The sequence below is a fragment of the Tubulanus polymorphus genome, chromosome 2, assembly GCF_964204645.1.
Source record: "Tubulanus polymorphus chromosome 2, tnTubPoly1.2, whole genome shotgun sequence".
Taxonomy (NCBI): domain Eukaryota; kingdom Metazoa; phylum Nemertea; class Palaeonemertea; order Tubulaniformes; family Tubulanidae; genus Tubulanus; species Tubulanus polymorphus.
In genome coordinates this window covers 6,672,160-6,816,338 of record NC_134026.1, presented here as the reverse complement: position 1 = coordinate 6,816,338, position 144,179 = coordinate 6,672,160, and the positions used below count along the sequence as shown (strand labels likewise).

At 38.5% G+C, this 144,179-nt stretch overlaps 8 protein-coding genes across 13 annotated transcripts; 7 read left to right on the top strand and 1 right to left on the bottom strand.

The window, feature by feature from the left end:
• The first annotated feature begins 252 nt into the window (after positions 1-252).
• LOC141898347 (CX3C chemokine receptor 1-like) lies at positions 253-1,290 on the top strand. The gene has a single exon (XM_074784200.1). It carries the CDS (start codon positions 253-255, stop codon positions 1,288-1,290), a length of 1,038 nt encoding a protein of 345 aa, XP_074640301.1.
• Positions 1,291-5,592: 4,302 nt separating this feature from the next.
• On the top strand, positions 5,593-10,691 carry LOC141898342 (visual pigment-like receptor peropsin). Its single transcript, XM_074784192.1, has 7 exons — positions 5,593-5,719; positions 6,174-6,334; positions 6,890-7,022; positions 7,656-7,780; positions 8,767-8,994; positions 9,385-9,560; positions 10,331-10,691. Exons 1-7 carry the CDS (start codon positions 5,593-5,595, stop codon positions 10,689-10,691), a joined length of 1,311 nt encoding a protein of 436 aa, XP_074640293.1.
• A 1,318-nt stretch (positions 10,692-12,009) lies between these two features.
• On the top strand, positions 12,010-16,218 carry LOC141898588 (transcription elongation factor A protein 1-like). The gene is made up of 9 exons (XM_074784569.1): positions 12,010-12,186; positions 12,331-12,396; positions 12,487-12,592; positions 13,056-13,271; positions 13,826-13,879; positions 14,674-14,828; positions 14,902-15,048; positions 15,319-15,390; positions 15,503-16,218. Exons 1-9 carry the CDS (start codon positions 12,115-12,117, stop codon positions 15,509-15,511), a joined length of 897 nt encoding a protein of 298 aa, XP_074640670.1. The 5' UTR covers positions 12,010-12,114; the 3' UTR covers positions 15,512-16,218.
• Positions 16,219-16,623: 405 nt separating this feature from the next.
• LOC141898308 (transportin-1-like) lies at positions 16,624-42,336 on the top strand. Its single transcript, XM_074784151.1, has 23 exons — positions 16,624-16,746; positions 17,971-18,046; positions 18,517-18,773; positions 21,073-21,206; positions 23,298-23,379; positions 24,319-24,441; positions 25,840-26,019; positions 27,341-27,445; positions 27,781-27,841; positions 27,929-28,081; positions 28,540-28,712; positions 29,458-29,607; positions 30,303-30,377; positions 30,607-30,693; positions 31,069-31,176; positions 31,490-31,648; positions 31,920-32,007; positions 32,085-32,183; positions 32,986-33,129; positions 36,565-36,640; positions 37,943-38,117; positions 38,464-38,585; positions 38,897-42,336. The coding sequence occupies exons 1-22, from the start codon at positions 16,624-16,626 to the stop codon at positions 38,569-38,571; spliced, it is 2,736 nt and encodes a 911-aa protein (XP_074640252.1). The 3' UTR covers positions 38,572-38,585; positions 38,897-42,336.
• Positions 42,337-50,737: 8,401 nt separating this feature from the next.
• LOC141899717 (transcription initiation factor TFIID subunit 2-like) lies at positions 50,738-63,329 on the bottom strand. Of its 2 annotated transcripts, none has more exons than XM_074786184.1 (28): positions 63,177-63,329; positions 63,004-63,056; positions 62,851-62,923; positions 62,636-62,726; positions 61,988-62,106; positions 61,603-61,744; positions 61,116-61,310; positions 60,878-60,980; positions 60,660-60,778; positions 60,123-60,336; positions 59,533-59,733; positions 59,076-59,168; positions 58,810-58,871; positions 58,598-58,712; positions 58,234-58,409; positions 57,930-58,062; positions 57,214-57,333; positions 56,048-56,188; positions 55,855-55,965; positions 55,689-55,774; positions 55,125-55,378; positions 54,771-54,840; positions 54,391-54,498; positions 53,729-53,933; positions 53,084-53,293; positions 52,496-52,639; positions 51,871-51,991; positions 50,738-51,361 (listed from the first exon to the last, which is right to left on the bottom strand). In XM_074786184.1, the coding sequence occupies exons 1-28, from the start codon at positions 63,223-63,225 to the stop codon at positions 51,063-51,065; spliced, it is 3,807 nt and encodes a 1,268-aa protein (XP_074642285.1). In that variant the 5' UTR covers positions 63,226-63,329; the 3' UTR covers positions 50,738-51,062. The 2 variants fall into 2 exon arrangements, with proteins under 2 accessions (XP_074642285.1, XP_074642286.1); XM_074786185.1 differs by having other exon boundaries at positions 53,735-53,933.
• A 260-nt stretch (positions 63,330-63,589) lies between these two features.
• On the top strand, positions 63,590-69,108 carry LOC141898715 (small integral membrane protein 14-like). 2 transcript variants are annotated; one of them, XM_074784774.1, is made up of 5 exons: positions 63,590-63,707; positions 64,922-65,009; positions 66,662-66,710; positions 67,014-67,150; positions 67,538-69,108. In XM_074784774.1, exons 2-5 carry the CDS (start codon positions 64,941-64,943, stop codon positions 67,580-67,582), a joined length of 300 nt encoding a protein of 99 aa, XP_074640875.1. In that variant the 5' UTR covers positions 63,590-63,707; positions 64,922-64,940; the 3' UTR covers positions 67,583-69,108. The 2 variants fall into 2 exon arrangements, with proteins under 2 accessions (XP_074640875.1, XP_074640874.1); XM_074784773.1 differs by having other exon boundaries at positions 63,590-63,712.
• Positions 69,109-69,350: 242 nt separating this feature from the next.
• On the top strand, positions 69,351-90,714 carry LOC141898608 (LIM domain kinase 1-like). Of its 2 annotated transcripts, none has more exons than XM_074784603.1 (14): positions 69,351-69,540; positions 73,697-73,832; positions 75,958-76,067; positions 77,970-78,182; positions 81,715-81,808; positions 84,378-84,514; positions 86,156-86,354; positions 87,287-87,373; positions 87,623-87,710; positions 87,823-87,926; positions 88,344-88,409; positions 88,488-88,751; positions 89,077-89,231; positions 89,839-90,713. In XM_074784603.1, the coding sequence occupies exons 1-14, from the start codon at positions 69,437-69,439 to the stop codon at positions 90,071-90,073; spliced, it is 1,992 nt and encodes a 663-aa protein (XP_074640704.1). In that variant the 5' UTR covers positions 69,351-69,436; the 3' UTR covers positions 90,074-90,713. The 2 variants fall into 2 exon arrangements, with proteins under 2 accessions (XP_074640704.1, XP_074640705.1); XM_074784604.1 differs by lacking the exon at positions 69,351-69,540 and adding an exon at positions 72,031-72,152 and having other exon boundaries at positions 89,839-90,714.
• A 2,357-nt stretch (positions 90,715-93,071) lies between these two features.
• LOC141898452 (helicase domino-like) lies at positions 93,072-135,860 on the top strand. 3 transcript variants are annotated; one of them, XM_074784338.1, is made up of 44 exons: positions 93,072-93,254; positions 93,832-94,100; positions 94,443-95,167; positions 95,487-95,586; positions 97,333-97,489; positions 99,846-100,215; positions 101,141-101,281; positions 101,728-101,926; positions 102,348-102,595; positions 102,852-102,987; positions 103,217-103,384; positions 103,751-103,836; positions 105,149-105,247; positions 105,438-105,863; positions 106,136-106,387; positions 106,920-107,056; positions 107,548-107,734; positions 108,324-108,678; positions 115,115-115,240; positions 116,285-116,413; positions 116,762-116,920; positions 117,618-117,806; positions 118,226-118,993; positions 119,817-119,986; positions 120,440-120,636; positions 121,083-121,197; positions 121,649-122,032; positions 122,139-122,216; positions 122,834-122,965; positions 125,818-125,853; positions 126,406-126,601; positions 127,031-127,296; positions 127,881-128,108; positions 128,550-128,849; positions 129,390-129,497; positions 129,698-129,874; positions 129,954-130,043; positions 130,207-130,408; positions 131,046-131,188; positions 131,414-131,581; positions 131,927-132,037; positions 132,135-132,297; positions 132,653-132,727; positions 133,267-135,860. In XM_074784338.1, the coding sequence occupies exons 2-44, from the start codon at positions 93,854-93,856 to the stop codon at positions 134,145-134,147; spliced, it is 9,624 nt and encodes a 3,207-aa protein (XP_074640439.1). In that variant the 5' UTR covers positions 93,072-93,254; positions 93,832-93,853; the 3' UTR covers positions 134,148-135,860. The 3 variants fall into 3 exon arrangements, with proteins under 3 accessions (XP_074640439.1, XP_074640440.1, XP_074640438.1); XM_074784339.1 differs by having other exon boundaries at positions 99,843-100,215; positions 131,052-131,188; XM_074784337.1 differs by having other exon boundaries at positions 99,843-100,215.
• Positions 135,861-144,179: the final 8,319 nt, after the last annotated feature.

The window sequence follows — 144,179 nt, the reverse complement described above, 5'->3', positions numbered from 1 at the left end:
TATAAAGGAACTAAAACTGATGTTCTAAAGAGCTTATAATGTTCTTCTTTGGGAAATTAGAGGAAACTCTCAGGAGGCCGGTGTTCCTCTGAAGAAAACTGTCTAAAGGAAACTCTAGCGTTCTGCATAAGGTAAATTTCTTTTCTCCTGCTAAAGGAAACTCTTAGTTTTCTTTAAGAAGAAAAGTTTCTAGTGTTCTTCTGAAGGGAACTTAATATCGAAACATTTCCCAACTGTGAATGCAGCGCTAAGATGTCGAACTTATCCGATCAATATTTGCCGACATTTTGGTGTAATTTTCTACAGAACGGTTATAACCAGTTACCGCCGGCTGGTCGCTGGTACATACTCGTCTATTTCCCGATAGCGATCCTGGTCGGTCTGATCGGTAACACCCTATCCGTGCTGGTCATGACCACGTCAAAAAAGCTACGAAGTTGCGGATACTCGGGGATACTGGTCGTCCTGGTCTGTTCGGATTCGGTGGCGTTACTCGAAAGGATTCCGGTCTGGATAAACTTCATAGCGGAACATACCGGACACGGACGCGTTATCGATCTGAACACGAATGCCAAATGTTTAAGCGTGGAGCTGTTCACGGTAAGCACATTCTCAGGAGCGTGGTTAGTTTCTTTCATATCGATCGAGAGATTTTTGGTGGTTTGTATCGAGAATTGTTCTAAACGGTTCTGTACGACACGGAATATGTTCGTCTGTTCTTTAGTGCTGGTTTTGATGGCGATCATTGTCGATTTGTCGCTGATGTATTCTGTCAAATTCGTCGAGTCTGTCGGCTTCTGCGCGATAACCTTGCGCAGTCACTACATCTATATCCGTATAGCTTCGATGTTGGCTTCGCCTTTGCCTCTATTCATTATCTTACTGTTCAACGGAATCACGTTGTGTTACATGAAAGCTAAAACTATAAAACTGAAAACTCACCGCGAAGTCGGTGCCGCGGTGAATAACAGAACTAATAGAGCTACTTTGATGTTGCTAGCAGTTTCTTTTACATTCGCTTTAACCACGTTACCGTATTTCTGCGTTTTAATCGCAATTGCCGCGAATAAGGGTAAGAAAGATAGTTATGAAACTCATATGCTGGTCACTCGGGCGCTCTACGATTTGAATTATACGTTGAATTTTGCTTTGTACTGCGCGGCCGGAAGTGACTTCAGGCACGCGTGTCTCCGCTTTCTGCAGAACTGCCGTGCCATATGCAGCGGCAATCAAGCGTCCGCTAATCAGGAAAATAGCGCGACCGCTTCTACTTCTGATTCTAAACTTTGATAAACTGTTTTTGATCTATCAACCTGCTAAGCGCTACTTGAGGCATTATTAGCTGGCTCGATGTTTGTTTTTCTTTAAACTCATCGTAAACGCCACTGGAGGCATCATTACCAATATTCTAGGTTTCTTCGATTCAACCCGCTGAGACGCATTATAGTTCAATGCTTCATGGAGTCTTGAAGAAGACATTATTAGTGGGCTCGACTTTTCTATTCTTTCTTATTCATTTAGTTGCGGGGAGTTCAGAGAAGAACCTTTGGCTAAGCAACTGCCCGATAACCGGGATTTGAACCCACTAGAACTCGATGAAAATAATCGGATTTGTAACACTAAACAACAACTTAATGAATCCAATGCGTATTTGCATATTGATCTGTAAACTGTTTGTACAACGTTAGAAGTTGACTGTAGAAATCTTACAATTGCATCTTTAATGAATTGATTGATTATATAATATCAACGTAAACATCATACTAGTAATCTGCAATGTATCATAATGTTCACCTTGACTTCATATCCCTATCACCTTGATAAGAATTGATACTTATTTCTTGTAATGCAAGGGCTCGTTCAATAAGTATATACGTACGCATGATATGGAGGAAGGGGATCTGGGAAAATAGAAGCAAATGCGCATGGGTGAGGGAGGAAAGAACGCACCATTTGAGGTACAGCATGGAATAACATTGTTTTATGTGCTATAACTCAATAAAACGCCTAGGTTTCATAGATACAACGGTAGTTAGCATTAATTAATGCTAATAAGTATGTTCTCGAAAATCATTGTGCGTACGTGCAGGGGGTATGGGCGGTTTAAAGAGTACTGTTGCGTACAAAAGATGGAGGGTTTTTTAAAAATCGGCTTTTTTGCTTACGAACTAATTGAACGATCCTCAAAGGCCTATATATAATCCTATTATGAAAGTTTTCGTTTTTATAATGTGTTTGTATCTAATCCATAAATGCATGAACGTGTCATTTTGTGCTCTGCGCAAATGAGATTTTTCTGGAAATAAATTAACTAATTGTAATCGTTATTACATATAACACAATCAAACTTTTTATATGAATTTATCATATCATCCTGTTTTTTCATGCATGTTACCTTCCTGTTTTCTTTGTCAAAATTCCTGTATGGGAATGAAAATAACTGTTCAATTATTATTTCAAATAAATTTGTACTATGTTACACTCTATATGATTAACATGTTATTGGTGTTATTGATCTTACAACTTAGGACCAGACTGAGCTCATTTTAGTTCCATTCAGTCTAACAATTCAGTCTAAGCTCATTTTCGTTCGGTTATACAACCAACAACTCAAGACCAGTCTTAGCTCACTTCGGTTCTATAGTCAATCTAAACAACAGTACTCTATAGCTCCTGAACCCACTCAGTTTTTAGTGAGAATTTGACACTAATTTAAATGATCAATTTTGAACTGAATAATTCTTGGTCGAATGATACGTAAAACTGGCCCCTGGTGTCTGAATAGTGAACAAAACGACACGGGGAACGGGGCCCACGGACAAATGATACCAGATGATGGCGGGTTTATAACACTAGAACACTGTGTTGACTGGTTTCATGGTTGTCAACAATTACACACGAGCTGCGATCGCTCGAGAAAATTTGGCCAGTGCCAAATTTGACCGCGCTCTAATTAACCACGGGTCAAATTTGGGTCGAGCCTGATCCGTGCCAATTTGGCCCGGGCCAAATCGTCTCCGTGTGATCGCAACTACAATAGACGACAGTGATCATACCTGACAGAAGACATTTTAAATTACTCGACACCTTCTGTCCGTTAACTATCATTAGTTCAACAGCAAAACATTATTTCTACACATTTAATCACTGTGATTTTCAGTTCATTCGATATCGTCAACTATCTGCAAATTGTCTTCGAAATGTCACGAACTTTCTACACAATTGTTATATTTCATGGAATATCGAGATGAATGGTCGGGCCTGTCAGCTGTAATTGGTTTTACAGCTGGAGGGTTCGTGCATACGCTATTTTCAAACAATTCATTTTACTTGTCGAAATAGCCTGGTGCAAAGGTGTCCGATAAACAAAGATTGTAATCAGATAATGATAACAGATACTTTTAGTTAAGTCACCACTCTTGACTGGTCACCGCAGCTACCAGACTGACTTATATCAGTCACCAGAACTTGATGGTCCAGTGGTTAGACAAAAGGCTGGTATGCTAAAGGCCCGGGTTCAAACCGTAGTCGCGGTATCTCTAGAACGTGCGGCAGTTGTGCTCTTCCCGTTCACATCTCGTTTGTTATGTACTCCGAGATTTGTTGGATTTACCGTATTGATAATTACTGCAGTGAATGCACTGTTTCTATAACTCACACCTCTCATGTCGGTTCATTCTTCGGACCCTTTGTTTGGATGTTACTAATGACCAAATGAAAAAACCTTAATCACACCATAATCGTCATCTACGCGTGCTTTGTACCGTAATCTTTGTTTATTACATCAAATTCGGTTATGATAGTTCAGTTATTTAGAGGTTCGAAAATAGTTTCGTCTGATCAGAAAACTACAAAATCAAAACGTGTTACAATAATGCTTGTAACAGTTTCACTCGCATTTGCGATGTTCACACTTCCAGCCACTATTGCTGTATTATTACCTATCTCTGAAGACACCAAATCTGTTCTATATGACGCATTTGGTACAATTTAAAATGTGTAACTATGTGGACAATTTCTACATATATCTTCACTGGGACGAGAAATTCGCGAATATTTCTGTATGAAAATCGCTGTAAAATAGAAATTTAGTCAAATAACCATTGATTCCAAACTTGATTCACTTCATACAACTTCTTGAGTCTAAATTCTAAAGTTCTTTTTTCCCCAGAATATGACAAAAAAATGCCCCCCCCCCCCATTTGTCATTGAAGCGCTACTGGAAACTCTTGGCGATACGATTAGAACTTTGTTTTAATCAGAGGATGATAGCTGGTATTGTCGTTGAATAGTCACCACACTGACTACACAAACTGACAAACAAATTATCAGAACTTGATGGACTAGTGGTTAAACATAAGGTTGGCAGGTGAGAAAGCCAGGTTCAAATCCCAGTTGTTGAACTGTTGTCGGACTGGACAAATTTACGCGAAGAAACGTCATCAATCACTTCAACTCGATGCTCTTATGAGTAGAGCGTAGGGGCGTCATACGGGAGGTACCGATAGGAACAGTGTTTTTCACATCCTTACATCCTACCGTGTATCGGTGATAAGTTTCCCTTTTAAAAAGTAAAAAATCTTTTTGCGCGAGCGCTTTTAGACAAACAACGCCCAAATCGGATATCACGACGCTTTATATGATGTCCAGAACAAAGAAACTTATCAAGGAATAAGATGTGTTACAAATTAAATACATTTGAAATAGAGCTCTCACTACAGGGGTATTAGTGAATATTTGTTTTTTCTTGCAGTAATTCTATATTTTCATTACGACACGGACACGGAATTTTACATCAATGGTCCCCTAAGTATAACGCACACCTGCAGATGTATCTCATTATCTTGTCATGACACAAGTTTTCATGAAGATGACTATCAGGTTATAGTCAAAACGTCAAATAAACTCAAGGAAACATTCCAGACTGTTTCTATTCTAAGCATGCATGGATTTCATATTATCTTTATACAACACGGACTCAGAGTGTTTGATACAACGGTTTCAAGGTTTCAAAAGTAAAACATAAAGTGTGGAATATTTCGACGATAACCTGATAGTCATCTTCAGAAATGCCAAATATTATAGCATCAGTATTCCTGAAGATGACTATCAGCATAAAGTCGAAATAGCAAATAAGATATCAACTAAAAGAAAGTTGATGGATATTATGGTTTTCATATTGTCGCCACAACGCGGACTCAAAGTGTTTCGTCAATGGTTAAGAAGCACGCGTGTGTCTGAGTCGCGACATTGTTCTCAGTTTCTCGACTTGTCGCCATTTAGGTGCACGTTTACATGCAGTGTGTTAAATATGTATGCCACCAGTGATTTACAACAGAGTATCCGCGAATAATCCCACAATTGATAATATTTCATATTTTATCAATCTGAAAGTTACGGGATTTATCTAAATCCGATCATCAGAGAAACAGTTAACGTTATCGTTTCGCTGTAGGATTCAGATTTATCTGGAAACTGTCAGATAAATCAACTTCAAAATATCCCCAATTCTGGAATTATTCGTGATCTTCATCAATAAGGAGCTGAGATAACAAAACTTTATCCGTAGTAATAATAGCTACATCTTCGATGATGACTCGTCCGTTAGTGTTCAGTTCTGGTGAAGAATTAGTAGGTAATTCGTCCTATGATTGGAACGCATATACAGATTTACCAGAATGGAGCACTCAAATATTGGGAATATTTCTTATCATTGTCGGTAAGTTCTTGAAAATCAGTAGAAATCAATCGAATGATTGTATTTTCGGGGATTCAAATTATCACCGAGATAAGTGTAGGACTGGATCCAGGATTTCAGTTAAAAACAAACACTGGTCATTTTCGATGTTTTATTCAACCGGAGTCAAATTTTTACCCTTAGAACTGCGGAACTTGGTTCAGTTTTAATTATTGTAATATCGATTTAAGTTTTATTAGATTTTTCATAGAACCAAAATGAGTTTAGACCGATCTTGAATTGTTAGAATGGCTGCAGAACTAGAACGAGCTTAGATTGGTCTAAGATTATGTTTAAGCCTGTTGATCCCGCGAGAGCCCTTTAATGGCCAATCACAATATCTTAAAATGTTAAGAAGGCTTATTTCTAACTTCCATCGGATAAAGAATAAAAACTGTCAAGACTGGATCCAAATCGTTTATTGTTTGTTTTCCAGCGATATGGGGTGTGTTGGGAAACTTGTTGATTATCTGTGTTTATATGAGGTATAAGAAGTTGCGCACTGTAAGGAGTCGGATCTACATCAGTTTAGCAGTCGCTGATATGATGATAGCCTTAACTATGTCCCCGTTCGCGGCTGTATCCAGTTTTACCAGAGTAAGTACAGTATCAGAGCTATCATCATTGTGACGTATCCTCCGGTATGTGGTGGAAGTCTTTCCATCTTATAATGGCGCTTAATGGTTAGAGAGGAAAAAGGATATCCTCGCGGCCTCCCTTCCATCCCCGTCCCTCTCACCCGATTATGGCTAATTTGTTATCCTTTCAAAAAATCTTTCAACTATGAACTTTTTCATCTTAATGTTCAAGATAATTCGTACCGAGAAACCTTTTAAACTGTTCGTGGGAGGATAATTACGTAGCTTTTTGTATTTCTAAAATGCGGGATTTGAAAGGAAATGATTTTAGAACTAATGGTATCCCTACCGAGTGCTTAATGACATAGCGGATTTCAATCTGATCTCCACGTCTGAGTGTACGGGTGTCGTTAACGACCCTCATATATTTTTTGATAAATTCTCACCTTTGTTGAAATATCTTTTTTGCCAAATTATCAATATATTCAACGAAGTTTCCATGTGCTTGTTTTTCTTTCTACTTTTTGGAAGCGTTAGAATAGTGTTTTGAAGCATTGTATTCTCTATTTTGAAGCACTGGTATTGGGGATATAGTGGTTGTCAATGGTATGGTTTTGCTGGCTATCTGTTCGGTGTTGCTTCGATGAACTCACTTGCCGCTATAAGTGTTGAGCGATGGTTGTCTATTTGTAAACCTGACTATATCAGTAAGTCGGGTTCACATAAGTATACATATTTTAACAGCTAATGAATAACTTCCGAGTCCGTGTTGTAAAGATGATATAGAATCTCTACACACGAAGAATAAACAGAGCCCGAAATGTTTCCTCGAGCTTATGATTCATTCGACGTTTCAACTTTATTCTGCAAGTCATCTTAAAGAATCATCAGTATAATAGCAGAGTTTCGAAATGTTTTCTGAATGTTTTTTATTAGCTGATAATTCATTCGATGTTTCGACTTAATCCTTGCAGTCATCATAGGCAATACTAGTGTTATAAAAAAATCACATACAATCACCGACAAAGAGACTAAATAAGACATAAGTCGGATGTAAGGCTATAATCCGTTTAATAGATAAATAAAACAGTCGTTTCATTTTAACAAATTTCCTCGCATAAAATTCAATCGCTAGATTCCCTTATTCAAATGATAAGATATAATCTAATATTTAGTTATAACACAAGTATTCCTGACTCCATTCGGTTGTGGTTCGGTTGAAGCCTGTCTCGTTACTGCCAGGTGATGACGGTTCTGTGGGCTGAATTCCGTACTCGAGAATTTTTCAGTGAAATGGCAATTTGAAAGTGTTTTCAATACCAATTGTTTTTTTTTTGTAGAAATCAATTTGAATCGCAATACAACTCATGCTAATATCACTGTAGCAGTAATCTGGCTGTACTCGTTGTTCTGGGCAGTGATGCCGTTTTGTGGCTGGAGTACATACGTCTTAGAACCTTACAATGTAAGTTTAAAAATCTTTTCAAAAATTGTCCAAACAAAAGCAAAACTGTATTTAAGGAGCCGATTTGACAGTACTGAGATAAAATCTAGACTTAAAACATTGGAAAAGTGTGGATTCTGGATCCACTTCCACAGATCCGCTGTTCTACTGTTCCATAGTTCTACAGTCAATATGAACTCGTCGAATTGATTCCAGAAACAACATAAGCGAATTACCTGATTTTATAACGAGAATAACATTTGGCTAATTATATCTTCATCAAATTGCTCAAAAGTTGGTGATAGTTGGTAAGATTACGGGCCCAGTTCCACAGTCGTGGCTTACGTCCAAAAGTAGACTTAAATCTTAAGACTGGTCTTAGTTGGTAGATAGGCCATAGAACTAAATTGGTCTATAGACTTATATAAGGCTTAAAATGGGACAGAGAAATGCTTAACTTCCCATCAAGTTACAAGTAATACGTAACATTAGGTTAGTTTCACCCCGTTACACCCTTGTTACAGGGTGTTACATAGCGTTACACATATTTCGCTTTGAGTTACAGGGGTTTCACATGGTATTACAGGGCGTTACAGCCTGTTACACCCTTGTTACAGTGTGTTAAATAGCGTTACAGATTTTTCACTTTTAGTTACTAGTGTTTCATATAGCGTTACAGGTGTTACAGGGTGTTACAAATATTCACTTACGTTTCACTATGAAGAACAGGGATTTCACTCATATTTCACTTTTTCCAGATTGAGATGAAAGGTTATATGCAATATCAGGGGCTGACTGCCCATCATATATAATGTTACAAGTTACATGTAATTCGACTAAAAGCTAAGCATTTTGTGGTCCCATTCTAAGCCACTCATGCTTAGACTGGTCTTAAGTCTAAGCCGTGACTACGCAACTGGCCCCTGTAGCCCTTAGTATCGGCGGCCATTCTCTTTATTTATTGTATCTGAGATTGATATTGAAATATCGTTGTTTTACTATTTCAGATATCTTGCACGATAAACTGGTTCAGTTCAGCGATAGCTGACGTTCTCTTCGTTGTATTGAGTTTTGTATTCGTGGTAGCTTTAGATGTAGCTATCATGATTATAGCTTATAGCTGTATCTGTCATAAACTCTACTTTCAATCGAACACGACTGTGTTGACACCTAACGGTCATCAATCGAAACTCGGCTGTCTGCCGCCGGTCAATTGGGAGATCAGAGTCACCTTTGTAAGTCACCTCCGTCCTTCCTCGCATGGATTCGCACCCGGGACGCTATCGTAGTAAATACGCCATATTTCTGGTCCGCACGCTTGGCAGCCAAATCGGCCGTCAACTTCGTTCCAGTAAAACCGCTTGAGGGCCAGTATATGACGTCACAAAGTCCCCGATACTATGCTTTATAGATGCATATCGGTTTACTATTTGCGTCATACGTTATTAACCAATCAGAAATCACGTACAATTTGGTCAATGATTATCCGATGTAAAGTCAAAATATTGCGATCTGATTGGGCGATGAGATATCAACAGGTTCGAGCCCCAGAGAGGTAGGGACCACTCTACTAAGACTTCATAGTTTAAAAATGATATTGATATTGTAAATATTATTTGTTTTAGATATCGTTATTGATGGTATGCTCTTACATGGCGTGTTGGATGCCGTATTGTGCAGTCAGTATTTGGGCCTCGTTTAACGAATTGAGCGGTATGTCGATGCATGTAGCATCGATAGGGCCCCCATTAGCCAAAGCCGCCTGTCTCTTCAATCCGATCATATACGCCGCGTACAACAAGTAAGTGTAAGATTAGAATTATAGCATCATCTTTGCACAGCGTTGATTGCGAATGTTATGACTTGTTGCAGCGAGGAATGGAAAATAAGCGTAACTAATTAGTACCACAGGGAGATGTTTTTCTGAGACCGAGCGTTCACGGGTTTGAGTCTCCAGCAATTAGTAAGACTGTCGTTCACATAGGCTTTGATGCTCAATTGACTTGGTCGATTAATGACACTTACTCTACTAAACAACTTAAATCTTTGTTACATATGATTGTACATACATAGTGGTTTTTATATGGAGATACGATTTCGGGAACCTATCTAGTTCCACAGTTTCAACTGTTAAGACGACGATCTAACTGATTGAAAATGAACCTATCTCAACTAAGAGTAAATTCTTACTCACAACCAACTCTAAAACGGGATTCAAGCCCTTATCAGCAGCCAGTTCCACAGTTCTATGCTACGTTAAACGTTTGACTGAATTGTGAAAACATCGAGAATGAACTGAGTCAAATCTAACCGCAAATTGCAGAACTTGCTCCTTGTTTTTAAAACAGGGCCCAGTTCCAAAGTATGCGTTAAGATTTGACTCGAGTTTTAATACTTCGAAAATGAATATACCTTATCTCTGATTTAACTCTAAGTCTCAACTGTGAAACCAAAACCAAATCCTCAATTTCCCATCCAGTTTACATTTCTAGGTCATCGTTAATAAAACATACTCGAAGCAAGATTAGATTCGATGAAAATGGATAAATTCTAAAGCCGTTTCTATTGTAGAAACTTTCGTAAAGGCGCCGTGCGATTTCTACTGTGTAAAAAACACATAGACGATCACGCGCAGATGATGTCGTACCGGGAGAACAATCGCGACGACGATCAAACTGAAAACGACACGACTCGTCAAAATATCTGTCAAATTAACGTCGTCGAGAGTATTTCATTAAATCGGAGATCAGATCGTCATCACGGGGCCCGGATACTTAACTGGACGGCTGATAGTCACTCAAGCAATACGTACCTGACCGCAATAGATCACACGTCATCGGCGGCGGCGGCGGCCGGTGATTGGATAAATCATCTCACCGGAAAACGTGATCGAGTTATTCCCATCGATCAACAAGAAATAGCGTCCGTCTAGATATGTTCAACCCAAAAATAAAGATACGTGATTTTTTTAATCAATTCTAAGTCGTCGTCGTCTTGCTTAGTCAGAAATTGGATAACACTATAGGCGAATTTATCGAAACAGTTGTGAGTACCCCAACTGCGCATTTATAAAACGAAATGTACTCGTTTTGAAGTAAGGTACTCTCTCGGCACATTTATCCAAGGGCATACTTAACTTTGGGTACTGTACTTACCATCAAGAGCATGGTAAGGCTGAGAATAGCCGAGAAAAGTAAATGTGGACACTCATTTGCAGTTCGGCCATATTTGTTGCAACGAAAATCAACAAAACTATCAACAAGGATACTCAGAATTGAGTACCCTATACTCGTCTAACGTACCTGGAATACCTAGGTACGTTCCGATAAATTCGCCTTGAATCGAGAAGGTTGGCCGGGTTGGGTGGGTGTCCGGGGACTGTTGACTGACAGTCGAGGGTTTGAACGGATTGTCCTGAGCTGTGTAGACTAGCAGTCGAGGATTTATAATCTACCATTACTACAAAACTTCCGAAAGGATGGTGTACTTGATTCGAACCTAGCATATCGATGGCCATACTGTCTAATTAATTAGTCAACATCAATACCAATCTTTTTATTACAAAATTTCTGAGTTTTGCGCTTTCGCTTATAACGATTTCGCCATCTGTTGGATATTGGGTGAAACAAAAAAATATCTAGAATTAACAAAGGCAACGATTTTCAGCGAGCCATATTTCGCACACGCCATCTATAAATATAGAATGACCCGTGTTCGGACCTACTAATCATTGATACTGATTCATATTGGTCCTGATTCTGAATGTAGAGGATGCCGTGAACAGGGGTGTCCCCGGTGCGAACCCCAGTAATTTGGCCTGAGAGTGGACACTGGACCGTTTGAGTCCAAGAGCTGCACTCGAGTGCGTCGCCGAGTTTCGTTCGACTCCAGAACACAGTTACTGACTGATTTATAGTAGTCCTGATGCTGAATCGAGAGATGCGTGAACAGGCGCGCGGCGGAGCCGAGTGCCGGGACCTGCACAGTGTTAGTGACTGATTGAACCAGAGGCCCTGCAACCGAATCGGAATTGACAGGTGATTCTGGTTTCGAACCCGGGGGCCAGAATCAGTCGTCATTCGTTACTGTCGTTTCCTACGGGTCACCCATAATGTTCTCAGCATCGTACCATTCATCCCTTCACGGAGAATTTAGTCTAGGGAATGACTCCGTATTGTACACATCGGAGTCCCATTCCGTATTTTATTACGTACCATTTGCCCAGCTTTCACATTATGCCGCCAGGTAGCGATCTGATCGCTCGGGAGATTCCGTCAGACTAGAAATTTCCAAAAGCTCACAGTCTTTTTCCTCCGCCTAAATCTCACTTTAAGGGGTTAATTCCCAAATAATCCATGATGAGTTGTGAAGCTGACGTAATGAAGATCGGGAAGAAATTGGAGAAACTGGTTTCTAACGGAACGACGGTAGGTTTCACACCGAAAATGTGGAAATACTTTTTTTAATCTAGTCTGGGCAAACTCCTCTCTGCTTCCTATTGTTGAAATACGACGTGCAATATTTAAAAAAAGAAAACTGTATCTTTTATTTTATGTCACTTATGTTTTAAGGACCAAGAAGCCAAAAATATGCTCCAGGCACTCAAAGATTTACCAATGACATTGAAAGTTCTCCAAGTAAGATAATTTAATTTCTAAAAGAGTAGAGGGTTAGGGTAACCAACCCTGGCAAGTGAGGTATGGTGAATTAACTGTATTTATTTACAGAAAACTAGAATTGGAATGACTGTGAACAACGTCCGAAAATCCTGCACCGACGAAGAAGTGAATTCATTAGCAAAATCACTGATTAAAAGCTGGAAAAAATTATTAGGTATAAAATTCATTCGACAATTTGCGAGAAAAGTTTCGGGCAGATCCACAATTCACCATCTAAAACCAGTTCCGCTGTAGAGTTGAATTAGTTTCATTGCTGTATCCAACCTTTGAATTTGGGGGGGGGGGGGAAAGGAACCCGAAAAAGGGCAGTTCTACAGGATATAACACAATAATATTGGTAAAAAGACACTTTTCCGCGATTTCTAGGTACTTGAACTGCTACTTGATTTTCAATTATTTGAGGTGAAATGTAAACTGGAACTGCCAATTTATGTGAAATTGATTCTTGAAATTGATTATTTCATAATACGTATCAAATCGGTAGGAAAATCAGGGAAATCATTAAATGTTGCTGTTCTAAAATGAGGAAAATGAATCTTAGAATTTACATAAAACTCATAGTACATGTTTCTTCTATTCTGTGCGATATCTGACATGTTTTCATAATTCTATCCAAGATCAACCGAGTGCTAGTGGTAAAAGCGGAAACAACGAAACGTCCGCGAAAAAGGATTCGTCCTCTTCGAGTCCTCGAGAAAGTACGAACGGAAAATCGACTCCACCAGGAAAAACCTCGCCGAAAACGATTTCGTTTCCGAAAGCTTCAGACACGAATGACTCGGTCAGGTTGAAATGTAGAGAACTACTGGCAAACGCTTTAAAGGCTATTGATAGTAAGAGTCATTTGATTGTTCCCTAGTTTCAGTTGACAGCTCTGCTATAACTCTTGCTCTGTGTGTAGCCTAATTCTAACCCTCCTTTAGCAAATTTTCCATGTTATTCACCAATTCTAAAGTCTGACTCTTTTCAGCGTAAGAATCAGTTCATTTCTTGATGTTTGTAACTTAAGAGAAAACTACAGGTCTTATGTCGTCGTTTTAATCTCCTCTAACTTCGATCCAAAATTGTTTTAAGAAAGAAGATTGATCCCTGATTGCAGTGTTTGCTATTCATGAAGTACATAACAGAAGTTTGCTCATTTTGACCCCTTTTTCCCCTTTGAAAGTAATTTTAAGTATTATCAAAAATTCATAAAGACTAGTCTTTATATGAATTTTTGATATTATTTATATAAGGAGATGACCCCTGTTTGAAAAAACTGTATGTAATGTACCGGAATAAAAGCTTAATTTTGTTTTTTTAGTAACTCCTATAGTTTCACAGTAGATCTGCTAATACAGCCCTGCCACTCTGTTAACTGCAATGTCTCCTGTATATTTAATTGTAGCAATTCCAGATGGTTCTGGAGATCCGAATGAAATAGCCAAATCAATTGAAGATAATATCCTTTTATTGTAAACACACGCTTTCTGTGGCTTCGAGCTTGAATTAACCAATCATTACTGGTCTGGTGGATCTCCGATACTGTATCTCTGTGAATGGTTAAAGTTCTTGTACAAGGTTTGTGTAAAAATCTGTTTGTTTGCTGAAGATAGGAGAAATGATGTTGGCTGTTTAATATCTTGTATTTCACCTATTCTGATATTGCAGGACGAGATTGTGGCTGTGATAAGTAATTTCCAAGACAAAACAAGAATCGCTCTTATTTCTTCCAGAGTGGATGAATAAGACCACTGCATTTAATCACGGAGATCCAATCGAATTGTATTTTTATGTGTACAGAAATAAATATTTACATTTTTGCAATAAAACTCTGCGTTTGTTGATAACCTCTCTTTGCGTTATATATACACCTTAAAAAAATATTGAATGAAAGATAGAAGAATTTCTAAATCGAAATCAGTTAAAAACTGATGGATTATAAAGTTGAAACATAGTGGCTGATGAAAATAATATAAACATTATGATTGGTTTCTTAAAGCTCTATGTTTCAACTGTGAATGTTTAGAATCGAGCTTAACTCACTGCATCCATCTCCAAATGTAGGTGTCAGCACCAGTTAAATGGTTCATTTTCCAATTATATATTAAAGGTGTCTATCTGTAAAGAGATGTTCTTCAAGCTGGTGTTTTATTTATTTCTGTGATTATAGATAGCTATATATTATATAGTGCAGAAACCCAGAGTAATCTTTTATTCTAAAATATTAATGTTTGATTCCTTAATTATTTTTACGCATCTATACAGAATTCATGAATTTAGATACTAAGTATAAAAATCGTGTTCGAAGCAGGATCTCAAATTTGAAAGACACGAAGAATCCCGAATTGAGAGTTTCCGTTTTAAGAGGAGAAATTTCACCCGAAAGATTTGCAGTGATGACCGCGGATGTGAGTAATAAACCAGACGTAGTGATCAGTCTCGAGAGAAGCGTTTGTGGTAATCTTTGTTCGTTAATTCCAGGATATGGCGTCGTCGGAATTGAAGAAGATTCGAGAAAAGTTTACGAAAGAATCCATCGACGATCACCAGATGGCTGAAACCGGAGGAACGAATTCTACTTTACTGAAGTGCGGAAAATGTAAAAAGAATAATTGCACCTATAACCAGGTGAGTAAACCAGCAGCCAGATCTACACTTCTCACTTACTTATTTCAACTCTCACTTAAATTATATAATAAATGATAAATTCCATAGTTAAAATCCAGTTTTGATAGATTTCACTATGTCAAATTTCCACCGGTTGTCAGTACTTTCCACCAGTTTAAATAGCTTATGAGCAACTGGACCCTGGTAACCCTATAGGGTTTTGTCGCTGATATAAGACGTTTTTATGAGTTACATGTATTTAATTGAGGTTTCTTTTTTGCATGATTCCAGGTTCAAACAAGAAGCGCCGATGAACCGATGACAACTTTTGTGTTTTGTAATGAATGTGGAAATAGATGGAAGGTAATGAGTGACAACTTATATAGATCTTACAACATTGACTTAAAATCTTGAAAAATAACGTGTGATTTGATTTCATCGAATTGATCTTGATGTGGTTTTTCATTCTTTTCAGTTTTGTTGAGGCATTCACTACATAAACTGGAATAGTTCTGAAAACATGCTGTAAATAGTAAAATGATTATATCTTGGTGTTTGAGATGCACTGAAATCGATAAACCCTCAGAACAATCATCTTCTAATTTAATACGAGAGGATAGAACTGACATTTTCATTTGTAAATAATTCGTTCATCTGCTATTTTTGCGTTAAACATCGACACAGGAAGACTTGGATTTGAAATCTAGATTATGAACGTTTTGTGCTAGAATTTATTTAATTTAATACCAATAATAGTATTGTTATAGTATTGTCTTGTACATGTGTTAATGTTGAGAAAATGCAATGTTTTAGTAGAAATCTAACACAAACTATAACTAATGTTCAGCCCCTAGAAGCTAAATACACCTCTCTATTCTATTCCCGAGAAAGAGATTCATTCACTTTCCAATGACAATTTACTGGGTATCCCTCAACTGGTGGTGTTCGTGTACATATATTGATTCGTTTGTTTAGAAATGCATTTAAAAATAGTTGTAAAATAAACATGCTTGAATTTATAATAATAATGATAACTATTCACCCTTATTTTTTCACCTACTATTTGAAAATAAACTTCTACTAAAGTCTATATACGTATTCAAAAGGACAATTTGTTTCAATGGTCATTAAATTTTAAAGTATTGAAGTAGTATTTGAAGTATAGTTTTTGAAGTGCACTTTCATTATTCTGAATTTATTGAAACTATTGCCGGTTATATTCTTATATATGTATATTTCATAGAAAATAAATTGTGGCGCTTGTGTTAGAATGACATCTGTGTTAAGTTTTCACCATGTTGAGTCCCGGCGCTCGGAACCCGCCCGCAAGGCTGAGCATAATTTACAAGCAGGTGCTGCCATCTATACTTATGCGCTTTACCACATGTGGATTATGTAAACCTGTGAATTTGAAATAAGAGAATTAATCATATATACGATAGCTATCATTCTAATTGACTGGCAGACATTCCGCAAAATCGGAACAAGCCCGGCGAAACCCGCATCCCCTAGCCGAACATGCCCGAGCGAATCCGAACAAACCCGAGATAATCCGAACAATCCCGAAAGATTCCGAACTACTCCGAGCATGAGCGAATGGAAGTAGTGTCCGCGATGAAAATGGCGTGGCAGCCCGATGAAAGCGGTTTAGGTCAGATATTACAGCTATTAAAGGAGTCTCAGTCTCCTGATACTGCTACTCAAAGAGCCGTACAACAAGTATCTTTTTATTCAAACCAAATAACCAGATTCATTTCAGATAAACATGCAATTAATAAGAACATTTTTTTTCTCTGCCTCCATTTTCTTTCTTTTTCCCGTGTTGTCTCCGACCCCGGGCCGTGTGTGTGTATCTCCGGTCATTCACTTCACATCATTGATTTCTCCAAAATGTGCTCTTAAATCTCTGTTAGGCCTTATCAGTTTGTAAACTGCTATTAATGACGGATTGAATTGTTCAGATTTTATTGAGCATTTACCTGGGGAGGCCGGGAGGGGGAAATGTGTCTGAGAAACATGCTGCTGCCGTTGTGGTGGATGAATGAAGGTGTGATTGTAATTTGTGGAGGATGTGAATAAGTTTAAGAATATGATGCTAATCAGTAGTTTGTCACCATCAATTGATAGCTTAATACGATGAAGTCAGGAGTGGTTACTCATTGATAAATCAGAAAAAGGAAATGTCTTGTGACTGATATGTTTTGCAGAGCTGCCAACCGTTACTGATTTTCAGTAATTGTTACTATTTCATGACGAGAAATACTGATTAGATTTGTTCGATGCGTACAGAGATATGAAAGATGTTACTGATGGTATAAATGTTGATTACTGATTAATTGAACATTTTCTTTCCTAATTCAATGAGATGTTACTGAAAAAAATTTCAATTTGTTACTGATAGCACTTTTCATAGGTTTGCAGCCCTGGTTTTGGCTCCACATGTCACAGACACCAGAAAATACAGGGGCGGATCTACGATTTTCCATGGGGGGAGGTGTCCTATGAGAAAAAAGGGCACTTTTTACAAAACACCACATACTCCGGATACTTCTACAATATTTTTGGGGTTGCTTTCGGTCATTTCACGCGTTAGAAAATATTGTAGGTAGAAAACCGTGATCAAAAAAATTTTGGGGTGACAGTTTTGAGGGCACTTCAAAGTTAAGGGGGTCCGGACACCCCGACATCCCCCTCAGGATCCGCCCCTGAAATAGGCCTACTAACTAAGTTTGTTTTATATGACATTCAATTGTGATATATAACATTGATAATATCCTACTACTACATCGAGTGTGACACTATAAAATTTATTGAAACGTCTTTTAGTAGACGAACTGTGAGCATAGGAAAAACTTAACAGGCGTTCAGACGCCAACGCTAAATCTTGCATGTATAACTGAATTATTGAATTTGTTATTAATGCCCTTGACTGGATGTCACTAGAAATTGGAACAATTGAATACTTATCCAGATTTTAACAATTATCTGATTTTTGTGCTCACCAAGTTAACATCAGAAGGTAAGAAAACTTAACGTCAACAGTGTTTGTGCAGAGTTTGTTATTCTGATTACCAACCATCGAATGGGAACCAGGTCCCAGTTTCATGAAAAAGTTTAACTAAAATCTTGGGTGTCACTGCTATTGTTAACTTCCTGTTTTCAATGAGGAGAACAATTCAAACTTAACCGCTTAAACTTTTTCGTGAGACTGGACCCGGGACACAGTTCAGGACTCGGTTCCACAGTTCAGGATCCAGTTCCACAGTTCAGGAATCAGATCCACAGTCCTAGACCCAGTTCTGCAGTCCACTGATCCAGTTACACTATTCAGGATCCAGTTCCACAGTTCTGGACCCAGTTCCACAGTTCAGGATCCTACTGGACCAAGTTCCACGGTTTATGTTTTATGGTAGCCTACCTTGACGATTCCATGCTCTTATATTTTGTATAAGGTGGTGAACGATAACGAATGACAATGATTATTTTTAGATGAACCGACTAGGTCATTGAGTGGACTGATATTAAAAAACAACGTGCGCGCCCATTACGAGAAATTCCCGGCCGAGGTTACAGACTTTATCAAAATCGAATGTTTAAACAGTATAGGCGATCCGTCTCCTCTGATCCGTGCTACAATCGGTATTTTACTTACGACGATCGCCGCGAAAGGTGAATTACACAATTGGCCGGAATTATTGCCACAGTTATGCCAGTATTTAGATTCCGAGGATTATAATGTCTGCGAGGTAAGATTAACTTCCATATTTCACTGTACAGCCCAGTCGCCTTATTACTGAAGTCCTCAATTTTTGAGTTCCAATTTGTATTTATCAATTTAACTCAATTTACTAAAGTATAAGTCGTCATTTAGTTAAGTCCTCAACACAAAATCATCATCGCAGTTTCACAGCAATTTGACTTATGACCTGTGATGATCTTTTCACCAGAAGGGGCCGGTTGCTCAAAAGTTGGATAAAGAAAACCAGCGGATAAATACCATAGTAACATTAACAATGAACTTTAAATTATCACTATGTCAACTATCCACTGGTTAACTCTTAACCAACTCTTTTGAGCAACTGGCCCTAGGTTTTTACCAGGCCAACATCCGTCCGTGATATTGATGATGATGATCCTGCGTCATCGTTATCTTGTCTGTCAGTGTTTTGGATGACAGTGATCTCCATGTCCTGGAATTCTAAAGGGGCCTGCATTCATTTATGACATTGTCGCTGCTAAAGTGACAAGGCTTTCGATCCCCTCAAAATACAGAAAATTTAAGTTCAATTTTGGTTTAATCTCTAGAGTTTTTGCACACATCAATATATTTTAAAGGAATATCAGCAGTGATAGAATATTGACATCCACTCTGGTAGGGGCAGAAGATATTTTATAAAGGGTGGATTTAGAAATAAAAGTGGTGGCAGCCCCTCTTTAACCTGTTGTGGAGAACACTGGATGATGTTTATAGGGTTTAAACAATCCAAAGCCGACTGAGTCGACCACCAGTTCTGGTTTCTGGGATCAGGAGTTCTGGTATTAGGTTGCAACTACTGAATTTTTGTGACAATATTTGAAACCCGTTAAATCGGTTGTTGCCTTTAACTGACAGTTGATATATAGTTCAGTGTTTGAATTCCTGAGAGGATTAACTCAGTTCGCTAATCCTCTGTGTATGTTAATCCGCTGTATCAGTGTCTGGCTGCTATTGCTGCTGTCACTGCTGCCGTGTGATTCTAATTATTCATTCCACTCATTACTAAAATCAGCTCTAGTTCAGTTTGTCGTTAATGAATGATTGTTTTGGTAATTGCCGCGTTTGATATGGCGTTGTCTCGTTCAGCTACTAATTGCTAATTAGCGTTAATTTTGATTGTTTCGCAGTCGGCGTCTCAGCGATAACGAGCTGATCGGTCGCTATCGGTAACCGGTGTTGTATTGTTGATACCTTAAAAACGTGGATATTTCGGCAATAATATGCGATTAACGCGTTCAGCCGGACAACTCGATATCGTTTCAGCTCTTCGTGTCCGACGACGTTGCCATGGTTTCCAGTCTTGACGAGTTTGCCTCTCTGGTATAGCTCGTTTAAACAACCCTCTCACCTCTCAGCTCAATCTCCCGCGCCACCAGGCACGGCGGCAATGGTTCATTTATTCATAGCATATTCATTCACTGCGTCCAATCAAACTGTCAAATCTTCCCTATACAGCATAATCTGCCCTGAGTACCAGGAAATCAGTGAAATTTTGTCCTAGAGTCCAGAAAAATTTAGATGCCCTCTCGAATGCGGGGATGTACCTATCACTTAAATTTTAAGGTGCATAGAAACCCAAAAAGGGCAGTTCTAAAGGTATAACCACGATATTTGCAAGAAGGGCACTTTTCCAAAATTTCTAGGGGGGCAACAGCCCACCTGCTAAATACGGCCTTGAAATGTTAAGATTTTTATCTCATCACTGAACCGTGAAGTTTACAATGGAACTAAAAAACTGAATTGAAAAGAAAGATTATTATTTTGATTATTTCATTCCTTCCTGGGTCTGGTCAATAGCTGAGACTTAAATCCTAGTGGTCTTAAAATCTTAAGGCTTGCCTCTAGTTGTAAGATTTAGCTAAAACTGAAATGGTTACTAGTGTTTAGTTAAAGCATAAACCATGACTAATAAAGAACCGATAGAAAAGTCATAGGCCCCTATACCTGGAAATCAGGGAACACCATCCTGACAAAACACTATATCCGTGTTGTGGATAATAATAATAGAGAGAATCCCACAATGATATTCCTGAAGATGCCTATTAGAATATAGTCAAAACATAGATTGAACCACTAGCTCTAGAAAATATTTTCGAACTTAGTCTTTCATATCATTGAGGGATTCTCTCTTATATTAAAAAAGCAGGGAAGTTGGTCGAGATTGCTGGATTGCGTGTAAAAATCAAACAGTTTCCGTCTGTATCTTTTGATAAAAGTGGCCACCCTTACCGACCATAAATCAATAATCCTTATTTCTCGTATCGATGTTATTCGTATTTGTTTTTCAGGGCGCTTTCGGAGCGTTGCAAAAAATCTGCGAAGATTCGTACGAAGCCCTCGATTCCGACGCGATGAATCGACCTTTGAACGTTTTAATCCCGAAATTCTTACAGTTCTTCAAACACAGCAGTCCAAAAATCAGGTCAGTGGCAATTACACAATTAGAACTATGATTTACCCATCTCTCTTACTTAAGGATAATGCTCAGACCAGACTCACTGTCTCCAAAACTTTCTCATCTTGGCATTTGAGCCTATGTTCGGATTAGAATCATATGATCAGGGTTCTTACATGTTTTGGAAAATGGTAAATAAAATTGTCCTAATTTGAGTTTTAGGCTACAGACCTAATTAAATGACTTGCTACACATTCAATATCAAACTTTATGAAAACACTTTGTCCATAGTATTGATAATTGGCACTTATTTACTTTGAATGGGCCTACATTGCCTGTTCTAGGTTGGTAATATAAAGGGTATATGGGTAGAGGTATGGACAATTTCGAGATTCATATTTTTATAAAGAGACCGGAGAAGTCTACATACCACACTCCTAGAGACACATCATTTGATATGTTATTCCACAAAAAAACGGTCATAGATGTTTCCTTGAGTTGATGATTTGAAATTCAATGTTAAGACTATATCATAGCAGCATGGTTCCCACAGTTCTGGGATTTCGGTGAAAATATTGGAATTTTGTACAATTCCCGGTACAATTCCCGGTACGGTGCCGAAACATCGGGAATTTCAACTCATTTCTACTCATCTGGGAAATATTTGGAAATTCATTCTGTACTTCATGCAGTATTATTTGCCCGAGGGTGACTATCTAACAGCAATTTTTCTTGAAAATCACCCCTTCATCCACCAGTCACAAATCGAAAAGTCAAATCAACTGCTATCTCGTGATCGACATTTGATAAGTGTCTATCTTATTTTACTGGAAAGTACTTCTTTCTCAGTTTAGAAATGCTTCCTGTTGGGTCTAAGATTGACGAACAAGTCCTTCTTACTACTTCTTTTTATCCTAACATTACCACTGGAAACCCTGAATTTTTATTCTTACTGTTAGAGTAAATGTTATCTTTACACGACACGCACTCGAGAGTACGTTTTCGATCGTCGTGCGTCGACTGTGAATATCACATGATTGAAATGAACGAGTCGTTAATTAGTATTTTCAATATAAAACGTTGCGCACTTCTCTCGAGAACGTCCCCGAATGTTTGTCCGCGCTATTTGATATTCATAGAATCGATATCGATATTGATATTGAGTGGTTCGATAAACGTTGATTTTATTATAACGCGGCGCGGTCTACACACGCACGGGCAGACGCTTGCACGCAGCGGCGTGTTCAATCAATACTTTCTCCTCAACGAGCATTCGTTCTATCTAGCAGCAGCAGCAGCAGCAGTGACAGCGCCGCAATCACTTCCTCTGTGTGATTCTCCTATCTCTCTCTTATTTGATGCTCGATTATTTTCCGCTGCAACAAACAGTTCATTATTCATCACGCGTCGCAGAAGTCTGATAAAACATTTATAGGTTCTTCGTTACCCTCTCCGGGTGGAATTCGTTCCTACCGAGCTGTTCTACTCGGACGCCAGAATTTAAATCGTTCTTGCGAAACATTACTGAAACAGTTTTCGTACTGACTGGTGTTAATTCGAGATGAACGATTCATTCTAATTGATCGAAAATATTTGACGGGAAATGCTCGAATCTCTCGAGGGCAGTCAGTTCCTCATTCGTTCCCAGTGCTATGAGTTCATACATATTTAACTCCATACACATTATCCAAACCTGAACAATTACTAAAAAAAAAGATACGAATTCAGTTCCGCAGTTCATCGATTCTCTGGTTTAAATTGATAGTTTATTTAAGTTCAGAGTAAAATCTTTTATTAGAGAACCGTAGAACTTGGTCGTATAATTCTCTACATGCAGAGCTGGCGACTTCCTGATTTTCAGTATTTGTTACTATTTTATAACATAAATTACTGATTTGATTTGTTTGATTCATACAGAAATATGATGTTACCGAGGGTCTTACTGTTGATTATTGATTACCCCCTTATAATTTGAAAATTTTTTTCACATCTCAAGGAAATGTTACTGGAGAGAAATGTAATTTGTTTTTGACAGCACTTATCAGAGGTTGGCAGCCGTGTATACGTGTTAAATGTTTCATTAATTTTAACATGTCTTTCTGTATTTTTTTCTTACAGGTCACACGCTATAGCTTGCGTGAATCAGTTTATAATCAGTAGAACTCAAGCATTGATGTTACATATAGATTCATTTATTGATGTAAGTAATCGCTATTTCACTCGGTCAGTTATTCAGCTGTCTGTCCTCATTCCCCTTCTCTCTCTCTCTCCTCTAAACCTGATTACTTCTACGCGACACCTTGTCATACAGCGCGATGATGGCTGTGAATTGACGGGTTTTTTCCCCACACGGATTTTCTGATCTATAACCTTTCTCACTCTCTCCTCTTTCTCCTCTCACCCTGTCTCCTCTACTTCACCCTCTCTCTCTTTCTCTCTCTCTTGCTCATCATGAAAGCGGTTCGGTCTTATATCATTCCAATACTTCAAATATTGATTTCTATTTTGCCCTGCAGAGAATCAGCAGCAGCAGCAGCAGCAGCGAGTTGAGAATTATTTATTGTGTTGTATTGAAAGCTAAAGATAACACTGTGCGTGTATATCCTCAGGTGTATCAAACACATTGAGAATTGTTGTATCGTGATACTGCTTGTTGCGGATAGCAGATAGCGGATAATAAGCCTTCCTAGTAATAATCAACTGTTTCAACCTGTAATCACTGATCACTGATATCTAGTTGATCGATCAATTATCTAATCGCAACTGCTGCATTTAAACCTGTCTGTAGGCCTTTGAGAGTCGACCATTAGGTTTCCCCATCTAGCCTATGATATCCAATATTGAATATTAAGATCGTAGAGCTGTCAACCATCCCTTGCCTTCACTGAACTGTCAACCATCCCTTCACCGAGCTGTCGACCATGAATATTCCATTGTCTTAAGCCTTTTATTCGTCTCTATTAAGAATGGCGTATTGCGTGGTATTTCCCTCGTTGGGTTTCTGAAAATCTAGTCAGATTATGCCCGATTCAGATTTTCGTCGGTTTTTGCAGATCGCTTTACCAGATAAACTCAAGCGACGAATGTTTGCATAATCGAAGTATGAATTATTCATAATATGTTTTTCGTTTGATATTAGAATCTGTTTTTCCTGGCGTCCGATGAAGATCCCGACGTAAGGAAGAATGTATGTAGAGCTCTAGTCATGTTAGTCGAAGTGCGAATGGATAGATTGATACCGCATATAAATAACATTATTGAGGTACGTGCATCAGAAATGTCAAGATTCAAAATGAATATTTTTATGGTACGGTAGACCGCTTTTTAAGCCCAGGTCCATTGCCTCAGATCATCGCGAGCCCTAGACTCTGTTTAGCCCTTTAATAGTCAATTGCTTACACATAATCACAAGCCTAGCCACACAATATTGGGCAATTCCAGATAAGAAACTTTTATTTCAATGAATCACTAAATTTCATGTTACGCTTCTGAATTGTTATTTTCAACTAGAAAACATTGTACGCTTTCAGAATTTTGGCACATTGTACCGGTTTACAAAGCATTTCAATATTTGTTTCAACATGGCAAGATGGGTTATTTCATGGGAAATTTCATACGAATAATAGCTGACTACTTCGAGCTCGGTCAATTCTTGTTCCGTCTGCCCCGCAATTGATTGGACCCACGGCAAGATCCGACATGAGCAGAGTCGACTGTATTTTGCAGATACAGTTGAACCTCGTTGATACGATTCAGTTAAAGACGAAACCCGGTTTATTGCGATGATTTCCAGCATGTCCCGGCTAAGATATTCGTATCAACGAAGCTTTGGATAATACGTAACTTGTTTCCATACGACAGTTCAACTTTCGCCCTCAAAATTCGTATAAACAAGGTTCCGCTGTAGAGTGAAAACTAACTACTGGTCAAATCGGTGAACTCATGAAACTGGTATATGGTCTCCGCATATCTAGCAGTACGATCCCAACTGACTGGGATTGCTAATATGTTGTCAGTAACTTGTCAGCTGGGTTCAATACAATGCCACTTAACTGTTGAATAAATATTGCACGGACTTACTCTATTTCCTCTTAACTGTACAAACTAGTTACTGATAATGTAATTTCGATCACATCAGTTCTAACTTCAACTGATTGAAGCTTATTGAATTTCTCCATAGTGTAGGAATATATGCGGGGTGGCAACTAACCTGGAAAGCTAAGGAATTCGACAAATTTTGCACAAAAATAAACCCCGGCAAACTCAGGGAATTAGGATAATGTGATTGACCGTGCATTTCTTTATCAATACATGATATAATGAAAAATGAATGAATTGTAGCATTTTAAACCTAGAAATTTCTCTTTGATTCACTCGGGGAATTTCGTGTTATAACGTGGAAAAAATCAGGGAAAACTGAATGAATGATTGAATTTTATTTTCATCGTATCAATTATGATATAAATACAAGCGATATACAATATTCTATACATTTTGACACAATGACACACCACAGCAAGCCAATGGCTGTGCGCTTTGTGGCCCGGACCCCTACATCAGGGAATTTGTAAATTGGTGGAAAGATATCAAGAGTTCAATCTAATTATAGAATATTTGAACCATGTTTGTAGAACTAATGAATTGATTTCTCTATTCACAGTATATGTTAGTTCGTACCCAGGACTCCGATGATACCGTGTCGTTAGAAGCCTGCGAGTTCTGGGTGGCGCTCGCCGACCAGCCGATCTGTAAAGAAGTCCTGACGCCGTATATCGAACGACTGATCCCTGTGCTCGTACGAGGCATGAAATATTCTGAGATTGATATTATTTTACTCAAGGTACGTTAGAAAAACTGGTCGCGTTATTAATTATTGATGATAGTTTTTGATGGATGGTTTTTCATTAAAAAGTATTCAACAGCGTTTCTACCGCTTAGATTGGCTTTTTCTTTCCATCCCAGCTTGTGGTTTTAATCTTACTCTTACCTTATTGATTTAATGATATTTTGAATGTGGTGCTCTTTAATAAAATCTCAAAATTGAATGATTTAAGATGGTGAACTTGAAATACTGAATAATCTTGTTACACATCATTTGTGAAATCCCTGCGCAGTAATCAGGATTATCATGATCGAAATAGAGTCCAAATGTTTCCACTGTATTCTAATAGTCATCTTCAAGAGTTTCGTAATAAACTTGCTAATATCGCTTCCACCAGTAAGGGTAGCCTTGAAGTATTTTTCATTGAACAAAACAAACAAACAGCGCTTGATACAAACTCTGTCACTGTCAGTTCTACAGTCACGCGTCAAGTTGATATCGACGCAATTGACACTGAACCAATATTGACTCAGTGGAGTTCAATGTATCTCAAAACCGTGAAACCAGAACCACATTATATGTGTAAAGGCAAAACTAATCATGTTAATCAATATGAATGAATATATTGAGTTTTAAAGCTACTGGTTGAAACGTAGAGAATCCGAATGATATTGTGTAACAATATTTGTAAAGGCCTACAATGGTGGATAATACATTTCTTAAAAAAATATGACGTGTTGAAAAGAAGAATACTGTGAAACAGTATTTTACATTGTGTTATACATAAATACAAGATGTGTTATTAAATGGTTTAGTATTTAATGTGTGTGTATATGATATAAATAACTGAACCTCCCTGAAATATCAATGATCATATAACAGTAACATACACCACCTAATTATAGATAGTTTACATATACTGCGGTGAATGCAGAAGTGATATTTAAAGCGTTCCCCCCTCCGAAAGAATATTCATTCATTGAAAGTCGGAGTGAACTGTAACTGTTAATTCAGTACAGGTGAATGATTATACTTTGAACCCGTAACTATTTTGAAATGAGCGACTTTATCATATCTTATCGAATTGACATTTAACGTCCAAACATTAATGGCTTTGAAAATAGACGCTGTTAGAAACGATGAATGTGAAAGGTTAAGGGTCACGTGTGCCTCGGTGCACCTGTGAGGCACACGGCGTGTGGCGTGTGCCATTTGAATGGTTAAGTTTCCTACTTCTCTACTATTGTAACACCTGTACTCAATAAATACCACACTCATACAACGTGAGAATCTTTCCTTGAAAAATAGCGTCATGAATTTGCTGATTTCTATTTTTCAGGGAGATGTAGAAGAAGATGAATCTGTACCTGATAAAGAATCGGACATCAAACCACGATTCCATTATTCCAAAACTCATAGCTTAAAACATACGGAAGAAGGAGATGTAAGTAATCCCCTCCTACCTGCCTCCCTCTTCCTCGCTCCCTACCAGCCACCCTGTCGCCCTTCCTCCCCCTCCCCTCATTGTTCCAACTCCTAGATTCTACTTCAGCTTGTTATAAGTAACATGTTGATTATTCAATAGGAGTAAATGAAATTTTGCTTCCAGACCAAAGAGAATTCTTTAAATCCGATTTTCTTTCGAAAGCGAAGCAGACATCTCAATCGGTAAACTGTCTGCGGGTATTGGAGGGTAGGGGGTTGATACAGAGGGATAAGCCTCCCCGGTGATATCACCTAGGTATAAATCTGATTATGATTAATCTGTATGATTGATAGGATGATGACATGTCTGATGACGGTTTAGACGATGACGATACTTTATCGGATTGGAATTTAAGTAAGTTCGCCGTTTCCTTTCCTGTCTCATTCATCGAATTCTTAAAAATTCCAATTCGTGCTGATTGTTGATCGTATTTGTTTACAGGGAAGTGTTCAGCTGCTGCGCTGGACGTTTTAGCGAACGTATTCCGAGAAGAACTGTTACCCACTCTACTACCAATACTGAAAGAGACTTTATTTCATCAGGAATGGGAGATCAAAGAGTCCGGTATCCTGGTGCTCGGCGCCATCGCTGAAGGTACGGTAAACGTCAACTGGTTTGATTCAAGTGCAAATACTTAAAAAAGCGATGAAAATATACACATATGATTTGAAGTGATAAACCCTCATCGCGTGAGGTTTCTCCTCATCAGTTGAGGTGATCTATCAGCAGGTGAGGTGATATCCCCTCGTCAGTCGAGGTGATCTGTCATCAGTTGAGATGATCCCCTCATCTGATGAGGTGATGTCACCTCATCAGGTGAGGTTATATCTTCTCATCACCTCACCTGATGATAGATCACCTCAACTGATGAGGTGATGTCCCCTCAACAAGCGAGGTAATGTCCCCTCATCGGGTGAGGTTATATCCTCTCATCAAGTGACATGATATCCCCCCCATCAGGTGACGTGATATCCCCTCATCTGATGAGGTTGTATCCCCTGATCAGGTGAAGTGGTTACTTTTAAGCTGTGACGTAACTGTTCTAACTGTAGGATGTATGACTGGAATGGTTCCTCACCTGCCGGAGTTGGTGCCGTACCTGATTTCGTGTTTAGCCGATAAGAAAGCTCTCGTGCGTTCTATAACATGTTGGACTCTCAGTAGATACGCTCATTGGGTTGTCGGTCAACCTCACGAATTATTCTTACGACCGCTCATGAAAGAGGTAAAAACATTTCGAATTATTCCTATCTAAATGATGATTAATCGAAAATTATTATAGTTGCTTAAGTCGTAGTTGTGAAAAAATGTCTATGACTTATTCAAATGAAGTCTTTCACTTGTAAATATAATTGAAAATACAAATTTGGGCTCAAAGTTGAGACAACTTCAATAATGTGACGACTTATCCAAATGATGACATATGCTTAGTTAATTGAATTAGAAATAAAAATTGGGTTTCAAAAAGAGAAAAAATATCAGTAATGTGACAACTTGACTCTAACTGAATTTGAATGTCTCCTTTTTGCTTTCTTCAACATGAATTTATCGTATTCTTGTCGAAGTTTTTTATCTATTAGGAGTAAAGGAAAACGAGTCCCATTCTGTTTGAATCATTACGCGATTCTTTCAGAAGTCGGTTTGTGACAATAACTTCCAGCTAGAGTTACAATATACCCGAGTTCACAGTTTTTCAGTCATGGTTTTGGTGCCTTTGTTGTAGTCATTGAAATGAGTTTTACCAACAGTAATAAACAGGTCGAGATAGATGTGAGGACAAAAATCCTGGGGAAAGTTTGGAAATTCGTCTATTATAACCGTAGTTTCTCATTATCATGGTTGACTTTCAGGTTGCAGGTTTACCCCCCTAGAGGGGTAACTTGAATACCCGGCCTATGAAATCAGGCCTTGGAATATTTCTAAGCTTACATTTTCACTGAGATCGTGTTTTTCTGCGTTCTTTATTGTAGTTATTAAAAAGGGTTTTGGACAGTAATAAAAAGGTTCAAGAAGCCGCCTGCTCAGCGTTTGCGACGCTAGAAGAAGAAGCTTGTACCGAACTCGTACCGTATCTCGGATTCATACTAGAGACGCTAGTGTTTGCATTTAACAAATATCAGGTAACGGTTTAAGCAGTTGAGGCTTCGAACCCCGGACCAGTTCTTTAGACTGCAGGGGTGGGTTTCATAGATGTGGAAGAAAAATAGTCCCTGGGAACATATTGATATTTGTCTGTTATAACCATGGTTTCTCGATGTAACTATGGTGGTTGTCACGCAGATTGAGGATTTACCCCTTGGGATAACTTTGATACTCGGTCTATGAAACCGGGCCCAGTATTACTATTTTACAGATCGGATGGGTTTTATTCGGAATTTTCACTTTCTTTCAGACTAAAATTCCAGTCTCCACTAGGTCTATTCAAATGAGAGCACATAATTCAGATTTCTTTTCATTCCGACAAAATTTTCCAGTCCCAGGTGATCCGAATCAAGCGAGTTCTACTTGTATTATAATACTTACAGTCAGTTTAGTAAACCACAGGATTTTCAAATTCCTTATTTATCCGTATTGAATCTTCAGATGCCAAGTCAATTTTACAAGCAAACAGAAGTAACATATTCACCTGACCCCTTGCCCATGTTCTATTTCTTGTATGTTTTCTTATTCCGCCTGATAATGGCTGGGACTGACTGGTCGAAACGTTAATGGTGAATGAAAATTCAAAATAAGCGGTTATGTGGTGCGATTCTATTGCTAGAAGTAAATGTAATTTTTGAGTTATGAATTATTTATGAATATTTGAACTTTTCAGCATAAAAATTTGTTGATACTGTACGACGCTATCGGGACTCTAGCTGACTCGGTCGGTCATCATTTGAATAAACCGGTAAGTATGACTTTTAACTATCGGTTTAAGACTCCTGGGGCCGGTTACATAGTCATAGCTTAGACTTAAGACCAGTATAAGACCAACTTATTTCTATAGCCAATCTAACAACTAAAGACCAGTCTTAAGATTTAAGACCACTTTTGGACTTTAGTCACGACTGTGCAACTGGGCCTTGACTACTGATACCCTGATGTGTTTAATACTGGATTTATTACCTACCTTGTAGGAGTATATAAACTTACTGATGCCGCCTTTGATCGATAAATGGAATGTGCTAAAAGACGAGGATAAAGATTTGTTTCCGTTACTTGAGGTAATTATATGTTATTCCACAGGAACTCGCTTCCGTTGAAACTGGTCCAAACTTGCATTTAGATCAGACCACTTGTTATATTCTCTTAGAACTTCAATTCTAATCGCTACCATTGATTTTCAATTCAACTGTCAGTTTCGATGATGCATTTTTGTATTCACGGCGGCCGCCTGGAAACCAGGGAAAAGCCAGGGAATTTTCTTTTCTTAAAAATGTTTGGGAATTTTATTTTTTAAGAAAAAAAAGTTAAAAATCAGGAATTAGTCGGGGAAATATGTTCAGATTGCTAGATTGTGCATGAAATCCAAAGGTTTCCATCTATGTCATACATATTTGACTGCGTTAATTGATTCAATTCTTGTCGTTGTATTGTAGTGTTTATCGAGTGTAGCCACTGCTCTTCAATCAGGATTTTTACCGTACTGCGAACCGGTTTATAAGAGATGTGTTTCATTGGTAGAACAGACGTTGCAACAAAATTTCGTAAGTATCGCGTGTCGATAAGTGAATCGAGGAAAGAATTGGATTTTGTAAGTAGATTCCAAAAAATTGGGCTTGAAAAATTATGCTTTGCTCCTAATCGGCCGGGTCACTTGTGTTTTACACTGCAATGCAACTTGTTATAGGTTCATTTCTATAACTGCCGGGTCTGTTATGGTTAGCATGATGGTGATTTTAAAAATAGTAATTTACAGGGTATATAGACGACTAGCCCGGTCACCTTTTAAGCTGAGCTGAGCTGAAATGAAAAACAAGGTATCAGTTTTGTTTTAGCATTTACACTATCATTTTCCAGGCGTGTTTATCTAACCCTGAGCAATATGACGCCCCCGATAAGGATTTCATGATCGTAGCTCTGGATTTGCTGAGCGGACTTGCGGAGGGTTTAGAACATCATATAGAAAGCTTAGTCGCTAATAGTAACATACTGAAATTGCTGTACCAGTGTATGCAGGTATGTGACCATAAGATCATTGTTAAATCAAAATATCAGGGCCATTTCCATTGTTCTCCACAACAGGTTTCAGAGCCCTTTCATTTTTACATCCACCCCTCTGAAATTCAGCCACCCCTTTTTAAAAATCTGCTGCCCCTGCCAAAAATAGAAGATTACATGGAAATTCAGTGAAAATTTTGCATTTATTGGGGAAGAGATGAATTAACAATGAATTCTCGCGTACGGAGAACACTGATTTCAGATGTAAATATTTGTGAATATTTTTCAGGATCCGATGCCAGAAGTTCGACAAAGTTCGTTCGCTTTATTGGGAGATTTAACGAAAGCTTGTTTCCAACACGTCAAACCGTATATAGGTTAATATCAGAACCACTGTCTATTTCGTGAAGCTTCCGATTTTTAAAATGTCTGATTCTGTTATTTTTATTTTCAGGGGATTTCATGCCGATTCTCGGAGCGAATCTGAACCCGGAATATATATCGGTTTGTAACAACGCTACGTGGGCTATAGGAGAAATTTCAATACAGATGGGTACGTATGAACGCAGCTGATCAATCAGCATTGACTCCTCCTTGCTTTACTTCGGTTTGCGTTAAAAACGACCATTCTGAAGGTTTTTTATAAAAGGAGAATAGAAATCTATGACGAGCCCCCATTCTGGTTTATATTTAATACAATTCTACCAGAAGAAGGTTTGTTACAGAAATGTAAACTTCAAACTTGTTTTTGATTGAATTTGGCTTTAGTGTTAAGACATTTAGTGTTAAAACATTTAAGGTCCGATCAGAAAAATGCCTTTGCAACATCATTTTATTGCATCATGCTGGCATTAAATAAAAGGAGTGACCATGTGTCAAATGCTACAATCTATAAGAGACACTGGCTCGAGACCTCTGATAGAGCATGTCGCCAAACAGCAGATAACCTTCATAGGCCACCTGTGCATACCAGAAGAACCAGCACGACGCTTCTGCCTATTTGTACCATCTCGTTGGAAACAATGAGTAGGGCCTTCTGGGTTACGCCCAGGGTCTCCTCGGAGGTGCCGAGAAGAGATAGTGGCCCAAGAACGGGACAGCTGGTGGAGACATGTGGTCGCTTGCACTGCAGCTGACAGATGATGATGTTAAAAACATTGAAAATGACTAATTTTAACTCTAATTTGAATCTAATTTTAACTTAGTACTTAAGAATCGGCTCCCAGTGTTTCTGCTCATGAAACAGTTAAGAAATTCACCTTCATCATATTTCATATACGTTGATGTTTTAAGAGAATCGAGTAAAAACTGCAGTGCCATAAATTGAAGACTATTTGTTTCGCATATTTTTGCAGGAATCAGTGACATATCTCAACAGAACAGCGGCGAGACGAACGTAGCAAGCGCTGAGATGAAACCCTACGTATCGATGGTGCTCGGACATCTTATAGAAATAATCAATAAACCGAACACGCCGAAAACGTTACTCGAAAATACAGGTGCGTATTTCACTGCCGCTACTCTTACGCAATCAGCATTGTAGTTTATTATGTCGATGATTATTTATTGTCACCGATGAAACAGTGGTTGAAATAATGTCGAACTTAAGCTTTACCTGAAATTCACTTTTGTTAGGGAGATTTTGTGATGGGCGAATTCCAGATAATTTCTCGCTCAAACAACTGAAATATGTTGAATCTCGGTTTATTGGTAATTGTGAAATCGAGTTCCCAGTTCAACTGAGCTCAGATATGATTTGACTCGGGGGGGGGGGATGGGTAACTCAATTAAGCCTAGCGTACATCGACGAAGTAACTGGTGACAACTAAAGTTGCAAGGCAGTTTTCAGTATTGGAGGAACTGGCTGGATACAATCAGTTGCTTGAATGTGTCGATAAGACTAGCTTACGAGTGGTAAGCGACGACGATCTCCAGTTCCAGCCAGTTGCCCATGTTCTACTTTTGAGTAACTGATAGTACTCAGTTACGGTCATATCCGTCGATGTGAGCGCTCCATAATCAACAACATATGGTTGCAACTGACTAAATCAAAGCAATGACACGATACTTCGACACTTTATTCCATCAACCACTGATTCGATATTGATTATTATCAGTAAACACATTCTTTGATTTGATTGTTTTGTCACGGTTAGTACATACGTTTCTTGATTGGAGATTTTATTAGAAGTTAGATATATAACAATATGTATATATATATATATATATATATATATGTGTGTATACATATAGGTATATATATATAGGTATATAAATATATATATACGTACGATATGCGCCGGTATATGGAGTAAAACCCCCTCATGTCTCTCTCTTTCTCTATGAAAATACGTGTTCGCTTTGCACTTCATTTTCTGAACGTCACGATTATACGAAGATTGATTTTTGAGTTTTTGGTTTTTAAACGGCTGATGGCATGTTGTCTATAGAAGAATGTGTTTGCTGTTTTATGACTAGGATTTGAATACAGGTTGCAGTTGCTGGCCGTTGTTCGAGGTGAAATTCGGCGATCCGGTTCTACAGTTGTTTCCGGGTTTGGATTCGAGTCAACCATCGGAAATGAGTAGATTTTAACGCTCGATGTCAGACCTGACGGTCAACTGTAGAACTGGTGCGGCTCCTAGCTTCATCGTCAATGAAAATTGTGATAATTTGCACAGGGTCCCTACGACTCCTTGATTCCTTAAAAAACTGAAACTTCAAAATGGAAAATGCTTTTCAAGTGCTTGAAACTCCTTTATTTGAAAATAATGCCCAAAACTCCTTGAATCCTGTGATAGGCCATTAGAAATGTTTGTCTAGATTGTAGTTGTACATTAGACCTAAATGGATATATTTTAGATGTAGATTTATTTTACCCAATTAAGAGGTTACCAAATTAGACACCAAGTTTAGCTAGTGTAGATTACAAAACCTTCAAATAAATGGTTGACCGAGAACAGTACAGATTTAGGGTGAGTCTACTGTAATCGGTAGGCCTATGAAAGTGATACAGTTTCTTCGAAATTTTTGATTTTCTCCTTTAAAGGTACTTGAAAACTTATATGTATCAAGGAATAACTGAACTGTAGGGATCCTGTGGCAGATTTTTCGATATAGATATACGATTTCGAGCTCATTTTCGTAGGATTTGCTGTGAATTTTTGCCAGATTTCAGTAATTTGTAGTAAAACACACAATATTGGTTCTCAATTGTTTCCAGTCTTTCATTGTGTCAGCTCAGTTTGACTGTGTATACAGCTGTTCGATTAGTTAACTGTTCAATTCATTCATTCATTGATTTTCACGATGTATATGTCACTACATGTGTGAACTATATCAACTATAACTGACACCTGTGAGAAGGCACGTGTTAGTATTAAATGTTTTGGTAGCACTTCATATTCAATATTTCACAGTTTTCAGCTGTTTCGATCCATTGAGTTTCTATCTAGACACAGTCATTTGCTGCATCGCCTGAAAGCCTGACGAACACCAGTTCCGAATCCATTTTGTGTCTAGGCCCTGTCAAACACCTCAGAATCTGTGGTTAGTTTCACAGTCAATGCTAACAGATTAAGACCAGTGTTAAAGGGTTCCATAGTGGTTCCGTAGTCGTGGCTTATACTTAAAACCAGTCTTGGACCATATTGGTTCTATAGTCGATCCAACAGCTTGAGATTAGTCTTAAGATTTATGAAATAAAACTTTTGGATCTAAGTGTAGCCCAGTCGGGCTCGGTGGAGTTAAAACCATTGAAAATTGAATGAACTGTGGTTGAATATTAAACAGTGTTATCGTAAAACTGGCTCGTAATGAAAGACTGAGATCGTTTTTAGTTTCATTTGCATAAATTCTGGTGAATTTTGGTAAATTCTTTATATCCATTGTCAATGTCAGGTTCTTTTTTCAATCAACGGCCGTGGATTACAGTCAAACCGTCAATTCTTCACCGAAGTTTTCGGACCTCTCAATATCCGGCCGACGTTACTCTCTGTTTTCCACGGTACGGTGGTGAATTAATTGCGTAATTCTGATGTTTTCTGCAATGAGCACAAAAAAAAAAGAACATGATTTAATAAAGCAAATTCATGACTTTTTCAACACGTCACAATGAGTAATAGAGAAAAAAAAACAACAATGCATCGGTTGAAACGTAGGTGACAGCACGGGCTAGTGTACTATCACACTCATACGACTGAAGCTATTCTGACACTGGGCTAGTTATCTGTACCGTTGTTCTATGTAACATGGTTCGTTTATCTGTGTCAGGTCGCTGGCTTTGTCCTTGAGCGCCTTTGTACTCTGTCATGGTATCACTAGGCATCTTGTCAGTAGGCTACGTAAGGCTTGTACTCTGTCGATGAGCTTGTTAAGTGTGTACTGGTCTTTGTACTGGTCTGGGTGCGAGGGCTTCCCGTCAGTAGGCTTGCACTGGTCAGGGTATGAGGCTTTCCTGTCGTATTGGGCTCGTACTCTGTCAACAAGCTTGTAACGTTTGTACTGGTCTGGGTATGAGGGCTTCCCGTCAGTAGGCTTGCACTGGTCAGGGTATGAGGCTTTCCTGTCGTATTGGGCTTGTACTCTGTCAATAAGCTTGTAACGTTTGTACTGGTCTGGGTATGAGGGCTTCCTGTTAGTAGGCTCGTACTCAGTCGCAGGTTAGTGGTATAAAAGCCCGCGCACTGACTGACATATATACACTATTAGAACTTGTGACGTTGCGTTTAATTGTTGTTGTTGTTGTTTTTTTTTTTTTAATTGATCGTGACTCATTTCGACGAACTGTACTCATATATATATAAATATATTCATTGATGATTATTGATTGATTATTTTTATTGCCTGTACATGTTTATGTTGATTCGTTGTCTTTCTCTGTTTTTCTTCCCATTATTTGCTCCCCGTCTCGTCTTGTTACCATGGTAACGTAGCCATAACAATCGGTCGCCTTGGTTTAGTATGTCCACAAGAAGTCGCCCCTCTGTTGCAACAGTTTATCCGACAATGGTGTGTAAACGTTTTCATTTCTCTTTTCATTCACTCTTTAATTAATTATGATTAATTGATTATAATTTTTTAATCGATAAAAATATTATCAAAAGTATTATTATCAATATGAATTTGAAAAATCGAACTACAATCAATAACAGTCGAACAGTCAATAAACTTATATAAGATCATAAGATAAGATAGATTATCCTATCATTATTATTATTATTATTATTATTATTATTATCATCTCAATTTCGATTCCATTTGTAAAATGCGATTATGAATACATATGCGCTTATTCTGATATAAGCAGTTATGAAGTCGAATGTCTTAAGTGCGATCTATGTAAAAAAAGAAGTCCTCTTACTAATGATAGTGGAATAACCGAATGCAGAGTTTCTAGATGCTTGTTAGTGTTGAACACGATGATTATTTAGATTATTTCGATGTTAAACAGTAGCATGTGTCTCTACGTCTCGGACTACGACCGCTTACATCGTTGGTATTCTTCGAGAGTAGTCGATTTCGATCTATAGCTAATTGTGGCTTGTTTCTCGTTATGTCTGATATGAGATGATAATAGAAATAAGAGCGATTTCGATTGTAACGTACGCGCGGACTCGCATTGTTGTCCGGTTATGAGTAGCTGCGTCGTTGTGCCGCTATAGTTCATTCCGATAAAAGACATCGGTCAAAATTCACTGCTTCGAGTTAAATTACGTTTATCTGTATGTATACAGTGAAACTCTCACTTGCGTCATCTTAGTCGAGACGATTGTTATGCTGAAGTCGGATCCAGAAGACAGCTAAAGCTAAGCTCGGGTCAACGTACGACCTGGGCCCAGTTTCACAAAAAGAAATCAATCAATTATCTCAAATCGATTTAAGCCCTAATCCTTTTTGTGAAATTTTGGGCCCAGATCATCTCGTCGGAACGGTCTGTGATTTTTTCGTCGGGAACCTTTTCGACGCAAGTTAACTTACGACCGCAACGGATTGATCGCGCCGACCTGTCGTAAGCCGAATCTAGAGGATAGAACGTAAGTTCTATTTTCTACGACCCGATCAGATCGTGTCGTAGCCAATCAGCGACGAGTAATGCGTCACATGACCTAACCGGGTCGTAAGTCAACCTAAGTTTAGCTTTACGCTTAGTTCTAACTTGAATTGGAAATACGAATTGAGATTAAAAAATCGAGACGTCTTCAATAATTTGATCGATTCGATGACGACTTGATGAGGTTTCACCGTATATAGATGTTTATATAGTACGAGATAGGGTTTGATTAATGATATGCGGTTTGTGGTGATGTTTAGGTGTATGTCGCTGAGAAATATTCGTGATAATGAAGAGAAAGACTCCGCGTTTCGAGGTGTTTGTAACATGATCGGCGTGAACCCTAACGGCGTTATACAGGATTTTATATTCTGGTGCGATGCCGTCGCGTCGTGGGTCTGCCCTAAACAGGATCTTAAAGAAATGTTCTACAAGGTACGTTTGAGCGTGTGTATGTATGCGTGTACGCCTGAATTACTCCAACAATTGGGAGCTCAAATTCTTATTGTTCCATTAATTGGGACTGCTCCATCAATTGGCAGCTCAAGTTCTTATTGTTCCATCAATTAGGAATGCTCCATCAATTGGGAGCAGATATAAATTGGAACTGCTCCATCGATCGGGTGCTGAAATTAATCGGGATTACTCCATTGATTGGGAGCTCATATCAATTGGGACTGCTCCATTAATCAGGAGCTCTTAACAATTGGGATTTTTAAGAGTGTATTTTATTGACTGATTGCGTTGGTCGTCATCGATTGATTGATTGATTTTATTACAGATTTTACATGGTTTTAAGAATCAGGTCGGTGAAGAAGATTGGAAGAGATTCTCTGATCAGTTTCCACCTCCGTTAAAGGAACGTTTAGCACTTCATTATTCAGTATGAAATCACCACTGAAGGTGAGTAGTGCTCTACTGGATGTGGATCTGTATCTACTCGATACAGAGCTGCCAACTGTTCCATCTAAAGTATATGTTACTATTTTTTGACGAAATATACTGATTTGACTTTTTTTATGCACACAGAAATATGAAAGATGTTACTGAGGGTTTTACTGTTGATTAATGATTAATTTGAACTATTTCTTTCATATACAAATTTCAATTTGTACTGATAAAACTTGGCAGGTTGGCAGTCCTGCAGATATTGTTTAAATGTTTTGATGACAGGTCAAACAACTCTAGTCTATGTTCTTTCTTCTATTTTTCAGCTCCAAGGGGAACTAAAAGGGCTACAAAACGCACCCTGTATCGTACGGGGCCTACAGGCTGCTACGTGTTCGCAGGGTACCGCCGCTAAGGGAAGGGGGGAACCCTTTTGCATAGGAGCTCATTGGTTAGCCAACCATTAAAAAACAAATTGGGTTATATATGTATAACTAATTATACACCCGGGAACTAGATCAAAATAGCGGGTGGGCTTATATAGGGTTGGGCACCATGGGCAGGGCGGGGCAGGATGGAATGCGGAATACACTTCACCAGGTGCGGAGAGGGGCTCGTTAAAAAGCCTCTCGAGGTTTGAGGTACGGGTACAAAGATGAAGGAAAACAAAAAACCAACTATAACGGGATGGAACGGGTTGGATTACGGGAACGTTTAGGATCTTTGCTTCATTTGCGTGTGATGATGTAGTAGGTCAATTAGTGCACACTGAAAATTAAAAAAACAATACGTACTCAAAATCGACTTTCAACTGAAGATTTAAACAAAATATTCTTTTTTAAACGCGTTGACAGGATGAGACGAAGTAACGAAGGGATTGAAAGCGTGATTTACTATCTAAGAAGCACTGGTAAACACTTTGGGCATTCATGTTGATCAATACAATAAGCACATCATTAAAAAACACGGGATTCAATAATTGTTATCGTTAAACAAATGCAAAATTGACATCGATTGAAAAAAATTAAAAGCGGAATTTAACGAAGTTTCCCGAGTTACAATTCTCAAAAACTAACGACCAGGTTCCAGTCGAAAAAGTTTAAGCTTAAACCGTAGATTCGATTGCGGACAACGAAAACATGCGTGGAGTAAAATTCAGCCAGAAATTCGAGTTTAATTCTTTCATGAAACTGTACCCTGGCCAGTTATTCTTACGCTAACCGATGTTTATTACAAGTTTTGTAGATTCTGTTTATTTTTGTATTGAACTCGAAGGAGAGAATGTGACCGGCGCACGTTTTAAGGAGCTTCGTTAAATCCGCGGGTCTTCGTAAACATCTTGTCAATGTAGTGAAAATATCGATGTAAATGACGAACGAAGCGAAATGTGAGCTGTGTTTTACAGAACAGCAGCTCCTTTTATCAGTTGTCGGCTAGATTTTGTAACTAAGAAAACCGCTAATATCGAAATCCGTGAAGTTCTAGATACAGTCTAACTCGCCTAAGTCGTAGTCGGGACGATCATTATGTTGATGACATTGTCAAATGACATGCTTACATGCAAATTAGGACTAAAAGTAGAGATGATTTCGATAATGTCAGTGCCAGAGCTGCCGACTGTCCCTGATTTTCAGTATGAGTTACTATTTCGTAACCAGAAATACTGATTCGATTTGATTGATTCGTACAGATATATGAAAGGTGTTTTACTGTGGATTACTGATTGATTTGAACATTTTCTTTCACATTTCAATGAAATGTTACTGAGGAATAGTTCAATTTGTTTACTGATTTTTTCAGCGGTTGGCAGCCCTGCACTACTTAGACCTGATGACGACTGAAATGTGTTCGACTGTACTTGTAGTTCCATTATTGTAGGTGAACGTGTACATTGTAATATCACTGTTATGAACGTATATTAATCCTTGAGTTCGTTATCTCGTTAAACGACGCTGGTTTCGTAAAATGCAGTATGATTTGTGATTGACAACTCCAATAGTTCGCTTAAAAACCTGTTATTTCTCATTGTACTCTCACTATTATATCAAACTGTTACAAACGATTTGTGTACATCGAACTTGGTATTTCGGGGCTCAATTTCAGCAGTATCCCGGGCAAGTGGTTACCACCACCACCAAATTCAGATACGTGGGATACTGACAACAGAGGATCTCGTAGCCCGCGAAGTTAATCGCTTGAACTGTAAAAAATCGAGTCTTGTATGTTCTGAGGACATTGTACCTACTGCTTAAAGCGTTCTTCGGTAAGATTAAGAAATCTCTTTTGAGTTTCACGATTGAGTTCGAAATGGAAAGGCGTAGAAGGCGAAAAGAAAGGAAGCGCTGCGCGTGTGTGTGTGTCTGCGAGAGACGACGTGTTAAACACCCCTGAATAGGAAAGCAATGTCATCCGCCATCCTGTATCAAATACCGACGTGTGTTAAATCGACGATTTACCGGCGAAATGATTTAAAAGGCAGTGTCTCAATCAAAACTGATCTGTGTGCCGTAATCGACGATGAAAAGGTTTCGAATTCGCGTCGGTGATCGTTTCTCGAAACACCGTCGATTCGAAACGGCTTAAGAATACCAACTAATGAAACGCGATACGTATCTATTGAGATTCGACGTCTGTGAAGAGTTCGTTCTGCTCTTGATTGATGAACGTTCGCTGGTTGCGAAATGAACCTTCGCGCGAGAGAAACGATTAATTATTCAACGAACTATTCGCGAAATATATCGAAATGTCGTAAGAGATGTGAATATCGTAAGGCTATATTGTAATACATCTGTATCTGTGATTCCGGGGAGTCGCTTTTGTAGATTTTACCAGTAAAACCGGTCCGTATGACCCGGGGAAAAAAGTCTACGAAATGCCCCTCGGGTCTCAGATAATTTGTAAGGAATCCGGAAAGAACTTTTATTTGACTTAGTTTAAACGGCGAGAACAAACTATAACAAGAGACAAGCATTGTACGGGTTGAATTTTGTTAAAATGAAAATTTTCAGCGATAATCTATGAAAAGTAAACGAGGGTAGTTGAGGCTCCGAATAAGTAAGTATCGTGTTCTGTTCTGAAACGAACGTTTTTTAACCAAAAAACAAAAATCTATTTGCTCAATATTAAGTTCCAATAACTGACCACCACTCTTTAACGTTATTGTTATATGGAAGATTTTTTAAACTGGTCTGGTAAATAAATCAATCAATTCTCTTCACATCGGCTAAAACGTCGCGTATTAAGCGGCGATGAAATTCAGCCATATTTGAGATTTAAGAAGTTATACCTCATCGATGATTATATTGTGATAATAGGAATTACCTACTAATGAATAGATATGAAGATATGAAAATGTAAATAATTATTTATAGAAAATAACGCGCGGGCCTGCACGCGCGACGACTGAAAACTTCGAATTATAGGTCTCTGAACGCATTTTTACTCGGAAGATTATATTTGAAAAGAAAAAGAAAATAGCAGAAGAAGATAAAAAAAAACATATGTTCAAAAATTCATGAAGAATAATAAAACGGTGCAATATTTTTAGTTAAATTATGATGAGCACTTGATATAAAAACTTGTCGAACCGGACTCTGTGGATTTGAGGCGAATCTAGAATTGCGCTTAGAAGAATTTATCGGGGAATTTGAAGGAGATTTCCGAGATGCAGCAGTTTTAGTTTTTATGAAAATGTTCTCTGTGATTTAGTGGACGAACTCCACTCTCTGTTTCTGTGATCTTTGATTTTATTCATTTATTAATATTTACCACTATTATTATTATTATTATTATTATTATTATTATTACTACGATTATTATTATTATTATTATTGATTAGAATAATTGATGAAATGATTAAAACAAAAAAACGTTGTGTTTCTGTGATTTGTATTTTGTAATATCAACTCATTTCGACGATAAGTCTAGTATCTCTTATTATTGAATCGTGTTTTTCAACTCATGAATTGTTTTTAACGCCGCTGATGCTGATTCTGTAGTAGATGTTGTTGTGAGTGTATTTCTTCCTCTCTCCTGTCCCTCACTCAACGAGTACACTCCATTCCTCGTTTGTTTTAAGGTATTCGATTAGCATACTGAATATTTTTACCTGATATTTATTTTTTTTTTTTCTAAGCATCCACGGAGTTTTTGGTCAGAGCAGTTTTTCATGTCATTTTGTGTCTTGCATGTTTGTCTTTTGTTATAGTTTGTTCTAGTTGTTTAGAAGGTTATTATTATTATTATTGTTATTATTATTATTATTATTATGTTAATTATTATTCTGTTTGTATGTTTGTATCTTGGTTCGTATTATTTTCCTGCGAGCTAACATTTGTTCATAACGTTCGTGTGACCATGGACTATAAGAGTCCATGGTGTCACTAGTAAGAATAATGTTAAACTGGATCGACCTACTTTTCCTCAACGTCTTTTAATAAGACATTTTTGTAAAATACATTTCCTTCGATCGAACGTCGACTTTTTGAAAGTAGATGTAAGGGAACCCTCTTAAATCATTCCGTTTTACAGTTTGATACGGTCAAGTCGTTGTGACGATCGTTGTGTCAAAGACCGATCCAAATAGTACAGTGTAACCTCATTACAATGAACTCTGATACAATGAATCATCGGATATAACAAATATAGAATTTCATCCTAAGTTAAAAAAACTTAAGTAATTTCATACTGGATATAACGAACTATCAGTTATGACGAACATATTTTTTGGTCCCATGAAGCGTCTCGTTGTAACCGGGTTTCACTGTAAATTGAATTTGAAATACCGGTTGAAATACCGGTTTACAAATCGGAACTCAAAAATCGAAATGACTTGGAGTTATGTGACGACTTATCCAAACAACGACTTACACTTAAATTGAATTGGAAATGATATTACAATATAATTGGAACTCAGAAATAAAGACGACTTGACCCTAAACTTAGTATGACTGTCCTACAAAACTCTTCACTGGACTCGAAACTTAGTAATGAAACGTTGACTAATCTTCTTTTTTTTATTTATGTACGTATTATCACTATTGATTATTGTTATATTATTTTTTTTTATATTGTACGAATGTTATTCGAGTCTTTTAAAATACTTTGTGCTATATCTTGCGACTGACACTCTAGAATTAGAGAAATCTTTTTTATTATTGATTTAATGTCCGATGCCTGTAGGTTGATTACTGTAATAATGCATTTAATATTGTCATATTTTTTCTATGATTTTTTTCTCGAGAAGTGAATGAAACGTTTGAAGCATGAATTATTATTATTATTGTTCCTTTAAATAGAGCTGCATAATATTCCTCTAGGATACATGTAAATCCCTCCTTGCATTGTGAATACGCGCTGCAGTAGACTCTAATTGAACAGTTCCGTCAGGAATTTGCTGATAACAGGGTAAAAATGAGTGTGAATTTTTGAAAATTTTGTCATGGAAAACGAGCCAGTTTCATACTCTGGGTTAAAAATGAACTAACTGTAACTCATGACTGCAGAACTGGATCCGTAGTTCAGAGTTAACTCTTAACTCACAACTGTGGAACTGGAGCCGGAGTTCACAGTAAACTCTGAACTCACGGCTGTGGAACTGGATCCTGGTTGGAATTTCGCCTGAGCAGTCTACTGCGGTGAATCGTTCGAATTTCTAGACATTTGAAGGAGGGTTTTTAAGTTTGTAGTTTATTGCAGTTTTTTTTTAGCACGGGTCACAATTGAAATCACTTCGGTTTACCACTGTATGTTTCTTAATATTTAAGATTTAATTACATTGATCAGTGCAGGAGTTATTTTCCTTGATGTTTTCTGATAAGTCGCATCCTCCCTCGGGAGGAATTAGCACAAACCCCTGCTAGATCAGCCCCAGCATGTAGGTGCATGCGCAGCTTAGTCGCGCGCTAACGTGCAGTGCCAATTGGATTGCCTGTTGTTTTGTCACCGGAGTATATTTCAAGATAGCCATCATTAGTTTAACCCGGGCTAAAATAAAAAGAATTTATGATTGTCCTATAATGCGAGCAGCACTGCTAAGCTGCGTATGTAGCTGCTCGGTTAATCGGGCGGGGTTTCGGTACCGTGGCGAGTCTCGATGCTATCGGAATCCCTGCCATGGAGGATGCGATTCATCTAGCCGTAATTTTTTTGTGTCCAGTGAAGAGGTCCCCGCTAAAACCACCTCCTTAGCCAGTTAATTTTATCGAAGCATTAACGAATGTATTTTTGTCTCCTTTATTCAGCTGGTCTGTTCTCTCTCTGTTGGTTTGCTTTGTTTAGTTGCTTCTTTTTTGGTGCAAATATTACAAATCTTTCAATCGATGAATAATTTTAGTGAAGTTTCGTCTCGGATGAGAATGATGATGATGATGGTGTAGTAGTATTGTGTGTATGTGTGTTATTTTTAAGAACTCGGGGGTTCAATCAATCAGGTGTAGAGCTGTCTGTGTGAGCAACTTGCTGCTTTCCATTCTACGTCAATAAACGCATGCATGTATAGTAAATCTTTCTATTTTCGTTCCTTTATTTCCTATTGTTTTGGTTGGTTTTAGTCACACGTAGTCAGTGTAAACATGTAGTATATATGACATCTACCGAGGTCGGATATATGCTGGGCATCTAAACCAACTTGGTGTAAACAATGATTTGCCTCAATTGAATCAAAGCCAAGCACACCAAGCCACCATCACTCCTGGGCAATTAACATGTCTTAGTGCGAGGAACATAGTGAAATTTATGGTTCCCAGGAGATCCGTGGGAACTACTGAAAAACTGCATCTGATATGGTTCAATCAGGGAGGTTCAATCCATAGACTGGTAGCCGCTAAGCGGCAACCGTCGCCCAAGACATCCTGAGCAATGTGATAAAGGATATGCGCCTAGGTGTTGGTGTGAGCTTCGGCGGGAGGCTTTCAAACCCTGGCAAGCGAGGATGAGCAAAGAGTTGATAAATACCATCGAGAACCACTAAAAACATATAAAACACAAAAGAGAGGTCTCTATTTTATTTTGAGTATGGCACGCAGTGTAGAATGAAAATGTTCAAAATGACCATCAAAAGCAAAACTGGATCCAAGAATTTAGAGGGGGTACAAAACTTCCTAGGCCGCTGTATAAACAGTACAGCACAGAAACTGACTGCGATCATGCCGTAGCATCAGGACAGCGGGGGTTACGGGTCCTCACCTCAGAAGAATTCAAAAAAAATTGATCGTTTTCTGAGCATCTTGAGTAATTCTATAACAAAATTACCAGCAATAATGTTATCTAGCAATAAACTGATCCGCACGGTTTAAGGGGCACTGACCATAAACAAATTCATTTATCAATATTTAGATGACGAATCGAACTGTGCAAAAATCCACATTTTAGGCTAAGCACTTCTTTCATCTAAAACATTTACAATTTCTCTTCGAGACAATTCGACCCGGCAGTCGGTAAAAATATGTCCAGTTTTGTCGGTTTTAGCGATCTGGGAAAATGTTGTTTAGTCTTGGTCGGTTTTTCGGAATCGTGTTCTTGTAACGCGTTATAGTCTACCAGATTAGTGACATATTTCGGGGCACTATCGCCCCGGTGAAGCCACGTACGAACTACGTCCTCGCTGTGTTTGCGACGTCCAGCGCCCCGCTCCGCCACCTCCTCTCGAGTAGCATCGTCCACCGATGCTGTATTCGATAAGTTACTATTTACGTTGTGGTACCGACACGTTTTTCGATGAAACAAAGACGAATCGTTGTGAATTTCGGGTAAAGTGAAATGTCTCGAATTTGCGGCGGTTTTAGAATTGCCGAATTTTCTAATACGGTTCGTAGCTAAACACGAGTCGTCGGAAGAAGTTGATGAGTCGTCGTCGCAGTGATCGTGTAGAACATTCGCGTATAACTGCTCGACGTACGCTTCCAGTCTATCGGACGGGATGTGAGTTAATTCCGGTGATAACATTAGAGGTGGCGAACTACAGGAGCGCGTTCTTATACCGCCGCACCTCTGACCCTCCGATGTCGAGGAAGTCTGTTGTAGACAGTTCGGTGAACTAGACGATCGTTTTCTGGTCCCGTGCAGACGACACGAATTCGTCTTTAACTCCGGTAACATCATCTCCAGGTTTTCTTTAGCTTTTTCCTTCGTCTGGGAACAAATAGTTTTCGAACGACCCTCGGCAGACGCCGGTGAACTTTGTAGCGTTGTCTTTTCCGTCGTCGTAGATAACCTGGGAAAATACAGAAATATCGAAGTCATGCGATCGGACAATTCTCTAGAGATAAAAGAGCCATCGCGTGCAATAAGCTTTGGATTCTCGCCACAGTTGGTAACAAACTAATCTTTAAAAAGACGTAGGTAATGATAATTACATGAAATTTGAATTCTTTTTTTCAAAGCGTACGGTATATGTATAGCATTCTAAGGCCCAAAAGCTCGACTTTCAATGAGCACACATTAATTGTTCAGATCATTAATTAACCCAAATGCGGGCAACCTCGTGGGTGATTAAAAATGTTGAATTCGTCAGATTCATTACGGTGTACAATTTTGCAATACAGTTTTCAAATCTTTATATTTCTAAGGCAACTATAAGAGTACCACAATAGCGCACTCAAGAGTGATAAATGGATTTCCAAATCTTTATATTTCTACAGCTAGCTAACTGAGAGTACCACAATAGCGCATTCTCAAGAGTGATAAATGAATATATAAGTTGAATACAATAAAAAATACATTTTTCATACCACAATAGTATTAAGTCCTAGTTGTGACTAAATCCCACACTTGGGAATGAAGTTAGCTAGTTGGTTAGTTTATTCATCATAATCATGAATGATACCATGCTGAAGTACTCCTGAAGATGACTATCGAAACGTTGCATAAACGACACGAGCCCAAGGAAACACGGACTCGATTTTTTCAATCTTACAATCTTATCTGATAACTACATGTATATCTAATCTCTTACACACCTATCTTATATATTTTACCTTAATTTACCAGTTTTAGGAAAGTCGAAAGAAACCAAAGAAGTATTATTCCTCCGGACCCATGCAGACGATTCCACCGGTGTGTATGAGCGATCGTAAGCTCGAGTTGAACCCTCTTCTAACTTCTGTTTAACAACCTGTTTTTGCTGTTTTGTTTTTTGTGTCGTCGGTTTCAATAAACGCAGGTCTTCCAGAAGCCGTTTAGAAACGAATATGTCATGTTTAGATATGAGAACAGCGGTTCTACTGTCAAATTTATCCGCTATATTTCTATTGAAATCGCTATCGCTTTCACTGTTCGCATTTGTTGGCGAAACAGGTCGATCATTTTTATTGAAAAGATCTTTCATTTTAAACTCAGTTTTCAATACAGTCGTTTTTTCTTTAATGCGCGTCTTATTCGGCATGGTGCGTATTTGTTGTTGCGCTGACAATACGAAGATCGCTTGACTTTAATTCATGAAATGAAAAAGAATCTATAGGTATAAAAATCCGTCTGTTCAAGCAGTTCCAATGCTCACGATTTCGCCAAATGCCGTTTGTTAAAAAGCTCTGAATTTGAAATACGTTCACGCACGTTTCTGATTATCCAGTCGATTTATTTTTTTCCAACTTCAGAGGTTTTTATTGGTGGTACTGGTGTTAGTCTCTTGCCGTGCAGACATATCGTCTGGTCTGGTCTGATATTCCGTGATCCCCGAGTTCAGTTACGCGTATCGACCCAAAGTCCACCAGCTCTACAACAAATACAATCTACGAAGATAATTAACTATGCAAACTACGATATATTAATATTGACATGTTTAGCACTCTTCATAAACGGACTTAAAGATCAACAACCACTGGAGCTCCATTCCAATATTCCTTGCTATTCAAACAGTGTGTAGGCCACGTATTTCGGTAAACAGTTAATTTTCATCGATATCCTGCGAGACCAAAGTTATGGAGTTTTCAATATGCCAAGAATGAAATAATCAACGATATCCGGAGGCAGTAAAATCATGCGGCAGGTAGTTGTGGCAACTGCATCCTCTGTATACCCACAGCCCTCTCCATCATCGCAATATCCACTGTATTTTATTCAATTGAACTGCAGAGATCAATAGCTAATATTTCCACAGGGATTCGCGTGGCGCTAGAAACAAATCCTCTCTATCCAGATCTAAATTACTAATTTGCCTGCCGTCATTTTTAATCTAAGTCTCGCGTGTCGATGAATGTTGGACAGTGTTTCAGGTAGTTACGGGTCGACGCAGCCAGTGAAAGCTTATTCCCCGGTAAATCCTATAAATCAATCAATCACAAAATTGATTCGATTAGTTTTCAGCCATGTTTTCATTTCATCCATCAATCAGATAATCCATCCATCGGTCAGGTTTTCAATGAGTCATCGCTGTATCGCAGAAAAACATCATTGGATGTGAGCGTTATGGCGGCAATTTTTTCTATCTCTCTCAAAAATACAGGTCTGATGACTACCGAACTTGGTGACCATTACATAACGCACAAACGAAAGGTCCTGAAAAATATGACCTTTGCATCGTTGGTTTCAGCCACCCTCTTTCGGAACAGTGGATTAGCATTCCTGAAGAGGTGAGTATATGTCTGATCGTGCATATTGAAAACGCATTGTCAATTCGCTCATAGTAGTAAAGTGATTGAAACAATGATATTATAGATTATTGCTTTCGTATTGACGCAATTCCGTAGTATATGCTTAAATCAAGTAAATGTATTTGAGACCAATTCATGAATATTCGAAATGTTTACACAACTATTACCGTTTATTTACACAATTCCGTAAGCGATAACAAAAAGTCAATATAACTGATTTATTCACAATTTCCTCTTCCGACAAATTTCCCACTGATTCGAGTTCAATAAACGCATCTGGTTTCAGAATTCAACTTAACTGGAAAACTACAAATTTACACCACATTCCAACCACACTAGTTAGGCCTACTGCACCAACGCAACCGCTAGGTTAACTATAAACTACGTCTTGTGGTGATCAATTCTAATTTCCAATCACTATCTCTTTCAGGTTTTCATTATATGAGTATTCATACAAATCAGATGAGAATTTGATTATATATAGACACATAAATAACACAATTACAACAAATCGTGGCTCAGAAATATGAAACTATGTCACTGTCACAAAATTCACACACATAAATCAAAATCATTATCGGAGGATTCCTCGAGGGTTCTTTCTTTTTGTAATGGAATTTTATTTCTTTTTGAATATTGACTTATATGAACATCGCTGCGAGCTCGTGAAATAGAATCTTGGTCGTTTGTTAAACTGTCAAACTTCGATCGATTGTGGGAAAATGTTATTTTCAGGTTATGTAAACGTCGACTGAAATTGCCAGAGTGGTTTTGTATTTATCGGCGCATGTACTTTCTCAACGCTATCCCATTGTGGCTTGTATTTTGTAAAAAATGAGATTATGAGCAGAAAGATTTGAATTCTTGAACTTCCAGATTCTGTCTGTAAAATGTCAAAGTACTTGTCAGTCACGCATCGTAATTGGTATTAAAAAGGCAACTAATAATCTTTCTAATTTATCAATACGCTCAAATTTGATGTTATGCAAGAAATATAGATCCGATGCGTGGAGTCGAACATATGGCACCCTATTCATCTGTCTTTTACGCCGGCATCACTCAAGGGCCACTCAGAATCAAAATAACTCCAAACAACTCATGCGGGAATATGTTTTGTCATATCATTATAAAACCTAACAATGCAAATAGATGATCTTATTGTATATAAAAGGTTTATCGAATTTATTAACATCTGATACAGCTAATTGGATAAGTTGATTCCCGCGCCAAACTTGGTGGCAGCACCGTACGGTTACCTAGCGGAATTTCAATGAACTAATGAAATATCCTGGGCCTGCGCGTTCACCAGTCCGCGGCATTACATTAGTTCACAGAAATTCCGCCAGGTGACCGTACGGTGCTGCCACCAAGTTTGCGTCTCTCAAATAAGAGTTCGACGATTGGCTGATTTGTCATCTTGTCACACCCCGCATAATTTGAAGTTTCATATATGAAATACAGTTTCTTAAGTCCATGGGTCAGAGTTTGAATTGTTCAATCCTTCCTCCGGAGAAACAAAGAAAACTCATTCAAAACAAAACAAACTTCAACAAATATGTTTAATGTATATTAATTTATTTTTACATAATTTACAATCTATACATAGATACAAAATCTGGACTTGGATGCACAGTTCTGAAAGTCAAATATTTGACTGAGGATCAAACCTTTCAACAACTGGGTCGAGGATGTGGATTTGACTCTTTCAGAGATCGAAAAAAATGAAAAATACATAAGTCAAAGATTGCAAACTGAATTCAGTTCCACAGCCACAGTGTCGCGAGTTAATAGTTCTTCGACTTTCGCAAGACAGAATTAGTTCAATATGATGTTTTAACTCTTTCAAATTCAAATTCTTACTGACAACAGCTGGAGCTGGATTACACAATAGTCATAGCAGAATCTACATAACTTCAAAATCAGGAGAACTTGCTGACCCGAAATCATATGGATCGGCTGATTTCGGCTCTTCGTGTTTCTCACTCGCAAATTTATCCGGTTTATCATGTTTATGTTTATGTTTGTGCTTATGTTTATTTTTCTTCTTTTTCTTCTTCGCTTTGTGCGGTTTCGATGTCGACGCGGACGTTTTACTGTCGTCGAAATCTTTATTCCTACTCGCATCGTCCATCGATAACGATAGTTTAGTCGGGAATAATTGTCCTTGGAAACTGGTCGGGAATATCATCTGATCATCACCACCTAGAAAAATACAGTTTGTAAATAAATCTATCGGTAATATGAATGATATAGATAGAGAAAGAACAGGCTCGATGAATGACCGGATATGATTAAAGATCAAAGAGATCATAGATCATGACAATAGATGGGGGTGTTGGGAGACAATCCCGATGTCTTTCTGTACCCACCACCCTAAGACAACCACCTCTGATTGGGTGTCGGGACGACCTGTTTCCATGCAAGGTGATATATATCTCTGGGTTCAGGTCTATACATATTTAATTCTATAATCAAAATATCACGAGATACAATCAAACTTGCGCAAGTCATCATCTGAATACGTCGTCACATTACTGAAATAAATTCTATTTGAGTCCCAATTTATTTATTTTTCTAATTCAATTCAGTGAATTTAAGTCATCATTTGGATATGTTATCATCCCACCTACAATGACTTAAACGAGTTTGACTGAAGTGTGAGGGCATGAGGACGAGTGGGTAGTTGGGAGTAGGTGTGAGGGGATACTGACCTCCAGCTGCTGAACTCGCCGATGAATCATCACTCAATCTGGACACGCTGTCCTCGTGTTTGAACGTGACACTCTGTTGTGTATCTGAACTACACGTGCTCTCATGTTCTATCAATTTCTTCTACAATTCAAAACACACATGAATTCATTCAATAGTCACAAATACTAGATCTACAGCAGGACCCTGTTCCATAGTTGTGCAAACACCAGAGTTAATGCATCTGTAGACTCACAACTGTTGAACGTTATCCTAAACATGATTTATTGGGAACTAAAACTAAGCAAACAGGGCCTACCACTTCAGGGCCAAGTTCTATACGAAAGTCTTTCGTTGAGAATATGACTCTTGAGTTCAATTAGTTCAATTTCTATTAGTTTGACTTTTGAGTAAAATCTTGCCTCACAACTGTGGGACTGGATGCAGATTGCGATACATGCTATAATTGGGATCATTCCTTTATTACGTACACATTAGGGGAGGGGGAGAGGGGTAAGTGCTATTGCGCACTGTAATGCTTAACGTATATGAAAAGCTGGTCGATTTTGCGTACAGGGGGGTTGAAAAAGTCAAATTTCATGCATGCGTAAAAATGAATGATATCATATCTAAATTTCATTATCTAACCTGAATGAATGATTCGGTAGTTGGCGTAGTATCAGGTTGAGATGTTGCCGCTGCTGCCGCTGCTGGAGGACTCGTCAAACTTTTCTTAGGCGACAAAGCAGATGTAACTACAACTTCTTCAGTCGCCACGGAAACATCCATCGGCTGCAAAATACAGATACATACCAGACTTAGCTATTTTACAGTAGCAGTCAAGTGAAGGATAACTGATCATACAGTAGACCCCAGTTGATTGTTGATTGCCTCAGATTATGCTGTATTATGCTGGTGCCTGGCCTGACAATATCTTACAAATTGCTCCAGGGCCCAGTTTCACGAAAAAGTGTAACTTTAAACGGTTAAGTTTGAACTGTTGTCCTCATTGAAGATATGAAGTAACCAATAGCAATTAGACCCAAAATTTGAGATGAACTTTTTTGTGAAACCCGGTTCTGAGGGTATTTATTGGTTTCACGAAATCTGAGGCAAGAGCACAGTCTACTGCTGTATATAAGTTAAAAAGTAACGCGAAATTCTTCTAATTTCCCCTCCTCCATGGATGAATGTCCCCAAACAAGTTCAAATGAGAATAAATCAGAGATTTCTTACTTCAACAATGACTTTAGGAGAATCGGATTGAGTTTTAACATGTAACTCTCTGCTCGTGGATGAGGTAAGAGGCGACGTCTCGATTCTAATCGGAGTTACAGATTTACGTTTCAGAATCAACTCGGGTTTTCGTGATTTGGCTGGAGAACAAGCATCGACGTCGATATCTAAATCATCTTCTTCGTCATCATAATCCATCGGGCTGAACGTCTAAAATATCAATATCGATACTGATTGAAATATCTTCAATAGTCTCCTCCGTAAAATAGAAAGATGTTAGTTTCATGAGGAATGTATTACAGGGGAGGATCTGTTGGTTGGACTCTGCAGGAGAACAAAGAAATGCAAAGGGAAAACTTTCTGTTGAGTTAGCCAAAATGGGGCTCTGGAAAGTTAAGAAATTTCAGTGCAATTTCCAGGCACATGAGTGACAACAATGAGAATATAAGTATGTATATTAGTCAAAGTCTTGTGCAGCTTCTTCATTAATTGCAGGACAAAAAAAAAATTGTTTTTCAAAACGGCATGGGAAAAGTGCCTCTTAAGCACATGCCCTTTGTGCTCCCACATGGAACTGCCCGTGCAGATTGTTTAAGTGGATAACTGTTCAACTTAGTGGATAACTGTTCAACTCTTGGTAGATACATTTACTTTAAACTGTGGTTTTTTTAATGCGGTTGGCGTAAGTATCGAGGTCTGACTAGTTTTCACTGATAATCGTTGATCTCTGTAATTAAGAACCATCACATTCTCGGGTATCGGCAGAACAGCCGGTCGCGATCTGCCATACAGCGTGAAATATAAATCAGCGATATCGCAACGTAATCGAGCATCGTGAAAAGCAAGAGCGCTGGAAAATAAATCAGAATCAAATTTGTGAATATTTCCTCAAACAGAACCATGACCGACTGGCCAATTTCATTCCGACACAAGCATTATTTTCCCCGACTTGAACTGCTAAGAATCCAATCAATAAACAGTCAAATACATGACATAGATGGAAATTGTTTTATTTCATGCCTGATCTAGCAAGCTCAACTAATTTCCCTGACTTTAAGCTTTTTTTTTTTACAAAATTCCCTGACTTTTTTTAAGAAAAGAAATTTTCCAGACTTTTCCCTGATTTCCAGGTAACAAGGCCAGCCTGCATGAACATGAATTTCTAAGCCCAGTCCCAGAGTGGCTCACCCAGTACATTTGACGCTAGAGCTTATGAAACTAAACCTCTACAACTAACCAAAGTTTTGCAGATTGACGATCAAAGGGTAGGACAGTGAGTCTGGATCGTATAAATACATTTGACTTACTTCATAAATCTCCACAGTCTGTGAACTAATTCTTCAGTATTTAATGGATTGTTGTCGTCCGCTCTTTCAAAAGGAGGTTTCTCTATTAACATCAGTAACAACTGATGCCTACAAAAACATGACAATGCATTACATTCAATCACATATTATGGATTTCATTTTGTTGTATTCCATTATATTAAACCATTGATAAGAACAGTCAGTGTTGTAAAGATAATATAAAGAATCCCCGCCCACAAAAAATGAAAAATAAGAGTATGAAATGTTTCCTCGGGCTAAAATTCATCTAGTATTTCCGACCGAACGTGACTATTAGGATAAACGTTGCATTTAACTATTAATAAGCTAAACGAAATATTTCAGTCTTGTTGTATTCTTACTTGACGTAGGATTCAGGATCATTTTCAATGATTTCTAACAACCAGTTCAACACTACGTTACTTTTCTCGACTGAAAGCGAAACATAAAGCATTCGAATTACGATCTCGATTCAAACAGATTTCCTAATAGCAGATAACAAGATAAAAATCTTCTATACACGCATTAAAAGTTTTAAGATTGATAATCTATCCAATCAAAATGTAATTAAAAAGACACAACGTTTTGATCTCACACTGGGGATCATCGTAAGGTGTGATCTGTGTATAGTGGATTTTTATCTTATCATCTGTTCTCCACGTTTGAGTGTGGTCATTCTACTATTTCCTCCCAGATACTGGTTTAAAAATACGAACCTTTAGTGTAATCGACGAGTGCTTCTAAAGCGGCGAGTCTCACATCGAGGAAATTGCCGTAACTAGCGTAACTCTGAAACAATGCGTAATCTCCATTCGGCAAATGTCCGTATTTCTGCATTTTACGTATGGCCTGCAAACAGCTGACCGTCACCGTGTATCTGTAACATGGCAGCAACTTCTCCAGATTCAAATATCTCACTATTTCATCCAACACTAATCGAGCTTCGTTCGACAATGATTCAACTGATGGCCTGAAATGAAATCAGATATCGTAATCAGTTTTTATTTCACCCGCACCCGATTCAATAAGATGAATATTGTGGAACATTGCCTCAGATTATCCCGTGCCCCAGATAACCTATTACGAATCCTGTTACTTTAATTCATCACGATAATGACCAATCCCTACTCCCACTGCCCTGAAACTTATGTATCTCAGAGAGAATTTATTGGCCCCACGAGATCCACTGCAAGCATAGTCTACTGTATAACATACGTACAATGGTAATCATTAAGACAAAAGGATGTATGTCTTAACAGACCTGTCCGTTGAAAACTTACCCTAACATTGAGACAGTGGCGACAGCTGGTGTCAATGTGTGCATTAAAGCATCGATCAGAGCTGCTCGATAATAATTATCTGAAAACTGATTTAATAATCATTTCATCAGAAACAAATCCAATTATGTTCAGATTATACAACACTTTTACTGCATGTATATAATACCTTATTCCTAACGTTGTCGGTGTACTTTAATAAATCTAGTAAAAAAGTTAGCACTTCAATGGGGCAAATATTGTGCGTATCCCGTAGCATCGCCATAGCAACCGGTATCGTCTACAAATAAAACAGCTAAGCTTTATTCAAATTCAACACGGTGTGAATTTCAATTCGGAGGATCAAACGAAAAGGTACGAACCTTTTGAAGGAAATAATGTTGAAAGTTTGTGAAGTTGTTCTGTTTGACGATAGTAGGGCAAGCGTGAGAACCGAACATCTTTCTGAATATCGTCATCATAGCGGGAGGACCAGACCACGATATAGCCATACTGTTAGCTACCTATAACGTTATTTGTAACACACGGTTTCATAAATATCCTTCAAGCCGTAGGTAGTTTTAAAATTACAGATTACAGGGTTCTTACAGATCAGAGAATCCAGAGTTTCCTGATATTTCTATAATTGGACCATATTTCCCAGATCGAATGACAGGATATCCCCAGTGAGGTTGTTTCTTATCAAGAGGTTCCTAGTGCCACTCGTCACCAACAAAAACCAAAAATTCAAATTTACTGACTTTTCAAGAGTTAGAATTCGCAGATTTTTCCCTGATCTGTAAGAATGCTGGAATCGAATATCTACTTTTGTTTCACTTTATTAGTAATAATCGAATACTGGAAAGGTGACAAATTATAATTGATATCAGCACAATGTTTAGACTAAATATCATCATTTTTCAGTTATTTGTCATGCAAGATTTGTGCATGATTCTTTCAAGACAAGAACAAATTAGCAGCATGTTTGATAAAATAAGAATGTTTACCTTTGTTTCAATTTGACACTAATAAATAAATACAGGAAAGGCGACAAATTTAATTTGATATTTGCACAATGTCTAAATGACTGAACATCAAAAATAGATGCCATCATAGCAAGATTTCCGCATAACTTAGGAGAAATACTCAAGACAAAAAATTAATCATACTTGATAAGAATGTCTACTTTTGTTTCACTTTGTCAGTAATTTAATTACTGGAAAGGCGACAAACTTAATTTAATATTTGCACAATGTTTAGACCAAATATAATCAGTTTTCAGATATTTGTCAAGCAAGATTTGTGCATGATTTTCTCAAGACAAGAACAACTTAGCAGCACAGTTAGTAAGATAAGAATGTCTACTTTTGTTTCACTTTGTCAGTAATCTAAATAATGGAAAGGCGACAAACTTAATCTAATATTTGCACAATGTTTAAATGACTGAACATCAATTTCAAATAAATGCCGTCATAGCAAGATTTGTGCATTACTTGGGAGAAATACTTGAGACAAAAAAATAGATGAGATTAATTCTGTAAATACAAACCCTTGATAAACAGAATGAAGCTTCCATTCGAACTCGGTAGAAACACTGATCACTCTCTATAGTATCGGTGAGAGCAATTCTAGTCTGAGGGGTCGGGTAAAGCTGTAACGCATGAACTGCCTAAAAATCAGACAATTAAGAGTCAACAATTAGAGAAATACATCAGATAAAAAGTCTAAGCTAAAATTGTATGAAATAATGAGTCTACTCTATGTGTCAAATGCAAGATATTTAAGGCAGGTATCAATTGGTTGCTCCCCAATTCCGATATTCTCTCCTGGCGTGTTCTTTCCAACCAGAATAAACTCTACCTATTCGGGAATCTGTTAACCCGATAGAAGCGGTTGGTAGAGAGTTAGTTATCCGGAATTTGTTATTCCTAAACTGGAATACATTCAATCGAAACCTGCCTTAGTCATCACGATTGATAGAACACTATATCCGTGTTTACGCGATGTAGAGAGAATCCCACAATTATAACGAAAAAGTCCGAAAATGTAATTTCGAGATAGTAGTTTATTTCAACGTTTCGACTATATCCTAATAGTCATCTTCTATTCCTGACGGTGACTATTAGGATATAGTCGAAACGTTGAAATAAACTACTATCTCGAAGTTACATTTTCGGACTTTTTCGTTATAATTGTGGGATTCTCTCTACATTCCCTTAGTCATATTTCAAACAGGGTTGATATTACTAGTAAATTGATATTTACCTCACTTTGAGCGACGACGTCTCTCTCATATCGTACTTGATATTGCCACATGAAATCAGGCTGTTCCCAACCGACTTCTCTTAATATTTCCATTTCAGGATCACATCTTAACCACAGAACCGGTGAATCAGCTCTACAAGTCAAATATCATGGTTTCAAAAATTCAAGATCCAAGTCAAATGACACAACTGTGGTTCCAGTTCTACAGTCATGAGTTAGAGTTAACTCTTTAGTTAGAATGAATTCATTTTCAGTGAGTTAACTCCGAGTCAAATCGCTTCACTGAATGCAGTATTCTACTTACTCCATTGCGCTAAGATCCATGTCAATTTCCTCGCCGGTCATCAGAGGTATTTTCTTCTTTTTATTCCTTCGACTTTTCGAATGACACGTGATTTCGAATCGGGTTTTGTTTTCTTCAATTTTAAACGTATGATTGAATGACCCATCTAATTCCTGTATGGTGACGGTTAGCGGGCCCTGTTTTAAATAAAATGCAACAAAGGGGTCAATAAACGTGTGTGAAATTGCTTCCAGGAGCTACCGCCCACATGAAATAAAACTCTCACAATTCATAAAATATCTTCTATTCTAACGGTATAACTCATTTTCTAACAGTTTCGGGATTTTTTCTGGATATTTCATCAATCATTTCTTATTCAACATACCACATATTTCATCGATCCTTTCGCGTTCATATCTTGCTTCAAATCGAGTTCAACTACGTTGCGTTTTCTGTTGAACACGAATGTACCAGAAAACCGGGCACAACCACTCTGCAATCTATCCACAAGTGGAAGTCAAGGAAATCAGAAATATTCAGACGATTTATCAACTTTGCAACAAGTATTCCTCAATGCGAGATATAATAAAAGGATACACCCATTGGTCTAAAAATGGTTGAATATCTTTTCCAGTGACGAGTGAAATGCATTTTGTGAACTGAAAGAAAACAAATTGATCATTCATAAATTCTTCATATCTATGTACATTGTAATCCATTTAAAAATGGTTTAAAAATGTATTGGCATATTACATTGTACGTGTACTATTCTATAATATAATGTCAAAAACAAGAACAAAGGAAAGAATGATTCGTCAACAAACAAGAGAACGATTGAGAAACATAGATTGATAAGAACTTACAGAACTCGTAGACAGTAACAGATTAGCCCAGGTATTTGTCATGAATTTCTGTTGAGCCGTGAGCAACGCCATGGATAAAAGTTTATTGAACACCTACGGGAAACGACACAAAATGAACAGCGAGTTAAATCTAAGTAAAATCTGAATCAAAACTTTACGAAACTGGGACATATCAATGGCGCTAAGTTGGAAGGGGCTCCCTTTTTGAAAGATATAATTACCAGGGTTCATAGCCTCAAGGCAAACCCAAATTCAAGGCTATTCAAGGCCACCCAAGAAGCCCTTTCAAGGCGTTTTCCCCTGTGAATCTTTTTATGGTAACATTTCCTAGCTTCATCCACTCAAAAACAATCAAAACCGACTTAACTTAATAAAGCTTTAGACGAAATTTCAGTTTATCTATAAAACCCAACTTATCTTCTTTCCAAACTGATACGAACAGTAATAGTGTTTTTACCTGAAGTATTAATTCTCTACCGATACGTAATTCCAACATGCGTATAACCAGCTGAGCTTTCAGTATGAACACGTCGATATACCGCGGTGAAACTGTGTGAGCATGTTTTATAGGGAAATATGTACAACTCTCTTTATTAGCAGACGGATCTAGAACGATTCCACAAACGTGTTTCTCGTAATTCTGTACTTTCTTCAGATCCTGAAATTCATTAAGTAAAAGAGGCACATACGTAGTTTCAATGGATATGAAAACTTGATATGCAGATTTTACTCCTGATAGCATATTTGGAATATCTAAGTTGGCGGATAAGATGTTTTGCATGAGCTGGCACTTTTCAAGAATCAAAATTTCCTGATTTTTCCCTATGAGTAAAAATTAATTTGGAATTTGCCTGATCTGTTAGAACCCTAATCATAGTACATGCAGAATGAAACACTCTAAAGGCCAAGGGGGAGAGACGATAGATGATATGACACACAAATCAGTCCTGAACAGAACCAAACAAGCTTCATAGCACTTTAAACAATAACTCTTCACAGGGACTAAAGTGCAGTAGACATCCATGGATACCTAGACAGATAACTTACTCTTGAGATTGCAAATCTGTATTCATTATTACCGAAAGCTTTCTTCACGTAAAGATTTCCTAAATAGCCGGATATACCCTTTACGAGCCACGCGTCGCACCACGTTTGAACGGGAATGAAACAGCCGAAAAACTGTTTAGCAACGGCTACAGCCATCGTTTTTCTAGAATGCATCGTTTGGTCGATGATCGCTGAGGAGTGAAGTAGATTCACACTAAAAATAGAAAGAGTACGACCTCAGTTGCATGAAAGTTAAAGACAATTGAAATTTATCATAGTGTTTATCCACCTCTTGATTCTTTTGACCCGAGGCATAAACAGTTTCACACAGTTAACAGATATCCTACGATCGAAGACTAAAAATTCAATGATCACTAATAAGTACATTGGGACCAAAACTTTTTCGACGTTTCTGAACATTATTGCTCCTGATAATGGTAAAGTTCCTAAGAATCGACCAAAACATTTTGGTCTCAATAAACTTTTGCATTTTCATTCTTCCATTTTGTTGGGTTTCGAGTTGTATAGAAAGATTACCTGAACACAGTCATTGTGGCGTACGGTTGACATTCGCTGTAAGCCTGATCTACGAACACTTGTTTATAAACTGAATACGGATAACGAACTGATAGCAATTCCTCGTAGAATTCGAATGCCTGCAGAAAAAGCAAAACGCGCAAGTTTATAAAGATCTTCAAAGGTACACTTTTGAATTCTAATCAAATGGATATTTCATCGAATCACTACTGGTATACCTCGTGAAGAAATGCAGTCGATTGTTTTAAAATCGGCATCAGATGTGGTAAACAGAAATGGGTGACTTCGTGCATGTTTTTATCGACAAGAATTTCAAACGGCCTGAAAATTTCAAACATCAATTTCGCTCTGATCAATATTTGACACACTTTTAGATGAGCAGGTAAAGAATTGCAGTAATCCCGTAAAAACTTATGAAAGTCACTGTTGTGTATTCGTTAAATGCTGTAAACATACCCTACTGCTAATCCAATATTCGGTGCTGGAGTTGGAGTAGATAAGAAATAATGGAATGTTTTTCTCTTCATGTCCGGAGTATAAATGACTTCGATGAGATCGCCACACGAGACTGCCGTCATTTCTTTACCTACGGTGTATTCTAGTTTCCACGTGCATGGCTCAGAGTACGTATCAATACATGGAAACCACAGTCTACAAATAAATATCATCATCTTTACATTTGGGATGAACATTTGAACCCAGTTAAGTCGTCGCATTACTTAAGTTGTCTCTAATTGAGAATCTAAATTTCAATTTATTGATTCTTTTTTGGATGTGTCATCTGTATTTTAGTCCAAATCTATATCTTCAAATCAATCTTCTAAGTATAAGTCATCAATTGGATATAAGATATCAACAAAATGATCGTCTCAACTACAATGACTTCAGCAGCAAGTTTGAAGATTGTTTTTTGTGTCCCCAAGTTAGGTTAGCCTTTCCTTACCTTGAAGAATTCTCATATCCGTAAGAAAAGAAATGGGCTGCTTTTTCACTGAGAGATCCTTCGATGTTAGGTACGACAAACTGTATTCCTCCTTTAGGATTCTCCAGAGAGAATTCGATATTAACTCTAAGTGTTCCTAAACCTGTGCAAATAGACAGAGTTAACTTAGAAATTACCCACTGAATTGATAAACCCCTGATATTAAATCATAGGAGTCAAAATTAAACAATTTCAATTCTATACTTTTTATATTCTGGACTCAGGACAGTTGCGCAGTCCTAGGTTATAACTTGAAAATAAAGTCCAACCAGAAGAAATGAACTGATTTCTAAATTTGTCGATTCAGGATTTTAAGCAATGGTTTTAGGATGGAGATAAGACTTACCCGAGATACAGGGGAAGACGTCAGGCGGAATTCTGATCGTAATTTCACCGTTTGTTTTATTAGGATCGACCGTACTGACTGCAGTCGCGTGACAACTCTCAAAGAAATCCAGATTACGCCTGAAAATAGATATCACTGACGAAATACAGTTTGACTAAGTATCTAGCTATCATTTCCCAACCGTAACAATAACTGGTATTCAGACTACAGTTTGACCCGAGTCACCTCTAACTGAGCTTCACTTTTGTAAATTAAATATAGGATACAGTTTCATAACTCAGGTAAGTTAATCATAGATGTTTTTAGTTTAGATTTCTAACCAAGACCTTTGGAACCAAGAACTGTAGAAGCAAACACATGCTGTAATGATACATGTAGTGTCAGGAGACCCAGTTCCACAGTTCTAGAGTTAACGTTGGTGATGAAATAATCAATTCTCTTTAAACTCTCACACTTAGTCAACAACTGTAGACCTGAATCAAATTCATTTCAGCTCTAGGGTTTAACATGTTGAACAGTAATATTAGTTATAGATTGTTTCCTATACTACTGAATGTTTCAAGTTGAAGTGGAGACTGGTTGAAACTGAATATCAAACAGTAATATAAGTTAATGTTTAGATTTTTTCCTACATAGCCTAATACTCACTGTTTAATGTCTCCCTGACAAATTTCTAATGCAGGATCATTGTATAAAAACTGCTCCACTTTAAAATCATTGATCGATATTCTGTAAATTCCTATTATAAACAAAACAGTTCAGAAAAACAACTATAATTTCATCCCAAGACATTTTTGGAAATTTATATCGGCGCTTGATTTCTTTGGCTTCGCTTGAAAGTAATTTTTTTTTTTAAAGGATACGACATTGTTTACAGTTGATTTTGATTCTACGCAAATCAGTTTTCATCGGATGAAGTTGCATTTCGACGTAGCCCTAAAAATGTAGATAAAAACTTTAGAAATTGGAAACAAACAGGGACGTGTTCAGATGATGACTCTCTCTTTCTCTCTTACCACTAGAGACTTGTTTTCAAAGTTGACTCCAGTGAGACATAGCGTTTGATGAGCTGAAAATAATCAACAACACAAAACATCAAACCGAGAAATTTCAGTCTGGTTTCAGTCGGTAAATAATACGATCAGAGACAGCCGAAATTAAACAGTTTTCTCTGATTAATGAAACTCACCGAGTCGATAGGGTCGACTGCCATCGCCTCCCTTCCCATCCTTCTTCATCTTAAACACCCGTTTAGTTCTGCTCGACCATACAGCTGGCGTCCAAAAAACAACAACAAGTTAATTTCGCGTCGGTTCAAAAAAAATCTATGGACGCCGCCATTTTGAACGGTAGCGCCTATAGGTCGGATGAGGACTTAACACTATAAGCTAAATACGGACTCATAAGCACGGAACGTGGATTCCTCAGATTTCTATATAACAATCTATTCATTATACAGACTTTTTGATGTCTTCACAAATTTCATTAAATATACGAATTGAATTAATTAATTTAAGGGTCGTTTTAAGATGCACGTCATAAGATGGATTTCCGCAATTATTTCCGTGACGTATCAGGGAATCCCAGGGAATTCCACTTCCGCATCCGGGGCATCAGTTTATCAAAACATCAAGAATTGTTGTCACTTTTTCATTTGTCAGATTTTTCGTGCTATATCGTAAATGGGAACATAATCGGATAATTCATTGAAGATAAATAAGTAAGGTCAGTTTATAGTTACCTTATGTCAGTGTCTGTCTGTTGTTTTTTGGCCATGTTGGCTTTCAAAATCGAGTGTCAGAGCTACTGCTGTGGTGACTGTCGTGTGTGGTAAATATTAGTCAGTAACGACTGTGTCTGTGGTTTAGTTTCACGATCGGATATTTTCACAAACCACATACGGTACACACTGTTGGTATAAGCTCGTCCGCTTACCACCAACGATTAGGTAACTTACTACTGCCGTGCTGGTGCATGGTGGATCCCTAGTCAGTAACCTGTCTGTGGTTTAGTTTCACAATCGGATATTTTCACAAACCACAGTCAGGAATGGGAAGGTCATTTTTGTATGAAATCTTCGTCAGCCAATTTGACTGACGAGTAATTTGCCTGGCATTTCATTGTCTCTAAAGATATCCGTCTATTTTTTGTTGTAATCGAGGCACAACAGATTCGTAGTTTGTCTGATACCTATAACACCTCACCTGATGATCTTAATCCATGTGCAAATCGGCCGTAAAGTGAGAGTAAATTTCCGTCGGGTCAACGGCTGCCATTTTGAAAATTACTGGAGGTGCTGGCACCTGTGGACTGAGGCCAGGACAACAGCACAAACTAACGAAGCGAGACGACGAAATTGAAAAAAATTAAGAAATCAACACTTATTCACATTTTTCTTTTACCTGAATTTATTATTTCATTATTTATTATGGAAAACCTGAAGATTTGAAATATAAGTTGGAAATCCATCAAAAATAAAAATTGTCGTTTCGTCTTGGAAATTTTATATAAATCCTTGTAGGTCCCCTTGTCTTATCATGCCACATGTGCAATACAGAGAAATGGCGGCCAATGGCGAAATTGGTGGAGAAATTAATTAATTTCTCAAATTAATGTTGATTAACCACTCGAAACATACATAAAATTGGATTATTTCGAAAGGTACCTGTGTTAGTTTGTGATTTAAGCCATTAATTGTGGACTGAAGTGAATAGAAAGTATATTTTTGAAGTGTTACTTTTTTCAACCGTGTTTTGGTCCTTGTCATCCCTAACGTTGGTATAAGCCCATCCGATTATAAAAAGCTTACCACCAACGATTAGGTAACTAACTAGGTGGATCCCGTGCGTGGAGGATAAGTTCAATAAGTTCACTCAGAGACTCGGCTACAATCATAGAAAATTGACAGTGCCATTATTTCTACATTTATTTCAGACTTAGATAATCTGTTAAGATGTCAGATTTCGATCCGTGTGAGTGTGTGTGGAACCATGAGCACGCGATGAGACGCCTTCTTAATTTGGTGAGTGTAACGCAGTGTATCGAAATGTTCATACTGATGATGACAGTCTCATAATCATTGACCTTTCGGAAGTACCTCAAACTCTCGTATTTACTGTCCTTTACTGCTATTTAGAATAAAAGAAACTTACTGATACAGAGATATGGTACAGAAATGTATAGGCTCCAAACTTATAATGATTTTCATTTAGGTCTAGTCTGAATACTAGCTAAAAATAGCAGCATCTGTTGGGTTATACACTTCACTGTAAATTTCGAAGTCAACATGTCCAATGTTTCAATCCTAAGGTCAAATCTTTATCAAGAAATATTGAATTGGGTCCAGTACACCCATCTTGTTTCTGGAACAACAGCTATACTAATTCTTTCACTAATTGTCATTGCAATGAATATGCCAAAAGTTCCCTAGGCATAAAACAATTGTGAAATGAAATGAAATAGGCCTTTGTAGGTACAATTAACATTCCCACATCTTTCAAAAATATAGTTTCTTTCCTCTGATGAAATTATCGCTAGGTAGAGATTTGAAATATTATGTTGTTCATTGATTATCTTAGTTGAATAATAGACCTATAGCGTAGCGTAGTGAACTGACGGCGTCATCGCATCATAGAACATGTCATTCATTCCACGTCAATTCAGTCAATCTGTGGCGACAGCTTTTTAATTCTTCTCTTGTCTCTCCGTGGTTCGATATTACTGATGCAATCATTTCTCATATGACAAAATACTGAAAACTGATTAGAATTGTTTTCGCATTTTGTCTCAAGTGTCACAAATAAATTAAAATCAGATTTTTGGTTTAGTTTCTATATTGGTTACTTCATGTTTTCAAACGACAACAATTCAAACTTTATAATTTTCTTATGAAACTGGACCCCCTGGTTGTATTCATATTTTAGATTTCTCCTAACTTGTGTAAATATACAATGATGGTTTGTTATGGAATGTCCTGTCATGCTGTGATTGGTTGGATTTTATCCCAGGCACATCATGCGCTTGCATTAACGATCCTCCTGTATTCATTTTTAATTCAGCTGAGTAATCAATTAAACAGCACTAAATACCCTCGGATGAAGATTTTAATGAAAACGACATCACCATCCGATTTAATTGTTCAAAAGTCTTCTTGAAATTTGACGTGATACAGTTTATTTTGAAATGCTGCAATTTTTACGTGTGGTTTGTTGAAGCCAATGTAGTCTAACTGTGTGATACATAATGAATAGAAAATAGATTCCCCACACCAATGATAGTAATAGAGATCATATGATGTAATTTACTATTTTTTTTACATGATATACATTGTGTACCAATTGTTGTAAAGAGAGTCAAATAGAAATAGGACCCCACCCTATGTTAGACTTTAGAAATCACTTGGAATGAAACTCTTAGGGTTGAGTTTTCCGGCATATTTAATGCTGTAGTTATAATATTGGATTTAAAAGTGAATCTACAGAACATGCAGCTATTGAGAATTTTTTAGCAATTGTATATATGAGATATATGTTATTGCAAATAAACGACATTCTAATGAAAAAGTTGAGGAAAAAAATACACTGTAGTTATGACAAACAAATTCTAGAAATATTTGCTGTAGGCCTTTATGTATAATATTTGATTTTAATGATATTTTATTGTGCTTTTAAACAGTTGAGGAATTCACAGTCAACATGTACTGATAATCAGTGTTTACAGGAATGTAAGTAGTCAAAAACATCAATGCAAAAATGGTTCAGATCTTGATCAATTAAATTTGTTAGAGAACCAAAAATAGTTTTTTCCCATGGCCAGTTATTGCTGGAAAGTTGGTTTAAGTGGTCAACTGGTGAATAAATGCCACAGTGACAGTTGAAATTACATTGGTTACAATGGAATTTAGTTCTAACGTACTCTTTCTAACCACCTTTTGAGAAACCGACTCGTCTGTCTGGGTCTATGTTATAACGCAATTAAGATGACTTTATGAAATGATTAACCGATCGTTTTGGCTGTTTGTTTTCAGTACCTGGTCCAGATAGTCCTGATGCAGGATATAGTACGATGATGCTGATGATGATAGGATGGATAGTTGTCGCTACGGCCTTGTTCTTACTTCGTCCGAATTCCCTACGAAACAGCGGTGGAAAACCTAGCAATAATGTATGACAATTTATTTCATGACATTCTCTTGAATGTGTCGTAGGCCTTGATCGTGTATTATGTTCTCCATAGGCTAGGATTTGAGGAGAGCTGCATTCATTCTTCAGTTTAATAATATGGACACCAAACGCAAGCTTTTCGAGTTTTGGGGTTTGCCTGAAATCAGGCGAAAAATGAAGCTTAATCTCGCATTTTCAAACCTCTTATAGAGATCGCTTAATGGATATTCCATTTGCAAATGCTTGTTTCAACTGTTCCATACATGAGTAATATTGATTTGACTTGTTTGAAAGGTGTTGTTAAGGACTTAATATTCCCCTTGATAACTGATAAATTTTAAGGACATTTTCTTTCACTGATTGAATGTTTCTATTTTCTCAATTTCAGGGACCAAGCAATGATAACCCTCCTCCACCGCCAGCAATTCATTAAACCGTACCGCGTTTGGATTTAACCAGATGGAAAAAAAAACATGAGGATTGGAAATCATATTTTACATTTTACAATTTAAAGGCAACGTCGATGATTTGTCGGTTTTGGGAATCATTACAACATATTTGAATAGTTTATCGACCACCATCTCAATCATGTTCATCGTTTCATCAAAAATCAAATACAAGGAAAGGGATTCGTTTGTGATCATTATTATTTCATTCTTCCGATGTTTTTTTTAAACGTTAAATCATTGCCAAAAATGTCACACGTTTCGGGCAGATGTCACTGGACAATATGTTCTGGGCAATTTAATTTTAGGCATTTAATTAAAGAAGTGATTTATGATAATTGTTTTTTTAATTGATTATCAACTTAAATTTATCTAATAATATACAATGTATCCATCCACTTTTTCTCTGGGGCTTCACCCTATAGTTAATGCTAGAACTTAAGAACTTGTGCAACTGTGATGATTTAAAACAGCAAGCAAAAAACTTGAGAGATAACTGTTAACTCATTTAGAGAGATAACAGTTTAACTTGAAAATAGCCATTCAAATCCGAGATAACTGTTTTACCCAAGAGAATAGTTTTACTTAAGAGATAACAGTTTAACTTGAAGATAACCATTTATCTTGGAAATTTGTTGAAATATTTTCCTGAACTTTTAGATAATCGTATTCGGATTGCTCTCAAGCAGGACAAATTCTTTTCAGTCCTTCAGTTGCTGAAGTCAGATCTCTCCACCGTGGACTCCACTGCAGAGTTCAGTGTACTTTCATTGATGAAACTAAGTTCGAATTTTCAAGATTATTTCTTAGAGAATATTACACTGTTATTCTTCCACGTTGATGATAGTTTACTGGTTTGATATTTGGATTAATTCATTTAAGGTATCTGTTGAATGTACGCTTTGTATTTGAAAGAAATGTACACTCAATATACAGTGTATAACATTCTGTGTTAAACAGTGTAATTAGAGTTAAGGAGTGACATCTGTTCCAGATGTTTTTTCAACAGCTTGGTCTAAAATTTCGATCTATAATCGAGCATCAATCATTGATGAATTATATTGGACGCAATGTTGCAGTTCAACAAATTTGAATTAAATCAATTCTGTTGAACTCAATTTTGATGAGAACCTGATAAACCGACGCAACCCGGCTATATTTGTTTTGTTTTTGTTTTATTTTTTCTGTTCCTTTTGTTATAAATGTGAATAATACGAGAAAAAACCTTCCATTTCTAAAACTGTGTATCTATACATGTATATATATATTAGATAATATATATATAGCTAAAAACTAAAAAATTTGAACTCTAACTATTTTGCACCGGTTAATCGAATATAAACCAGTCCCATTTTGTCAGTGAAAATTTTTTTGCCAGTTTAGAAATTGTCAGTGGATTATTAAAATATCGTTTGTTTATGGGGAATACTACTGCGAATGTTTTTGTACTTAGAATCTGAAATTTCTCGCTCTACTTTCTGTTATTCTCATTAATGTAATAAATCTGGTTTTGGGATTTAAAAGACATCTTGGAATTTTCTCTCTACGTACGAGTCGGTAACCAGGATTCGTACTACATCTGAGTTCCATCACTCGTCAAGGGATTCGAACTCACTACCTCTTCATCCATCAGGTTGGCTTTCGAATTCTACGCCCACCTGCATTCAAGCCCGGCAACCAGTCTAGTTCTAGCAATTTGGTTCCTCTGTTATTTGATAGACGGCAGCACGTTACGGTAGTCGAGTAAGATTTTGACAGTTGGCGGTGTCGTACCGGGCTCGGAAAGTTCGTTAGTTTAATTATGTTGATTATGAGGATACAGTAACAGTGAGGCAGGAGTAATGATATCTGAGGAGTTACCCTCGTGTGCTGGATGTTCGTGTCAGATTGTTGACGAGCAATATTTACAAGCGTTAGACAGAAACTGGCATTCCCAATGTTTCAGGTAGGATTCAAACTCAAATCAAATTTATTTTATTCAATTTGACAGCTCAACAATAACATTTCACTAGAATCTAAGGTTTTCTCGAGATTCAGAATTTTTGGTCTGCTTTTCTGTGGATTTATTCAAAATTAAGTATTTAGCAACTAATGTGGACAATTCTTACGAAAACTGTCGTCCAAGCCAGAGCAGCAGCCCAGCAGGGCCCACAGGGACTTGTCACGACTGATAATGGATGAGACCAATGATGGGGGTACCAGTATCCCTGCAACTGTATAATAAAATAACAAGGGTGGCAACAAATTTTCAATCTGACAATGACTTATCCGCTTCAATCGACTGTAATTCCAAAAATTCTCAACCGATTCACATGAAATAAGCTTTAATACAACCTAGAAGACTTTCTGCTTCGAACGAGCCTACAACCACCACTCTCCGACAATTATCTCACAACGAAATCACCTTTTTTTGACGAGAGATAGCTCAAAATGGAGGTGTACCGATTCTATGGTGGACAGCAAAATGGTCGTTTTTTTCAATTCAAACGATGATTTCTATGTGAGATCTTAGAGAAAACCCCAACAAACCATACATTTTTTTAAACTACGCGGTCATACCTGTACGCTTATCTCATTTATTTGTATAATCCACGCGATGGGTGAGCTCACAAGCTCAAAATCGAAAATGAGGACGAACACGGCGTTCAACTTGTCATCAACTGGGCGGCCATTAATCACGTGATATCGTAGTAACGGGCTAAATATTTCACGCGCATTGATTGGCTTAGAGATTTCGAAAAACATTACAAAATTTATCAAAAGTTCTGTTAATTAATAAAATATCCGTATTATGAAAATATAGTGCAACATTCGTCTGAGGGGTGGTATTATTAGCAAACATTTCCTTTTTTCAAGTCTACAGACGTAGACTTGTCGCGGTTTTATTAACATAGCCCGAACCTGCACGTCACGTGATTAATGGCCGCCAGCGCGATAGTGCGAGGTGACTTTTTCGTATATTTGTTCGATTTTGAGCTTGCGAGCTCACCCATCGCGTGGATTATACAAATAAATGAGATAAGCGTACAGGTATGACCGCGTAGTTTTAAAAAATGTATGGTTTGTTGGGGTTATCTCTAAGATTTCACATAGAAATCATCGTTTGAAGTGAAAAATACGACCATTTTGCTGTCCACCATAGAATCGGTACACCTCCAATTTGAGCTATCTCTCGTCAAAAAACGGTGATTTCGTTGTGAGATAATTGTCCTAGAGTGGTGGTTAAAGGCTCGTTGGAAGCAGAAAGTCTTCTAGGTTGTATTAAAGCTTATTTCATGTGAATCGGTTGAGAATTTTTGGAATTACAGTCGATTGAAGTGGAGAAGTCATTGTCAGATTGAAAATTTGTTGCCACCCTTGTTTTTTATATTATACAGGGATAGTGGACCTGGTCATTGATATTGGTTTTATTCATTCACTATCAATTGTGACAAGTCCCTGTGGCAGGGCCAGGCCTAGTCAGTAACCTGTCTGTGGTTTAGTTTCACGATCGGATATTTTCACAAATCACAAGATGGTATAAGCCCATCCGATTATAAAAAGCTTACCACCAACGATTAGGTAACTAACTAGGCCAGGCCTTGTCTGAATACCAGTCTTTGTTACGCCGGTTCCCTACAACCGTTGTTTGAGGAACAACGGCTAGGTACTAGACTAGGCCAGGCCCCAACCAAGCAAGCTGAGTTTGGGCTGCTTCGGCCTAGCTCCTATTAGGGTTAGTTAGTTACCTAATTTTTGGTGGTAAGCTTTAATAATCTGATGGGCTTATACCATCTTGTGGTTTGTGAAAATATCCGATCATGAAACTAAACCACACAGACAGATTACTGACTAAGCTATGTGGGCAGGAAATGGCAATTTTCTGCTTTAAAATTGTACTTGTTGGCTATATGGGGGATTTTGTATACATACTCCTACAGTTTTGTCTAGTATCAATTCTCATTAGGCCTATAAATAGGCCTATACTATGTGTCAGTTCTGCCATCAATTAGGCCTATATAAGCACATGGACATTAGATAAACTTGAATGATTTTCAATGGCTTCAGGTCACTCTGTATGTACCGTTTTGACCTTTCAACTGAACTATAATTAATTATAAGTGAACACTCCTTAAATGCATTCTGACATTACGAAGTATGAAATCTATCATGAATGAGATTAAGACGCTTTTTATTTCTATATGAAATTTTCATTCTTTCTGTAAAGCATTAACCTATTGATTGACGTTGAACCTGGTTATCGATTTGCACTTTATATATTCGAGTCAGTCCTAGTTTTTAGATATTTTTGCAGCAGATTCTAGAGAGTGGTTCGACTGCACACATGTTCATATTGACAATATAATCAATTAACATATCGCGCGTGAAAGTATTCTGTTCATTCCTGATTGATTAATTAGGCCTACTGTGTGTTATAATGTAGTTCCTGCCTAAACAGGTATAGCCAGCCCGTTGTCCCTCTGTTTGACCACTACCAGTCCGATAATAGGTGATCATGTTCCTGAAAAATCTCTTTAATTTCGAGGCTTATTCGTCGGCTAGCTGTTTATTTTTCTGGTAAGTCGAGTTTTCATTGCTGTAAAAAAAAATATTCGACAAACGAACTGAAACTGGAGCTAGATTTTGAAAGCTAATATTCACAGTTTATTCGACCATCTGGTTGGAATTGTTTCAACTTTTTTTTTGAAACTGTTTCCGTTGTGAATCATCAGTTAAAGGTAAACTCGTTGCTCTTTGAGAGAAACAGAGGCCGGAGTGAAAGATAGTGAGAGTGAGAGAGCAGTTGAAATGTGTTGTAAACATGTAAAGGTTTTAGGTAAAGTTACTCAGTAGCACAAATTGTGGTTTTTGCTGTTAGTATTTTTCAAACGTGTTTTCCAGGTTCAATAATGGATTGTTTTGAGTCAGGATCTAGATGAGAATCTCGTCGCACGGAAATAGACTATTTGTTCGACATTTTAGTTTCTATTCTTTTATCACCGCAAAAATTCAAGTCTTTGTCGAAATTCGGCCTACGTTTATATTATTAGTCAGAAAAAGGCATAGATATTAATCGAAAATAGAATGACAATGCTATTTTAGTCTCTATTTACCATGTGTGTACATCCAAGGCATACTCATGACTGAAGCATGTGCAATTTTCAATATCTTGATTGGTTATTTTTCAACCGTTTTGACGGGTTACTGTCTATCGACAATATTTTACAGTGTATTATCGCATCGTGTCTCGTATCAGGACGATACTTATTTTATTGCGGTAATTCCACAAAGAGTGAAAGCAGTAAAATGAAACTGATTAATCGTTTATTCAATTAGATGAAGTATCCCTGATGTTGATATAGCTGTGATCAACATCTGTAGGAACGCTATAAAAAATCTCTAAAGAGAGTTCATCAGTTACTTAATCCTCACTGAGAGTTAGTGACTGCCTCACACAGGGAACTAAGATTTTATCACTATTCTGAAACAATGCTTTGTCGTAGGTAAAGTTTTTCTTTTGCAAATCTACAAGTTTTTTTAGGCAGTGTAGCTAGGCTTTGGTAGAACTCAAAGGAACTGGCCACATATCCAATTAAGTCATATCAGTATTATGAATAATAGTTTGCATGGTTCTTAGTGAAATGGATGGGCTATTTCTTCACAACTAAGTGAAAATGAGGTTTGAGAAATCCGAATTTAGTATGTTCTATTGTAGGCATATTTTTGGTATATCAATTATACATCAAGATTGTCTTTTATTTATTCAAATATAGGAAAAGCGTATTTGCCCCTTCATTGGCATATGTCCACATCTTGACACAACGGCAGGGTTTACAAAATAAATAATATAATTTGATTTTAATGGTTGTGGTTCTCGCAAAACTTGAAGTATTATTGTGTCATCAGGAATGATCTATAGTGCCATACATCAGCCTAACAGATAATACTGTATTTTAACTTTGAAGATTACATAAATCTTTAAAAACATGTTGAAAGTGTTTTTTTTTATTGTAAAACCTGTTGCTTCATGAAATGCTGAGATTTTCATGTATAAAACGCTAAATTTAAATACTTCATTTTGGCATTATTCGCTACATTGAAAATGTACATTTTATTTTCAGGTGTTCAGCGTGTAAAAAACATCTTTCGAATTGGTATTTTGAGAAAGACGAAGCTCTGTATTGTAAAGATGATTATTGGGTTAAATTCGCTGAAATGTGTAACGGCTGTGCCAAGTATATCACCGGTCCTGTTATGGTGAGTTTTTTCGTAGTTGTAAATCTGCAGGGGGCAATTGATGAGATTATTCCATGGGTAACCGATCTGAGAGTGGCGCAAGATGACAACCAAAATACTATTATACACTGGGCTAATGATGTGTCAAGGTTCCAAATATTTAAGCACTGAGCTCTATGCCAGCAAATGGAATTAGGAACAATGACCAGAGAGGGTTTCTGCTGCTCTAGGGAGGAACTAATGATGTAAAAAGGCTATTGTGCTCGTCCCCGCTCACATTCCTGTAGATTTGTAACATGAGAACCTGCAATAAGAATGAAACGTTGAGACCGGAATGTTTGCTCGAGCTCGGAATTTATTTTGACATTTCGACTAGGCTGTATCTATAATAGTATCCCTAAAGATGACATATAGTGGAACCTCGTTATAACATTGTTATTGTCTACATTGTTATCACTTTTTCCCTTCTTCATTATTCCACCCTCCTTTTTGTCTTTTTTCCTTTTTGTTTTCTTTGCTTCTTTTGTTTTTTCTTTCCTTTTTTTTTCTTTTTTTTTCATGATCATTTATTAGGGGTTCTTCATTGTGTCAAAATGTATAAAATATTAATGTATATTGCTTATATTTTTATTATGATTGATTCAATGAAAATGAAATTCAGTCATTTATAACAAATTTGGATCTAGATTATCGTTAAGATTGTGCCCCAAGTGAGCCGAAATAAATATTTTCATACTGGATATAACAAAATATCGGTTACAACGAACAGATTTTCTGGTCCCCTGAGGTTTGTTGTAACGAGGCTCCGCTGTAGTCGAAAGGTCAAAATAAACTACTAGCTCAGAAGAGAACATTTCCGACATTATTCTATTCTTTGTGTCTGTGTTGTAAGGTTACTGTAGAATCCTTGCATGCAACGAGTAGAATAGTGTCTCATCAGCAGACAGGAATACTAATGACTCTCAGGAATACAGGAATACAGGATAACAACTTAGGAAACACTCAGTGTCGGTGTTGTAACACTACTAGTCTATAGAATCCTTGCACACACAGAGTTTCCTCAGTTATTATCCTGTATTCCTGTATTCCTGATAGTCAGCAGTATTCCTAATGACTGTCAGGAATACAGGAATACAGGATAGCTACTTAGGAAACTCTCTGTGTCCGCGTTGTAACTTTACGATAGAATCCTTGCACACAGTGTGTCTTCTGTTATCCTGTATTCCTGTATTCCTGACAGTCATCAGTATTCCTGTCTGCTGATGATATCCAGTGGTTTAAAACTGTATCAGTATTCATATCACGTCCCTCATTAACTCTACTCTGATATTTCTATTGCGTTTTTTTTTTCTATCAACGTATCGTTTCGTATTAACAAATGCGGTTCTATACATCGGAATCTCCCATCAAGCGTCAAACGGAGAGCTACATAAAACCCTCATTTACACGAACTACAGCGTGGTTTTTGATTTTATTCATCAGCACATCCTGGCTTCACGTATCCAGCACACCTCTCACCACCGAGACCGACTACTTCACTCTCAGCTCTACTGAAACACTTGATATGCTTTCAGTTGTATTAATTTCCAAGTTTTCATTAAATATTCAATAGTTCGCTATATACAGTGTACCTGCAGCTTTGCCTCAAAGCAACAGCGCAAAAATCCAAGATACATGTCGATACTGTTTTTCGTGCTTCGATTAAACCGTCGCGGAAAATGCTGGCATTGCATACATGATAGTAGAATAACCACAACGTGGAAAATAGATGATATAATAAAACCCCACTATGTTTAGGTTAAAAGTTTTTAAAACAAGAATTTATTCAATTACAAATTTTGAAATCATTGTTTCGAACTCTCACTAGAGATCATCGTCAGGTGTGAAATTATAACTATTAAATCTGTACATATTGGGGTTTTACCATCTCGCCTACAAGACTAAATTGGACCCAAAAACCTCCCAGCTCCTGAATGTAGTTTCGAAACAGTTACCAGGTCGAATATCATATTTATTCGGTTAATTACTTGTTGCTTCAAGTTCACCCTGTTCTATATTCAACATTTCATTAATCCATTCAGTACATATTGCAGGATTTGTGATAATCGAATGATTAAAATTGATAATATGATATTGATATTTACAGGTGGCTGGTGAACATAAGTACCATCCGGAATGTTTTAAATGTGCCAAATGTACAGTACTGATAGGAGATGGCGAAACGTACGCTTTAGTCGAAAGATCTAAACTTTACTGGTAAGAGACGAATTGTACCTCTCAATCTTTCTCAGTCTCTCTGAGTCATTCGTATTGCTGGTAATTTCTGTGGCGTCGTACAATCTATTGATTACTGATAAAGCCCTTGTCAAATTGACTGTTTAAATGCTCCATTGACTTTGAGCGGATTTTTTTCATAATGGCCTCAAAATTGGCTGTCAGCGATTTTCATTGAAGCGTGTACTGGTATATTATAGCTATATACTGCGCATAGTATTATTGTCAACTGGTTTTTGTCTATGACCTGCTTCTCTAAAAAAATCCCCCCAATTAATTTTTTGGGGTCATCCTGGTGAACTCAACATATCGAGATATCCTGAAATCAAACTGGTGTTTTATTGGGGGCTTATTAGTAATCAAGATATAATTATTCATAGTATATCTGATCCTATCATAGTTCATTAAGTGGGTTTTATTGTGCCAAGAGAGATATAAGTTTCAGCTCTCCTGACCTGCCTCTATTCAAACTTACTGTACACTATAATACCTGATCACATGGTCACTGGTCAGCTGATCCTGGTAGCAATTCTGATTTGCTGGTTAACCCTACGGTTGGTGGTCTGCTAGACCAGCTAAGGTTTTTGATTGGCTGTTTTATTCTTAGGTCCTTTGATTGGGTGATTTCAGTAGCAGACAGTTGATGTAACAGTGCCTGATGTAACAGTGCAGTGAATCTGATTGGTTTAGCAACACCATCATCCCATGCAGTCAGAACTGTAAAATGTTACTGAGTTGTATAGTTTGACAGTCCACAATCATTTGAAACATTGATCGACTAGTTTGAAATGAGTAAAAGTGCTTCATTGTAGTTGATAGTAAATCAGTCATTTTCCTTACCTAAAGATATCAATAGAAAGAGCGCATTATGTCATGATGTCCCCACTTACATTTTACTCCCCTCTCCTTCTGTTCCGGGGGGGCCCCAATAACAATATTGATCCCATGCACCCTCACTCCCTCTCTCCACCCGGGGCTAGTAATCCAATTACATTTGTTATTAGTGAACAATTCAAGCAATTTGTGTAATACACACAAGGCGTGTTTATTTGTGACACCTGAGGCAAAATACTTTTGATCTTATGTTAACTTTCTATAAACAAGTATTGAAAGAGCAGTAAAAGTTTGAATCTCATACTGCTGGTGGATTTATCGTTTGTACACTGCGCGTGGAATGCTATTAATTATACATGAAATATTCTGGGTATGTAAGTGAAACACCTGTAGGGAATGAGAGTCATTTGCGCGGAACCCCCTGCGTTGATCAAGGTTGATTGTATGGAAAGTCAATAGCGAAATATGTTCATTTTTTAATTAAGGTCTATGACGATTAGTGTATACCATTAAAAAGTCGAGTTCATAACAAAAGTAGCTAAATGTTTACTTTTATAACGAGTTGAAAATAATCGCCGATGAATAACAACAAAAAAAAGTTTATGAAAGATAATTAAAGGAAATTGTTGAATATAATCAGGTTCTATGAATAGGTAGAAGTTCCTGTTAGATTCTGCACAATATCGATTAAACTTTTGAATGAAATGAATGAAAAAGAATGAAAAATAGAATACAGGATCGGAAATACGAAACTTGGGTTTTTCTTTAATCAAAAGACAGTATGATATAATGATAATAATTTTAGATATATAGTGGCCAGGGTAAGGAAAAATGTTATTCACAAAAAAATGAGCCCGATAGCAGAAGATATACCAGAGGATATTGAATATATGGTAGAAGATTTATGTACTTAATTAACTTTATTAGTTGAAGATTCTTTGAAACTTGATTGGTTGTTTGATAGATGGATAGATAGATTGATTGATAGATTAATTGATTGATTGATTGATTTAATGTTTGATTGATTATGATTTGTGCGATATATTTCAGTGGTTGTTGTTATAAGAAAGTCGTGAAGCCGCTCGAGGTCGAAACTCCGGGTAAAATCCGTCCACATTCGATTCAACTTGTCGAAATTCCGTCGACTCCCGAAGGTTTACGCAGTTTACAGATTTCCATCGAGAAACTATCGAATCAAAACAGTAATCCGAATCCGAATCTTCGTCCGGAGAAACGAGTGAAGTCATTTATACCAGTCACCGGGTATGTATATACAGTTCTCAGAGGCGGATCCAAGCTATATTCCACTGTATTCCAGAATAAAGTCAGAAAAATGTGAATAACATACTTTCTGGAAGAACCTTATCTGACAGGTCCAAAATGCCTTCAGATACAAGGAAAATGAGTTATTTTTCAAATTTTTCTTGGGGGAGGATTACAAATCCCCTTTAATCAGCTTCGTCGCCGGCAGATAATTAAGCGGTAATTTTTAGGAATATAGTCAAATTTACAAGCTGATCCGCCCCTGGTTCTCTGTGATAGTTGGATTCTGTAAAGTTGATACTTCAGTTTTTGCCAAGTTAACATTTCATAACTGTAAGAAAGTCACGCATAAGGTCACTTTGTTCTAGCATCACTATGATGCTCGGAAAATAATCTACTTTTTCGAAATTTCGTTGAGGGGAATTAAGGCTCTGAAAACCCCCTTAAGGGTTTTGTGTTTACAGCACTTGCATTAATGAACCGATTACGTATTGGTCTCGGATGTTTTGGCCACCCCTGATTCAAGTGCAGCCACGTCCGGCGTGTGTGTCTGGTATCTCATCTATATTTGGCTTGGTTTTCCCGCCGGTATATATATATATATATATATATATATATATATATATATATATATATATATAAGGATATGACCTACTGATCGGGACTGATTAACTAATCATCGGGTATTGATGAGGTTCAATTACACGCGATGACTAATGATTTAATTCGGGATACAGACGGTCTATTTATCATCTGAAGTCAATGTCATGTGGTTTATTAACTTTGCCCCTCTCAATATCAAAGTGGATTTCGTCGCGAATAGATGTATTTTTATGTCAAATAAAAGCGATATAGAAATAGGTTATTACTGCCATCATGTATAGAGCAGAGAGGTTTGTATCTTTCAACTTGTTGTCAACATCAGCAGTCAGTTACACATTTGTGAATTCAAATTTGTTTTTTTGGTATTTCTTGATGCAGTTACAATAATGTTCGTATACATTGATTCCTAGTATGCGTTATCTTGGAGTAATCATTTGATTGGAGTAATCATTGTCAAATGATTACTCCAAGGCGTTATATAAGGGGTTCTGTGTGAGTCGATGTGCATTAAGTTATCAATATTGACGTTTTTGAAATAATGATCTTGAATTTTGGCGTTTATTTTGTAATAGAATAAATTTCATCACCCTTGATTTTTTTGCATAAATTTTCATAAGCTTACTATTTACTTACGGTCAATTCGATTCAATTATCGATTCAAATCCAAAAAAACTTCATTGCTCCTTGTTATTATGTATTTCATATTATATCATTTATTGTTAACAAAATTAAGCAATATTTTTCCAGATGTCAATAAGCTTTCGAGTTAGCTTTCGTGTTAACTCGCCTTTGGAACTGGCTCCTCGTGTTTTCTATAATCCTAACTAGAATTTAACTCAGTTAAGAAAATCGTTTGTATTCGGTTCAGTCATTCTTAGATACAGGTCTCGATTTACACGAGATGAATGGAAATTAGTAAATCAGATTTTTCTTTGCTCATCAAAAAGCGATTCGTTTGATTCGGGCTTCGGTAATCGTATTGTCATGCATGAATGTTTGACTTCATGCTGTGCGGCATTAGTTCCAGTTCGAACCTGTTTTTACGTTCAGGTTTTCATTAACGATGATGGATTGAAGCTTTCTATTTGCACACGGGAGACAGTGTTTTAGTACCGAGGGCACGTGCGTTTGTCATCTATTGTCGCCGGAGTTGCTGCAGGCAGCCTCCACACGTCTGTCACTGTCTGGCTGCCCGTCTGTCTGTCTACCGGTACAGCAGCACAGGTAACTGTAATCTTGGGTGCTATAGCGTCACTTAAGACTACGGGTACTAAAGACATTGATGAATATGGAATATCGCGTGAAAAAGGACGGTTTAAACAGTTCTCGATCGACATTTAGCGACTAGAATTAGCCTAGCATCACAGATGCATATGAATTTTCTGTAGATGTTGGTCTATATACAGAGACTTAAGGATCAAATTTAATATCACACTGATTAAACATTATCAAGTATCTACTGGCGGTGACTGTTACTGCGGTGAAGTGGCTATGACATCATTCTGTAAGGAAATACTTCGCTTCAATCGGAATTATCGAAGAATTTCTTCAAAGAACGACGGATATTTTACTTTGATGATATATTAGTAGCACATCGAGTTGATAGACTCAATCAGTCTCTATATATACATGCATAATACAGAGAGAGAGAGAGTGAATTGACAATTTGTCAGTAATTACATACAGTGAAATCTGAGTATAAGATGTGAAGGGTGTGGATCTAACTAAGGTATCTCTATATACGTTTATGTTCGTCTGACTATGTGGAATTAACAACTCTGATGATAATGAGAGCTATTTATTGTCGTGCCTACATAGATACCTGATACTGTATCATCATCAGTGCTCAATCTTTAGAAAGGTTGTACTAGAACAACCTTTCTTCATATTGTAGATACCTGATCAAGTATGTATTATAGTCCTCTGTATTCTTGGTTCAGTTTCATGAAAAAGTTAACTGAAATATTCAGTTTATTTCATATTGGTTAATTCATGTTTTCAGTGGGCACACAAATTCAAACTCAACCAATTTTAAGCTTCTCCTAATCGGGCGGGTCATTTTGTAAAATGCAATAAAATTTGTAATCAGTTCATTTCTATAGCTGCTGGGTGTGGAATGGTAAAATTGATCGCGATTTTTAAAATAGTAAGGTAGGGTAGATAGGTGGTTTGCCGGGTCAACTTTTAGGCTAAGCAGAAATGAGAAACAATTTTTTCAGTCTAACTGTTTCTTTAAACTGAACCGAGGGCTGCATTTTTCTTAAGCGGCGACCAGCTGTATGGTGATCGAATTTTTGTCACGAGGATAGCGCGCATTTTTCAAACCCGTGTCAACTTTATCACCGGGATAAAATGCTTTTGGAAGCGAGAATTTTAACTATCGCCGGGATGGTGAAATACATCATTGGAATTAGACTTATTGTATCACAACGCTAACTTGATACCGCTTTGAAAAATGCAGCCGAGAATATCGTTCTAGGACAAGCTCCCTACATTTGTAGATATGTGTAAGTTGATAATTTATCGGTTCTCTGTTTTCAGCTTGTCCTAGTCTGTTTTAGGTCTGTTTTAGATCTCATCTTTATGAATTTTTGGTCTCGCTGATATGGTTCCTCTTAACCCTTTCAGTGCTGACTAATCAATACCCTATAGTGCTGGATATAATTTGAAAATCTTGAAAAATTCCACCCTAGTGTGTTGAAAGCAGGAATACCGCTATAGCGCATCTACACCACGGCGCAGTGTATCGTTAGTTACTAATATTTCACTACGTTTGACAGGAAAAAAACTAATTACTAATTACATCAATACACCGCAGTGCGGTGTACTAGCAAAATCCATCACTGATTCATACACCGCACTGAGGTGTAGATGCACTGAAATAGTTAACTGATTTCTAATTGTTTCGATGTTTTTGTTTTTGTTCTAGAGATCACCTGATTGCTGACAGCAGTATTTTACACGTCGGCGACCGAATTCTGGAAATCAATGGAACTCCAGTGAAAGATGTAACCATGCAAGAGGTATGTTAGATACCAGCTTACTCTGTTCAAATATTTCCGATAATATATATGGATCCGCTTTAAAAATTCATCCCTTTTTTCTCTGATATCAAATTCCAACCAGTCAGTGTAATTGCCGCTGTTGCTGCTGCTGATGCTTCTGTGTTTCCAGTTACATTGCTGCTCCTTTTTGAATTTCACCTCATCTTATTCACTGATCCGGACCCAAAAACACCCCCTTCAGTGTCCAGTGTTTGAAAATGAACTGATTTTAAATCTAACTCATAATTTCGCGTATGAAATCAGTTAATTTTCAATTAGAAATTTTTTGATGAATAAGGAAATTTCATTTTCACCCATGTTATTCTAGCCGAGAACTGCGGAACTGTGGATCCTGAATTGTGCTACTCCGTCCGGATGTGTTGAAAGATCTTGTCATTTTGCAGTCATACGTTTCGGTTGAAATCGTCAATGAAAATGTTGAATTTTTCACTCAATGTTTGTGAATTTTTTTTTTCCTTTTTTTTTACTTCGCAGGATTTCGGGGGTGATGGCACCTCGTATATAGTGTTACCTGATATTAATATACCCGAGGTATAGACGCTGTTAACCCACAAACCCCCCTCTCTATACATAGACACTCAGGGGTGGATCCAGTCTACTGCCTGATCGGTACCTCATGGATGAAGGATACTATTATTTCAGATGTGTGGAAAGTTGAATTTGATGTCCTCACACCTGGAGGTGGTTAAATTTCAAAATATTCTGGGGCCAGTTTTATAAACTGGTATTACCTTTTAACCCGGGGGGGGGGCTGACTCAATTCATTTTATTTGAGCTAGAGATGATGCCAGTCTATAAAACCGGCCCGTGCATCCTCTGTTGTTACATGCTCTGATATTGTACTGAGCAGTATTCAGGAACTGAGTCTAGATTCACCCCCATCTGACACTATCAGACACTGTTTCAAATATTCACCATTTAGCTGGTATTTTTCCATGGAGATCTGATTTATATATGTGAACACTTTTTTTTCGTATAGAACAACAATGACATCTGCGGCGGGATGGATTGAATTTCAATTCGAAATTTGAAACCGAGTTTGATTATGTGTCATGAATAGTGTACGTGGTGTATTGCATGAAAAATTCCGCGACTGAATCCGTTTCATTTTGTACCCTTTTATTTGTCATGACGAAAACGTTAATTTCTTCGATTTATTTGTTTACAGGTAGATTTTTTTTGAACTAATAAATGTAGGGCGTATTGAATTCTAGTCATTTTGCCATTACCTGCATATCGATGCATGTATGTTTTAGCATGTCGCATTTAGCTGACAAATTCCTCGCATTCTTACTGTGCCGATGTTCGATTATAGTTTTTCTAAGATCAAAGCAGATTTTCTTCATATTTAGAATTTTTTGGTTCCCTCAGTTCTCTGTAATGAACTACTAGAACATGTTGTATATATATATCTATATCATTTTTTGTGAGTCATTGTTTGAAACACCTCTTCTGAATACTGAATTCTTGGGATACCACTTTGACAACGTTAGTTCTCAGATTTTTAAGTCACACATTATATCCTCCTTCTATCAAGTGTTGTACATACAATCTCCTATCCGGAATTCGTAGATATTTAATGAGGATATTTTTAATCTCCTGTTTACTGTATAGATATATGAATATTAACGATCAATGCTATGAAATGATTATAAATCTGTGTCATCAGTGTTGTTGAATGTTGATGACTTGCGTTTGAACTGATTACAAATTCTATAAATCGATTGCATCGATTTTATGCCGAAGAACGTTTATTGAATTTTTAAGAAATTTGAATCATTGAATCTGATTTAGGTTTAAATAAACGTATTCAGAGAGATTCTATTCAGTATTGATAGTTTGGTTGCGGTCGTGTATTGAGGATATATATATATATATATATATATATATATATATATACGGTATCTACCACAGTCTCGTTAATGGATGATTTCGTAATAATTAAGCTTCGGAACTCGGTAATTATGATAGATCTCGTGATAATTTTCAACAAAATTGTTTGCGTAATTTAATCATCACCGGATTGAAAACTGTTGAAATATGGAAACTCACTGGATTCATTATTGTATGAACAGGGATAGATGGGGTTTAGATCTCTTAGTATATTTATCATATGCATAAGATAGAAATCCTACAGTCTGAAAGAAGTTTGCCTGAGCTGGGCCCAGTTTCACGAAAAAGTGTAATCCAAAAAACTGTTTAAGTTGAATTGTCCTCATTAAAAACATGGAGTAGCCAATAGCAATTACACCAAACATTTGAGTTAGACTTTTTTTGTGAAACTGGGCCCTGCTGTAGTTTATTTGATGTTTCATCGGTTATTGTAATATTCATCTTCAGGAATATTGATGACTATTTGGTTAATGGTCAAAACCTAAAAAAAACTAAAACTGAATAACTAATGTATCAGTTGCTGGGAAACATTTTTGGACCTGTTTTTCTTTCGGATAATGGGATCCGCACTTGGAGTGTTCACCGATCGAGATTGATAAAGATGTAAAGTTGTATTTTTCGGTGTGTATTTTAGATTAATATGATTGTAAGTTGCGGTGAACCGTTACGTTTAACGTTAGAACGAGATGCAGCGTCGACGAGACACTCGAGATTGAGTTGGAGAAGATTCTCATCCGATGAATTATCGCCGATTACGGCAGACGGACGAAGGTATGTTTACGGCACGGATACTAGTATGCCACGGACTCCTCCTTGACTCCACGACCCGGTGTCTGAGTTTCCTTTTGGCTAATTGAAAATTTTTTATTTGCAATTCTGGGCCCAATGGAGAAACATCCATCGCTAACTGCAACGCGCGAGGATTCCACTTATGGCAAGCGAGGACCGGCCAGGTGTTAGTTGTTACTCGGTCTTTCTGCGATTCAACTTCTTCTAGATATCAGTTAAAATCAAATGAACTTTTCTGTTAATGAAATCAATTATTAATGAAAACAAATAGAAGTAGAAAAATGAATTTGATGAATATTTCTGCTGGGTCCTGTGATTATGTGGGGAGCCTAAAAATTTAGAACAATGTTCTTTTCGAACAATGTTCTGCTCGTCACGCCATCTGGTGGGTAGCTGGTCTTACAATTCTCCATTTAAATCAACTCATTTGACATTATGGTGGACCCAATTGTACAGTTGAGTTATGAGTTTTTGAAGATAAAATAACTGATTTTGACTGTGAGTTAAACTCAAAACTGGAACTAGATCTTTAGAAAGGTATTACGTATCACCTGAGAATGCTGTACTTCAACTCCGCACATTTCAACACTAGAGTTTGTTTGAAGTGCGCCCCTAAAGCTATGGACTCTTCAAAATCATACCATAGTGAATACTTCATCGAAGATTTGATATTTGATGAATTATTAATTCAAAATGAGTGTAGTTTTATACAGTTCCACAGCTGTTAGATTTGACTAAAATAAAGATTGAACTTATTTTCTGAATTGAGTCACAACTGTGGCATTAGGTCTTGCAGTTTTTTCGAATAATATCTATATATGTGCCCTGAGGCGCTATGTAAGGCCACAGATGTGATGACGGGGCCTCCCTCTTCGACTATAGATTTATTTGAATAGTTCTATCTATTCAACGTGGTGGTGACTAATAAGCCGTGTCACAAAAATGTGTATTATGTAAATGTATGATCCGAAAAAAACCAGTCTTTAGTTCGGTTTCCTAAGGTGTTTCCCCATTACAGAAACTCTTAGTTAATTCGCATAACTTGTGATCACAATTTGTTTCCTGACGTGTGTAATGGTGTATGTAGGAATATAGAAAATAAAGAAATGAGGTAAATCATAGATTAGGAGTTAGTATTATAAACAGATGAATTCACTTTGACCCTGAATTGAAGTTTGATCTTTTTAGCTGCTATAATCTCTGTACGATGTTTCAGCCAAATTATTTCAGCCATTGGTTCAACCACGAACTTTAAAATGAATTTTTAAGTCCACAGTTGCATTTTTACAAGACTTTATGGCCTTTGGTTCAGCCATGAACTAAAACGAATTTTTACGTCCAGGGGCAAATTGTCAAATCATAGCTATAGTCAATCTAGTAATTTAAGATTAAATTCTCTTTTCGACTTAAGTCATGACTGTCCAACCAGGCCCACAATTGCACTATTAAACTAGTCAGGATAAGTTGATTTCGGTGTCCAGGACTACAGCACCATAGTTCTTATCCAAGTTTGACTAGAGTTCTAACAAAATTATTTCATTTTCTGATCTGTTTTTACCCCTAGAATCAGAATCAGTTTGAGTTTCATGTTGTGTATAGATGAATGACTATTATGTTTTATAGGTCGCCGTGTGGAGGTAATAATCAGTTGAATTTAGGGGGTCATCAGTCGCCGGTGATCATGAGACCTAAACGACAATTAGACATCAGTCGCACTCACTCATTCCATCACAACAGACAGGACGGGCACCGGGTGTTCCGAGTGGGTGATTTAGTTCATGGTGAAGTCCTCGGTCGGGGTTTCTTTGGACAGGCTATAAAGGTATGAATCGAACTCAGGGGCCAGTTTGCAGTTGTGGTTGAATTTGATGCTAGCATTTAGATTGTAGTTCAATTCCAATGTTTTAACTGTAGTGTCATATTTGAAACTGAAAACGTAATAAAATGTAGTTCTACGGCTCTCTTGTGAAATTACAATTAGTTCATTTCAAATATCAGACTGTGGAAGTGATTTTTAGTGACTGGATTGATGAATGATTCTCAGGAATGAAGATCATCGATACATCTTATAGTACTCATGGACCCAGTTCTACAATTATGAGTTAGAGTTAGTTCTTTTTCAATGAGTTAACTCAAGAGTCAAATCTAAACTCAAAATTGTTGAACTGATTTCTGATTATTTGAATTGTATTATGAACATGTATCAGATTGTATAATGATTGATATATATATATATATATATATATATATATATATATATATATATATATATATATATATATATATATATATATATATATATATATATATATATATATATATATATATATATATATATATATATATATATATGTATATATATGTATATATATATATATATATATATATATATATATATATATATATATATATATATATATATATATATATATATATATATATATATATATATATATATATATATATATATATATATATATATATATATATATATATATATATATATATATATATATATATATATATATATATATATATATATATATATATATATATATATATATATATATATATATATATATATATATATATATATATATATATATATATATATATATATATATATATATATATATATATATATATATATATATATATATATATATATATATATATATATATATATATATATATATTTAAGAATTGAGATCATTGATACATCCCCATACTCACGATTATTTACATTGTATTCAGGTGACTCATCGAGTGACTGGAGAAGTGATGGTTATCAAAGAATTGTATAAATTTGATGAAGACGCACATAAAACGTTTCTGAAAGAGGTATGAAATTAGAATTATCTATAAATGCTGAGATCAGATCAGCACCTAGTTTCTAACCTATGAGTTTGATTTAGATATCTAGATTAGAATTTAATTAAATTCCAATCTTTCAACTAACAATTCAAATTTAGCCAAGAACTCTCTAGAACTGGATTCTACTCGTTGAATACCAACTGAACTGAGTCCTACACTTATAAAGCTTTTTTCATTATGGAAGCTAATCTCGTTTGGTTTTATCTTATTTCACAGGTTTCTGTTTTACGAAGTTTAGATCATCCGAATTTACTGAAATTCATCGGTGTACTTTACAGGGATAAGAGATTGAACATAGTTACAGGTATATCAAGTGTTAATGTAGCGTAAATTTCTGTAAATTACAGTAACTACTGCAACTATACTATTGTAAATTACCGTAAATTGATGATAATTTGTGTAATTATTTTCTTCAGAGTTCATCAGCGGCGGAACTTTGAAAGAGGTGCTTCATAATAAATCAGTCACTTTAAATTGGTCCGAAAAAATCAGCATAGCTAAAGATATATCAGCTGGAATGGTAAATATTCAATCGTTGTTTGATCAAAGAGAGACTAGCGATGGTAACAATATACAAATTTGGGAAATTTCACGAAATGGAGTTTTTTCTGTGGATTCTGCTTGAGTAAAAGCATACCCATCCGATTGATACAAGGCTGGGTATCGCATTGATGGTTTAGTCCATGTCTGAGAATTCTGGGGTCATTTTAAGTCCTATGTGTGTCATGTCAATACTTCAAAGGTTGTCCTGTCGTGAGTTGAATATATAATCCAGTAGGGTTAGTCTTGGGAAGCTAAGAGCAGAACGTTGTAAAGCAAAAACAAACAAACAAAAACATCGCGGAAAAACAAGTGTCATCAATAAACTAAGACATTAGTTCATAGAATCCACTGCAGATGGCAGCATTATTCATGTATTGATTTGTTTTATTTGCAGACGTATCTTCACACTATGGATATAATACATCGGGATTTAAACTCGCAAAACTGTCTCATGAAAGAGGTAAGTAAATTATTCATCGGTTGAAAATAACATCATATTTCGCTGTTTTCTAATTTCTGTCGTGTTGTTTATTTGAAGGACGGCTCGGTAGTCGTAGCCGACTTCGGATTAGCGCGTATAATCATGGAGAAACGGCCTCCAAGCAGTATAAGTTCACCGGACTCGGATTCCGGATCACCGGTTAATCACCAGAATGGCAGTAAACGCATGCTGAAACGATCCACTCGACGTAAACGCTACACCGTCGTCGGGAGTCCGTATTGGATGGCTCCGGAAATGTTGAACGGACAAAGCTATGACGAGAAAGTGGATTTATTTTCTTACGGAATTGTTTTATGTGAGGTAAGAGTGATTCGTTTTTGTGTGTACGCATTCTCGGGTGGGAAGAGCAATTTCTTCCTACGGAGTCCCCACAACTCGATTCCTTAAAGATTACTTTTAATGGCGCTTTTTTTACCGATCTGTATGGACCCTGTCCTGTATTGATTATATTTGTATTCAAACATAAAAGTGGAAATAGTTTCAAGGATTGCTGTATCTGACTTACTGATACTGTTAAAACTACAGAAAAAATATTATCTATAGCCACCACCACACTGACTCAACGGTTCCAACGACTTGAATTAAGAGTGAATTTTTCTCTGAATTTCACTTAAATCTATTTCAGATAATCGGCAGAGTGCAAGCTGATCCTGATTATCTGCCGAGAACGATGCAGTTTGGTTTGAACGTCGAAGTTTTCCGACAGAAATTCTGCCAGCACTGTCCACCAGCATTCTATAATATCGCTATCAGATGTTGTAAGCTTGACCCAGAAGAAAGGTTAGAAAATCATTTCTGTGAATTTGTTTTTTGAGAACAGTGAGCTGTGGATCGTTGTCATTAATGTTTCCTGTCAGGACTCAGTTTCATGTGTGAGAACTATTTTTATCCACAAAGAAAATTAGAAAGACACATATATACATCCTAGGAAACATTTTTGGATTTCACATTTGATCTGAAATCAAATCGGATCCAGTTCATTGCTGTTCGTTATGTTTACCCCTAGAATAAAATCACTTCATTTTCAATGTTTTCACTTGGAGAGTCAAATCTTGACCCACAACTGTAGAACTGAGTCCTGGGCCCAGTTTCACGAAAAAGTGTTACCCTAAAACGGTTAAGTTTGATTTGTTGTCCTCATTGAAGAAATGAAGTAACCAATAGCAATAACACCAAAAATTTGAGTTAAACTTTTTTATAAAACTGGGCCCTAGACTAGTATTTACTTTTACCTGGAGGTTCACTATCCATCAATTGACTACTCCAAGATTGAGTTAACGTTGAAGGTTAAAGTTGATATCAGTCCTTAAAACCAACTACAGAGCGTTCTGCACTATTTGGATGAAACTGAGGTTATTGATGATTTTCATTTAATCGTTTGTTTCAGACCTGATTTTTCAGAAGTGCACGAATGGATGCAGGCGTTACTGATGCATCTGGAATGCGGGACTCCTTTACCTTCGATACTAATCGATAAAGACATTGATACAATAAACGAGTCGTTAACGACGACGAGTATCACCGAAAACCCAACGGCGGAATCATCGGCGAATTGTAGCAGACAGTCTTCGAATGATGATTCAATACAGTCAAATAACAGCGGATCGACTACTGACAGATAGTATTCAACCATACCTCATCAGCATCCAGTTCTCTGTTAGAAATGTTTGAGTAAACGTGTACAGTCAAACACCTTTAAGTCGTCATTTGATCATTAATTCATCCATCCCTATTTTGAGTCCCAATTTCTATTTCAAATTCTACCTGCTTAACCCTTTCAGTGCGTCTACACCGCAGTGCGGTGTAGACATCGGTGATGGATTTTGCTAGTACACCGCACTGCGGTGTATTGATGTAATTAGTAATAAGTAATTATCTCTCTTGAAAAATGGCAGCACCTGTCAAACATAGTGAACTACTAGTAACTAACGATACACCGCACCATGGTGTAGACGCACTATAGTGGTATTCCCATTATTCAACACACTAGGAATGAATCTTCCAAAATTTTTAGATTATCTTCAGCACTATAGGGTATTGATAAGTCAGCACTGAAAGGGTTAATGTAAGTCTTCTTTTTGATAAGTCGTCTACACAGTTGTTTCATCCACAATATGAATTCAACAAACAGTTCTTATAACTTTTGTTCTGACGTTTCGGGAGGATTACTTCCACCCATCTTCAGAGATTTATTTGACAAATAATGTTTTTAAATGAATTTGTTTTCAATTAATTCTCTGAAGATGGGTGGAAGTAATCCTCCCGAAATATCAGAACAAAAGTAATAAGAACTGTTTGTTGAATTTATTTTGTGGGTGAAACAACTATAATATCGAGAAAATAGTCTCAACTAATTACAGTCATCTACATAATGATCGTCACACCTATGACGACTTAAGCAAGTTTGACTTTACTTGGATCCAGTTCCACACAGTATAGTCGGTTAATCTGGCTCAAAGTGTTGGAATTTAATTCATTTCTGGTATCTTAATCTTACATTCGAATCTTCACTCATAACTGTGGAACTGGATCTAGTTTATTTTGATACCAGGACCAATTCATCTCTTATATGTTTATCTGTGTATCATTATTATTATTGCTTGCAATCTGGGTTTGAAAAGTATTATGTAAATTGATTGTCGCCACTTTATATTAATGGATAATTTATTATCATTGTTTACTGTGTAAAATACTGTATATAAAAACATTCAACGATCCAGTTAAACAAGTCTTTTTACCTGTTGGTATTCTTATTGAAGATGATAATTTGATACTATTCGGAGATGATTGATCGCTCATAGCTATGGGCCTGGTAGATATATTTCACTATATGAAGATTTTCACCCAATGGGTGGTGTAATTTTCAGAACTGCTGGTCGGGGAATCTCTGGATTGAGAGGGCGGGGGCGGGGCGGGGGGTGGCTGGTTTCTTCCACAGCTAAGACCAATATATGAATATATACACATACATTCTATACAATGTTAAACATCAGGGTAGAAAATGGCATCGGTAAATGATAAAAACACATTACTGTATCGAATCTTTCCAGGTTATTCATATGTAATTTATAGAGAAGCAACTTCCGTGGTACGTGTACTGATTTGTTCATTGTCTTAAGTAGAATATTAGTTGTTATTCGATGGTTAATTGCTTAGATGATATGGGCTGGTTATTCGTCATCTAAGTTGGAGTTAGTGGTAGGATGTTGAGTGCGTATTTCTATGCAGTGTCTTGTGGATGCCCAATTACTCTATATGAATGTGATGGTTTGTTAAACATAGTGTTAAACTCTACTTGGTACCGGTAATTGGCTTATTGTGATATAAAACAGGGACTGTTTGGTTCCACCGCTCATCGTTAAAACTCAAATTATTGAAAAACTCAATTGATTAACTTTCTTTAGTGAAATCTGTGGAATCGGGGGTCCCTACTGTTTAGTAGCTGATGGAACAAACTGAAATGATTAAAATTAATAATTTTCCTTGCGGGTCGAGATATCAGTCACTTGTTTCATACTATTTTTTTAACAGTATCTAATGTATTCGAAGTATGATGTTATCATATAGGTATTTTCTATTTTTTTTTTTCGTATAAGCATACAATGTATAAAGTGCTTTTAATTGAACAAATAATCAATAAAGCCTTCGAACTGAAGGTTTTGATGACATGTGGTGACTTTAGGAAGGTGGTTTCCACAGTGTTGTGTGTTGAAATTTTCGACTCCAGGGACCAGTTTCACATTTAACTAAAATTTTTGATTTGATTGCTGAATTGGTTTCTTCGTTTTCTTGAAATTGCATCCTCTTTAACAGTTAAAATGATTATGTAATGAATTGGTTGAACTTAAACTCAGAACTATGTGCAAGGCTTTGTGGTTTATTTCCTGAATGTATTATAGGCAGGTTTCGATTGAGCATATTACAGTTTCAGGAATAACAATTCCGGATTAACAAACTCTACCGCTTCCACCACTTCTTAGACTGGATATTCCAGAGCGTATTCTGGTGGAAACGCACTTAGGCTGGAATCAGTACTACTGAGACCAATCGAAACCTGCCTTGTATTCTTCTAAGTTGAATCTAGTCATGTATCTGATATCATGACGGCAAACTCTCAAATTGTTAATATGAGGTTCCTTGAATGAAAATATTAATTCATAGTTTTTGATTTTTTATGATAACAACTCATGGTTAAACCATAATTGTTTTCAAAATTTAAGCGATTTAATAATCTGAAGCTCGCTGATGTAATAATCAATTATTTTTGAATTAGATAGAGACTGTTGTATGGAACTGCTATTTGTTATATACAGTATTTGTTTTATTTGTAACATATCTGTAGAAATAAAGAATTTGCTCGTAATAAACAATAGTAAATTCTACTTTAATCTGATCAATTTATTTGCGGTGTCCAGAAATTGAATAGAGTACGCGCTCAGTTGACCTGAACCCGGCACGCGGCCGCAAGGAACACAGTCGAGAGGCGCGATTCGACCCTGATACGTGTAGATATACCCCAACCGATCCGAACCAACCCTAACTCGTATGGAGCCCGTCTCATGGCGCCACCTGTATATCTACTCAACGCGCATGCGTCAGTTCATCAGAGTTACCGGCCATTTTCAGCGCGCAAGAGTTTAGCGAATTTGGTCGTTATTTGGTGTCGAATTAATCGTATAAAATTTACTCGCAGTTCGGTGCAACCGGTCGAAATGTCTTCATAAAAATCTGATCTCGATGGATTGAGGTTTTATAACCGCGGATGGATAGTTTTTCATCGTGAATTCTGTCACTCTTTGTCTGGTTAGTTTGGCCTTCATTATAATATCCAAAATGGCGCAGCTGATTATTTGCCCGTATTAAACGCCTTAAATTTTTCCTGAAAGTCCCCGTAAATAAATCACGAATCACCGATAACATTTCAATCTAAAATTCTCCCGAAGTGATCAGTGAATCTTCATTGATAGCATGTTGAAAATCGTTGTTTCTGCTTTCAATTTCGACTTTTTTTATATGTGTATACTCAACTCAACTGTTTCACGAATTGAATTGTGGTCAAGCGTCAATCATGGAATTTCAATGATTTAATTTGATCAAATGCCATGGGGATGACCATGAATGAAATGGTTAATGGAGCTTGTGTAGAAACTGTTGCTGTAAATCAACAGAAAATCCCACAGATTTTTAATTTAAAGACAAAACAGTTAAATGTTTCCTAAAATTCCTAGTTAATGATTTATTTTCAATATTACAATCGTGTCTTATAAGTAATAGTCACCTTCAGGAATACCGGTTATAAGGTATCAACAAAATTTACAATTGATTAGCTAATGGCAGTTTGCCATTCATCTTAGTAAATCATTTTCACTGATCTTTTTAGGTCCTTACTTTAGGGACTTGGGATGCAGAGAGATTTGTCCGATGGCTTGAAGAAACAGAGGGTTAGAGTTGGAGAATTACCCCAAAACCAGCAGGGGCAACCTTCTCCACTTGCCCTCCAGCAACAGCAGCAGAGCCCTAGCCTTCAGGTCCAGCAGCCAGGCTCCAGCCTCCAACAGCCGGGTCTCAGCCTCCAGCATTATTTTATATCTGGATCGTTACAGAATATATCTCTGCAGCCTGCAACAACAGCTGCCACCAGTATCATAGGTGAATATATTCAATGTATAGGAAGGGGTTTGAGAACCAAGGCTGTCCCACAGGACTTCGACAGGAGAGTAATAACCAATGCTGTCCTACAGTATTTGGTGAATCTATTCCTTGCTCCTTTATGGTGAATTAAAGAATTAAACCCTATGCCAGAGCCCCTGGGGCACCCTATGTTCTTGAATCCTTGCCTCAGGCCCTATGGGCTCTAGCAGAGGTTTTAAGAAACAAGGCTGCTCTACACGTATATATATATATATATTTTGCGTTATGTCGGAGTTTCTATCGGCTTGTAGCTTATTGTGAATTTGATTTGTAACTTAATCAATTTTGGATGTGTTGTAGGAGCCCTTGCTGCGGTACCATCAACTAGTATTGCTGTGACTAATGTATCAGCGGCCGCAGCAGCGTCTAGTAAAACAACTAGTATCAGTGCTACTGGTGGAACTATACATCACCACGGTCTAAATACACAACAGCAACAACACAGTCCTCAAACTCATCAACAGCTCATCAGTTCGCAAACTCACCAACAAATCATGAGTTCGCAAACTCACCAACAACTCGTGAGTTCGCAAAACAGTCCACAACTGTTGAGTTCGCAAACTCACCAGCAACTAATGAGTTCTCCAATCATTCAACTCGATACAGCTTCAAATCAATCGCAACAAACTGTCAAGCCGCCTGTGCGGATAAATATCAGTTCGACGGGGGCCGGTTCGGTCCTGACACCTGGTGTTAGAACAATGAATCTGAGTCCGCGATCAAGTCCGGTCGTTCCGAGGAAGAAAATCAAACTGGAAATCAAGCCGCCGGCGAGCGAGGAAATCGGGAATTATCGCAAAAAGATCACTGATTTAAACGAGCTCGATCTGAACGTGCTCAGAGAGAAATACGTGGAACATTTAACCGAATTGTTCTTCCTCCAACACGGTGGTAATTTCATGGACTATATTCAGTGGAAGAAACGCCCGACGGCACAGTTGCAGGCTTTCTTGAAATCCGGTTCGTTGGACAGTGAAGAGGAAAGCGTAGAAGAGGAAACGAAGGAGACTCGTATTAATGATGAGGTAAGTAATATCTTCGGGAGTTACGTGAAATTACCTTTTGAAGAATTTTTACTAAAAATGATTAAAATTGTGAACTGTAAGTGGTGAGAATGTACATTGGTAACTTAAGTCCAAAATCCTAAATCATTAAACTGGTTTTAACTCGATAGATCGACCATAGAAGGCAGATAGTCTTTGACTGGTTTAAGTCTGAGCCATGACTGTGCCAACTGGTCCCTCTGCTTAAAGAAGATAGTCTGAGTCTATAAAAACTGAGGCGCGGTATTGTGTCATTGCGAGTCAGTAGTATTGAATCGGGAGTACACACATTGTCTTGTAGGTAAAGGTGATCACATCTAGCGGAAGTTCTACTCCTATTGGAACGCCAGTGGCGATATCGACTACTCTGCCACCAGCTGTGTCTGCTATCTCTCAACAAGGTAATAATGTCACTACTGAGTATCACAATGGCTGATCATTGTTTTAAGTGTCATTTGTCTCCAGTGATTTGTCATATTCAGCACGGATTGATTTCTGTGTAATCTGCGCGGAGTTTGTTCCGAGAGTTGTGAATAATTCTTCTTCGAAGTTTCTCCGATTGCGCTAAAATGTGTAGCTGTGTTTTGTGGACCCTATTCAACAGATAGAGTTCCTGTGGAACGTAAAATCTATTAGACAATTGAATCAGGCAATTTTGAATGTGAGCATTTTTCTATAAACCCTGTAATTGAAACTAGAAGTTTAAAGGTAGAACTCGTGGGTCTAGTGTGTTATATAGAGATAATTTGGGTTGTATTTGTAGTTAGTTTCTAATGTGTTGATCATCATTCATTGAGCTCATAGATCTAACAGTATAAAAGCCCGCCATACACTCAGACATGGAGAACAGATAATAACATTAAAACCCCGATTAATACAAATCTAAAAAATGAAATTTATTAGTCGAGGATTAAAATCGAATGTCGTTTCGTAGTCTGACGATGGTCTCTTTAGACGGTCGATACGTCATGTCATTTGGTTTCGATCGCTGATTAACAAAAAAAATTTTGTTGAAACTGAATTGATCCTATCGAGTTGTCATAGTTAGATCAATGATTAATTCTTCAGACCCGTAGAGTATGAAATCAACTTCTTGTGGATTTCAGTGACAGAACCAAAGAAACAAGGAGGACGTCATGGAATGGTATTTGGCCCACATCAGCCCACCCAGCCTCTACTTCCTCAGTTAACTGGTAAGCTAACCTTGTATCTCATTATTACTGTTAGCTCTGAGTACTCTTGTACACTGAGCCCACTCAGCTCTTGAGTACTCTGAATACTGAGCTCACTCCGCTCTGAGTACTCTGAATTTACTGAGCTCGCTCGGGTCTGAGTACTCCGCTAAGCTCGCATGCTCAGAGTTAACAGTATCGTGGTACTCGGTTCAGCTTTATTCATTTACTCATTCATATCTGGTGTGCCAATGTCGGCCAAACTTTTTCGTAAAAACCGTTGCTTCTTCAGAAAACAAAATAGTTTCATAATTTCGTGGAACTTAATACGCTTTTTGTGTTTCGTGCCGCTTTCAATGTGACTTAAAGCCTGAAAAGAAAGATATTTTAATTGTCCGGATCTGCATGCTCTCGATTAATAAGTCGTTCCTAAAATTGACAGTCTTTGTGAGATGCAGTGTGGATGTCGTATTCACTAGAAACTGCTGAGATTGAGTTCCATATCAAAAAATTAAAAAATGTTGTTAATTACTCATACTGGTGTGAGGCCCAAATACTCATGACATGAATCCGATGTCAGTTCGAGGTTACGGGGGTTTTGATAATCCGAGGTTCTGTAGTTTTCAACATGCGCTCATTTTATTTTATTTTTAAATTTTTTCGTTGCTGTAATGTTACTTTATTTTTGCGTAGTGTTTGTCGTTTGACGCCGTATGTAGGATTGTTTTCAGCTCTAGTCCGCCGAGCTGTAGCCGTTTCGTAGATTTCGTATTTCACTGTCTTGGCGCTTCTTTCATAGTTTTCGATTTTGAGTCGTTTGTGTATATAGATGTAATTTTTAGAATAATTGAATGTTAGCGGTTATTGGTAGTATGTTACATGTTTGTGGTCGTCTGGTAGAGAGATTGTCGAATTAGACGCACTCTTCGATCGATAACGGATTGTTACATGTGTTGTATTTCGTATTTATTGCAGCTACCGTGCAGGTGTCGGCAGTATCGCAGATGTCGACTCAAAATTCGCCGTCGAATTCGATTCACGACAAAACGGCGCTCGTCAAAACGCTGACGGCGCCATTGCCTCAAACGCCGACGGCTTCCAGCAATCAGAAAATCATCTCTTCATCTTCGAGGTTCGTTTTTGATTTGAATCTTACAGCTCCCCGAAAGTTCCCATTGCAGTTCTATTGTTCATGAATTTGATGGCCGAGGGTACGAATATTGAACAATGAACTTATTTTAACCCTTTCAGTGCGTCTACACCGCATGGCGGTGTACAAATCAGGGATGGATTTTGCTAGTACACCGCACTGCAGTGTATTGATTTAATTAGTAATTACTAATTATCTCTTTTGAAAGATGGCAGCACCTGTCAAAGATAGTGAAATATTAGTAACTTCCGATATACCGCACCTGGGTGTAGACGCACTATAGTGCTATCTATTCCGGTTATTCAACACACTAGGGTGGAATTTTTCAGAATTTTCAAATTATCTTCAGCACTATAGGGTATTAATTAGCCAGCACTGAAAGGGTTAACCCTGAAACTGAGAACTCTCTGGAACTGAGTCCTTCATTAAAGTCAACTCGGATTCTAAGTTTTCAAACCGTTATTTTGTCTTATTGAAGTATTAACTCGTAACCCTGAATTGATATTGAGTTAACTAAATTGAAATTGAATTAACTCTTTAACCTGGGGTTAACTCTATTTCCAATTGAGTTAAGCCCTGGGACCAGTTTTATAGACTGGTATTAGCTTAAACCTGTGTTAACTCTATTGATTTTCCAATTGAGTTAACCCCTGCGGCCAGATTTATACACTTGTATTAACTCAATAACCTGGGGGCTCTAACACAATTAATGTCCAATTGACTCAAAGACTGGTATTAACTTTAACCAGGAGGTAAACTCAATTCCTTTTCAATTGAGTTACCCCTGGACTCAGTTTTATAGACTGGTATTAACTCAATAACTTGGGGGTTAAATCAATTAATTTCCTATTGAGTTAACCCCCAGGGACCAGTTTTGTTGTGTGGTTATAACTTTAACCTAGTGGTTAACTCTATTCATCTCCAATTGAGTGGTTAACTCTATTGATTTTCCAATTGAGTTAACCCCTGCAGCCAGATTTATACACTTGTATTAACTCAATAACCTGGGGGCTCTAATTCAATGTCCAATTGACTCAGACTGGTATTAACTTTAACCTGGAGGTAAACTCAATTTCTTTTCAATTGAGTTTACCCCTGGACTCAGTTTTATAGACTCGTATTAACTCAATAACCTGGGGGTTAAATCAATTAATTTCCTATTGAGTTAACCCCTGGGACCAGTTTTGTTATCTGGTTATAACTTTAACCTAGTGGTTAACTCTATTCATCTCCAATTGAGTTAACCCCTGGACTCAGTTTTATAAACTGGTAATAGTTTTAACCCGATGGTTAACTCTATTGATTTTCCATTGAGTTAACCCCTGGGTTCAGTTTTATACACTCGTATTAACTCAAAAACCTGGGGTTAACTCAATTCATATCCAATTAAGTTAACCCCTGGACTCAGTTTTATAGACTGGAATTAACATAACTTGGGAATTAACTCAATTCATTTCCTATTGAATTAACCCCTGGGACCAGTTTCGTTGTCTGGTTATAACTTTAACCTAGTGGTTAACTCTATTCATCTCCAATTGAGTTAACCCCTGGACTCAGTTTTATAAACTGGTAATAGCTTTAACCCGATGGTTAACTCTATTAATTTTCAATTGAGTTAACCCCTGGGTTGTTTTATACACTTGTATTAACTCAATAACCTGGGGGTTAACTCAATTTGCAATTGAGTTAACCCTGGACTCGATTTTGTAGACTGGTATTAACTTAACTTGTGGGTTAACTCGACTCATTTCCTATTGAGTTCACCCCTGGGACCAGTTTTCTTGTCTGGTTATAACTTTAACCTAGAGGTTAACTTGATTCATTTCCCTGGGACCAGTTCAATAGACTGGTATTAACTTAGTCAGGGTTAAATCTTATTCATTCTATTGTGTTAACCCCTGGGCTCGGTTTAGTACACTGGTATTAACTTTAACCTGGAGGTTAACACTTTTCATTTCCAATCCAGTCAACCCCTTAAACCAGTTTTATGCACTGGTATTAACTTAAACTAGTGATTAACTCAATTCATTTCCAGTTGCGTTAACCCCTGGGCTCAGTTTTATACACTGGTAACTATAACCTGGGGTTAACCTCAATTCACTTGCAATTGAGTTAACCCCTGGACTCGGTTTTATACACTGTTATTAACTTGACCCTCGAGGGGGGTTTAAGCCCTGGGATTAGTTTTATATATAGACTGGTATTAACTTTAACCTGGGGGTTAGTTAACCTCCTGGTTAAAGTTAATGCCAGTATGTAGAACCTGCCCCTGGTTTAAATTTGAAGCGAGACCAATTACTAAATGTTAAATGGAAGTTATTGTTGTTGAATTCAGTAGCGTGTTGGTGACACCTGGTGTTAGTTGCGTAAATAAAACATCTCCGCCTAAAGGTCACTCTGCGTCTGGGGCAGCGGCGGCGGCGGCGTCATCTCAGAGACAACACACAAGACAACATTCCATATCGGCTGTGTACGATACTGCTATAGGATCTCAGGAAGCGATCGTTGAACGCGCGAAACAAGAAGCGCAAGTGATTCAACGTGTGTCTGAATTGCGCAAAGACGGACTGTGGTCGACGCGGCGCTTGCCGAAAGTTCAGGAGGCTCCGCGTAATAAAGCTCATTGGGATTATTTACTAGAGGAAATGCACTGGCTCGCTGCTGACTTCGCTCAGGAACGAAAATGGAAGAAAGCCGGGTGTCGGAAGGTTAGTTTCTATCTTGCCTAGGATGTAGATTTCTCTTTAGAATCTGGATAACGTCTTGTATTGGAAGTATCATGAACTTCTATATATTCTGAAGTTGACGTATTTTTAGACTTTTTAATACGTATATCTGGTGGTCTCGTCTTAAGTTCTCATTGCACAAATCTTGCTTGACAAATATCGAAAAACTGATGATATTTAGTCGAAACATTGTGCGGATATTAAATTAAGTTTGTCGCCTTTCCAGTATTCAATTATTACTGATAAAGTGAAACAAAAGTAGACATTCTTATCTTACTAACTGTGCTGCTAAGTTTTTCTTGTCTGAATCATGCACAAATCTTGCTTGACAAATATCTGAAAACTGATGATATTTAGTCTAAACATTGTGCAGATATGAAATTAAGTTTGTCGCCTTTCCAGTATTCAATTATTACTGACAAAGTGAAACAAAAGTAGACATTCTTATCTCTTACTAACTGAGCTGCTTAGTTGCTCTTGTCTTGAGAAAATCATGCACAAATCTTGCTTGACAAATATCTGAAAACTGATATTTAGTCTAAACATTGTGCAGATATTAAATTAAGTTTGTCGCCTTTCCAGTATTCAATTATTACTGACAAAGTGAAACAAAAGTAGACAAGTATGAAGTATCACTTAAAAGTATGATTCATTTTTTGTCTTTCGAGTATTTCTCCTAAGTTATGCACAAATCTTGCTATGACAGCATCTATTTGAAATTGATGTTCAGTCATTTTTTAAACATTGTGCAAATATCAAATTAAATTTGTCGCCTTTCCAGTATTTATGTATTACTGATAAAGTGAAACAAAAGTAGACAGTCTTATCTTGATTAGGTGGTTGTTTTTATCTAAAGGATTTTGGTGAGTTAATTCTATGAAAGTTCTGTGTTGTTGAATAATTACAGATTGCTCGAATGGTAAATCGTTATCACCAAGAACGACAACAAAAAGAGCTAAAAGCTGAAAAAGAAGAAATGCAAAAAATCAAACGCATCGCCAGCAACATGGCCAAAATGGTGAAAGAGTTCTGGACAAATATCGAAAAGGTGATTTTTACAAATCACTATTAGGGCTCGGCAATTCGGTGATGTGATAGGGGGATTATTGTAATTTGATGATGTAATAAGGGGCAACCATCTTCCCTAGAAGGGAAGGGTCTATTGGGAGTATTGAGGAGTGACATTCTATTGTAGAGATTGAGAAGCTTCATATTCTCTTGTAGAGAGAATCCCGCAATTATAACGAAAAAGTCCGTTAATGTAACTTTGAGATAGAAGTTTATTCAATGTTTCGACTATATCCTAATGGTCATCTTCAGGAATAATAAAGATTCCTGAAGATGACTATTAGGATATAGTTGAATAAACTACTATCTCAGTTACATTTTCGGACTTTTTCGTTATATTTTTCGTTGTTGGATTCTCTCGCAATCGCGTCAACACGGGTATAGTGTTCTATCAATCGTGTTCATGTTCTCTTACGATATTCGTAGGTCGTGGAATATAAACAGAAAAGTCGATTGGACGAGAGACGCAAGAAAGCGATGGACATGCATCTGAATTTCATCGTCGATCAAACGGAGAAGTATTCGTCGTGGTTGACGGAAGGGTTGAAAGTGAATACGTCGTCTCGTACCTCATCAGTCACCGGTGCTAGTAATGTATCCAGTCCCAGTCATTCCTCTGTGAAAGGTACGTGTTCGGTTCTTCATCCCTGTTTAGATACAATGCCTTCGAAGTTTAACTCGAGTCCGGACTTCTCGCAACCGGGTTGAGTTTCGCAAATAAGTTATTTCAGCTTGAAATGGTTATTCTTGAATCGTTTCCCTTATTGACAAAAAAGATATTAAACTTTTTTTTGTGAAACCAGATCTTCCCAGTTTAGATTCAATGTTTGGCTCCTAGTTTAAATCTTATCAAACTTAACCAACAACTGAAAACTGTTATGTTTGAATTGTTGTCCTCATTAAAAAAAAAATGAAATAGGCAAAGGCAACTTAACCAAAAATTTGAGATAACTTTTTTGTGAAACCAGTCCCGAGATTTTTCTTATTTAAATGATACCAAACTACGATCTAAGTAATTTCTCTATTTGCTATTATTATTATTACAGCAGATGATGACGACGAATTTGATCCAGAAGGGAATGATGAAGACGATGAGGAAACAATCGCGTTAGAGGAAAGCGAGGTCGCTCTGAACGCGGACGAGCAGCAGAGAGAACTGGATGCGTTGCAGAAAGACAGCGAAATGCCGATCGAAGATCTGTTGAATTCATTGCCGCAAGAAATAATAGACAAACCGGCTAGTATTAAGCAGGATGATAGCGATGATGACAGTGACACTGTACAACATGAACAGGTAAAATGCCAGGAACTATTCATGGTCCGGTTTTATAGACAGGTATTACCTTTAACCGAGGGGCTAACTCAATTCAAAACCAGCTGAAAATAAGCTGACTTTGGAATTGATGAATTGATTGACTTGAAAACCGCTGATTTTGTTTCAATCTGACTGCTGCAAACCTTTACTTGAACTGACTTCAAGAAGAGTCCGTTGTACTCTTGTTTCCCGATAAGAATGCTATAATTGTTACGATGACATTTCGTTATTGTAGGAGATGAAATCCGATAACGATTTCTCAGCTGATGAAGGATCTACTGACGATGAAGCCACTTTAGAACAAGAGGAGAAAATTGAACCCGTTAAAGAATCAGATCATAAACAAGAGTTAGCTGATCTTGAAGCAGAAAGTGAGTTCAGGCGAAACAACGCATTACTCCTAGAATCTGACTCGAAAGATTCTTATCAACTTTAAACCTAATGTCTTCAACTTGATATCAATTGCTTTCGTTAATATCAATGAATTAAAAATGTGGTTTTATGTGAACCTCATTCTGATTGGCCCGTTGATGAAATATTCTGGTGAACTGACCAATAAAAATTCAAAACAGGATTTAACCCTGATAATTATTTCAATAGAGGATTTAACGATGGAAGAATTGATAGCTAAATACGGAGGGGCGTACGACAGTGATTTCGAGATGCCAGAAACGCCGAGTGAAACTGAGAATGAGGATGACACCGACGATGATGATGGTGATGACGACGATGAAGTAGAGGAAGATGAAGAGGAACCGACGGAGGAAGGTAAGCGAATGATGATCGGATCCTCCCTGGCCGCTGTAAGGGCAGTTCATAAAACACCCAAGATTGGTAGTTAGCATTCTATCTCGAAACATCAGTGATAATTGTTTTTCAAATATTTTGGTTCATTCATAAACTCTTCTTATTGCCTGAAAACATTGAAAACTTCTTATTGAACGCACAATAGCTTCACCTGAAAACATATTGAACGCGCAATAGCTTCACTTCAATCCTTAGCCCTGCTTGTTGAATATGTTTGTTGAATTTTGATGGTGCTAATTTTCGTGAGGCCGGTACAGGATTGTGAATCATCCCGTCCAATTTTGGTAGTCCGATAGTTCGTATAAAACGGTGTTGTGTGTTTTGTAGAATCATCAACGACTGACGTGGCTGAAACAACTGAAGAAGTCGGTGTTGATTACCTGTTAAAAGATGAAAATATCGCCTCAACAAAGGTAACATTTCACCTTCGCTCTAAAGAGTCCCGCAACATCAACTCGACCCCTTAATAGAGTCACCAGTCAGTGTGTTTATTGCTGTCTGGTGCTAAAGGGCTGTCGTAGATTATTTGAGTTGACTATGCGCCGGGATATCTAACCACTGGTATCACCGGTCACCTCACATTAACTTACAAAATTATTTCAAAAATTTATTAGATCTGAAGAATGAATTCGACCCCTTAATAGAGTCACCAGTCAGTGTGTTAATAGCTGTATGGTGCTAAAGGGCTGTCGTAAATTATTTGAGTTGACTATGCGCCGGGATATCTAATCACTGGTATCACCGGTCACCTCACATTAACTAACAAAATTATTTCAAAAATTTATTAGAATCTGAAGAATGAACTCGACCCCTTAATAGAGTCACCAGTGAGTGTGTTTATAGCTGTCTGGTGCTAAAGGGCTGTCGTAGATTATTTGAGTTGACTATGCGCCGGAATATCTAACCACTAGTATCACCGGTCACCTCACATTAACTAACAAAATTATTTCAAAAATTTATTAGATCTGAAGAATGAATTCGACCCCTTAATAGAGTCACCAGTCAGTGTGTTTATTGCTGTCTGGTGCTAAAGGGCTGTCGTAGATTATTTGAGTTGACTATGCGTCGGGATATCTAACCACTGGTATCACCGGTCACCTCACATTAACTAACAAAATTATTTCAAAAATTTATTAGAATCTGAAGAATGAATTTGACCCCTTAATAGAGTCACCAGTCAGTGTGTTTATAGCTGTCTGGTGCTAAAGGGCTGTCGTAGATTATTTGAGTTGACTATGCGTCGGGATATCTAACCACTGGTATCACCGGTCACCTCACATTAACTAACAAAATTATTTCAAAAATTTATTAGAATCTGAAGAATGAATTTGACCCCTTAATAGAGTCACCAGTCAGTGTGTTTATAGCTGTCTGGTGCTAAAGGGCTGTCGTAGATTATTTGAGTTGACTATGTGTCGGGATATCTAACCACTGGTAAACCGGTCACCTCACATTAACTAACAAAATTATTTCAAAAATTTATTAGAATCTGAAGAATGAATTTGACCCCTTAATAGAGTCACCAGTCAGTGTGTTTATAGCTGTCTGGTGCTAAAGGGCTGTCGTAGATTATTTGAGTTGACTATGCGCTGGTATATCTAATCACTGATATCACCGGTCACCTCTAATTAACTAACATTTGTTTTTGTTTAACAAACTTTATCTTAAAGAGTTCGTGTTAAAGTTAAATGTAGTATGAATTGATTGTTTGTATTTTGTAATTAGAGTAAAGAAGATGAAAGCGGACCGTCTCAACAGATCACTGATATCGCCGCTACTGCTCAAAGTTTACAACCAACCGGATATACACTAGAAACAACTCAGGTCCGTTAATTATCAGCTGGGTTTGTAAGGGGCACGATGAATAACTACAGAAATCTAATGGAATCGATTTAGAGATGAACAATTCCCTATTTTAAGACAAGAAAAAAAATATTGATGTAGAGAAGTAGAGGTCTATGAGTAAGAGATGAGTGGAGGGTGTTTTGATTAATGATTGTTTGATGTTTTATAGGTGAGCACGCCGGTTCCATTCCTGCTGAAACACACCCTACGCGAATATCAACACGTCGGTTTAGACTGGCTTGCGACGCTTTATGAGAAAAAACTCAACGGTATCCTAGCCGACGAAATGGGTCTCGGAAAAACCATACAAACAATAGCCTTACTCGCGCACCTCGCGTGCGAGAAGGGCGTCTGGGGCCCGCATTTAATAGTTGTGCCGACCAGCGTGATGTTAAACTGGGAGATGGAGTTAAAGAAATGGTGCCCGGGATTTAAGATATTGACGTATTACGGCAGTCAAAAGGAGCGCAAACAAAAACGAACGGGTTGGACTAAAACGAACGCTTTTCACGTGTGCATCACATCGTATAAACTAGTTATACAGGATCATCAGTCGTTCAGACGTAAAAAATGGAAATATTTCATCCTAGACGAGGTAAATATTGAGATATCACTGTAAAATTCGGAAGTATCGCTACAGTTACCCAGGGCCCGGTTCCACAGTTATGATTTGCTGAGTTTAATCAGTTCAAATTCAACGTTTTAACTTTCTGAGACTAAAAGTAAAATATAACTCAGAACTGTGGAACTGGATCCTGCAGTTTAATGGTTACTCTTAATATGGTCCAAAATAATAATACCGGTTCGGTGGGAAATATTTGGTAAATTCGAAATGAATCATGATTGTTGATGATGCGTTATTTTTAGGCCCAGAACATCAAGAACTTCAAATCTCAACGATGGCAAACGCTATTGAACTTTCAAAGTCAACGTCGCTTGCTACTGACGGGTACCCCTTTACAGAACAGTCTAATGGAACTGTGGTCGTTAATGCATTTCCTCATGCCGCACGTGTTTCAATCGCATCGCGACTTTAAAGAATGGTTCGCTAGTCCGCTGACCGGTATGATCGAAGGCAGTCAGGAATATAACGAGAATCTCATACGAAGACTTCACAAGGTGAACATTAATCTACTTGAACTTTGAAATGTGAAAAAAAAAACTCTGAAATTTAGATTTAATTCGATTCTGCTGGTGTCGGATCGGACCAGTCTAGACAGAGATATAATCGTTAAACTCAGATTTTGTTCAGATATTTTTATTCTGAATCTACGTCTGCTGGATTTTATACCATCAATCGGGACGAATTTTATCCTGTCCTAAAAAATCCAACTTGAACAGAGTCTACTGTACCATCCAACCCAGATATCACTCTCAAGTCAAAAGATCCGATTTGAGCGGAGTCTACTGTTATCTTTCTAAAATTCGTTTAATATAAATGAGACTAAAATCACTGGCTCAGTATTCAATGTTATTAGGTCAGATCAAATGTCTCGAATATCAAACTCTGATTGCTCGGACATAACACCGATGTGTATCGAAACATCAGTTGCAGAATGGTCAGACATAACGCATTTAACAACCTCCGCCTGTCCTTGGCTCTTGGTGTCGTGTAAACGTCACTAATTGTTGTAATATCGAATTTCTGTAGGTGCTGCGTCCGTTTTTACTGAGACGATTAAAAGCGGATGTCGAGAAACAAATGCCAAAGAAATACGAACACGTCGTAATGTGTCGACTGTCGAAACGTCAACGCTTTCTTTACGATGACTTCATGTCTCAAACCAGGTTATTATTCTTTCTTTTCATCTCCCTTTTCTTGTCCTAAAACAGATAGTTTCAAAAATTGTCTCTAATTGGCCTGGTCATGTTATAAGTCTTCGACTGTGGTGCCTAGCCCTTTCTTGAAATTGCTGAATATCTTGTTAAATCCATGAGAAGGCTCCTCGAAAATGATAAATGTCTCGTATTTACGCTAAAACTTAATTATGTGTACATATTCACCAGTTCTCACTATGTTATAATGCTCAAAATTGCTTACAATTGGAGGGTGTTGAACCTCCCTTGTTCAAAATCAATTAAACAGCAGGAGTCAGTTACTCAAAGAGATAGTCGGAGTTTACTGATGGAAAAATATTGTGTGAATTCAATTGTCACTATCTACGGTATTCCTCCGCATTTAACTTGACAAACTCTTGAATAACTGGCTCCAGTTATTCTGTGTTAAGATAGTGAATTGTAGTCTAAATCGCAGCTGTATGCATTGATTTTATTTGCAGAACGAAGGAAACCCTGGCAACTGGTCATTTTATGAGCGTGATCAATATACTGATGCAGTTGCGTAAAGTATGCAATCATCCTAATCTATTTGACCCTCGTCCGACTGTTTCACCGTTCCAAACTGACGCCATCTGTTTCTACACTGCTTCAATAGTTCTCAGGGCTCTCGAAAAAAATCCATTCGATGTAAGTATCAACGTACCCACATCCAGTTTCATGAAAAACTCTAGGCTTATGAAATGGTTCAGTTAGAATTCTTAAACATGAAGTTTAAACAATAGAAATTAAACCAAGAATTTAACTTTTCTGTTGAAACGGGCCCTGCATTTTCTGCTGGACTTCTTTGGGTCAGAATTCGGTTCAGTCCACAGATTTAGGCCGACTTCAGTTCATAGAAGTTAGTTGAAGATAGTTTGAATAATCAATCATCCACTATTGCCATGTTTTTTTAAAAAAGAATACCAAAAAAATATTTCGCAAAATTAACAATTATAAAAGAATTTTGAGTATGTCAAGAGAATACTCAAAACTTGACGATGAGGGAAAAGTCAGGGAATCGGGGAAAAGTCAGGGAGATTAGTTGCGATTGCTAGATCACACATGTAATCAAACATTTTTCGTCTATGTCCTATTTATTTTGACAATGTTAATTGATTTGATTCTTAGCAGATCTAGTCGGGGAAAACATCATGCATGTCATGGGAAAAGGTCAGGGGGAAAAAGCAAGTCAAATAAAAGCGTCCAGCTCGTAATAGTTGTGTGTTTAATATTTCAGCATATTGATTTGTGTTCTCTATACCCGTGTATCGCCGATGTTGAATTATCGCTTCCCGCGTTCGCCGCGCATCGTATCAAAAAACTACAATCTCCGAAACGGCTAATCGTCGAAATCGACGAGCAGCCGTTGCCGGCCCCGCGGCCGAAACCGGTCGCTTTAAAATCATTCCTCATGAAGAATCTGGCGCCGCCTACAGCGATGCCAACCACGGCGGGACGGGCGTCTCCTCTCGTACAGAGATCCGTAACGCATCAACAACAACAACTACAACAACAACAACAACCAGCTGCTGTGAATAAAATACCGATAGCAAGATCTCCTGTTCCTCGACTTATCTCAACTCCGACTACGCGTAAGTGTTTTAAGCTCTCAAGCTCTTATCGAGATAACTTAGGCTAAATTTCTAAGTCGAATCCAGGGTTCTAATGGATGAGGCAATTCCGGATTTATTTTTTCCCTGCAGAGAGGATGATTAGGGAATTCTGACTTCTTGAAAAGTCAGGGAATTTGAATATTTCCATCGAGTACTGTACCCTTTCCTATGGTTTTTGCCAATATTTTCTAAATTTGGATTTATCGCCAATGGTTTTTCTATACGACCCGGCCCTGCGGTATTGCATTTAGCCACCGGCGAAATCCGCCATCTTTTTTCTTGGCGTTCTCGCAGTAGAACGCGTTGGATTTTTTCGCCGTAAAAATCTGGGAATTAGGATATTAGGGAGTTTTCACTCTCGTAACGGTGAGTCCGTTCGGTTTGGGGGTTATCCCTGATTTCTTTTTTTCCGTAAGAATTTTATTTACAAATATAATTTGATTGAATTGAATTGAATTGTTTTGATTTGTAACAGGATAATTATGCCACCCCCTCCTAAGGGTCAGCATCGTGGCGGGGAGGGATGCGGGCATTTGTTTGGCGCCTGGGACAACCACGATTCATGTGCGTCGTGCAGGCGCAAATCCGGTCAAATATGTGCAAGGAGCAATCCTTGCAATATTTGCGTCGTGTGGTCCGAGGACCTTTGGCTTCGGGCCGATAAGGCTCTTAAACTAAGAGATCGTCGTCGAGTTAGCAGGGATTCGTCGGTTTCGGCCGATGTGCCAACCGACGTTTCTAATCCTGTTTCTTATCGTAAAGCGGAGCGGTCGCCGGTCGTTCAGGTACGATCGGCTTCCCAACTCCGTTCACCGGGGAAGAACGCTGGTTCACCGGCACCGGTCTCCGGTCATTCACCGGTCTCTGGTCGTTCACCGGTTCGGCCGGTTCGGCCGGTTCAGACTACATGTTCGGAACCGAGCGCGCGCCGCGGTAGTCGCGAACGGCCCGCACCGGTTCGGTCGGTACCGGTCCGGTCCGGGTCGGGCATCGGTCCGGTTCGGTCCGGTTCGGCCACCGGTCCGGTCCAGACGTCGTCCGGTACAAAACATCCGGTACGTTCATCGTCTGATTCTGATCGTCGCTCCGGGGATAGAGCTCGCTCTCCCACTAGATTTAGACGCCGGGAGCGTAATAAACGAGCAAGATCTCCTTCTCGCAGATCAAGGTTTGATCGCGAGAGGGACTACGATCGTTATTGTCGGAAGTTTCGCCGTCGGTCTTCTCATCGTTCGTCGACGTCGGTTAGCGATGAAAGCGATTCTTCTAGTAGGTCACGATCCCGTTCGAGGGACCGTCACCGAAGTCGGCATGATCGTCGGGATACTGGAAAATACCTGACTCAGAAGGATTTCCATGTATTTGAGGAGAAAATTTTAAACTTGTTATCTTCGTCGCAACAAGTCGCTGCAACTTCTACAACAGGTAAGCCTATTCCTGATTGTCCGGTTAGAAGTTCGCCAGCCCACTCAGTTTTTCGGAATTCTGACTCTGAATTCCTGGATGCTGCGGTAGGGTCTGATTTCAATGAGGATCCGGTCCCAGAGGCGGCAATTCCTTCTGGGGTCGTTCCTGTCGCAAGCAATTGTGGGTTGCCCCAGACGATGGGGGCTTCCCTGGCTCGCAATGTATCTCCGTCCCGTTCAGTTTTATCCGAACCAGCGGGGGACATGCCATTTAGAGCGATGATAAGTGAGTTCTTTGTCAAGCACGGGGCAACTCGCGCTAAGCCCACAGCAGCTCCTCTGGTCGGTGAGTCAATGGAAGCTTATCGCCCTCCGGACTCCGATCTTAACGTTTTACGGGAATCGTCAGCGGTTTCAAGAGAATGGGCTCGATTGGATACGCAATTATGGGGTGAATGTCGGCCTGGAACTTTTTCATTTCCCCCTCCAGAACGGGGTATGAAATCTGGGAAATATTTTAGTTCAACCGATCCACCTATAGGCGCATTTCGCTCGGCGTATTACGCAACTCCAGGTGCTGTGGATCACAGTCATAACTGCCTGGATGCTGATTATACTTTGATCAGCCCGGATACTGTTACAGCACAGTCGGGTATTCGTTTGCCTAAGTCCGGTTTGGTGGCCATGACGTCAATCCTGGACAATCTTACCAGGGTTGGTTCGTTTCAAGATATGGCACTTAAGGTGTTGACGGGTGAGCTTCGCGAGACTCACGCCGCCGTTCATGCGGGCTCCGACCCAGAGTCAGTTGCCCTAAAACTGGAGGGAATGGACCGGATTATCCAATCTTTGGCTCGGTCTGTTTCGCATGTAATTCCGTTGTCGGTTCGGGGTCAGGCTAATCTGGTGTTAGCCTCCCGTCAGTCAGTGATGGACTCCAGTGCCAAAACTCGTCTACCGGATATGGTGTCCAATGCTTTGCTGAGAGCCCCATTGGGGACGTCTTCACGTCTCTTCTCCGGTTGGTGCGCTCCGGTTTCCGCAGAGCTGAGGAAGATTCGGGAGGTTCAGGCCAAGTCCAACCCCCGAACTCCGTGGAAAAAGCGTTCTGGTCCGACGCCGGCGGCGCAAGGTTCGGCACGGACGCAAACAGGACCATCTCAAACTTCAGCGCTTTCTCAGGCGGCTTCGGATGCCGGTTGGAGAACTAGCGCGCAACTTCAACAATCGTGTCAAGCCTCGTCCGGTCGTAACAGTTCCGGTTCGTATCGAGGCAAGGGGAAGGCTCCAAAAAGGGGCTCTTCCTTTCGGAAAAACTCGAAATGAATTCTTGGGACCAGTGGGAGGTTGTCTGCAGCAGGCAGCAACCCACTGGTCCGACCTCTTTGGAGACGGTTGGCCCTCCCGGGTCGTCTCTCGGGGCTACCGTCTCCGTTTCCTAAGGCGACCGCGCCTGATGAGGTCACCTCCCGACATGCGGCCAAAACCAGGTCAGGAGGCCTTAATCTCTCCGGCTCTCAAGGAACTGGCAGAGAAGGGAGCGATAGAACCAGTTTGCAACGAAACTTCTCCCGGCTGGTTTTCTCGAATATTCATGGTACCAAAGGCCACAGGGGGTCAACGGACAGTGATAGATCTGTCATCCCTCAATCGGCACCTAGACATTCCAAGGTTCCGGATGACCAAGCCCAAGGACGTGATTCAAGGGCTCCGTCCGGGTCAATGGGCGGCTTCATTGGACCTGAAAGATGCTTACTTTCAGGTTCCAATTCACCCAAAATCTCGGCGATTTCTCAGGATAAAGTGGAAAGGCCGCCAGTTCCAATTCAGGTCTCTTCCATTTGGCCTCAGTACGGCCCCGTGGGTTTTCACCAAGTTGGTCAAGTCAGTTCAGAAGGTACTTCAGTCAAGGGGTGTTCGACTGTTCGTTTACCTCGACGACTGGTTAATAGTCGCGAATTCGGCTCAGGAATGTCGGGAGGCAATGACCTCAGTCTTGGACTTAGTCCATCAGCTAGGGTTCCGCGTAAACAGGGAAAAATCTCAGTTGACGCCGGCCCAACAGTTCACTTATCTCGGCATGGACTTCGATCTCCGAATCGGCAAAGTCTTTCCGTCTATGGTTCGAGTGGCCAAACTTCAAGAAGCTGTAGCGGGAGTGTCCACAACCCCGAGAACAGCTCGTTACTGGTCACGGCTTCTAGGCTCCATCAGCTCCATGGGTCTGGTGGTGCCCTTAGGCCGCCTCAGAAGCAGGCGCTTGCAACAATATTGGAAGGTCTTCTGGTCTCAGTCGAAGGGCAACTGGGAGGCCTTGATTCCCGTACCTCCAACCGATCTAAGTCCGGATCTTCAGTGGTGGGCGGCCACTACGAATCTTCGGCTCGGGGTGTCACTAGCCCCGTTAGAGGCTCCAGTTCGTGTATTCACGGATGCCAGTCACCAAGGTTGGGGGGCACATCTGGAGAACCGAGTCAAAGCCGGGAAATGGTCTCGCTACGAGGCCACCAACCACATAAATTTCCTAGAAATGCTGGCCGTGTGGAAGGCCCTGAAGTTCTTTCACAGGAGAGTGGAGGGCCACCACGTTTGGTTAGCCACAGACAATTCAACAGTGAGGGCTTACCTTCAGAACCAAGGGGGCACTCACTCAGAAACCCTCACAGGTCTGTCGGCCAAAATTCTTCTTTGGTGTCAGACAAAGGGCGTGTCCCTGACTGTGGCACATTTAGCAGGGAAAAGGAACGTGATGGCCGATGCTCTGTCTCGTCGAGGTCAGGCTATTGCGACAGAATGGGTTCTCCACCAAGAAGTAGCCGATCGGGTTCGGGGCATTTTTGGCAATCCGCTGCTGGATCTGTTTGCCACCCGGTTCAATCGGAGGTGTCCTCTGTTTGTGTCCCCGTTTCCAGACGCGGAAGCGTGGGGGGTCGATGCCTTCTCTCTGGACTGGTCGGGGATGCATGCGTATGCGTTCCCGCCCACACCAGTCCTGCCGCGCTTACTGGATCAAATAGAGAGATCAGTCAATTGCAACATAGTTCTGGTAGCACCATGTTGGCCGGCTCAGAAATGGTTCCTACCACTTCTCAACCTACTGTGCGACAACCCCAGGATTCTTCCGAATTTCCCATCGCTTCTGTCTCAGGGGATCTTTCGGCATCATCCAAACAGCCAGTGGTTAAATCTGCTCGCCTGGCCATTGTCCAGCGATCCTTGTCAGCTTCAGGCTTTTCAGAACAGGCTGCCTCCTTTATCGCAGGATCTAAGCGGCCATCAACAAGTACCATTTACGATGCCAAGTGGAGTCATTTTGCGGATTGGTGTGCTGCAGGGGAAATTGATCCATGCTCACCCTCTGTAGCTCAATTGGCAGATTTTTTACTGCACCTATTTGTAGCAAAAGGTTTACAGGTCATAACTATTAAAGGTTACCGCTCCGCGATTTCTCATACATTGCGTGCTTCTGGATGGCCAAATGTAGCAGGGGATCATCGGATATCCCAGCTGGTTGCTGGGTTTTCTATTTCCCGGCCTCGGGTAACAAGGACAGTTCCACCATGGGATCTGTCTGTAATTTTGAAGAAGTTAATGGAGGCTCCATTTGAACCTCTTTCGGCAGCGTCTTTTGCAAATTTGTCAAAAAAGACTGTATTTTTGCTGTTCTTGGCTTGCTCGGCCCGTCGCTCTGAGATTCATGCGCTTTCAGTCCGACCAGGTCACATTGTCTTTGGGCCAGCGAATGAATTTGTTTCGCTGCGGCCTGCTTTGGAATTTTTGGCAAAGAACCAACGACCAGGCTCGGTTGGGCGTCAATGGCGAATTGAAGCCCTAAAACATCGAGTGGAACCGGGCATCCCGGACAGGACTTTATGTCCTGTGCGGGCGTTGTGTTTCTATTTAGATCGCTCTGCTTCACGGAGGGGTTCACGGGAGCGGTTATTTATTCCGCTGCTGGATCACCTAAAGGGTGATATTTCGCGGGACACAGTAGCCCGATGGGTCTCTTCAATGATCAAGGACATTTTATTGAAGGAGAATCTTTCCTCGGAGGGAGTCGTTTCTCATCAAGTGAGGTCTATGGCTACTTCCTGCGCAGCCTTTTCGGGTGCTCCGTTGGAGGAAGTCTGTCGGGCCGCCTTTTGGAATTCACCGTCGACATTCACGTCATTTTATTTACGGGATGTTTCAGGCCAGTTAGGCTCATTAGCTTCACTGGGTCCTGTTGTCATGGCTCAAGGTGTCCGTTCTTTCCGATCGGACCCTTTAGTGTAGAATATTTATGTAGCATTATCAGGATCACAGGGGGTGTATCCTTGTACATAGTTTGGGCTCATATCTGCAAGTATTAATTTCGCAAAATTCTGGGGGGGGCCCCTGAGCTGGACGGACTCACTGTGGCCAACCGGTCTTCCCTGTGCTACAGTGCTCCATTCCGTGCTTGGGTAAGTGCTCTCTTTTTCCCTCTTACCTTGCGTTTGAGCGGTGGTTTTTCTATCTACCTTTCCCACCATCCTTGTGCTAGGCTAGTCTAGCAAAAACCATAGGAAAGGGTACAGTACTCGATGGAAATATTACAATTTTTGGAACTAAAATTTGTATTTCCGAGTAGTACTTACCCTTTCCTATGGTGGGAATCCCGCCCACCTGCCCCGCATAGCTGTTTTTTTTTGGTCTGCTATGACGAAAAAAGATGGCGGATTTCGCCGGTGGCTAAATGCAATACCGCAGGGCCGGGTCGTATAGAAAAACCATTGGCGATAAATCCAAATTTAGAAAATATTGGCAAAAACCATAGGAAAGGGTAAGTACTACTCGGAAATACAAATTTTAGTTCCAAAAATTGTAATTTTTGGTATCTTGACGTGCCATGAAGGACCTCTTCTTAAACTAATCTTAAACTGTAGGATTAAATCAATTGAAAATGAAATAACCCCCGGATTGAAGGGTATATTGACTGTGGGGAGACTAATATTTTTGTTAATTAATAAATGTGTTTATTTTCCTAGTAATGCCAGTTCAGAGGAGTGTCACCTTGCCTACAGTGAATTCAGTGCCCGTATTAAACAGTTCAGTTAGTGATACTATCAGCGCTAATCCTACCGCTAAATTCATGGCCAGTCCACAACAATCAGGTCAGTACCATGTATCTATCTGCTCATTACTGATATGAGATTAATGGCCATTTACCAAGGACTGTGGATTCATCAACATGAAACTGATCCGTGACGTGTGCCAAATATAAAACAGCCTGTTACTGATGAAAATATCCTGAAATATGATCAGGGTTTAAGTAATGAGCTTACAAACTATCAATATTCTCAATCACTATAACCGCATTTTAACTGAGTTGTAAGTTAAAAACTCGGTAAAGAACCTGCCCGGGTCTCATCTACTGACATGTCAGACATAGATTTACGTTCGTCCAAGTTTTCACCACGTAATGGCCATTTACCAAGGACAGTGGATTCATTAACATGAAACTGGTCCGTGCCATGTGCCAAATATAAAACAGCCTGTTACTAATAAAAATATCCTGAAATATCATCAGGGTTACAGTAAAAAGTTCACAAACTATCAATATTCTCAATCACTATAACCGCAGAGTTGTAAGTAAATAACTCAGTGAAGAACTTGCCCGGGTCTCATCTACTGACATGTCAGACTAAGATTATGGTTTGTCCAAGTTTTCACCACGTAATGGCCATTTACCAAGGACAGTGGATTCATTAACATGAAACTGGTCCGTGCCATGTGCCAAATATAAAACAGCCTGTTACTGATAAAAGTATCCTGAAATATCAGGGTTACTGTAAAAAGTTTACAAACTATCAATATTCTCAATCACTATAACCGCAGAGTTGTAAGTAAATAACTCAGTGAAGAACTTGCCCGGGTCTCATCTACTGACATGTCAGACATAGATTATGGTTTGTCCAAGTTTTCACCACGTAATGGCCATTTACCAAGGACAGTGGATTCATCAACATGAAACTGATCCGTGCCATGTGCCAAATATAAAACAGCCTGTTACTGATAAAAGTATCCTGAAATATCATCAGGGTTTTAAGTAACGAGTGAACATCAGTTATAAGTGATTCCTCCTGAAATTGTTTCAGGATTCCTCCTGAAATTGTTTCCTCCTGAAATTGTTTCATTTCGATGATTTTGAATTCTAGGATTGGCGATACTACAATCGTCGGTTGCCACGACGACCGCCGCGTCTCAACCGATAACCGTACAAATACATCACACGCAACAGGGTACGAGATTAATGATACCATCCGGTCAACTAGCTCAACTACCAGGTATGCCAGCCAGCCAGCCAGCCAGCCAGCCACTAGCGTTAAACCCTTGTCATCGATTGGTTCTAGAAATATCACGATTGGTAGAACACTATATCTGTGTTGACGCGATGAGAGAATCCCACAATGATAATAAAAAGTCTGAAAATGAAACTTCGAGATAGTAGTTTATTCCAACGTTTCGACTATATCCTAATAGTCCTTCCTGAAGATGACTATTAGGATATAGTCGAAACGTTGGAATAAACTACTATCTCGAAGTTTCATTTTCGGACTTTTTATTATCATTGTGGGATTCTCTCCTCTTCTAGAAATATCTCTTTAATTCTTGCCGATTTTATAATTCTCTAGCTGGATTCATACAAATATTACAAACGTCGTCGGGTCAACAGATTATAACGACTCCCGTTCAACAGTCGACGGTCGTACAGCCTATAACACAGGTCTCGTCGGTTACCGCTCCTCCGCCTGTATTACAAACACCTACCAGTTCACAGCCTACTATAGCTGGTAAGCATTCGATGCATTCATCAACTGTGCCGCCCTTCTACAACTTGCTCGATGATATCTGCCAAATCGCTTGAAATAGCAATGTCAATGATTTAGCGTACGTACCGAGTCATGAAATATCGAAGTCCCGCAATATTGTGGATAGACTGAAAGTTTATGAAAATTAAGATTACTTTTAATGGTCATCGTAATAGTCGATTCAAAATTGCGGGACGTTTTATTATTCCTGGTACTCGTAACTAATTCATCCTGATTGACTAGAGAAATCCCACAATAATTCAGTCAAAGATGAACAATTCTTGAATTGAAGTGATTTATTTTGAGCAACGTTTCGGCTAAACACTTTTAGCCATCATCAGTATGCCTGATGATGGCTAATAGTGTTTAGCTGAAACGTTGCTCGAAATAAATCTCTTCAATTCAAGAATTTTTCATTTTCGACTGAATCATTGTGGGATTTCTCTTGACATCCATCTTACACGGATAGTGTGTATCTTCTCTACTCATCAATTCATCCCGGAAATTGCTTGAAGAAGTTGAACTACGTAGTAACTAAAATGTGGTATGAAGGTTGTAGCTTTTGATTGTAGCTAAAGAATGGCTAGCTTACACAAACCATCACGCTTTGTTTGGTTCCCGCCTGAATTTCCTCATCCCTTGAAACTAAAATGAACGTATTTGCGATGTGTATTTGCAGTAGTGAATGGATTAGCTCCTCATTCAGTAGTCTCCGGTACTGTCAGCGGCGTGAATGCTGTACGACCGTCTCAGCCGATACAACTGCCTACATCGTCGACGATAGCCGTCACTTCTACTAATCGACCGATAGCGCTAGTTCAACCTGTATCTACGACGGCTAATTCGACTCTACTTAACAGACATTCGCGTGAGTTTCTGTCATTTCTGTCGACCGAATCCAGTTCTGTTTTCTCTGTTAGAAATGAAAGCGACTCTTCAGAGATGAAACATTTGAAACGAAATAATTTTAGCTGGATATTCAAATTTGACCAACGACTCTGAAACTGTGTACGGATGGAGTTCCATAGATTTTGTTTACTTTTTGGTGACTCAATTGTTGAATTATAGTGAATATCTGATATTTTGTATTATGGAGTCACATTTGCAAATGTACTTTTAATCGAGAACTGTGGAACCTCGAACTGGTCACAGTTTCAGTCTGTTTTGATGTTTGAGTCGCTGTCCTTAATGAAAACGTGCCAAACATTTCAGCGTACATTTCCAGTTTTACCGGATCCAAATCGGGAGACGTTCTTTATCGAAACGATGTTTCGTTTTATTTTGCAGCGTCGCCATCTCCATTGAAACGACCGTTCAGCCCGGCGATCTCGAGAGCTTCACCGGTCACGCTGGCAGTTACGCAGAATCCTACGGTCGCAGCTGCTCCGGCGATACAGGTGCAGGCTTGGCCTAAACCAACTGTTAAACCGTCGTCGGTCCAGCCGCAGCAGCCTTCTGCTTCCACCGTGAAACAACAACCGAAACCGAAAATTAAAAAGGAGAAATCGATATTTCACATCGATTCGTTGGAAAATCGAAAAACGCAATATAAAACGTTGTTGAGAGAACGGATTGTGAAATATAACCGAAGACGCTGCGACGTGAGACCCGTTTACGGGCAGGATCTCTGTTCGGCTGTTAGCATATTCAACAATCGGACTGGTTCAGCCGATCGGACTGGTTCGGTCTCGGCCGCATGGAACGGATACATACATTGTTATAACGCGCAGATACTCGATAGGAACTCGCCGACGGCTGTGACGAGGTCGCTATGGAAACGAACAGACGCACTATCATCGATCGTTAAAACGCCCGAGCAGTATCTGCGAGAAATGGCGATCGTTTTGGATAATTACACGTTCGTCGTTCCGCCCGTCGCGTCGCCTAGGATTACGTTGCACACGTCGCACCCGTCGCCGTCGCTGGTGCAGTCGCAGCGGTTCGTAGCGCATCGGCTGCATGAGAATCTCGCGCCAAAATCGGCGTGTCTTCACCGAGTTGAATCCAGAATGACCGTCCAATTCCCCGAACTACGACTGATACAGTATGACTGTGGTGAGTAGCTATCAGAGATTTTAGAGATCACTAAATACTCAATCAGTTATCAAACAGTCTTGAGTCTGCGCTGTAACGTTGATACAGTAGATTTCACTTACGGATGACTTGAGACTGCCCAGATTTCTTCGTATTAAGTAATATCCAAATTAGTGATTATATTTTAAATGGTTCCCGGTTAGATGGGCCAAATAGGCCGATTTCATGTGAAATTTGATGAAAATCCGGGTTGAAAATCCGAATCGAGTTCTAGTTCTGTTGTATGAAATGCCACACTCGAGGAAAAAAACATTCCCGAAAATTTTTTCCTTTAGGTTCTAGTTTCGGCTTAATTTCATCTTCAGGAATACTGATTACTATTTTTAAGGGTTTGAATGCTGCTGTGTTTCAACTTATTTCGGAAAATTTATTAGAATATGAAGAATGAATGGAGTCACCAGTCCTTAATAGAGTCACCAGTCAGTGTGTTTATAGATGTCTGGTGCTAAAGGGCTGTCGTAGATTATTTGAGTTGACTAAGCGCCGGGATATCTAACCACTGATATCACCGGTCACCTCACATAAACTAACAAAATTATATCAAAAATTTATCAAAATATTGAAAATGAATTCGACCCCTTAATAGAGTCACCAGTCAGTGTGTTTATTGCTGTCTGGTGCTAAAGGGCTGTCGTAGATTATTCGAGTTGACTATGCGCTGGTATATCTAATCACTGGTATCACCGGTCACCTCTAATTAACTAACAAAATCCTTAACCTAATCAAAACGTCCCTAAACAATTTATCAGCTGAAATTTGAATTTCGTGTTTGAATATTTTTCAGGTAAACTGCAGACAATGGATCTGTTGCTACGGCGACTGAAATCGGGATATCATCGCGTTTTGATATTTACTCAGATGACCCGGATGTTGGACGTTCTGGAGTCGTTTTTGAACTATCACGGTCACCGATATTTGAGGCTGGACGGAACGACTAAAGTGGAACAAAGACAGGTCAGTAGTGCGTGCGACAAGTTAGACTGGATCCAGTTCCGCAGTTGTCTCAAGAGTTAACCACCGGTATATCAATCGCTGCTGGCACCAGTATACTTGTACTACCGGTTCTGTCACCAGTGCCACTAGAATACATTCATAGCTGATTCTTCCCATTCACTGTTGGATATTTGCCCTCTGGCAATGACACCCGAACAAACCCTGGCTTCATTTTCAATACCCATCGGTCAATTTCAAGCAAAGGCTCTCTGTAACGGCTCCATTGTACAAGTTTATTCATAATGGCAATTGGGGATGACACATTTTACGAGCTGGCAGCAAATACGTTAATCTTCATTAACTCAGTCGAATGCTAACTCTGTACTGCAGAACTGAGTCATGGAATTTTCTCATCGTTAATTTAATGATCGAGTCGGTCAGTCTGTAGAGTTATCTTCGTGTTTTGTATTGCAGTTATTGATGGACCGATTCAACGCTGATAAACGTATATTCTGTATGATATTGTCGACGCGTTCCGGAGGTATCGGGGTTAATCTAACCGGTGCCGATACTGTGATATTTTATGATAGCGACTGGAATCCGACGATGGATGCGCAAGCTCAGGATCGATGTCATCGTATTGGTCAAACTCGAGATGTACATATCTATAGGTACATTATTCTTATCAAAAAAGGTCTTACATTTTCCACGCGGGATCCGGTTCACGGTTTTACTGTAGAGTTCCAATTACTTCATTTCCACTCTTACACATGAGCCAAATTTCAAGGGCCGGTTGCATAGTCATGGCTTAAACTTAAAACCAGTCTAAGACCAACTGAGTTCTATAGCCAATCTAACAGCTGAAGATCAGTCTTAAGATTTAAGACCACTTTTGGACTTAAGTCACGACCTTGCAACTGGCCCTCAAAAGTTTAAATGAGTCTAAAGACCCATCTTTAATTGTTGTTAAGTTGGCCTTAGATTGGTCTTAAATCCAAGCTGTAACTGTGCTACTTACCTGTTACACAACAAATACCTATTTTAGCTGATATTCTGGCACTGTTGTAAGATCAGTTTATGATTTTAACTCTCTGGACCTGACTCGTTGTTTTCACAGGCTTATAAGCGAACGAACAATTGAAGAGAATATCTTAAAGAAGGCGAACCAGAAGAGATTATTAGGAGATGTAGCAATTGAAGGCGGTAATTTCACTACTGCATTCTTCAGAAAGGTAAAAATGCGACAAAATTCATTGTAGACTGCGCTCAAGTCGGATCATTCTCGGTGGAAAAAATTCAACCGACTTAAGAGATGGATTGTATATAATTCATGTATTGGGTCAAGGAAATATTTCAATGACATCTAGCATTTAACAGATATCCATGAGTTGTTCAGTTATCCGAGTTGATGTACGGTGGCCGCTTACCTGGAATAGTCGGGGAAATTCGTTGAGATCGCTAGATCACACGTAAAATCAAACACCTTCCATCCATGTCTTACGTAGTTGACTGTGTTAACTGATTGGATTCTGAGCATATCCATCAAGGAAAACAACGTGCATGCCAGGGAATAGTAAAATAAATGTGGCCACTCGATGATAGGACCCGACTAGAGTTCAGTCTACTGGTATAGTGTTAAATACAAGGCCTATAATATAGAAAACATCTTATTGTTTATTACAGAATACATTGAGTGAACTGTTTGCTGAACCGTCCGGTCTTGAGGCTCTCGCTCGCGAGAAAGAGCGTTTAGAATCACCGCGCGTATCTCAAACACGGGCTTCCCCTGCGCCGCGGGCGTCACCGGCCTCGGCGCGGGCTTCTCCGGCCCTGTCCACGCCAGCGCGGGCCTCACCGGTGCCCGTCGTACAACAGGGCGATCTAGAACAAGCGTTAACGAACGCCGAAGACGAAACCGACGTGCAAGCGGCGAAAACGGCTAAGGCGGAACAGTGCGCCGAGCTAGCCGAGTTCGACGAGTCGATACCGTGGGATGAGAAAGAGGCTGAACGCAAAGAAGAAGAAATATCGAAAGTGGAACAAGAATTAGCTTTACTCGATAAAGAGGTCAGACTTCATGAGTATCTGAGTTGTAGTTTTCTAAGTGTCTTAACACTATCATTCGGTATTGTCTGCGTAATTTGGTTTCAACGATTGAATTGTTAAATTTCAGTTGACACCAGTTGAAAGATACGCGGTTACTTTCCTAGAAGAGGAAATGGAACCATCGGAAGAAATGGAAAATGTTGAGGTATCAAATGATCATTCGAATAACATGTATATATAGATGAAACGAGTAAAACCCCACGGTTGATGTTCAAGCGTTTATTGCCTGTCAGTTTCGGAGTTCATCTAAACTCAATCATCGGAGAAACCAAAATATTTTGTTCTGGTTTCTTTGATGATTGGAGTTTAGATGAACTCCGAAATTGTCAGACAATATACGTTGTCAACTGTGTGTTTTTACTTGTTAACTCTCTAAATACTAAGATTAATATCAGTCTTGTGGTCATACATAGATATCAATCTGGGGCCGGTTGCTCAAAAATTGGTTTAAGTTAACCAGAGGATTGTTGACACGGTGACAAGCAAAATTGCATTGTTACTGTGGTTAATTATCTGCCGGTAATCTTAAACCAATTTTGAGCAACTGGCCCTTGAAGATCATCTCGAGCCGGTTTTATTGGCTGGTATTACCTATAACCCTGGGGCTAATCCAGTTGAAAGTGAATTGAGTTAGCCCCAGGGTTAAAGTTTATACTAGTCTATAAAACTGGCCCCAGAGAGTATTCTAGAATGTCCTCGTCTTATTAGACCTATAATTACCTGGTCAATTGAGACTGATAATACCCGACGATCTATTTTTAGGAGCAAATCATCGACATCAAGAAAGAATGGGAATTAGCACGATTGAAAGAGATGAAGGAAGAAGAAGAACGAAGAGCGGCTTTAGAAGAGGACGACATGCTGTTTACGTACAGTCATTCCACCGCGAGTCAGGTGAAAGCAAATAAGAAAAAAAATAAATCGAATAAAAATAATAAAACGGTGACTCCGGGTCGGAGCGCTCCGGTGTCTAAGATATCGTCGTCGGGCGCGGTCACTCCGACGGCTCGTCGACGCAGTAGTACTTCGAAAACCAGTCCTACGCGCGTCAGTCCGCGTAAAACGACTCCGAATTCGGCGGCGGCGGTTTACGGTAAAAAATCGCTGTCCGAACCGAGAGCTTTCAATAATCCTCATCTGGTGATTCGCACTCGTCGGTCGTCGAACGCGCCGGTGAACTTGAACCCGTTCAAACGCGTTGTCGTTGCTCGCAATACCGCTACCGGTTCTTCCTCCCATGACAATAGACCCGACTCTCTGAACGGGTTACCCCTTCTTACGCAACAACAACAACAACAATTCACGACCGTCGCTACTGCTGCCACTGCGGCGGCGGCGAAGGACGGCTCGGAAAATAATAACCTAAACGTCGAAATGAGAGATCTAGGATGAATTAGTTATAGTTGTATTAGAAATCTAGGTTTCAGGCTGTGATAGATAACGTAGTAATGAGTGCTTCGGATGCAGTTCTTAAACGATAGGTTCAGATTTGAAAACGTTTAAACTTTTGAACATGAAACGAACAGCTTAGGCTTCACGTAACTCGGATCAGTTTGGACCATGAGAAACTTGCGACGAAATTATTTCTTACATTCATATACTGTATAGATCGAGGAAATATGAAAAAAAAACTGATCTGCATTAAGCGAGTTTGACTTAAATTTGAGCCATATATTTGATGAATTATCTCTGATAAGCTGGAGTAGACAGTGTGAAGGTTCTACTGGGTGCAATGATATAGGTTGCATTTATTTTTGGGGACCATAAGGTTTCGAATATCCTGGATATTAGATATTCTGAGTGAGCAGTATTTAAGAGTTCTTAAACGCTCGGAAGGAGAATTGTAAATTACTGATGGTGTCTATAACATTGCAACGTAGAAATGACTTGATAAGGGATACGATTTTGTGATGAATATTTGCTGCATTTATGTGTCGAGAAAACGTGAACAAAAATTCAGCTTCGTTGGAAATTTCTGCGAGAAATCATGTGATTTTATGTGACTATATTTTGACTTAACACCGAGTTGATGAAGAACTTGAGAGGTGTATAAAAAACGCATTTGATTATTAGTTAAATTATTAGTTTGTTATTAAAATTAGGCTCGATTAGGTGAGAAGTTTCTCTCAAGAGATCGTTAAAATGCAGAGTTGGACTCGGTTCCACAGTTAGAGAACTAGGCTAGTTCATTTCCAGTGTTTTAGGTATCTTGCGGGTGAACCCGAGAAGCTTCTGGACTCAGTTCCACAGTACGACAGCTGTGGAACAAGCTTCTGGACTCAATTCCCGAGGGGAACAGTTGTGAAACTAGCTTCTGGACTCAGTTCCACAGGAGAACAGCGTTGGGACTAGCTTGTGGACTCAGTTCCACAGTAGGACTGCTGTTGAACTAGCTACTGGACTCCACAAGATTTGACGGTAGAATTATAAACTCTTTAATCTCACAACTGTGGAACCGGTTGCCGATTTGTTAGAAACCGAGAGCTGAATTGTTATCGATAAATAATCATGATTTAACCCCCGATATCTGTAAATATAAACCCAGTGACTATGCTATGCCAAATTGATGAGGAATTTTAGATGGGCGCAGATGATACGAATAGACCGTGTTCTATGCCTGTGCTATTGATAAATGAATTGTTCGTGTATGTATGTGTATGTGTATAGAGGCTGGCGCACTGAGTTGAATTATTTTGTAAACTAAGAAAAGAAATAAATGGCATACGAAACTGTGATGATAATAAATCTGCGTTTGGTGTGGTTGATGTCTCTTTGATCTTGGCTGCAGGAAGACGACGGCACTTGTCGGTGTTGCCTCCAAAGTCTTGGTGGCGTTGCATTGGTTATAACAAAAACAAACCAAAAAAAAAACCGTTAAATCAGAAATTTCTATTTTGATGTTTTTCTGAAATCGATTTTGGACATACGGTCTATTTTGAAATTTATATAATTGAACCAATGCAAGGTCTGGTAGACTGGAAATCAGGGTTACATGTGAGTGTGGCTACATCCTGCATCCTGTCTGCCAGTCTGACTGCACCAAGATTTAGGAGGCTAATATACACACCATTCTATCAGTGAAACCTTGTTATAACCATGACCTCCAATAAGAATTGCATTCCAAGTAGAGCAATTTTGATAATTTCATTCTAGACATAACAAAGTCAGTTAAAACGAAACACTTTCTGGCCACCTGAAAGTCATTGTAATGAGGTTTCACTGATTATTCAGTTAGTGATCAGACAGCTGACTGACTGATATTCCTTTGATTCCTGAATTCAAACAACTGACTAAGATGCAGGGTCGAGTTCACAGTTCTGAGTTAAAATTTAAGTCATAGTTAAGTCGACAATGAAACGATGAACTAACTTTAGCTCAAAGAGTTAAACTCTAACTCACAACTTCGGAACTGGGTCCAGTTCTTTACCTAAAGATAAGTTCATTCTTAATGAGCTGTATAACCAGGTTCTGAATCCCGTTCCACAGTTGAAACTTGAAATTTGGTTACAGTTAGAACGTTAAAAATGAACTAATCTTAACTCCTAGAATTAAACTTCACCGAGAACTATGGAACTGAGTCCTAAATCATTGCCACTTAGTGAGGTAGGCGGAGTCTACTGTGAGACCTCCCTCTTCAGACAGACTGACAGTGATTGACAACTAACGTGGAGATCCTATTCTGAGGATAAATCTTATGATATTTTACCAGAGGAAATATTGTTTACATGTTTGATTTTGTTTTGTAGCCTTTTATAAATGACTTGGACGGTGAACATATGCCTGTAAGTATAGAATAGCGTTGTGGCTATCTGAGGGGTCAGATCCATACGAAAAATTGATTCCTGCTGAAAAAATAGTGGTTGGAAAAAATTCAAGAAAAGTATCTTTCAAAATACGGAAAACCTCGCCTAACTGAGACATACTGGCACTGATGAAATTATTGGTGCAAGGTTAACAGTCTGTTGAGGATAGGAAGTAAAAAAAATGATTTCGAATTTGTCTGATGTAATCAAAAGCCCAAAAGCCCGAGTGGGCCTTGTGTGATTAAGGCGAGGTTTACTGTATTAAGATCTTTATGCTAGTAAAAACTAGAAATTTTGAAAAAATTCGATTTTGATCCTTCCAGATTATGATCATTAACCGGATATGTTAATATTATATCTTGACTCGAAATATTTGGAAAATTTATGTGAAAAAAATATGAAAAATCCTGGTATTTTTTGTCGCAAATAAATGCGCGATTTCTAGCGTTCATCAATCTGACCCCCGAGCTTTTATTACCTTTCACTGTGATTAGTGTTAAACTCTACAGTGATATGTTCGTCTGTTTATAGCTATGGGCGCCACCTACGCCTCCGAAAGATGACAACGATATCTATATAGATCACACTCAGAGTTTCCTGTTTGAAATCAACACAATGCCCGAGTCTGAACTACCTCCGATTTACGTGAAAAAAGAGCACAAACGCATCAAACTAGATCCAGCCGTGAAACTCGATCCAGCTGCCGGACCTATTGATAGTTATCTAGGTAAAAATTGTGTTATCCAAAATTTTCATACCTAAAAGTAAGTTTAGGGAGGAATTATACCCACAACTATGGCTCAACTCTGAGGCAATAAGGATCATCCATATGAATTAGTGGGCACGCATCCATTCCATGAGGGAGGAGTCAAAATTGGCCACTTTTCCCGAAGGGGAGGTGTTGAAATCATCGGCTAGTGGTTTTGATAATTTGATCCATGAAAATATTACTACAACTTTATGCGAGTTTCTGAATTAAAAACTCTTGACTTAGGGTCAAGAGTTTATATGAAAAAGAGAAATCTGACGTATTTCTTGGTTTTGAGCGTTTATCCAAAGAACACTGACCTCACCTTACAAGCACGGTTTACTGCAGTACATCACAATTGAAGCCTGGATGATTTACGTATGATATGTGCGCGTATTGTTTTTGCAGCTCGTAAACAGAAAGTTCGTAAAGAAGAACAGCCGCGAGTTCCGCGATCGTTATTCGACCGTCCGTCTGCTGCGCTGCTGAAAATGAGACGCGACGCTAAAATGCAGAAACTACGACAAGGTTTAGTGAAACCGAGTGGTTTAACGACGTCGAGCGCTAATGGCAGCAGCAGCAGTAAACCGTTACAACCGCTGAATAAACCACTGGTAGATATCAGTTCGGATCAACCTGAATGGCTTATACACGAAGACTGGGCATTATTACAGGTAATTATAATCTGGGGGCCAGTTGCTCAAAAGTTGTTTAGAGTTAACCAGTGGATAGTTCCGGACTAAATTTCGGACTAAAATTCCAGTCCCCACTAGGTTATTTCTATTCAAATGAGAGCACATAATTCGGATTTCGTTTGATTCGGACTAAATTTTCCAGTCCCACATGATACGAATTAAGCGAGTTCTACTGTACTATGGTATTCTGTGGGTTATATTCAACCAACTTTTGAGTAACCGGCCCCTGACTGCTGTCTGTACCCCCTACCCCCTCAACGCCGTCCTTACAAGAATGACCATGAAGATTTCACAAGGCCTCCTGTCCGGATCCGAAGCGTTGTATTATTTGAATAACCTCATACCCACATAGATACCTTTATCATCACTGAAATGACGGGATTTAGAGGCAGAATCTCGAAATGGTAGTGTTTGAAAATAAAAAAGAATTTTTCTTTAATTGTGGAATCTTAACTTTATAAAAAAAAAAACAGGAAAACATTGATACCATCATTTTTGCTCGATATCCAAATAGACCTTTATTTTGTATAGTATAATTAGAGTATGATAAATTGTATTTGTAGGCTATACAGACGCTGTTGAATTTACCATTGAATCTGACGGTAATTTCTCCAGCTCATATTCCGAACTGGGATATAATCGCCGACGTAGTGAACGCGGGCAGTCGTACGTACCGCTCGGCGAAACAGTGTAAGAACAGATACGAGACTGTGATTGTACCTCGCGAGGAGGGTAAAATACTCTACGACGTTAATCCTCGCAAACAGAAAAAATCAAAGGGTGTTTATAAGGTATGTAATCAATATTTGAGTTCGTGATTTCAAGTAACTTATTTGTTTGGAGGCAATAAAGGCACAATTTTGTCACAAAAAATGCCAGTTTTTGCAACAAATTAAGCAAAGATTTTCTCTTTCTCTTGGTTCCTTAAAAATGACATAGTCTACTTTATCAGATCCAGTTCCACAGTTAAGCTAAGGCTCAGATTTAGAATATTGAAAAAGAAGTTCACTTCAAGAGTTAACTCTTACTTACAGGAACTGGATCCTGAGTTCAGACTCACAACTGTGTGGGAGTTCACTCTATTTCGCAACTGCGACATTGGATCTGCCTTCAGAGTTAACTCTTATTTACAACTAAAACTGGATCTGAGTTCAGAGTTAACTCTTACTGGCAGTTGTGAAACTGGATCCTGTTGTCAGAAATCGAGAATGAAATGTTGCGATATTTTTCAGTGGATGTTGTCGCCGTTCCAAAATAAAACGAATCGTCCGATGAAAACGAGTCAATTGTTCGCTCAGGACAACAATTTGTCGATAACCAGTTTACACACGATGAGATTCGATTCGGCGAAGAGCATTTCGTCGAAACGCGTTCCGACGCTGAGACCGACGTTAGCGAGTCCGATACAGAAAAACCCGAAACACGCCGAGGTGTTAGCGGAGAGCGGTATCACTTACGATCAACCGAAAACGCCGGTTCAAGTAGCGGCCGATAGAGCCGAGAGAATCGCCAAAGAGAAAAAACAATCACAGGTATAAAAAAACGGATACGTTTGCTCTCTCCCTCCTCTACCTCTCCCATCTCTCTCTCTACTCTTAACCTTTCTCTCCTTTCTCCCTCATTCCCTCTCTCCCTCTCCCCTACCTCTCCCATCTCTCTCCCTCTCTTTCTTCTTTACCTGTCCCTCCTTTCTCCCTCATTCCCTCTCTCCTCTACCTCTCCCATCTCTCTCTCTCTACTCTTTACCTCTCCCTCCTTTCTCCCTCATTCCATCTCTCCCTCTCTCCTCTACCTCTCCCATCTATCTCCCTCTGTTTCTTCTTTACCTCTCCCTCCTTTCTCTTTCTCTCCCCTCTCCCTCATTCCCTTTCCATCTCCATCTTTCCTTCTCTCCCTCTCTCCTCTCACTCTCTCCTTTCACTCTCTCCCTCTCCCTCTCTAAATCTCTCTATCTTTCATTCTGTCCCTCTCTCACTCTCTTCCTCTCTTGATCGATTTACGTTTAACTTTGACAACACACTGCGTGTAGAATGAATTGTGTAGAAAATTCATGTTCCGTTGAATCATTACAGGCTGCCCAGGAACGCGCTGCTCAACAGCCTACGTTAGTCAAAGCTACCGGTGCTGCTATAGGACAAACAGCTACACAACTCGTACCCACTTCCATTCCGGCTGTTGTTGTAAGTTTTAACTTGAATTTGACAACTTCTCTTTCTAATTATGAAGATAAATATCGTAATCTTTTTTTCGTATGTTTTATATCAAGTGGAATTTAAAGTTTTGGATTTCATTTTAAATTAACTGAAAACAGAACTTTCTTGAATCTTATCATGAGATAATAACCTTATTCGAGTATGTTTATTGTATCTTTGTATTGTAGCAAACTGGTTCGTTACAGAAATCTGCGTTGGGTACCGGAGTCGCTGTCTCGCTGGCACGAGGGGTCACCGGTCCCGGAGGTATCGTAGTGAACACACCCGGAGGAGTCACTCCAACTCCGTTCGCCGCGATAAACAAACGAATCAGTCAAACAGTCGGAGTAACACCGCATGCCACGGTAAGTTCTAACTACGCTACTTCAGAAATTATGGATAGTTTTGGAAACATGGATAAGATGAATTTTATCGTCGTTTCAGAAGCCGACGTTGGCTAGGAATCTACTACAAGGAGTCGGGGATAAGAAGGGAGCTCAGACAGTCAGTGCGTTATTACAGAGTTCTGCTGGTGTAAGTCAAAATGTTTGCCCTCCGTCTAGAATTTCTCATTCGGGTCTGACTCTTTTAAGAGTTAAAATCAGTTTATTTCCAATGTTTTTTTAAGAGTCAAATCTTAACCGACAACTGTAGATCAGTGATATTTAAAAGTTTCTGTTTTTTGTATCGAATATAGAATGTAACTGCTAATATAGCAGCAGCAGCAGCTGCACGAGCTCGAACGACGACGGCTATGACCGTTCAGGATATATCGGCCGTGTCTCAAACGCGTACGGTTCCTGCCGGAGCTACCGTCATCACTAATACTAATCTAACGCCTACTCAGTTAGCTCAGAGGACCGGTACAGCTGTTACTATCACCGCCGCTTCAACTACCGGTAAATATATTTTCATCTCTTAACTGAAATAGACACTAGTGTCATGATACAATGATACTTCAAATCACTGTTTTACAATGAACAGTAAACTTCGCCAAACTGGGACCAGTGGCAAAATTGGTCCGAGTTAAGTGAAAGTTAAGGATCGGAAGATGTGCCAAGAGGTCTGAAAATGATTTCGTTCTTTGAGTTAGTCATAAGTATCGAGTCGTCGGCCATGTCCGAGTAAGGCGAGGGTTAATGTAGTCTGATCTGTAGAATGGCAAAAACATTCATACTCACAGCTCTCAACTGTTGCTGATTTTCAGTATTTGTTACCATTTTATAACGAGAAATACTGATTTGATTTGTACGATGCATACAGAAATATGAAAGATGTTACTGAGGGTCTTACTGTTGATTTGAACATTTTCTTTCATACTTCAATGAAATTTGATTTGTTCGATATGTACAGAAATATGAAAGATGTTACTGTTGATTACTGATTTCTTTCATATTTCAATGAAAGGTTACTGAAAAAAAATTCAATTTGTAACCGACGGCACTTTTCAGAGGTTGGCAGCCCTATCTGCTTATTTGTTATTGATTAATGAAGGATACTGAGATTCTATATAAATATATAAAAATGTATTCATAGGAACAGTAGCTCAACAATTAGCAGCAGGTACGACCACTAAGAACCTAACGGCAGCTCAGCTAAACGCGTTACGTCAACAAGCGATGAAACATCAGGCGGCTTTACTTACGCAGCAACAATTCAGACAGGCTCAACGAATACAGGTTCGATCATATATCCCCCTATCACATCACTAATCACTGGAAACCTTGCATTTAGTTTGAATGTAGAGTTGATATTTTAGTTCACTTTCAATATCAAACCCAAGATTTAAATTTAACTTGAATCTGTGAAACTGGATCAACAGTATTTGGTGATGTTGGAGGTGGACGTTGTTAGTGTCTCAATGTTTCTATTCTCTCATTATAAAATGTTGTGTTTTGTTTCAGTTAAAACAACAACAAATGAAGCGTTTACAAACACAAGGAACCGTCCAACAGGCAGTTACTACGGCGACCGCCCTACCGAAGACAGTAGCGGTCAGTTCACCGTTGTTGACCGGTCTCGCTCAGACTCACGTGGTTACCGCAGCAACAGCGCAACGACTGCAAGTTCAGGTACATCCTTGAAGCACCCTCCTTATAGCTCCTGACCTAACATTCGGGGGCAATTGTTCGGGGGATTGTCCTAGAATTGGTTACTGCTCTTAAAATCCTCCTGACAGCTCTTAACATACTAGAAACAACACTTAAAAATCCTCCTAACAGATCCTTACATCCTCCTTACAGCTCTTAAAATCTGCCTAACAGATCCTTACACCCTTCTTACAGCAACTTAAAATCAACCTTACAGCGGTTCCAGGTCATTCGCAGATTCATATCAACTGTAACTGTCAACATATAGTCTTGTTTTATTTGTGAGAAGTTTTTCGAAGTAAATTTCTGACGTGTTCAATGTTTTAGGGTCAGAAAACGACTGCAGTTAAACAGAGTATACCTCGCACGCTGACACACGAGGAGCTGATCGCTCTGTGTAAGAGAAATCAACCGCAGAAAACTGGACAAGCGGCTCAGGTGAGAAGGAGAGCCTGGAGAGGGAGAGACGAGGTCATTACTGACATACCGGTCTAAACTGTCTTTATTGATCGTTCAATCTTGTTTCATTCTACAGATTATAGCTCAACAAGTTCAACAACAGATGGCGTCGGGAACCGTGCTGAAAACTGTCAGCGCTCCGTCATCTTCCGTACCCAGCGTTACCATACCTGTTAGTACAGTTAACGTGGGAGGCGTTAATATCAATGTGAGCGTACCGCAACAGAAAACAACTACAGGTAATTAAACCCTGGCCGCCCCGTCCTCTGTACATGCCTCAACTAGACATTTATCATTCAAATTAGAGTTTTAAGATCTAACTATCAATCCCGCTGGTCATCCCCTGCGTTTACCTAGTCTCAACCGGGCCAAGTACTCTGGATTACTTACCTAGTCCAATTAAATCTAGTCCTTCAAATGGATGCTTTTAAATCTAAGCCCAAAACCCATTTGCGTTTCAAAGTTTTTAACTAAACTTGTTATAGTTTCCTCTCTTCTCTTTTTGTGTATGATTTAAAGCCAATGAACATGTTTTATATGGGTTTAAGGCACGATGAATTGTCATTATTATCATTTCACTGTTCGTTTTCGTAGGTAAATTAACAACAATCACTCAACAACAGCAACAACATTTACGACAATTACAATTACAACAACAGAAAGTAACCAGTAAGTATGACTCAACTCTTAGTAAAACATGAAGTTCTCTACGATTTTGTTGAAGGGAGCTTTGATGTTTATAGAGCTTGATCTAAGCCAGGGTTTACACAATGGCAACTGAGATCCAAAAATGCTTTTCAATCTTAAGACTGATGTTGTTAGATTGGCTAAGAACCAAGATGCGCTTAGACAGGTCTTAAGTTGTTAGATTGGCTATAGAACAAAAATGAGCTAAGACTGGTCTAAAGTTGTTAGATTAGCTGTAGAATTAAAATGAACTTAGACTGGTCTTAAATTGTTAGATTGGCTATAGAACCAAAATGAGCTTAGACTGGTCTTAAGTTGTTAGATTGGCTATAGAATCAAAATTAGTCTAGACTGGTCTTAACTTGTTAGCTTGGTTATAGAACTAAAGTGAGCTTAGATTGGTCTTAAGTTGTTGAATTGGCTATAGAACCGAAGTGAGCTTTGACTAGTTTTAAGTCATAACTGCAACTGGCGTTGAATGAAAATAAGGTCATTGAATTGATTGGTATTGTTTATTTCAGCTCTGACTCACGCTCAAGTTCAACAAGTCGCCGCGGGTAAAGCTCAACTGGGAGCTGTTCAAATAATACAACAGCCGCAGAAAACACTGCCGACTACAGTTACTGTGCAACAGTTTCAGCAGATAGTCAAACAGCAGCAACAGCAACAGCAGCAGCAACAACAGGGTCAACAAACGATACAACAGATTATAACATCAATGACTCCGCATACAACATCTACACCGACCACTGTATTAGTGACGCAATCGCCACAGACAGTCACTAGTCGACTAACAGCTCCTAGCGGGGGCGTGTCGCAAATTAGACCTATACGCCATCTAACGGCGCTTACGGCAACTACTACCACACCAGTTCATACGATACTGTCGACGCTAGCGTCGGGAACTAGCGTGACATCGACGACGTCGTCTCATACCGTGACGGCGTCGGTCGGTAATACGGGTGCCGGCTCGGGCAATACAGCGCAGGCCGTTAAAATAGGAGACCAGATCGTCATCACTCAGACGAAACCGGCATCCGCGCCGATAGTCGCCACGGTAACTATCCCCTCCGCTCCCATAAGTCCCGTCGTGCAGACGTTGTCGTTGGTGACGGCGGCGCCTTCGCCGAAGCCGCTGACGGTCGCGTCGATCTCGCGTCCGCAAACGCCGAATATTGCGATCACGAACACGACGGCCGTTGCCGCGACGATTACTCCAACGGCGACGATCGTGACGGCTACGCCCAGCGGACAATTACAGAAAACGGGCGCGGGAGACGGCACCAGCTCGATACTAATACAACAAACACCAGCAGCGGCGGCAGCTGCCGGCGACCAGTCGACTCAACAGAAAACCCCGTACACGATGAGACTCCGTAATCCTCCAAAACAACATCAATGAATCGACTTTATTCCTTTATTTGCATTTAATACACTGAATTTAACGCGGTTTCATGGTAGAAATTAAAAGTTTGAAACGTCAAAGTTTGAATTGTTATCTTCATTGAAAACACGAAGTTACCGAAAGCCATTGAAATGTTAAGTTTCGTTTACAAGTGATTTTTCTCACAAAACCAGACCTTAGTTTTATCATTGACTGTAAACGGAGGAAGATTTATGATCAGTGTTTGAATATATACAGGACTTAATAGATAATCTATGATTGTTGTGTATATACTATGTATGTTATCTACAGAGGAACCTCGTTAATACGAATCTGGCAGGCATAAGTGGAATTGTCGCTTCAAACGGGTTTCGTATTATCCAAATCTTGATTGAGCTGAATATGTTAGCTGGGTGGGACATGCTGGAAATCATCGTCTGAAACCGAATTGTTTTAACGAGGTTCAGCGGTACATTTAGTTACGATGTATTCTAAACACCCGGGGTGTCCCCTTCCCTCAAAAAAAAGAATCCAGATCGATGAAACATTTACTGTATGATAATTCACTGCATGATTGTAGAGCAATTATTATTTACTCAAATGTGTATATTTTATTTCTCAATCCGCAGTTCGAGAGTAGATATTTTTAAAATGACAATTCATCTGGTTTTATTTCACGTAGGGAACTTTTCGCGTCATAATTATATTATTACCGCATTAATATGATAGAGAATATAGACTAGGGAAAATTGCAGGAATATATTAGAGCAAATTCATCATCACATGTATAAATATTGGTTATTATTATTATGCATGAAAACTGTTATGTACATTTATTTAATGTAGCGCTGTACGAAAAACATTGATGAAACACTCTTCGAGTCTGTGTTGTAACGTAAATATAAATTCTCTGCTACTCACTTAAACTGAAAATACGGTGTCTGAAATGTTTCCTTCAGCTTGTAGTTTATTCAACTTTTTGGCAATATTCTTCAAAAACACCGGTATTTCTAATATAATAAATGTAATTTACTCGGTTTAGACTTTTAGGGGTCATTCATTTATTGTGTACGCATTAGGGGAGGGAGTAAGTGCGATAGCATACTGTAATGCTGAATGTATATGAAATGTATGGCCGATTAGGCGTACAGGGAGGGACGATAAATAGTTCAAATTTGATACGTACGCTATGAATGAATGGTCCCTTAGGATAAAGTGAAAACGTTGGATGAATCATCAGCTCAAAGAAATATTTATGATGCTATTATTTCCATTCTTGTGTGATCACTACAGAATTTATATACATATATTATCAATATATCTTAAATAAAGCTGTGTCAAGATAGAGATAACATAAAACTTAATGCTAATTAGTAGTAAAGGTTTTAAATAACTCATTTAATGATATTTATTTGAATTAGTCATTAATTAATGAATTAATTTTGTGTAAATGGCTATCATTTTAACTGTTCGATTGTTTTGTGAAAAACTATTGACACTTTTCATTTGAATTTGGACCAATTCTGCAGTTTTGAATTTAATTTGGATTGGACGTCAATTAGCTGTCGAACTGGAATCTGGTTTATAATCCCCTTTCTAACACTATTAAACTTGTACTTAAAATGCTTCACGTCTGTCTAAAAGTTGGCGTCAATGATATTAAAAGATTTCCGAAATGCTGTAAAGAAACCCATTGTAATAATCTAGTAAATTATTGTGTAAAGGATCCTGTAAGTTTTCTAATAAAATTTGTACTGTATTTTCACATGTCCGACTTGATATCTTGTTATTTCAGAGCAACAGAAATTATGGAAATTACCACTGCGATTATTGGGGTGTTCGGTTCATTAATAATGGTGGTTGATTAACTGTCCATACCGCCGCGTCACTGTCAAATGAAATCTAGCTTTCCTGACGTGATTTGGAAAGTATCACGAAACAGGGAATCTCCAGGAAGACGGTAGTGTCGAATACTTGAACTTGAACTTTATTTACGACTCGAACCACATAAAAAAGTGATACATTGAGGATACAGAAATATTCATGTAAAACAGTTACAAGAAAATGTAGAAAAGAAAAAATTTAATAATTATTTAACCAACAGATATTGACCGTCAAGTGCTGCCGCAATATCTTTCAATAGCGGTAAATATGTGAAATAATACAATTGTTCAAAATTCCTACTGTGGCATGCGAGTTAGTGACGGTTATCAATTTTACTGCGGCGTGCAAGTAACATATATAATAGAAATACTTTTCCTAGGTGTAGTACCTCTAGCCGTGTTCCCCCAACAACCTACGGGTTGTAGGGAACCCGGGACAATGACTGGTATTACTATTCTGATTAATAGTTTTCCAATTTGCCTGCTTACATTAAACAACATTTTATTTAAAATCTACCACGCACACTAAAAAAACTAACGAGAAGCGGTGTGGCTCTAGCCGCTGCCAAGACCAGCATTAGACTGGTTGCCGGTTAGGAGGCGGCGCAGAATTTCACAGGCGACCAGTCTTGCGCGGCGCCGCGGGAATCCCAAACTGAGGTTCACTATGACGCAGTACAATATCAAAATGGCGTGTTTCACCATTTCACGAAAAGCAAAAACCTCACCTAATTACGAACAATGCCACCCTCCTTTCAGACCCCTGAAATCTGTATTTCAATATTGGTAAGTGTTTGTAATATTGGTTCAAATGGCGAAAAATATTCCATCTCAGATATTGTGGATAATCATTATTTCAGAGGCACATCAACGAACGAACTCCGAAAACGTGCACATGGTGTTGCTCAGTCAAGCATATCTATCAATATCATCATTCCATCCTGATATTTCGAAATCACGATGCTTCACCTCAGTGTGTTGTAATAAATTTGTTCCAAAATGATTCCATCGACTGATTGCATCGAACAGTGAAAACAGTGTAAGTCTATTTTATCTTTTGAATTCTCTTCATCAGTTTTTGAAACAAGATATAAATTGTTCATGTTTCTTCTTCATTACTTTCTTGTTTTATTTCTCATGTTCAAGTCTGGATGCAAAACCTAAACCGTGGATAGAAAAACCCTGTGAATAAATGAACTGCAGATTGGAGCAAACAATTTTATTCGTAAGTTTGAATTTTAAATTTTAAATTTATGTATCATATCATATTATAATTTAGCATCAATTGAAGGCCTGTAAAGGCCTATGACTAAACAGCCTCTTGCTTTGAAACTAAGTGTACTCGTGAGGTAGGCACTTAAGGTGCCTTCTTAGTGTTCCTTTCTTTATGAGGGTGCTGTCATGAGATTTAAGTCTACATTTTTTCTTGGTGATTTAACGTGTTCTTTTTTTAATTTCGTAGTCAAATTTCATTCTTAGAAGTCCTGATAGCTATTCTTTTTCTTTCGCTTAGTGTAGCCCTAATTTCTCTGTTGTTTATTTACAGGGCTGATTCCCAGGGCATCACTTCAACAAGTTCGATGGGAATTTTGATTCAGCGCAAAAAAAAAACAAGGAATCACTCTTGGATTCTGCACAGGACAACAAGGAATCAGTGTTTCACAATCAGACATTTTTGGATTCAGCACGAGACATGAGGAATCACTCTTCGATTCAGCGCAGGGCAGCAAGGAATCAGTGTTTCACAATCAGACTTTTTCGGATTCAACTCGGGACATCAGGAATCACTATAGATTGAAATTCAAGATAAGTTACATTTATCTTTATTTATCGGTTGTTGACTTGATTTTTAAGGGACCAGTTTTATAGATAAACCATGTTTTGAATTTAAATCACAGAAACCTGTTGCATTTGTTCAATCATTTCAAATTTCTTAATATCGGTGAATATTTTGCTAGGATTAGTTCATGGTTGGGATTGTTTAAAGGTTTTCTAAATTCTTATCGACTCAAATGTTGAGACAATAAGATACACAATATCCATGTAAGATGATGACGAGAGAAATCCCACAATAAATTTAGCCAAAACGAGAAACTTGAGTAGAAGAGTATATATATTTGCGCGAATATTTGTCCAAATATATATGCTCTTCTACACATACTCTTGTAATGTACTGATAAATATGAAACTGGTTCCTGATATCAATAATGCAACTGTTATCAATCATGTTCCTTCGTGACAACCAGATCATGTGTATCTTTAGAGTTAGAATTTCTGTAGATTAAACTGCTGTACTTCTTTCATACTGATTGAACAGTAACAGATACGTGTAACATTGTGTACAGATACAGGGTACAGATCACTGCATTACTTCATCCTGTGATTGAACAGTGACTTAATGTTCTCTCATCTTCATTAGATTCCCATCCGTCTAACTAAAACATTACATTTCAACTCATCTAACCGCGGGGTTGGGGAGGGTGGGTAGGGTTTGGGGGAGGCAAGGGGTGAGGGAGGGAGGGATCTGAGAGGCCTACGAGAGGCCACCAATTGCTGCTCTATCGGTTCGACATAAGCCGGCTTGCGACGGCAACCCGAGGCCTACCGACTCGTCGCAAGCCGTATCCTGCTAGTTGCCCATGTTCTACTCCGGCCTACGGTAGGCGGTCAGTTGCTTTCAATCGCAACCGACATAAGCTCATCTGCGACGCGACGGACAATTAGAGATAAGTAGACTGGTTCCCGTTTACTTTGCATGTATCGATTTTATTTTGCTAATTTAGCAAATGCGCATCATATGCTGACGTTTGAAAATTCAAAAAAGGGGGTTCGTTCGAACTTCTGAACCATCCTAGGGGTAATGAGCTGCGAACTAATTATTCTTATATCAGGAAATATTTTACTAAGTCGTAAAAAGTTTAAAACAGATGATATTAAACCAGATGTAGTTGTAGTTTTCACAGGCTACCGCGACCTTCCTACTACATTGTGACTTTGATAAAGCGTATGCATTGTAGTCGTTACATATCGAAGATTATTTATTTCTGCTCTAGTGTACAGAAAAAATCTCCTGGAATTGAAACCAGCCTGCGACGCTATAGTCTGTTTGTCTGCCAATGCGTGAATCTTCAGCACAATGAATCAATTCAATACGGATTTTATTGTTTCAAAGATAGCAGAATCATTAACGCTGGAAACCTGTTATCGCTGTTTGCAGCTATATTTATCATTCCTGACTTACTAGAATTATGGAGTAGAAATGTTGTATACAGATTATCGTCACAACGCAGGGCGGATATCTAGTGTATTTGCCATTTTTCACGATCATATCAGTTTATGAAAAAGTAATTTCATCCTCCGCCGTTACCGGTATTTAAAATTTTATCAGTGCTCGATCAATTTGTCAGCGCTTATCAAACCAGGGGTCGGTTGCATAGTCATGGCTTAAGACTTAAGACCAGTCTAAGACCAACTTAGTTCTATAGCCAATCCAACAACTTAAGACCAGTCTTAAGATTCAAGACCACTTTTGGACTTAAGTCACGACTGTGCAACTGGAGCCTGGGCCATAAAACTGACCTACTTTAATGAGGGCCATGAGCCAAATTTATTCTCATGTCACCAAACCAAAGCCATGAGCTATATTTACCCGGTATGGTCACAAAATCAGAACCATAGACCAAACTATTACCCTACCAAAACAGGGCCACGAATGAATTGGTGTACAAGTTATTTCTGTTGCCTTCACAACTCTTTATTTGAGAATGAAATGATTTATGTGGAACTAATGACGTAGTTAATGAAAGATTCATCTGTATCAGTGTTGTTGCTGGTGCTGCTGGTGCTGTTGCTGTTGGTGCAACTAACACAACTTTTTTGCTGTTTGTCTCTAAAAGATTAAAACTTGATCCCAGTCGGAACTGATGAGAGTTCTAATGAGACAACGAATAAGGAAAGCCATATGAAAAGAAAAAATATAGCGCGTGGGCTTCTAACCACAAAAATAAAACAGCATGAAATGCTGATATAAAGAGTGGGGTCCGAGAGCAATTCGAAGGTTTAGTGTCCTGCACGCTTAGCGAGCGGGCAGGGGTCTATACCTACCTCAACTCAAAAAAAGATAAAATATAAAGAGTGGGGTTCGAGAGCAATTCGAAGGTTTAGTGTCCTGCACGCTTAGAGGGCGGGCAGGGGGGTTTACCTACCTCGACTCAAGCGCTAAAAGTCGGAGAAGAGAGTAAAAACGAAAAATGGCAAATGAAGGAATATGGCTGAGTTTGATTCGTTCCACTGGGTTCAAGTGTTAACTTGTAAAGACAATCAAATCATAGTCAAACAGATTATTTGTGACGTATATATTTTGTAAACATCAGCAGTCAGTTCATAATCAATGATTAATAAATCTGATGAATAAGATATTATAAAACAACTTGCTTATATAATACCTCTAGTAGAGAGTATAGAAATATCTAATCGAACTATCAACGATCATTGGTCCACAACGGTTTTATAATAAAGAGTGACAACGTTAGATTTGTGAAGCAACATAAATATAGTTGATTGAATAATTTTGATCTCAGCCATCATTCTTGTCCTTGGTTTGTGTTTTTCCTTCTCACAACATTTTGTGAGTGTGGAGGTTTGGTTCGGGCTTATTTCCTAAGTTCAGGTGAACCCTCCGTATACCTGCCCCTTCCTTATAACATTATTGATTAAGCTCCTCAGGTTTGGTTTGATGTTTTGGGGATGAAGGAGGCATATGATCATTTGAATGCCTCCAAAATTTGAGAAAAATATCTGTGAGTGCTGTCAATGATGCAGTTGATGAGGATTTCAATTTATGTATGAAATTGATATGATCGTGGAAAATGGCAAATCTTTTTGTAGTCTTTGTACAGATAAGCGGTGTCTGAGGAGGAGACAAGAGAGTTGAGGAGGCATGATGGGAGGGCATTGAGAGAGGGCTTGGTGGGAGGGCAATGGGGAAGACTAGGTGGGAGGGCATTGAGGGATGGGGTGTGGGAGGGAGGGAGGGAAGGGGTGAGGGAGGGCGGGAGGGAAGGGACGAACGAGGGAGGGCGGGAGGGATGGGGCGAGGGAGGGAAGGGGCTAGGGAGGGCGGGAGGGATGGGACCTGGGAGGGTCGGGTCGGGAGGTTAGGTGAGTTGAAATGTTCTGATGTTTTAGTTAGACGGATGGGAATCTAGTGAAGATGAGAGAACATTAAATCACTGTTCAATCACAGGATGAAGTAATGCAGTGACCTGTACTCTGTATCTGTACACAATGTTACATGTATCTGTAACTGTTCAATCAGTATGAAATTAGTAAAGCAGTTTAATCTACAGAAATCCTGTACTGTTTCTGTCTGAGTGGTTGATAACTTTGAGATGTTACATTCTGCTCTATTGTCACTGATTATTCTTTCTTTCTTTTTCTTTTCAGAATGAAATAAATGCATTTACCATTTAAACAGGCTCATTTTAAAGTTAAGTACAAAACTGTGAAGAATTCTGTAGACAAAGTCATTACCAGTCTCTGTTACTGTTTTACTCTCATTTACAGGATGAGATACACACTGCAGCACCACCAGCAGCAGGTAAATCCTGTTAGGAATTTTTTTAGTTTTTTTTGGAGTTCTATTTGTTGTTTCTAACTGTTTTATATAAATTATTCTATATGTTTATGTTTTCAGCATTCAATCACTTAAAGATCACTGCTTAGTTTGAAGTGAGTTATCAATCGTTAAAACTCATTTATGTCCTGATCAAAATTGGAATTATCAAGATCTTTATGTTTTCCATACATATTTTCAGTGAAGAGAGCTATGGAGATTTTGGCACCCAACAGTCATCCTCAAATACCGTTGGCTTAAAAACATTGATGAAAATGGTAAGTTTTGATTTGGTGTGAAACTGCTCCTATTTCATAAGAACTTAACTGACAATTTCTGACATTTGTTTTTAGGAGCTAATGTAGTGGAACTGTTGACAGAATCTGTGAACAGTAAACATTGGGAATTCACATCACATTTGTTAAAGATGCACATCCCTTGAGATCCTCAAAACAAAAATGGTACCGGTAAATATCTCTAAATGTTTATCTGTAAATTTATAATCTCATTCCTGATCAGAAGCTACATTAATCAGTGAAGGCGAATTTTCAATCGCTTCTATTCTGGTCAAAGTTCAAATCATCAAAATTGTACAACTTTTCTATTCAAGGTCCCAAAATGAAGCTGAACTTGCAATGAACATTGCGCTCTACAAATCCAACACAAGTCAGAAGTGGTGAGTTTAATATCAATTTATTGCAGATATTTGTGGTGATCTTCAAATCAAGTCCAGAAGATTATGTGTTTTTGATCGGTCAATGTTGGCAGGTATCAATGGTTTACTAGAGTACGCAGTTTAAAGCTACCATCAAACACCTCAGTAATCTGCATACAATCAACACACTGTGATAAACTACTCATTAACCTGGTGGATGGTCACTCAAACAAACAAATTGCAGTTTCTATTATTTATTTCATTAACCATTTTCTGGCATAATTTTCTCCTTCCATAATGCAATACGCCCAACACTTAATTAAGTAATAATTGAACTGCAGATTGGAGCGAACAATTTATTTTGTAAGTTTGAATTTTAAATTTGATATTTCTGCAGTTATTTCCAAGAAAAGTCTGAGATTTGTCTATTATAGGTATAACTTCAAAATTCTCGATGGGAATTTTGATTCAGCGCAGGGAAACAAGGAATAACTCTTGGATTCGGCACAGGACAACAAGGAATCAGTGTTTCACAATCAGACTTGTTCGGATTAAGCGCGTGACATCAGGAATCACCATCGATGGAAATTCAAGATAAGTTACATTTATCTTTATTTATCGGTTGTTGACTTGATTTTTAAGGGACCAGTTTTATAGTGTTTTATATAAACCATGTTTTGAATTAAAATCACAGAAACCTTTTGCATTTATTCAATCATTTCAAATTTCTTAATATCGGTGAACATTTGGCTAGGATTAGTTCATGGTTGGGATTGTATTTCAGTGAGCGGGTTTAAAGGTTTTCTAAATTGCGACTAACTCAAATGTTGAGACGAGAAGATACACAATATCCATGTAAGATGATGACGAGAGAAATCCCACCATAAACTCAGCCAAAACGAGAAACTTGAGTAGAAGAGTATATATATTTGCCCGAATATTTGTCCAAATATATATACTCTTCTACACATAACTCATGTAATGTACCAATCAATATGAAACTGGTTCCTGATGTCAATAATGTAACTGTTATCAATCATGTTCCTTCGTGACGACCAGATCATGTGTATCTTTAGAGTTAGAATTTCTGTAGATTAAACTGCTGTACTTCTTTCATACTGGTTGAACAGTTACAGATAATGTTGTAACATTGTGTACAGATACAGGGTACAGATCACTGCATTACTTCATCCTGTGATTGAACAGTGATTTAATGTTCTCTCATCTTCATTAGATTCCTATCCGTCTAACTAAAACATTCCATTTCAACTCATCTAACCGCGGGGATGGGGAGGGTAGGTAGGGTTGGGGGGAGGGAAGGGGTGAGGGAGGGTTGGGGTGAGGGAGGGCGGGAGGGTTGGGGTGAGGAGGGTTAGGGTGAGGAGGGCGGGAGGGTTAGGGTGAGGGAGGGCGGGAGGGATGGGATGAGGGAGGGGGGTGGCAACTAGCGGCCTGCGAGAGGCCGCCAATTGCTGCTCTATCGGTTCGACATAAGCCGGCTTGCGACGGCAACCCGACGCCTACGGACTTGTCGCAAGGCGTATCCGGCTAGTTGCCCATGTTCTACTCCGGCCTACGGTAGGCGATCAGTTGCTTTCGATCGCAACCGACATAAGCTCATCTGCTACGCGACGGACAATTAGAGATAAGTAGACTGGTTCCCGTTTACTTTGCATGTATCGATTTTATTTTGCTAATTTAGCAAATGCGCGTCATATGCTGACGTTTGAAAATTCAAAAAAGGGGGTTCGTTCAAACTTCCGAACCCTTCTAGGGGTAATGAGCTGCGAACTAATTATACTTATATTAGGAAATATTTTACTAAGTCGTAAAAAGTTTAAAACAGAGGATATTAAACCAGATGTAGTTGTAGTTTTCACAGGCTACCGCGACCTTCC

Coding starts and splice junctions, on each gene's coding strand:
- LOC141898347 (XM_074784200.1), top strand. CDS start 253: ATGTCGAACTTATCCGATCAATATTTGCCGACATTTTGGTGTAATTTT.
- LOC141898342 (XM_074784192.1), top strand. CDS start 5,593: ATGACTCGTCCGTTAGTGTTCAGTTCTGGTGAAGAATTAGTAGGTAAT. Junction 5,720..6,173: donor AATATTTCTTATCATTGTCG/GTAAGTTCTTGA, acceptor TTTGTTTTCCAG/CGATATGGGGTGTGTTGGGA. Junction 7,781..8,766: donor ACGTCTTAGAACCTTACAAT/GTAAGTTTAAAA, acceptor TTACTATTTCAG/ATATCTTGCACGATAAACTG.
- LOC141898588 (XM_074784569.1), top strand. CDS start 12,115: ATGATGAGTTGTGAAGCTGACGTAATGAAGATCGGGAAGAAATTGGAG. Junction 12,397..12,486: donor TGACATTGAAAGTTCTCCAA/GTAAGATAATTT, acceptor ATTTATTTACAG/AAAACTAGAATTGGAATGAC. Junction 15,049..15,318: donor ATAATTGCACCTATAACCAG/GTGAGTAAACCA, acceptor GCATGATTCCAG/GTTCAAACAAGAAGCGCCGA.
- LOC141898308 (XM_074784151.1), top strand. CDS start 16,624: ATGGAAGTAGTGTCCGCGATGAAAATGGCGTGGCAGCCCGATGAAAGC. Junction 33,130..36,564: donor AACGTTACTCGAAAATACAG/GTGCGTATTTCA, acceptor ATGGTAACGTAG/CCATAACAATCGGTCGCCTT. Junction 36,641..37,942: donor CAACAGTTTATCCGACAATG/GTGTGTAAACGT, acceptor GGTGATGTTTAG/GTGTATGTCGCTGAGAAATA.
- LOC141899717 (XM_074786184.1), bottom strand. CDS start 63,225: ATGAAGAAGGATGGGAAGGGAGGCGATGGCAGTCGACCCTATCGACTC. Junction 59,734..60,122: donor ACAGATTTGCAATCTCAAGA/GTAAGTTATCTG, acceptor AATGAATTTCAG/GATCTGAAGAAAGTACAGAA. Junction 57,334..57,929: donor ACGTCGTCGCTCAAAGTGAG/GTAAATATCAAT, acceptor TCTGATTTTTAG/GCAGTTCATGCGTTACAGCT.
- LOC141898715 (XM_074784774.1), top strand. CDS start 64,941: ATGTCAGATTTCGATCCGTGTGAGTGTGTGTGGAACCATGAGCACGCG. Junction 65,010..66,661: donor TGAGACGCCTTCTTAATTTG/GTGAGTGTAACG, acceptor GCTTTTAAACAG/TTGAGGAATTCACAGTCAAC. Junction 66,711..67,013: donor TAATCAGTGTTTACAGGAAT/GTAAGTAGTCAA, acceptor GTTTGTTTTCAG/TACCTGGTCCAGATAGTCCT.
- LOC141898608 (XM_074784603.1), top strand. CDS start 69,437: ATGATATCTGAGGAGTTACCCTCGTGTGCTGGATGTTCGTGTCAGATT. Junction 78,183..81,714: donor TCATTTATACCAGTCACCGG/GTATGTATATAC, acceptor TTTTTGTTCTAG/AGATCACCTGATTGCTGACA. Junction 81,809..84,377: donor AAGATGTAACCATGCAAGAG/GTATGTTAGATA, acceptor TGTGTATTTTAG/ATTAATATGATTGTAAGTTG.
- LOC141898452 (XM_074784337.1), top strand. CDS start 93,854: ATGCAGAGAGATTTGTCCGATGGCTTGAAGAAACAGAGGGTTAGAGTT. Junction 101,927..102,347: donor CAGTCATTCCTCTGTGAAAG/GTACGTGTTCGG, acceptor TTATTATTACAG/CAGATGATGACGACGAATTT. Junction 129,498..129,697: donor CTTCCATTCCGGCTGTTGTT/GTAAGTTTTAAC, acceptor TTTGTATTGTAG/CAAACTGGTTCGTTACAGAA.